This window comes from Gastrolobium bilobum, unplaced genomic scaffold (genome assembly GCF_033153095.1).
Source record: "Gastrolobium bilobum isolate Gb01-03AN ecotype WA unplaced genomic scaffold, APGP_CSIRO_Gbil_v1 utg14467, whole genome shotgun sequence".
In the NCBI taxonomy this organism is placed as follows: Eukaryota; Viridiplantae; Streptophyta; class Magnoliopsida; order Fabales; family Fabaceae; genus Gastrolobium; species Gastrolobium bilobum.
Window position 1 is genome coordinate 81,806 of NW_026897136.1, and position 144,179 is coordinate 225,984.

The 144,179-nt window shown below is 36.9% G+C and overlaps 3 protein-coding genes across 6 annotated transcripts; 2 read left to right on the forward strand and 1 right to left on the reverse strand.

The window, feature by feature from the left end:
* The first annotated feature begins 8,293 nt into the window (after nucleotides 1–8,293).
* LOC133304431 (uncharacterized) lies at nucleotides 8,294–94,142 on the forward strand. Of its 4 annotated transcripts, none has more exons than XM_061504466.1 (29): nucleotides 8,294–8,503; nucleotides 9,437–10,056; nucleotides 10,455–10,615; nucleotides 14,312–14,377; nucleotides 24,690–24,807; nucleotides 24,921–25,030; nucleotides 25,115–25,207; nucleotides 26,639–26,762; nucleotides 34,043–34,110; nucleotides 39,118–39,204; nucleotides 39,496–39,648; nucleotides 39,742–39,837; nucleotides 39,985–40,044; nucleotides 40,138–40,259; nucleotides 41,476–41,563; nucleotides 54,393–54,497; nucleotides 54,594–54,698; nucleotides 54,776–54,828; nucleotides 54,937–55,000; nucleotides 55,804–55,938; nucleotides 56,496–56,608; nucleotides 57,578–57,671; nucleotides 59,358–59,577; nucleotides 65,141–65,271; nucleotides 73,472–73,618; nucleotides 73,805–73,933; nucleotides 85,647–85,745; nucleotides 93,249–93,287; nucleotides 93,664–94,142. In XM_061504466.1, the coding sequence occupies exons 2-29, from the start codon at nucleotides 9,816–9,818 to the stop codon at nucleotides 93,799–93,801; spliced, it is 3,159 nt and encodes a 1,052-aa protein (XP_061360450.1). In that variant the 5' UTR covers nucleotides 8,294–8,503; nucleotides 9,437–9,815; the 3' UTR covers nucleotides 93,802–94,142. The 4 variants fall into 4 exon arrangements, with proteins under 4 accessions (XP_061360450.1, XP_061360451.1, XP_061360452.1 ...); XM_061504467.1 differs by having other exon boundaries at nucleotides 54,597–54,698; XM_061504468.1 differs by having other exon boundaries at nucleotides 14,315–14,377.
* A 12,176-nt stretch (nucleotides 94,143–106,318) lies between these two features.
* On the forward strand, nucleotides 106,319–111,708 carry LOC133304430 (protein FLOWERING LOCUS D). Its single transcript, XM_061504465.1, has 6 exons — nucleotides 106,319–108,195; nucleotides 108,743–109,504; nucleotides 109,611–109,656; nucleotides 109,762–109,889; nucleotides 110,812–110,870; nucleotides 111,375–111,708. Exons 1-5 carry the CDS (start codon nucleotides 106,458–106,460, stop codon nucleotides 110,841–110,843), a joined length of 2,706 nt encoding a protein of 901 aa, XP_061360449.1. The 5' UTR covers nucleotides 106,319–106,457; the 3' UTR covers nucleotides 110,844–110,870; nucleotides 111,375–111,708.
* A 343-nt stretch (nucleotides 111,709–112,051) lies between these two features.
* LOC133304435 (uncharacterized) lies at nucleotides 112,052–128,148 on the reverse strand. The gene is made up of 7 exons (XM_061504475.1): nucleotides 127,971–128,148; nucleotides 125,772–126,404; nucleotides 124,833–124,921; nucleotides 121,835–121,934; nucleotides 118,833–119,087; nucleotides 113,364–113,524; nucleotides 112,052–112,569 (listed from the first exon to the last, which is right to left on the reverse strand). Exons 1-7 carry the CDS (start codon nucleotides 128,124–128,126, stop codon nucleotides 112,266–112,268), a joined length of 1,698 nt encoding a protein of 565 aa, XP_061360459.1. The 5' UTR covers nucleotides 128,127–128,148; the 3' UTR covers nucleotides 112,052–112,265.
* Between the last annotated feature and the right edge of the window lie 16,031 nt (nucleotides 128,149–144,179).

A 144,179-nucleotide genomic window follows, 5' to 3' on the forward strand; every position in this document is an offset into this window, starting at 1 on the left:
TGATGAAAATAATGTTATTCAAGTTGTGACAGATAACGGAAGCAATTACGTTTTAGCTGGTAAGACATCAAACTTGTTAATTTGTTAACTTGTTTTCAATTATTGTTAATTTATTCTTGAATATTTTTTAGGAAAATATTTGCAAGCCAAGCGGCCAAATTTGTTTCGGACCCCATGTACAACACATTGTTTGGATTTAATGTTGGAAGACATTGGAAAGATTGAGAGGGTTAAGAGAGCCATTGGAAAAGGCATAAAACTTGTAGGTTTCATATACAACCATTCATTGGCTTTGAACACAATGAGAAGGTTTACAAATAAGATCAAATTGGTTAGACATGGAGTCACAAGGTTTGCTATGACATTCCTTACATTGCAAAGGTTGCTCAAACAAAGAAAAAATCTTAGGAACAAGTTTATTTCTGAGGATTGGGAGAATTCCAAGGCAGCCAGAGACCCCAAGGGAAAAATGGAAAAAGGACCGTACTTATGCCTGCCTTTTAGAATGATGTTTTTTTCTCACTTAAGGTTATGGGGCCCCTTGTGCGTGTGCTTAGACTTGTTGACAATGAGAAAAAACCTGCAATATGGGCTACATTTATGAGGCAATGGATAGGGCCAAGGAGGCAATTCAAAAAAACATTAGGTGGAGATGAACAAAAGTACAAAGACATATTTACTATCATTGATAGAAAATGGGAATGCCAACTTCATCATCCTTTGCATGCAGCGTATAATGACCCTAAATGGTAAATTTTAATTAGAGATTTAATTTAAGGATTTAAATGCCATAATTAGATTCAGTGAGTGATTTCGAGTATTTTGACTGTAATCATGACTAGGTTATGAACAGTGCGTTCTGCCGGAGAATTTTCAGTCTTGTGAATTAACCGGTAGAGCTAAAATGAGTAAAATGATTTTAGAGACATAATTTGACAATTCTGACTCCATATATGAGTTCAGAACGAAAAATTGTATAGTCTGGCACTTTTCGTGAAAATCTCGTGAATAGTGTTTCTACCGGGTATTTTGTACTGCTGTTTAAGCAACCGGTAGAGTCCAGAAGCAAATAAGTGATGAAATGAGAATAAGAAAGTCCAATATATGCCAAGAAAGTCAAAATAGACCCAAGAATGATAAGTTTATAAGTTTTAAGTTTCGGATGCAAACAGTGCACAATTAATGAACCACAGTGCATTCCGTCAAAAACGGTGCAGAAACGGTACTGTAAATTAAGAATATTGTTCCTTAGAAAATAAAAATTAATGTAAATTAGTTTAGAAAAATAAAAATATGTCTGTAGCTTTAAGTTGGTTCCGGGTCAATTTAAGTGAAAATACGCGAAAGAAAAATATCTGTTAAAAGTCACATGTGTTATAAAGCTTTGTCATTTAAGTGAAGTACTATTCACATAACCAAAAACTCCTTCTCTCTCTTGCAAACCCGAGGAGCTCATCATGGAGGGGGGTTAGGGCTTGATCTTCCTCCTTTGATTTCTTCTTCAATATTCCACCAAAACAGAAAGTGTATAACATGAAATTGATTGGAAACTATCCAACAAATCCTTTCCAACTATCAATTTGAGCTTTTGTTGAGAGTTTAGAGAGTTCTTCCTTCTCCCAAATTCGTGTTACTATTCATCAAAGGAAGAAAGTGGAGCTTTTCATGGAGCTTTGCTTGATGGATGTCTTCTAGGCTTGGGTAGTTGTTTAGATGTAATAAATCTCTATTTCCATGGTAGTATTTGTTGATTTAAGTACAAAAATTATGAGCATGTTTTGGTGGTAAAGCATTGTGTGTTAAACTTTGATTTGATGATGAATCCTTGATGTTTTGGATTTAGGAAATGAAAATAAGTGTTTATATGTATGTAAAAAAATTAGAAAAAAATCTTATGCCCTCCTCTATGTTTCGGCCTCGATAGGGTTAATAGGGTTTATTGTGCAAAGTTTTATGCGATGTAGTGAGAGGGTCTATTGTGTGGGAGTAAGTATGAATTTAGAAAGAAGGCCTAAGTGGAAAAATCCTATGTATTTTGATCCCTACACTTCGGCCATGGGGGTTGTAAGGGACTTGATGTTCCAAAATTGTATTGGAACCTTTGGATACATATATAAATGTTTAAGTTGCTAACTAAGTGAAGAAAGAATAATTAAAAAGAAAAGAACCCTTGCCTATTTCCTTATAGTGTCCGACCTAGAAGGTGGTATATGGGTATATTTTGTTACATTTTATTTTAATAAAATGTGTTGTAATTCAAGGTATAAAATTGATAAGTTAAGAAGCTAAATGACTTGAAGAATGGTTGAAAAATACCTTGGTTCCCGAAGGGTATGTTCGCGGCCTTTTGAAGTAAAATGGCGTGAAGTATGTTGAAAATTCTTAAGGGAATACTTTATTAAATTAAAGAACACTAACGATTACAAAGTGGTCTAGACTTGTGTATTGGCATAGGATTGACAAAAACGTGAAGAAGTGAAAATAAGCGATAAAATGTATGCCTTATGTAAGAACATGTCATTAGAGCATTTTATTGATATTATTGTGGATTCTTCTCTAGGTGTGCCTAGGGACTCACAAGGATCAGAATCTCTTGAAGACATATAAGTAACTTGTGCAACAAGTAAGCGTATTGGTAAAGCTTCAAGAGGTAAGCTCTATGTTTAAGGAGTCTTTTCCTACTTGAGTGCTCCACCATGGTTGAGGAACTATGGTTGGACTGTATGCCTGTTGTTATGATACTTTGTATAGATGCATTCATATAGAGTTATTTGATAACATGATATGACTTGTTCTGATATGATTTCTGTATTGATATATGGTACACTGATGTCTTCTTGGGGCTTCCCTAGGATTGACGATGTACACCTCTGACATGTTCTGGTTCCGCTTGGGGTCCTCCCTTGAGAACACGTGCGTTGATTTCTGCTTGGGGTCCTCCCTTGGGAATGACGGCGCACCCTTCTGCTGGTTCCGCTTGGGGTCCTCCCTTGGGAACACGTGCGTTGATTTCCGCTTGGGGCCTTCCCTTGGGAATGACGGTGCACGCCTCCGATATGATATGGATATATGCTCTGTTATGTTATGATATCTGCTATATGTTGTATTTGTATACTCTGTATCTGACTTTCATGCAATAGTGAGCCAGGGGTATGGAGAATTCTCTATAAACCTGGAGCTTATTGAGATTTGTAATCTCACCCCTCGTTGGGGCTATATTTTCAGGTGCCCAGATTCCCGGTGAGACCTCTCTAGTCAGGGACGCGACCCGTGGCTGAGGATTTTGGACGGATTGGATTTTGAGTAGCTGTAGGCTACTTCTATTTTGGAGTATAGTACTTTCCTTTAGTATTTCAGTATTTTGTGGATCATGATGTTAGATCCTTTATTTTGTATGTGGCCTGTATATGTTTTGTACATGTCTGTCAGTTTGATGTATGTACATTTGAGTATTCAGGCACGTTATATGATGATGTAGTATTCAGATATGTTTACGTCTTGGATTGCATGCTGTTAGATATAGTGGCACGGAGCCATGTTATGCATGCGCCCATGGATGGATATGTGATTATATTTGGATACTTGGTATTTCTGAATTGATATGTTGTATAAACTGTTTATTAGGAAATGCTTCTGAGTGGGATTGGAAAATCCCCAGTTGTCCAATTTATAGAGGAAACTCTGCCCGATTTTCGTTTACGCCAAATAAGAATTAAAGTAGAAAAAGAAAAAGTTAGCTCGTATTTTCGTAAGTTAAGTCTTCCGCTGTTTCTGTTTATATCATATGCATGTTAATTGAACCGGCTCGAGACGAGGATGTTACACAGCGGGCCATTATCTAAATCTTGAATTCTTTTATGGCAATGATTCAATTGGAAATGATAGAGAAGTGATGGATGGCCTTTTCAAATGCATTGAAAGGCTAAGTGCAAATGAGGAAGAAAATGATACAATTACAATGCAATTAGAATCATATAGAACTGCTAAAGGCCTCTTTGGTATCAAGTCAGCAATAAGGCAAAGGACTTTATTAGCTCCAAGTATGTAAACGTGAATTTCAAGTTATTAATTATATAGAACTGCCAAGAGTGCCTCTATATTGTTATTATATAGGATTGTTGAATGCCTCTTTATTGTTATTAAATATTAATGCTAAGTTGCTAACAATAAACGCTTCTTATGGAATTATAGCTCAATGGTGGAAGTTGTATGGCTCTCAAACTCCAAATTTGAGAGACTTTGCCATTTAGGTGATGAGTTTGGCTTGTAGTTCATCCGGGTGTCGGCACAATTGGAGTACTTTTGAACACATAATATTTTCTATATAGTTACATTTGATATATGGGTTATGAAGCGAAGAAACTAATATTTTGTATTATTAATTATGAGATAGATTCTTTCCAAAAAGAGAAGTAGGCTTGAGCATCAAAAGTTGCAAGATTTGGTTTTTATTAAGTACAATCAAGCTCTTAAACATCGCTATGATAGTCACGATGTGATTGATCCCGTTATCCTAAAAGACATTGATGATAGCAATGAGTGGTTGGTGGGAGAAGTAGGTGAAGATAATGTTGAAGATGAGAATATTTTTTGTGATGATACTTTGACTTTGGGAGTTGTTGCTGATGCAAGTGGGGTTGGAGAGCCTCTAACATACACAAGGCTGCAGACAAGAGGAACAAGAATGGTTAACCAAGTTGTACCTATTGTATCTAGGACTTCAATTTTAAGCTCTACGGGGTTGGCAATGATGAATGAAGTTGTTGATGAAGAAATTGATGATGAGGAAGAGCACATCTATAAGCTTAGTTCAAGTGAAGATGAAAGTGAAGGAGAAGATTTGTTGGAATTTGATGGAGAATCTGGAGATGATGATTTTCTTCATTAGTTCACTTGTATTTGATTTGATTATATCATTGTGCCAGTATAGTTTGTGCAGTTTTTTGGATACAAGTTTGTGAACTTTTAATGTAAAGAATAGTTATTCAACTTTTAATATAATGAATAGTTTCTCGAATGTTATTGACTATTTCACTTACAAGCTGCAACTCCCAAAGCATGCTGAACCATGATGTTAAGAACATTTGTGGCACAACGCATATCAAATAATTGACCATTAAATAAAGAAACCTGTTTTGCAAATTATCAACTGTGTTTGCTCAAATTTAATATTCACATTTACAATAACAAAAAAATAAAAAATAATTTAATATTCACAAGGTTAAGGGCATCATTTTTGATCGAAGCTCGATTTACATTGAAATTTGCAATTGTAAGAGTCCCTTTCTTTTCCTTTTTTTCTAACTGTAATGTATTGTTGTGTTATGCCATGGTTAGATCTTCTCTGACACCTGATTAAATGGTTCCTTAGGTGTCATATTTCTCTGGTACTTGATCCGCTCAGTTTCTTTTTGCAATGCCTAAAAAAAGCCACACAATATTAATATATGTACAATAAGTACACAATAATAGTATGCATGGCATATATGATGGTCAGAGTTGAGCATTTATATTTGTTAGACTGTTCTGTTAGTATAATATATGTGGCATTAATACTTCACCGTAGCGGCAATACCGCTATGCGCTACATCACTATACCATTTTCAGGGTCGGCCGCTAACTGCTATTGACAACTATGGTTACAAATAGAAAACAATATTTTCTTTTCCCTTATATTTATTTCTTAGGTGTATTAGATGATGGCGGCTGTCATTGATTAGGTTAAATTACCAAACTTGGCCGTTGGTTAATCAGCTCATCAATATTACAATTATAAGTGGATATTATAAAATAATGAATCGCCTTAGGCATTAATCTTTATTCCAAAACATGTTTCAGAAAAGACATCAAAGCATTCTAGAAATCAATAATATTTGACAATTCTAATATTTTTTTAATTTGAAATACCAAACTTTGCCATTGGTTAATCAGCTAATCAAAATTAAAGTTGTAAGTGAATATTATAAATGATCAATCGCCTTAGGTATTAATCATTATGCCAAAACATGTTTCATAAAAGACGTCGAAGCATTCTAGAAATTAATAAAATTTGAATATTCTAATAATTTTTTTTAAAAGTTTGAATTTGTCGGAAATGGATCATTTCATATGTTATTTAACATGACTATATCATGTGAGATGATCTTGACCATTAATAATCAAATTAACAGTTATGATTTTGTAACTTCCAATCCTTATATACTTTTTTCTCTCTTCCCTTATTACTATTAATCCATTCTTATATGGTTAAAATTTTCTTAAATTATATAATCATATTAATTAACACATGAGATAATCCACTTTATTGCCATATCTATTCTGACAAAATATATTGAGTCATATGATTTGATCTAACCTAAACTATATAATTTCATTTCCTGTAGGAAGAGGCCATAATTGTTTTTGAGGGTCTTTAGACTAACAATAACAATTTCCCTTAGGTAAAGTTGTCGGAAAGCATTCCAATCCATTACAAACAAGCACATTAATGACAACTTTTTGTATTTTAAGACACAATATATCACTGAAAAAGTGTTTGTCCTTTTAAATGACATAACTTGTGTCATTTCACTCTCACAAAGAGTTGGGACCCATATCTTTACTTTTTTTGTCCACTCTCTCTTCCCTATAATTTATCTCTTTCTCTCACTTAAAATGACACAACTTTACATCCTTTAAAATGACATACACTTTTCTCTTAGGGCCTGTTTGGTAGAGGGATGTTTGTAAAAATACCGGGAAAGTTAAAATGCCTTTCGTACTTGGCCACGTTTGGTAGGAGCTTTGATATGAGTTACCCGGGTATCCAGTTTGCCCTGTAATTGATCTTATGACCAAAATGTGATTCAGTTTACATCCAAAAATTACCACCAAAGAGGTGGTATTTGTTAAATTCCCGATCTAAGGAAATGTTGTCTGATATTTTGGGACAATTGTACCCTTCGTTTGTGACAACTGGTCTTCATAACTGGTCTCTCTTCATAGCAACCATTCTCCCATCTGCCAATACATCTTTGTAAACAAAGCCATAACTTCCCCTACCAACTTCATTAAACTCGTTGAACCCATTTGTAGCATCTTTCAATTTCGAAAGCCTGAAAACCTAAGGCAACCCAGGACATGAAGCAACAGAAGGAGAAGAGTGAAGACCAACATTCATATCATCCTCCTGCTCAGGTTTACCTATGCAAGACTTGGATTGCTTCTTTGTTCCCTGCCTTTGTGCTTTTCCACAAGCAATCAAATGTGCAAAAGACACCCACAAGTCAAAATCAAAGTTTATTTTTGACTTGGACTCTGAACCAATTCCATGTGCATCAACATATGATCTGGTTAGAAATAGTAAGGCAGAAAGCTAAGTTTTTTTTAAAGACACACATATATAATAAGCACCCTACCTTTTTTGTCCAGTTTAATATAAACTTAAAAAAAAAAAAACTTCAAATGAAGTATATGAAGAACTAATGCCACATTCGACGCTGTACTCACTTGGCACATCAAATATTCAAGGAGGAAGAAGTCTAGTACATAAATCACGATCTACGAATATTCAAGCTGATACAATGGTCAAAGAGTTCGCCCAGAAGAAATACTCATTTTCGTGCAATGATGTTTTTGTTTCTAAATAGTGTCCACTGAGGTCATTTTCGTAAAACTCTCACATATTCTCACCAATATTTATCATCAACCAAACACAGTAAAATAAACTAAAATTTCTGATAATATTTTTACCTACCAAATAGCTTTTTCATAACATTACCGAGAAACAGATATTCTAACTTTATTTCTAGTAATCATGATTTCCGAGTAAATAAAAATTTCTTCTCTACCAAATGCCCCTTAATATTTAACACTCATTATATTTTATGTTTGTCATCGCAACTCTTATATTTACAATTCAAATTAAATTTTCAATTTTCCTAGCACGTACATTTTTTTCCTTGTCAACATAAAAGTTAAAGGGAAATACACTTCTCTTCTTGATGGAGAAGTGTATTTTTCATGTTGTGTAAGCTCAAATTCTGTGCTTTTATTTTTTATATTTTCAAAAACTTGTGGACTCTACAAAATTTTCTTTCCCCTGGAAAATTTCAATCTCTCTATGAGAGGAGAGATGTTAAACCCAAAGTTAAAACCACAAAATGGGAGCCTACTAAACACAAATGAAAATAAGCGGCATCTGTAAAAAAAAAAAAAAAAAAAAGAGGTATCAGACTATCTGTGTAGTGTGTACATAAATGTACACTCCAACCTCTGAAGAAATTCTGCGGTGGTGGGTCCCGCACGGACACACGGAGAGATAGAAGAATACAAAAAACGTGCGTGGGGGTAATCGTCCTATAAAAGTTCTAAGGACCGCAACATGACCTCATTTTTCATTGCTTCTCAAACTCTGAAACTGATACTCCTCGCTCTTATCCCTTCCCACAACAAACTCACAGCTTCGCTTAAACTCTAGAATCTTCGGAAACTCGCTCTCGCAGTTACGCCATTGTTGCTCTCGGTAAGAACACTTCCTTCTTAATCTCAGAACTCGATCTTAGGTATCCCTTATAACGCTCGGTGTTTGTGTACAAATGGACTATTTTTTCCCCCCGATCCTTTTCTGCTCTTTCGATGTGTGTAAATCACTATAATCGATGATCGAGTGCTCAAACACCTTGCCTTGTTGAATCTAAACATGTTTTCACCCTCTCTTGACCGACTCCTAATAAGAAATGAATGTCAATTCCTGTGTTTCGGAATTTGACTGCTGCGTGTGCGTAGTGCTGTCGAAATTTGTGTTGATGATATATTTCTTATATGTTGTTGTGATTGATAAACTGTTTTTTTTTTTCTTTCATTCGTGCGTAGCTTTATTCTCTCTTCTGGATCACTAAGTGCTATTGAGCGAAGAACATGTTTATTGTCACCTCACATGCTGACCTTGTTTTGTTATTGTTGTTGTACTGCTTGGTGAACTGTGATTGTTCATGATTTGAAGAGAGGGGAAGGCAGAGTGGATACCATAAGCAATGTTTTGTGCATGTTGCAATTGTTGATTAAGTTTTTGGGGTGAACTTATTTCCTAAAATGGAGAGGATTGGCTTATGGAGCAATGAGAAGTAGGGCACATCTATGTTTCATGTTTCGATAAGTTAATTTATACACTTCAAAATTTTAGCCTTGAAGGCTGTGTAATACATATCCATTCATACAGGTTTAGGTACTTGCTTATGTTTGTCATGTTTTAATGCTGTTTCTCTTAAGGCCTTAACAAGATTCACTTAGAAATTAAAACAATTTCTTGATAAAGAAATGTCTTATATGAATGAAAGTTGTTTATTATGTGTTTGTTTTTTCTACTGTGTGGTGAAAAACATCTGTTTTATTTAGTTGAAGGTTCTGTATCATGTATCAAGTTTTGAAATAATTGACTTTTTTTTTCTTCTGTCAGGCCTATACTGCTCATTTCTTGGACCAGTGCTATTGTGGCTGGATTTGCTGATGAATTCTGCCATGATCCTTATATGCAGAGCTATATTTGTTTTTTAGAGTATTCTTGTAATTCAAACAGTTTCAGATTTGAAAACATTATCTTGTACACCTGTAAACATTTAACATTTTTGTGTTAGTATATCCAATTTGATCGATGTTGATGGTGTCTAATGATTTGTATTGAATTGAGGCTTTCTTTAGATTCTTTTTGTGTTTCCACCTCTAAATATATACTTGAATTCATATGAAATCTTGTAGATTTATATTGGTTATACGTGGAAAAAGGGGAAGAACTGACTTCATCTGAATTCTTGGATACACTTCCTAAGCAGTGAAGAATGGAGACTTTAGCACAACTGGAAGCATTGTGTGAAAAGCTTTATAACTCGCAGGACTCTGTTGAGCGAGCACATGCTGAAAGTACCCTGAAATGCTTTTCCTTAAATGCTGACTACATTTCTCAGTGCCAATATGTTCTGGACAATGCATCCTCTCCGTATGCATTGATGTTGGCTAGTTCGAGCTTGTTGAAGCAAGTGACAGAGCAAAGCCTTCCTTTACAGCTTCGGATTGATATTCGTAATATTCTTGTTTGCTTGCAGATGATTATGACTAGGAGTATTTTTGGGGCTCTATATATTTGGCTTGGGTCTGTGGGCAAAAACATATTATTGGTCTTTTGCCTAAACAGATTTTACTGACTGAGGTTTCAGCATTATTAGTTACATTCTTCAATAATTGTAGTCTATTAGGTATTACATATTTTTGCACGTATTAACCTCTCCGTTCTCGAATTGGTATCAACCTATTTTATGGATCATCCAAGGGAGATTTTAACCTGTTTACATTTCAGGTTGTTTTTAGGAAATTTGGGTTCATAATTTTGGATTGTGTTGCTGTCAATTTTTCTATATTATGGTTGCTTCATTTTCTATTTTCTTTTCTCCCAAATTGATCAAATTGCAATTTTTCTGAAGGAAACTATCTCATAAACTATCTGGCCAGCAAAGGACCTGAATTGGAGCCCTTTGTGCTTGGATCCTTGATCCAACTCTTTTGTCGCATTACAAAGTTTGGCTGGCTTGATGATGAAAGATTCAGGGAGGTTGTTAAAGAGGCAATGAACTTCTTGAGTCAGGTGACATGACATGTTTTTATAACATAGCTACATCCATGTGAATATGACTCTTTGGAAAGCTCATGGCCATTTTGTTTTAGCACATTCCATTTGCTAGATGTTCTAAGTTAAAGGAGTCCATATTTCATACATTAATGGAAATCATATTAGTTCTTAAACAATTTTTTTCCCCTTTCAATGAATAGCTTATGCTTTTGGTTTGATGTTCCTCTATTGCCTCATTAAAAGTAGGGTGAGCTTGAAGCTGTAATAAAGATGCTCCTTTGTGACTGAAAGGTCACGGGCTCAAATTCCCGAAATAGTCTCTTTGCAAATATAGAAGGATAATGCTGTGTACAAGAATTGCCCTCACTCATAACATCAAAGCTGAATGTAAAGTAGCTTTAGGTCAATGCTTTTGAGTCTAGTCGGCTAGGGCATGTGGGGATGGTTAAGAGATTAATACGCATTCATCAACTCTTAATATCTAACCAGTTTTATTTAGGTTTCTCATATTTTTCTTGGAAAATTTTGCTCCCCTTGAAGTATTCTTGGAAGTTGGAAGCACCAGATTCTGTTTTTCCCCCATAGAATTTGCATAATCACTTTTCCGCAAAAAAGTGCAAATTATTTATAATAATTCTGGATTGCTTTAGAAATCTATGGCAGCAGCCAGCATTGAAGGTCAAAGCTTTTGTTTAGTCTGTGATGGTTAATAGGATTAATGGTTAATAGGATTAATGCTAATGACTTGCTATGTATTAGGTAACCCATAGAAAGCACTTTCTCTAGTTGCTTTTGCATTTTCTGGTGGCTTGGGCTTTGTGGTTTAGATATCTGGTCCATTAGAAAGTTGGGTGTATGTCACACTTCAGAGCTTGTTGAGTTTCTCTTCTTTTTTCTTAATAAATTCCACTTTGCGAGAGAGAGAGAGAGAGAGTGAGAGGCTGGCTGATAGGATTTTTATAAGCTGCTTAGGAAAGTTTCAATGGAGAAGTCATAACTGCAAATGCTTTGAAGCACTGATTTCTGCACAACTTGTAAAGCTTGGCCGCTTCAATATTTTTCTAGAGAAAATGGTTTCTACTACAGAATTCAGAAATTCAATATAAAACCCCAGTTTTGTTCAGCTTCTTGTCTTTCTTTTGTATCCAGATTTGTTTTGTTTTGTTTCCTATGCTCGGGATTTTATCATATGACTTACATGTATAAAATATAAAGTTTTGAACCCTTGGATGACTTTCTATAAAATTCCACTTATTCTTCAAAAGAATAAAAAATATTGAGTACTTAAAAATCTGCTAATACTTCAAATTGTTATTTATTAATGATAAAAATTGTGTGTGTTGAAATTATATGGATTTAGGGATTTAGCTTAGATGGAGAAAAAGGGAGAAGATTGAAAAATATTGTATATTGATATGATAATAAAAAAAGCACTCATCCCTATTCATATTAAATTGGGGATTCCTAAAATAAGGAGTCAAATAATTAAATATAAGGAAATTATGAAACCTGTCCTAAGAGATCTTTTAGGATACTCTTAAACTATATGAAGATATAATCTTAATATTATACGATATTCTCTAGATTTTCTAACATTCTCCCTCAAGTTAAAATTTACTAAACTTTAAGCTTGTTGCAAATAAATCGTTAAAAAATATATATATCTAGCCTTCACAAAACATGGTTGGAAAGGCAACTCAAGAATGCCGGAGATGTCTTAGAGTTGAGTATTACTGGAAAGATAACTTAAGAATATTGCTATAATTACCGTTGGCTCAAAGAGTTGGTTGAAATATTGTGTGACCAAGGAAAAAAATGTCTTCGCTAGAATGACCTTCGGCACAAATGTCTTGGCAAATAAGTTTACACAGGAAGAACTTAAAAACTTTCTAAGTTCATCAAGAATAACATTTGGAAGCTACAAATCACGAAAATGTATTAGACCCAACCAAAGCACGAGGAAGACAACCGTCAAGCAAAGCTAACAAACTAAAAAAGGAGGTAAAACTTCACGCTAGGAAGTCGAAAGAGGCAGCTTGGGCTAGCGAGCATCTGGGACAAATGCTGACGGGGCCAGACTCTTAGACAAAATCCAACGGGGCCAATTTGCATCTGGTTAAAAGACTGATGGGGCCATATTGTAACTTGCATGTTTCTTGCCGTTTATGCGAAGCATATCAAACGAGGAAAGACTGTAGGTATGGTGGACGTGCAGTGAAAAAGTGGTGGATGACTACCAATAGACAGTGGCCCTATCCAGTTCAACAGGTGTCGGTTGGAGATCTCGTAGGAAAGAAAAATATAATGATATTGCTTTGGTACGGTATTCAAATTATAGGGATTTAGTTCTAGATGGAGAAAACACGAGAAGACTGAATTGTATATTGAGGTGATATGAAGTGATCGATGTGATATAAAAGACAAAGCATTAATCTCTATTCACACTAAATGGGAGACTCCTAAAAAAGGAAACAAATCATGAAATATAAGGAAAAAGGGAAACTAAACCCTAAGAGATCCTCTAGGATATTCTAAACTATATTAAGATATAATCTTAATAATATACGATATCCTTTAGATATTTTAACAATGTGCTTACTTTTTTTTTTTTGGAATAACAAAAGAAATTTATTGAGACTAAGACAAGAATGTTAACCCGGGAAAGTAGGATAAGAAATCTTCCTTGTAAAAGAGAAAATATAAAGTAAACTTGAAGGAACAACAGACATTAATGGAGTAAAGTTATCCAATCCCTCAACATATTCGTAAGGATGCCCCTTTAAAAAGGTCATGTGCTTTATTCCATAGGGAATCCAAATGCCTAATCTTATCCCAAAGCAACTGCTGGTCTGAAGAGATATTCTAAAAAATGTAAGAGTTCCACTCCAGCCAAATGCACGAAAGTTTAGCAAATATGACACATTGCTACATTACTTAAGCTTCTTTTCTTCTACCAAAATCATGGAAACTGGTTAGGGAAAAACTGATCCAAGTACTTGGGACACACCCAACATTCTCCCAAAAAGCCAAACAAAGAATTCCATAAAGGCCAACATTCTCTACATGAATTTTTAATATTCAGAACTTCATATTGTGATTTGGCTAAGATGTGCTTAGTTTTTTTTTGGAATGTGATTTTGTTTCTTTTGGATATCTGTCTCTTATTTCTCTTTCATGTCCCTTTTGTTTCCTTTATGAGGATATCGTGTTCTCCCTTATTTTTTTTTCCTTGTCTTCAATGTGTTCTGAAACAAAAATGAAGTCCTTCTTCTGTAATTTATTTTCTGAGTCTTATTATAATGAAGGATTTTGATGGTCTGATCTTGAAATGAAAAGTTTAGGGGGATTTGATATTATACCTTGTTTTATAACAAAAATATTTATGTTTTAATCTTATTTATATTATTGTTCTTTTACGAATATTTTTTAATTGGGAGTTTGAAAACCCATTAGGAGTTAGGAATAGGGTATGATTGTCATAAGCTAGTTTTGTTAATTGCCACCATGCTGGAACGTTTATCCAATCTTGGACATATATTTGCAAGTTTCTTCTTTGTAGCTGCCCTATTGCGATTTAGCATTTTATGGCCTTTTTATTCAATATTTTGTTTTTGCTTTGTTTTTTTTTTTGGCCCATTTTTGCTTCTTTTCTTTCTGTATTACCCTTCGAATTGCATTGAAATTTTAATCTTACAAAGAGAATGCTTTCAGCAGGCACAATATCATTATTCTATAGGTTTGAAGATATTGAATCAGCTTGTTTCCGAGATAAATCAGGTTAGAGTCGATATCTTATGTTTCACAATACCTGCCTCATGCACCCTCTGTTTTGCACTTTCTAGCTCTGTATTTTTATTTTGTGATGCTTTTCATTGCTATTGATTTATTGTTATTAGTTTTGCCTTAGATTATTAATGATTGTGTCTTTAAGCTATAACTTTTCAGTATTAATGATGAGTATGTCTTGAGTTGATTATGTTTTGAGATTTATGCATCTATGATGTGCATATGCTATATTCAGTGTGGTCACTACCCTGCGGTCTGGTACATGATACATCATTTTTGTGTTGCCTGCCCTGTGTTGCTATCCAATATTAACTGCTTTGTATGGGATTCACCGAGATAGGGTATCAAAATGGTCATGGTTGTTAAAGTTGTGTAGGTCAATTTTTTTCCTCTGACTTTTTACTCTATAGCAATCCAAATCGCAAATAAATTGTCCAGAGCTGAGATCATTTAGGTTTGTAGTGGAAACTTGTAAAATCAGTGGGATTGGACGATTTCTCCGTTTTTGCGATTTGGGGAAAAAACCGAGATTCTTAGGTAGGTGAGTGTGAGAGAGAAGAGGGAAGTCGTTTGCAGTTGTTGTCAGAGACTACATGCACGGAGAGGTCAATCACTTGCAAGCAAATTTTGGTCATCGGAAGAGTGAGACAGAAAAAGAAAGCATCTTCCCTTGAAGAGAGAGAAAGAGTTGTTTTCCACTTTGGAATAACATGTCAACATTTCAAATCTATCCCTTTACACTTTTGTTTTACTTATTCACATTTACAAATTTTGGATTTCGGTCATTTTCATTTTTTTTATTTGAATTAGCAGAATACTTTTTTTTATATTATTAATAAAAATTGATTGTTAAATTTAATAATGATTTGAAGTTGCCTTTTTATATTTAAGTTCTTTTGTCGATTTTATATTTGGAATCTATTATAATTGAAATCGTAATTCAACTGTTAATACCGTTAAAATTCCACAATTTATTATCTTGTCACCCCTTTTGGATCTTTGGTAAGATTTTAATTTTGACAACCATGAAAATGATATCAATTACCGATATTAGCCTCATATTACCGTTATATGGTTAGTACCAATAAAAAATTTAGGTTGATCTTACTTGTAACCTACCATCCACCTACTCTCCTTTGGTAACTGGGGGCAAATGCTATAAAGCAAACATTATGCATTTGAGAGTGATGATATGACAATTGTTGTGAATAATCGAAATTATTGTATTTTTGTTTTACTAATTTTTTTGGCTTTATTCCCTTTGGTCCATTAGGCCAGTTAGTTTTAATAAATAGTTTAACACTTGTACATGTTTTTCTACGAATTAATATTATTCATTTGCTTTCTATCAAGTTGGCATTGGAGCTCTGATTTGCTTTCTATCAAGTTGGCATTGGAGCTCTGATTTGCTTCCGCAAAACCCTAAGCCTACTTTCTGTCTCAGTTGTTGCCTCCTGTGTAAGATTGTTCTTCACCTTTAGTGCGTTTAGTAGTCGTGCTTCCCTTGCCTTTGCTCTTGTTTCGTTGAAAATTTTTCCGGTGACCATTCCTACTGAAACCTACCCCAACATACTCAAAAAGGGCCGATCTGTCCAACGCTGTAAGACCCACCTCGAATGGAGCATCCATGCTCTTGCACGCGCCGTCTTTTCTCTCTGCGCAGAGACATCACTTGCCACCTTCTGCCAGTGCATATGACCTTTTATGATGGTCGTTCACTGTTGACCAAGCATAGAAGGGGTCGCCCAACCCTCCTCTTCTCAGATCTTCTCTTGCTTCGTGCAACGGACATCATTTGGGTTGTGGGTTTGTGATCTCACGCATGATGTTTTTTTTTTGGCCAAGATCTGACCTTTTTTTTGTCAAGATCTGAGCTTTTTGGTTCTCTTTGATTTTCGTTCCATAGATTTGGTCTTTCCATCGTTGTTAGGGGTTATGGAGACTTCGTTAGTAATTACCACTCTTTTTTTGTGCTGCCCTTTTCCTTTTATCATCAGTGGAACATTGGTGCACACACTTTAAGGGGTTTGGACACACTAAGACATGTGTTTTCTTCTTTATGGAAAGCAAAAAGTTATAGAGAAACTTGGTAAGGCATCCTTATATGTGAGTATTTGGCGAGGAGAGTTGTAGCAACTTAAGACCATTTCTAATACCCCTGGTAAGCCTCCTGACACTTGTTTTTTGGCTATGTCTGGTACGAGCACACAATACATCTCTTCTTGCTTCTTGCACTAACTTCAAAAATTTATGGATTATGGATTTTGGTGAAACTAATCATATGACTTGTCTAGCTAAGCTGTTTCTGTCACCTTATTGTTGGTATCCATACTATAGTCATAGTTGATGGATCCTACAAATCAATTGTGGGCTCCGATGACATTCAAATTCAATCCTCCTTGGTTTTAAAAGATGTTCTTCATGTTCCTTAACACTCCATCAATCTCATCTCCACTTATAAGTTTGTAACTGATTTGAATTGTTCAATCACCTTTTTTTCTACATATTGTGTTATTCAGGATCTCACCACAGGGAGGATAATTGGAGTTGTTAAGGAGCACGATGAGTTGTACTATCTCATTCCAGAGCATGCTACAAGTGATTCCAATAATCAATTACTGATGACTTGACACTTGTTAACTCCAATATCTCTGATTTGGCTTCATCACAAGCGTTTGGGGCACTCATCATTTAGCATAGTGAAATGAATATTTCCTTTGTTTTTGCAGACTCTTTCTATTGTGATGTTTGTGAGCTAGCAAAACACCATTGTGTGTCTTTTCCTTCAAGTGCAATCAATAGTATTAAACCCTTTGCTTTTTTTTTCATTCTTATGTTTGGTGCTTTGGTAAAAGTACTAGATTTGTTTCTTTTTAAGTAAGTCTTATTCATTATATGACCTTTTTCTTTCCCTCTATTCTAGTTACGCAGAGTCTTCAATCTCGGGTCTTTAGATGTGTTGCCTTTGTCCATATTCATAAATAGTACAAGAGAAAATTGGATCGCCGAGCTCTTCAGTGTGTCTTCCTTGATTATTCTTTCGAGAAAACAAGGGTAAAAATGTTATCATCCTCCTAGTTGTAAGTTCTGTCACTATAGATGCCACTTTTCATGAATACGAGTCCTTCTTCACTCGTCCTCATCTTCAGGGAGGAGCGGTCCAAAAGCTTCGTCCTTTTTCTGTGAGACTGAGTTTCACTTTCCTTCATCTAAACCTCTTGAGTTAGACTTTATTGAATCTGCCCCAGGTATTACTCCACATGATAATGAGGATGAAGACTTAGTTAATGAGAGGTGGAGGCTGGTAGTTCATTTGATACTTTATCTGAGATGGCCCTCATCTATGTAGAAAAGGCTAATCTACAAAAGGATGGGACACTGGAATTATTGTATCGGAGGAAGAAAAACCCATACTGCTACCATTGGTAAGTATTGAGTGCTTTATTGCTTATGTTCCTGAGCCTAATATTATAATCCCGATGAATTTCCCATTATTTTAAAGCAAGGGTAAAGGTCTTTTATCCAACACCCTGTATATCATTTTGTTTCTTATGAGAATCTTTCGGTGCAGTATAAATTTTTTATTTCAGCACTTGATTCCATTTTAATCCCAACATCAGCACACAAAGCATTGAATAATGAGAATCGGGTGCAAGCCATGCATGATGAGATGAATGCCTCGGAAAAAAATAAAGCATGAGAAGTTATTGATAGGCCAAGCAAAAATAAAGAAGTGGGTTGCAGATGAGTTTATACTATGAAATATATTTTGATGGTACTCTTGACAAGTATAAGGCTTGATTAGTAGCCAATGGTTACACATAGACTTATGACATTGATTATGAGGAAACATTTGCTTCGGTGATCAAAATGAATATCATGAGAGTTCTATGGTCCCTTGCTTTTCATTTTGATTTGGGACTTGAACCAAATTGATGTGAAGAATGTCTTCCTTAATGACAAGCTAGAAGAAGTTTATATAGAGATCCCACTGGGATTTGACTCCACAAATGGAGAAAACAAAGTTTGCAGGTTGAAGAAATCCCTGTATAGATTAAAGCAATTTCCATGTGCTTGGTTTGGAAGATTTACTAGGGTTATGATATCATTGGGATGCTAGTAGAGTCAAGGAGATCACACTCTCTTCTCTAAACACTCTGATAGGAACCTCCAAGTAAAGTACATAATTAACAACAAATTATAGAGAAATATTTGGCTTGAATAGTTAGATTTTATATATCCATGGAAATCAAGACACAATACACCTAAACGGCAGTGAAACAGAGACTCTATTACAGCTAAAGGGAAATTACAATGAACTGGAAAAAGCACTAATAGTAAAGGAAATAACAATAAAGGATAATGTGAGACAATTGGAGAGGCCTCACTCTCTCCCAATTTCAACCCAAGTCCAAAATTCAAGATGCTCTCACACTTCACATTCCTCTCTATTTATTATCCATATCCACTTCTAGAATATTCTTTGCTAACTAACCAATTTGCTGAGTCAGCATTGAGAGATAGGAATATGCTATAACGCTTCCTACAATATTCTTTTAGAATTGGTGTTATATCAATACTTCCCCCCCATAACAATCACTTTGTCCTCAAGGTAATGATCATTTTGCAGGGTCCCATTGCTTGAAATGTATTGACCAGTTAACACATAAGGCTATATAACGTCCACCGGGATCCCATTGCTCATCTTCAATGCCTATATTCATGATGTAACTTACATAAATTGGAAGAACTAAAGAATAAGATTTGTTATCAAAAAAAAAAAAAAGAATAAGATTCACACAAGTGAAATAATGGCATTGTTCTTGGCAGCCCTTTCCCCATGACAGTTCGTGGCAGTATACAACCAAAATTTCTTGTCGTATGCTTCAAGTAAGAATGGAAGGTAAGAGTCATAAACTCCACCCCTGTGCTTGGCCACATTTAAAAAACCCTTGAAAACCAATCATTCACACTTCTTTGAGGCATTTTATTGAACACCTTCTGAGCTATAACCATTTCCCTATATGACACTTGCATCAATAAAGCCCCCAAAACAAAACAGGATGCATCATCTAGAATATAACAAACCCAAAAGCTAAGATGAGCATAATAAAAAAAAAACAAATCGATACACTATTGACCTGTTACCCAAAGCTTGACCTAATAACGTGTACAAATCCAAACCTTGCTGGTGACCCTTTCATGTTAACATAGGTAGTGCTCCTGTAAAATCTCTTCAATCGATCCATATTTTCTTGTTTTGTGACAAGCTTACAACCTTGAAACTTGAAACTAACTGACTTGGAACATGTTATATCAATTTCAATCATCCGATCCTATCTTCAAATCACGATGCATCAACCATGAGGAGCGAGAACTTGGGGGTAATCCGAAGAGGTAACCTATTGTGTCTCTTCTCCATCAGGTCCGAGGTATCTTGAATGAAAGGGCAAGTGACGATTAGCTGTGCTAGACTGGGGCATGATGAGGTGTTGGGTCTTCGGAGGAAACTCTCAATGAATGACGTTGTAAGCCAAGCAATTTTACTAACCTTTGATGGGAAATATATTGAGATATGGGTCTCACTAAGTCACTCAGCACCCTGGGCCTATAAGCTCATTCCTCTAGTAAAACCCAAACAGAAACATGACTAGCCAGTTTGGTAACAATTCGGGTCGCTTCAGTAACATTGCTCAATTGGTGTGATTCATTCCCTAACCAAGATGGTTGCTTCTGTCGTTTGGGAAACCACCATTACTGTTGAATCGTCATGACCCATTCTCGCCTCTTTTTCCTCCGCTTTTTGCTATGCAGCTTTGTCTTCCCCTTGATGGCGTCGCTATTACGCACATCATCACATGTTGCCATTGAGTCTAAAATTTTTTCCAGCTCCATCATTGACATAACGTTTGTATCTTTATTTTTCTCGTTCTCTATTGCAAGACATTTTGGCGGCCGCTTCTTTGCATATTTTCGACTTAACTCCTTGCCATGAAAGGCTGCATGTGGTGGATCCATGGGTGATGGTGGTTTAGCCACCACCTTCGATGATTGTGGCTTCTTCGTTCCAACTTTGTCTTCCGCAGTCTCTGTTTTCTTCTCTTCTACCCAATTTATTTTCATCTTCTTTTCTAAATTTGGACTCCTCGTCTCTGCCTCTGAAGTCATAGTTGTTTTAATTTGTTCATACTCTGATCCGGCGTCATTGTTGCCTTGCTAACAGTTATGCAAGTATACGCGCAAGTATACCTGACAACAAGTAATATAGGGCGTATTTGAGACCTTAATATCGTTCTCACAAGGATCTTTGGCCTTTTTTTAACTTGACTAAAAATTGCAATAGCTAAAACTGAGTTTAATCTAAAAAGTGAGTAAAAATAAAAACAAAGTAATCACAAGACTGATTTAAAATATTACTGACTAGTGACTCTATTTTTTTAGTATTTTCAGAATTGATTTCTTGAACTAAAGGGTGAAAAATGGAAGGAAAAACAGTTTGGGTATCTGATGTAAAAAGTTTTTTTTTATAGAGAAATTGTAAACAGAACTATGATTGAAATATTAAAAATCAAAGGGCAAGAAATCTGAGTTGGTGAAAAATAGGTTGTAAAAACAGGTTGAGCTTCGGTTACCTTCCCCAACAGCAATAAAATGACGGTCAATTAAAGTTTATTAAAATTCAATTCCCAGTTAACGGATCACTTCTTGTTGATTTTAATCTCTTAAAATCATTTTATCCTCAACACTCATTTTCACATCTCTGTGCTAAAGGAAGCTAGGACTCATACATTACAAGTTCAAAATTACATGGTGGCTGTCCTCATCTCTGAGTAACAGCCCTTGAATGTTCTCACACTCAAGTCCATGTGCTTAACACATTTCCAGAATTAGTCACCTCTCAATGACTACTTCCTAACATAATATCTACCATCAGGCCTCAACGACAAAATATTTAGTTAAAAGCACAGTATTAAACAACTGAGAATCAAAGTTTAACAAAAATAATTAACAAACATTCATTACTGTGGTTCGGGTAACCTACACCCAACCTCGAAAGGTATAGCTCCTCCCCATAAGGGTTGAACTACAAACAGCAAACGAATTCAAACGTACAGAAACTTAGCTTGCAAAAAAATAAAAATACAGCACGAGTCCTAATAACCGGATTATCCTCAGTGCTGTACTGACAGGTTTAGGTCCAAATAAAAATTCATTACAGTACCAAAAAATTAAAACTAAAATTGAAATGAAGAAGAAGAAATACAGTAAACCAAAAGAGACGAAGCAAAAGAAAATTACAGAAGAGGAGAGCCCCCTCCACAAAAATCTCTCGCTCCTTTATACTCGGTCTCACACGCATGGATTTCACGCCTTCTCTTCTCAACGAGCTTCCACGCGCTCGTCCCACCAACATTCCTCAAGCGCTCCACGTCACGATTCTGTTATGGTAAAGCTTCTAGAAATAAAGTTTTGTGAACAGCTTACAAGAAAAGGGGTTTTTGTGGTTGGTTCTGTGAAATGGGTTCGGTGGTTCTGTGTGGAGTTGTGGCTGTTTGAGATGGTGAGATGAAGTTTTGGGAGCTAGGTCACGATTTGGTATTTTTTTTGTGACTGAGTGTTTAGGGTTTGCGTGGTCAAGAGTGGGTAGAAATCTGAAGACTTGAACTTTTGCTTTGGACACAACTTACTCGCGGTTCTCTTCTCAGCTTGCTTTTCCTCTTTTCATTTTGAATTGGGCTTGGTTGGTTTAAACATCAGCCCATTTGCCTTGTGTCTCTTTTTTTTTCAGTTTGGGCTTATCTCTTTTGAACTCACAGCCCATTCTTCCACTTCTTTTTACCTGAAACACACTAACAATCAATTAATTTTCTTACACCACCGAATTTTCAACTCATTGTCACTGGAATTTAAATATTAACCAAAAAGTACTCTTCTTCTTCACATTTTTTTATCAATAACCATGTGTTCTAAGTCATATTTCATGGACTTATCCGTCATCATCCTCTAAGCATACGTCAGGCTGAAATTCCTTGAAGAAAGCTTTTAAAAATGTCCACCAACTAGCTTTTAGGTTATGCCAGATCCAGAATCGGTACTAGATTCGAGCTTGACCGGGGAACGCCTTTCTAGCTTCCGATGACTTTTTAGTATCCGGAATTCCCTTTGCCTTGAAGTATTACTGAACTCGAATCAACCATCCCCAAGCTTCTTCTCACCCAGAAAACGTAGGAATCTTAATTTTATAAAATTGATTTCTCATTTTTTTTTCTTTCCTGATTGGTGTGGTTCACAGCTATCCGGATTGGATAGCTCTGATACCAATTTGATAGGAATCTCCAAGTCAATTACAAAATTAAAAACAATTTATAGAGAAATATTTGGCTTGAAAAGTCAGATTTTATATATTCATGGAAATCAAGAGACAATACACCCAAATGGCAGTAAAATAGAGAATCTATTACAGCAAAAGGGAAATTACAATGAATTGGAAAAAGCACTAACAATAAAGGAAATAACAATAAAGGAAATAACAATAAAGGATAATGTGAGATAATTGGAGAGGCCTCACTCTCTCCCAATTCCAATCCAAGTCCAAGATTCAAGATGCCCTCACACTTCACATTCCTCTGTATTTATTATCCATATCCACTTCTAAAATATTTTCTACTACGTATTGAGAGATGGGAATATGCTATAACGTTTCCTATAATACTCTTTTGGTACTGGTGTCGTATCACACTCCCAAGGAGGTGAGGTTACTATTCTCGTCACTTATGTTGATGACATTATTATCACAAGGGATGATATAGTTCAGAAATGTGCTTTGCAATAGAAATTGACTGCTAAATCGTAGTTAAAGATCTTGGGAAGTTGAGATATTTTCTTATGATAGAAGTAGCCCATTCAAAGGAAGATATTTTTATCTGTAAGCGATAGTATATCCTTTATCTTTTTTAACGAAGTGGGAAGCTTGGATGTAAATCTTCCGGTACTCCTATTGAGCAGAATCACGAATTGGGGAATGAAAAGGATAGATGTTCTATTGACAATGGACAAACCAACAGGTGGGAAGATTGATATATCTAACTCATTCTAGACCTGATCTAGCTTATGTAGTTAGTATTGTTAGCTAGTTTATACATGACCCTTGGGTAAAACACATGCACACAGTAGGCATGATTATCCAATACCTTAAGTCCACTTTAGGCAGTGGATTGTTATTCTGGAGAAGGGCAACTCTATCTCTAGAAGTTTATTCTGACGCTGATTAATATGGGTCTTTGACTAATTAACAATCTATTCGGGCTATTGTATGCTTATTTATGGAAACCTAGTAACAGGGAGGAGTAAAAAGCAAAATGTGGTTGCTAGGTTAAGTGCAGAGGTAGAATTTCGAGCCATGGCCCTAGGTATTTGTGAATTTTATGGCTGAAAATCATTCTAGATGATCTCAAAGTGAAATTTGACGGACCCATGAAACTAAACATCGGATTGATTACTATTTATTCCTTCTAGTTGTCAATTAGATGATGTCTTGACTAAAGGGCTTCCTACCGATAGATTTCAAGAACTATCTAGCAAGTTGGGAATGATAAATATCCATTCCTCAACTTGAAGGGGAGTATTGTAAATAATCAAAATTGTTGTATTTTATTTTATTAGTTTTTTGGATTTATTCCCTTTGGCCCATTAGGCTTGTTAGTCTTTATAAATAGTGTAACCAATCAATATTATTCAGATTCCTTCTTTCAAATACAATGCTTAAGTTACTTTATGGACACATTTTCTTTACTTCTTCAGAAGTGTTCTTTCTATCGTCATGTCAGAGCATATTCATTTATAGCTAATCCGCTATTTATTTACACCAAATAGTACTCTATTAGTATTGGACTCTTGAGGTGTTTATATTCCTTCGCAAGACAATGGGAGTGGATTATTTATTATACTGACAAAGAAATTGGAGCAAAGAGATGGTAGAATCCCCTTAGGATATGACTTTTTATGTATGAAATGATTGTTTATAGGTCTTTACAGATTTTGAAATCTAGAATTGTTAATAATGTTGAGGTTTGGGTTCTTCTATCTCTGAGCATAATTTTTGGCAAAGTTAACAGTAAAGGAGAATGGACTTTATCCCATGGTATTGGACTTTATTTTTTATTTTTCTAATCTATTTCCTTGGATACCTTTTGCTTTTTGAATCCTTTGGGGCATTGTCATGTGCTGATGAAAAACTAGTTTGGTTTTGAACTTATGATTTTGTTGTTGTTACTTATATGTTTGTATTCTTTTGTATTTTCAGCTCAATCCTGGTTTACCTGCTACTCGTCAACGGAGGATAGCGAGCTCTTTTAGGGATCAATCACTTTTCCAGATATTCCAGATATCATTAACCTCTCTCTTCCAGTTAAAAACTGATGGTATATTAAACGTTTGTTATGACAGCGATAGAACTATACAATCATTTTTAAAGTTCCATCTTATTCCATATTTTGAATTTAGTAACTATGCTTTGTTTCTGTAAAACTTGCAGTTGGGAGCAAGTTGCAGGAACTGTCTCTTATGCTTTCCCTTAGTTGCTTATCATTTGATTTTATGGGGACATCATATGACGAAAGTTCAGATGAGATTGGTACAGTTCAGGTATATTCCTGAGTCAGTAGATGGTTGTTCTTTGCTTTTCTCTAGTTTGCAGTTCTTAATTCGGAATTGGCATTGGTTGTACAGGTTCCATCTTCTTGGAAGCCTGCCCTTGAGGAGTCCTCAACACTGCAAATCTTTTTTGATTATTATGCAATGAATCAATCATTTTCAAAAGAGGTTTGTTTATATTTGTTCCCTTTGATGGGAGAGTCAATGCCTTCTAAGGAGTTTTAACTCGATACATTATTTTTATTTTCTAGCAATTAATGAATTATATTCACTATTAATAACTTGAGTTATTTCTTCTTTTTTTATGGTACAGAAAGAAATATTATTATAGATCTTGGGACCTTTATTGTTGCATATGTTAACTCGATAAAATGTATTAGAATGGTGTCATTGTGAAAATGTTCCCAAGGGAATGTCATTTTCGGTTCTTTCAGCTGCGTGATTATATTTATTTTAATCGACCCTATCTGACCTTATAGAATTGCAAACTTTTAGTAACAGATTATTCTGAATCAGATTGTGAGGGACCAACTCTGCTAAGAGCTTATGCTTATATGTGAAGGTTTATGAGTGGTTTTATGTCTTTAACACACCTCCTCATGCAAGAGTTCTTTTGACTTTGATTCTTTACTTTTTCCCCTCAACCTAAGTAATATAATCTATCGGCCCTTAGCTTCTGATAGGATCTGAGTAGAGATTGAACAAGAATTGAGATAGAAACTTGTATATTATATTGAACATTACTGATATCAGCAAATGGTATGCATAAATTACAAGATAACAGAAGGAAAATGAAAGAAAAAGATAATCCCAGAGCATTCAAGAGGCTCTGGACTCTCCCACAAAATATCCAATACAATTCTCCTTCCCCCTCCTTCCCCTCTTATCCCCCTTCTCCCACATGGCTTTGGCTTGCTTACGATATTTCTCTGGGCCCCACCTAGTAGCATACACCCTAGTGATGGGGTGTCTCCTATCAGCTTCCTTACCAAGGTCCCTATGTTGTAGCTACTTTCTTTTCTGTTAAAAGAGTTGATTTTTTCTTTCCAAAATTGTAAAATGAACACGCATGCAGAGTGTTGTCATGTTGTATTGGTGTCTGTTGCCATGGTGATTTCCTTTATTTTGTTTCTGTTTGTCATACCTGAAATTGTTATTACTGGTTTAATACTATTTCATGGTTTGTTATTCTCTACGTATATAACTGTTATATGTCTGGGGTCTTGTTTAATGTTAAGAATCTTGTTGACTTGCTGGTATACGTTGTTCCTTACTCAGCTTACTGAACCTGTGAGTATGATATTATTTGATCATTGAATATAATATTTGAGTTTTGTCCTTTTATTTTATTTCTTACCCAATTACTTTTTGAACATAAATATAAATGAATGTGAGCATCTGTAAAATGTAAAGTTTATTTGCGCTGGATCTTTTGATTTCGGAGTTCTGATCATGATGGTAATCCATTTTATCTCAGTATGAAAAGAATTTTTATTGATGCATTTTGTCTGTTTCCCAACTTCTATATGGTGATCTATTAGGTTGTCTCACCTCTATTTATTATTGCTTTTTCACTTTATTTATCATTATCTTTTGTAGGCATTGGAGTGCTTGTTGCGTCTTGCTTCTACTAGACGATCTTTGTTTTCCAATGATTCTGCTCGATTGAAGTTTTTGTCTCACTTAATGCAGGGCACAAAAGAAGTTTTGCAAACTGGAATAGGTAAACTGGATTATACTTATTTTTTCTTTAATCTTAGTGTGTGTCTAGCAGTCTAAATTAATGTTCTTGGAGCATTGTCTAATTTTGTCTCCAGGCATTGGTGTTTTGTCTTTGCTATTAAGATCTTGAAAGATAGTGTTGAATAACAAGGAAACAAGAGATATATGTTGAAATCCGTGTCTCATAAATAGAATAACAGATGTTCTATTATATTGACTGACTATAACAATTATATAACAATAATTCAATGATCCGGTCCAAAGTGCCTAACGATCCTAGCTAGCCTCTATTTATCCCTTGCTGGAGCTTGCTCCTTGGCTTTAACGGACTGCCACTCAACAACCTAACAAATATTCTCTTCTAACTGCCTATGTGCTGACTTAGTAAGTGCTAATGATCCCCCTACCTTTTTCTATTGTACACTGCTAGGATTCCATATTGCCCTTTCGCACTAGTTCCATCATTTTGCAAAACAGAATAAGTTTCTATATATGTCTTCATATCATATACCCTAATTTTTACCCAGCGCCCAAGCACACCCGATTTGTTTGTTGAAGGAAATTTTTCAAGGTGTATTAGCATTGTATTTGCCCACCGAATTGTCTAACCTCAGCTAGTATACCTTCTTTCTACTGTGCTTCCATATGCTACTCCACAACTGGACCACTGATTCCTACGGGCTTGAGTTTATCAACTATTTTGTTTTTCTCCCTCAAGACAAAGGGAGTACAATTGCTATAAAATTCTGCTTCCTTTTCAACTCTGGTAGCAAGCTCAATAGATCTATTGCTGTGAATATTAACCAGCAATACATTAAACTTCTTTGAGAATTGCACTTGCCTCCTTGTATAACTTCTGGACGAATCAACCGTTATTGCCTTCAAAATAAGGTGGTTTTTCTAATTGAAATCATTTCCTTCAAAATAAGAAGGTTCTGCAAATTGAAGTCGTCATTGACTGTAGAATTTTGAAGGACAATCTTCTCAAGAAGCTCAATCAATCACGAGGCATAGTAGTTGTCATCTAAGCCTTTATCACTGCAGGAGCATGTTCCTGCTTGTTTTTTCAAGCAGCGCAATAGATACAACTTGGTCAATAAGTTGCCTTCTACAGTGATTAGAAGGATTTAGAACTTTATCCCTCAAGTGTAGCGTCCATCCTCTCAACAACATATCTTGCCTTATTATTTGTATATGTGATACTGGGAATGCGTTCAGGGTAGGATTGATAGACCTGCCTCATATTGGGTGAGGGAACAAATGGCGTGCCCATCCCCAAACGAACCGTACACAGTAATGAACACTCCTTTTCGCTCTATGAAATGATTCATACTTACCGTAAGGAACTCACTAGATTTCAATCTCTGAAACTAAACTTGCAATTGAAAACTATTTGCATAATATTCTCTCTGATCTGAAAAGCCTGCAAGCTGGATTCATTGTGGAATGAAGATGAAAATTGAGTTAGGTTCAACCCGGATTGGCAATTGCAAAAATTGACCTGATGAGTTACAGTTGTTGTGGTCAAGTGAGCCCTAACCGCTGTGGAACATGCAAGCTCATGAATCCATCAAAATAAGATTTTTATGTCTTGTGTCAATCATGGGCATCGCCTCGAGAGACTTTTTCCAGCTCAACCTATTGTTTTCCTAATTTGCCATTCATTCTTGTGTTCACCATTGAAGCACTAAGCATGGTGAGGAGACACCCTCATTAAGGATTCGAGTAGTTGTACCAAGGTAGGATCATATTCATACTTTCGTTTTACCTTCTCTAAATCCAACTAGTAAGGGCTGGAAGTGATTTTAAATGATTCCTTGGCTTCTCCCATTCTTGATAAAGCCTATGCTGCCTTGTTCTTTTGTCCATGCTTATTTATGAATTCAAATTGGTGCATCATTAGCTTGGACGACCAATAGTGTTGATTGGTTATGGTGATGTGTTGGTGCTGCAGGTGCTCTCGGCTTCTCTGGTCCGTATAAACCTTGGCTGGCCTTTCTAGAAGGTAGTTCCTCCAATGTTGAACTGCCAATACTAATACTATTATTTCCTTCTCTTAAACTAGTCACATGGTTTGGAGCAAGTCTTACTAAAATATGCTATTGGTTTTTGTCTTGCATTAAAACTGTACCCAGGCGTTAACCAAAGGCATCACACTCTATGACAAACTCTTTAGTAAAATTGGGTATGGCAAACATTAGAAATAAGTAAGCCGCTTCAGATCATCAAAGGCCTTTTTAAGCTTCTTCACTCCACCAAAAACCTTTCGTCTTAGTTAATTCAGAAAGTAGTTGGACTATCTTCTTGTTGTCTTTGATAAATTGCCTGAAGTAGTAACCGGTTTTGCGTAGGAACTCTCCCCGTCCCTCCAGTGACATACCCTGGAGTTGACCAATCACGGACTGCTTGGATCTTGGAAGGATCCATGGCCACTCTCGCATAGGAGATCACATGGCCTAGATAATCAGCAGAATGGTGACCGAAAGTGCATTTCTTTTTGTTGGCAAATATATGTTTTCTTGTAACAAATACAACCGATACCAAGTGATCTAGATGTTGTATCCACGTGGGCCTATAAAACACCAAGATATTACGATTGAGCCAAGGTCAAAATGGTTTTTTATGGTAGATTGAATTGTGGAAGAGGCGTTCACGAGGCCAAATGGTACGACTAAATACTTTTAATGCCATTATGTGTGTGAAAAATAGGTTTATGAGTGTCCTCCCTCCCTTGACCCTTGTTAGAGAAATAGCTAGCTATATGTAACTCATCCAACAATTCGCTTATGGTGGGGTGAGGTATTTGTTCGACATTGTTTCTTTGTTTGAAGCTCGATAGTCCATGCACATTCGCAAGTTCCATCCTCCATTTTAACCGAAATCATTGAGCTTGATCTTAAAAAAAGCATTGGACTTGAGAAAAGGCTATTACAATGCTTAGTGATCCCTTGCAACATCTCGTTAACTTGTCTTTCTATCTCATCCTTGTGATGATGAGCATCGCGGTATGGGCTTACACAAACTGGGCCTGAACTTGGCTGAAGACTGAAGTGTGATTGCATGATCTTTGCCTTTATTGGGGTGGGGGTGGGGGTGGAAGGTCTCTTGGTTTGCTAGTATTGCTGTAAAAAGGTCTCTAACTGCTCTATTTGTTCCGAATTTTACCATGCGGATTCAGCTGAAGGTTAGAGAGAACTTGGACTCTCCTTTGGACTTTCTTCACCTGACTCATCCATCCCTTGTAATAAACTTTGTTGCTCTATACTTGGACTTGTTTTATGCACCTAATAACCTTTAATGACAGTCTCTCGTCCCTGGTCTACATATTGCATGGTTTTCTTTTTCCAATCTCCCCTCACCTTTCCAGGGGTCTCCAACCATTCTATTTACAAGTTAAATCGTTACCACCTAAAAGTTGGTGCTACCCAATTCGAAGGTCTATTCCAACACGTAGCCCTTGAGATCGATGCTTGCTCCTATCATTAAGGTTGACATATAACTCTTGGTTTTCTCCACCGGTAGGTTCAGGTATGTCACAAACTTAGTAGTGATGAAATTGTGGCTAGCCCCACTATCTATGAGAATGAGTATCGAAAATCCTCTTACGCTCCCTTCCAACTTCATTATGCTGGACTGAGAAGCATCCTTGGATGACAAACAATTATAGTCTACCCTATGGAGTACCAGTTCCTTGGTTTCCAACTCCTTAGATACTTCCACTGCAAGAAAATTCCCAAAAGAACTCCCTAGATTTTCATCCTCCCAAACAAGAAGCTTGAGTTTGTCATGATGTTGGTAGGTTGGGATATAATGCTGCCCGCACTTGAAATAGAGCCCCTTTTGTTCCTTTAGCCTGTAGTAAGTTAGATTGCGCACTCTGTGCTTTGTTGCACTTGAATTCCTTTACCTTGCCTTTGATGGATTATTAGAATGATTTGGCTGTTGTGCGTCTGTGTTGGTTGAGTCTGAATTTTGAATTTTCTTGGATTCAATTATCCTTTGAATTGAAGCTTGTTAAGATTTTTCTTTGACTATCTTGTAGATCTTTTCCATCTGCAAGTGGGTTTAACAAACCTATGAAATCCTAATTTTCCCTGAGTCATACTTCGACCCATGCTCTTAAATTTTGGGGGCATATAAAAAGGGAAGCATTGATAGTACTCGTTGATTGTTGAGCCTCCAATAATTTCATTGGGACTAATATTGCTATAAAGCTTATGCTTGTTATGGCAGAAACTCTGAGGTACTATGTTGAGATTGTGGATCACCATCGAATTCAATGCCAATGAGTATGTCGGCAAGTCCTAGTTTTGCTACAAGGACTGCACATGAAACAAAATCTGTTTCTATTTGACTTGGGGGGAGCATATGTGGTTTTAGGTCTTGAATGGTTGAGAATCCCTGGAGAGATTAAGGCAAATTTCAAGGAGCTAACTATAAAATTTGATAAAAAGGTCTAGAGGTTATCCTAAAGGGGGAATCTTCGTTGTTTTGTATTTTGGCATATTTCAAAGCTATTAAGTAAGCATTGCAGAATGATGGCAATGGATTTTATGTTGAGCAAATATCAAAAACAAATATAGCAATTGAGCAGGAAGCAAAATGGAATGAACTTGAGGAGCCTTTCCAAGAGATTTATTTCGTACTCCATAGTGGTTACCTCCTGCTAGGAAACAAGATCATGCAATCACAAGACAGAGGAGATGTGACAAACATTTGGCCATATATGTATCCTTAATATCAAAAAAATGAAATTCAGAAATTAATAAATGAGATGCCATCTTCTGGGGTAATTCGACCAAGTATCAACCCTTATTATAGCCCTATTATATTTGTCAAGAAGAAGGATGGAGGATGGATACTATACATGGATTATAGAATTCTAAATAAGTTGATTATTTTGTACAAATTTCGTATTCTAGCTATTGAGGAGCTTTTGGATGAATCTGGTAGTTACCACATTTTCTAAACTGGATTTAAAATGGGTTATCACCAAATGAAAGGAGAGTGATATCCCAAGGATAGCACTTTTGGATTCATTATGGGTACTATGAATACTTAGTTATGTCTTTTGGATGAACCAATGCACCTTCAACCTTTCAGGCTATTCTGAATGACATATTGAAGCCATTTCTCATAAAATTCGCTTTGGTATTCTTTACTGATATACTAATTTACAGCAGAAGTTTGCCAAATTATCTTCACCATCTGAGGGAGGTCTTTCTAATCATGAGAGCACACTGGCTTGTTGCCAATTGAAAGAAGTGCTGTTTTGGTCAAAATCAAGTAGAATATCTTGGGCATGTTATCTGCAAGGAAATGGTTCAAGCTGATCTTAAGAAGGTGGTTGCAATTAGGGGTGTGCATGGGTCGAATCGAACAAATTTTTTGAAAAATCGAACCGAATTGGTTTAAACGGTTCGGTTCGAAAACGGTTTGGTTTAGTTTAAAACCGGTTCGGTTGGAAACGGTTCGGTTGGGAACCGGTTTGGGTCTAATTTTTTTTGAAAAAAAAATTAAAAAAATAAAGAAATAAAGTAATGAAAAGCGGTTCGGTTTGAAAACGGTTCGGTTCGATTGGAAAATGGTTCGTATCGGTTCAATTCTTGAACTGGTTTTAAAAATTAGTTCGGTTCATGAACAGATGAACTGGTTTTTAAATACCGGTTATTTTAAGTGCAGTTCGGTTCAGTTAATGGTTCGGTTGAGTTTTTTGGTTATTTTGCATATCCCTAGTTGCAATGATGAATTGGCCAATTCCTAAAGTTGTCAAAGGACTTTGAGGATTTTTTGGGCTGACGGATTATTATAGAAGGTTTGTAAAAGACTAGAAAATTCATTTGACCATTTACTTTTCTACTCAAGAAGGATGATTTTTAATTGTGCTATGAAGCACAATTAGCTTTTGATACTCATAAGAAGGCAATGAGCGCAATTCTGATTCTAGCTCTCGCTACCGATTTTTTCTAAAACAATTAAGGTAATCACTGATGCTTTGAGAATGGGGATTGGAGCGATATTGATGCAAGAAGATCGACCTATTGCTTATATGAGCCAAACAGAAGTCACTTTTAATCTGGATAAGGTGGTTTATCTTAAATTGAAACCCTATGAGTCACTAGCTAAAAAAGGAAGAGAAATTGAGTCCCCTATTCTACTGTCCTTTTAAGGTACTACAATGTATTGGGAAGGCCACTTATAAGTTGGAGTTATCGAATATCGCAAGATACATCTGGTTTCATTTATCTCTTTTCAAACAAGCAATTATTGGCACTGCAATACCTCAGCCGCTGCCCCCAATCCTTTGTGTAGAATTTGAACTACTTGTTAAACTTAAAGAAGTCCTTGAAACCTGTATGAATGGTGCTTGCCAGATTGAAGTCTTGATCAAATGCGAATCCCTTCCTTTTAAAAGCACTTGGGAGTTATTTTCTTCCATCCAACAACAATTCCATTAGATTTTCACCTTGATAAGGTGAATGTTTTTGGGGGAAGTATTGATGGGTGACCTCCTATAGTAAGGGTATACACTAGGAAGAGGTATAAACAACTTGAAGGAATGGGAAATGCAGCTACCACATTCAAACTAGGTTTGCAGTTAAATATATGCAGTTATGTTGTAGACTTCAATTATGTTTGCAATTAGATAGTCTTAATATATACTTTAACAATAATACAGGGTAAGAAATCCTTATTAGTAAAAGAACAAAACAGAAAACAACAAAGAAAAATTGGAAAATAATTTAACCATTGCCCGGTCACTCTACATATTTGTTAGGGAAACCTGATTAAAATTGCGATGTGGTATACATCTAGCAGAATTTATTTACCTAAACTTATCCTAGATCAAGTGTTCCATCAAATATACGAAAGAGATACACATTTCACAAAAATTTCCCACTTTATATCTACTTAAACTATTAAAGTTAATCAGGAAAAAATAGTTTAAGGACTTGGGATATACCTAACATGCACAAAAAATTTGAAATAAGGATTTTCATAAAAGAAACTGAAGATCAATGTGAGAACATATGTGGAATTGATTCTGAACTGGAACCATACATTAAGCAAATATTAGGGGAATGAGCCACATGTAGCCGATGAGCTTGCATCATGTCATTAGTATTATTTCTTTAAGCATCGCAATCCAAAAAATAGTTTTATCTCTGCGAAATTTCGCAGTCATTCCCTATATCTATAGATTTGGATCACTACTAAATTTTGCACTCAATGTATATAAATGTAGACGGTTGCTGATGCTATAGTTTCTTTGCAATGCAGGTCTTTCTGATCATGATAACTATCATGCATTTTGTCGTCTTCTCGGCCGCTTTAAAGTAAATTATCAGGTGAGTCATATAGTCTCTCAGGTTCTTTGTGCATCTTTCGTAACATGTATTCATATTTCATTGAACTTTAGACAATTTTTGTTTTCTGGGATCACCCCTTTACTATTTGCTTAGGGTTAGAGTTGAGAAATTAGATTATCTAGTTCAAGAATTATCAACTACAATGGGAGTGAGGGCAAGAATTTTGAGCTTTGATACGATTGGCAGTTGGAGTGAAAGAGAACCTACGGTTTGTAAAGTATATTTCCGGATATACCCAAACAACAAGTTGAGTAATTAGGAACGCTAATATGAGAACATAGATGGCGAGGAAGCCCCAAAGAGTCCTACCCTTATGAAGATAATCAATGATTTTGAAAAGGATGCAAACTCCTAGCCTGATTACACGTTAGAGAATGGACCTTTGTTTTATAAGTTTCTACTTGTCTTATGACAACATTTGCCTCTATTCCCAAGCTGCTATAGGATTATCTTGCTCCATAATTGGAGGGTGAGTAGGCATTTTTCACACTTATAAAAGGATGACATAGTCTGTTTTCTTCTTAGGAATTACGAGACAATGGCTTAGTATGTAGTTGTGTATCATGTGTGTCAACGTAGCAAATAAAAAGTGTAAAAAACTAATTCAACCCAAAAGCTTAAGCTGTTGGGTGAGATAAGATTAGAGAAGAAAACATTTCACCCAAAAGAACTAATCTTAGAAGATGTTACCTTTTATGGGTCAAGAACCATTTCGAAAATTTCGGGCTTTAGCCCATGGTATTTGTGAAAGAATTTGGTTAAGAAGACTCCTTGAGGAATTGAAGATCTCTTTTTCCCTACCTGTCACAGTGTATTGTGATAATAAGGCTGCTGTCAGTATTGTGCAAAATCCAGTTTATCATGACAGAACAAAACGTGAAGGTTGATCGCCATTTTTAGATGATAGAAGTGTGTGTATGATGTATATTCCTACCAACGAGCAGACTGTAGATATCCTCACTAAGGGCCTACACCGACCAACCTTTGAAGATCTAATTGGCAAGTTGGGAATGATCAACATTACCTTCCAACTTGATGGGGAGTGTAGAAAATCAGGATTAGGATCTTTCCACTTTTATTAGTGATTGATTTTTTCTTTTAATAGGAATTTGAATTTTGAAATTGCTTTTATAGGATAGGGCTGACGACTCATTGATGAGTTATTCTTATCCATTTTTTCTCTCTCATTTACTCTTGTATAAATACCCCTATCTGTGTAAATCAAATGTATTAATTCAAAAAACTCTTTGTTTTACATCTTTCAATAGTTTGTGGTGAGTTGAGTACCCACGAAGGACACACTCCTTTGACTTCTTTTACCTAAACTCTAACTTGTGTTGGTTGTATGGACAAAGGAAGGGGTGACATGCACAATCATAGGTTCTCAAGCACTTGTGATTAAGAAGATTTGCATAAAGCTTGATATAGGAAATGTTATTGTTTAAGGCTATAGTGGGAAGATAATTTATAATACAAACAAGGAGGAATCCCAAAATTCTAGAGGTAGGGAGGCATGAGCCATGAGAGTTAAGCCCATCTCAACTTTGTGCCTATGTTTGCGTTCAACAATCCTGTTCTGGTGGTGTATGTGGTGACAGGTGACTCTATAAGTGTTCATATGGTTAGAGAGGACAATGAAGAAAATGGCAATATTCTTTTCCCGTCTCTCTTTGTACACATTTAGTTTGGTGGACAATTGTATTTCAAACGTGCACAAAATTGGTAAAAATTTGTGAGTATTTCTTACTTTAGTTTCAGGGATAAAACCAAGTAAATCGGGGGCAAGCATCAATATGAAAGTGACGTGTGGAGCATACTGAGCCTTGAGATGGTCCACATGACCATCAAGACTAGCAAGACTAGCTTTGGCAGTGTATATCCATCCGTAACCAACAACAAACTTCCTAAAAGGAAAGGGAACCATATCCCAAGTAAAGACAAGCAAAATGCAAAGTTGAAAGCCAATAATAACTCAAAATCACCTAATAGAATGAGGGATTATGAGTAGTATGAATACCTTTGCAAAGAGCAATGAGTTTGGCATTGTCGGGAGGAAAGGCCGGGCTAGGGCTTGGGGGGAGGGGGAGAAGGTGCCGGAGCAGAGTCTGCAGGAACCTCAGCAGCAGTAAGAGCAAGTGAAATCTCAAGTGGTGGAGGTGGTTGACGGTGATGGACCTGTAAGGGGCAAATAGAAACTAGGTCATCCTGGGCTAGAGGAAACTGTGGTTGTGGTGGTGTCGGTGGTGGTGTGAACTTAACCGAGATCGGAGGAAGCGGTAAGATAGTTGAGATTGACTTGGGGGTAAATGAAGAGGACCGAAAATAAAGATCTGACACAAAAAAGGTAACATCAGCTAAGATTAGTTTACGGCGAAGAGTGGGAGAGTAACACTTGCAACCTTTCTGGGACTAAGTGTAACTAAGAAAGGCATACTTGCAGGACTAAGCAACCAATTTATCAAGGTCAATACTAAGTTTGTGGATAAAACAAGTAGAACCAAATACACGGAGGGCCAAGGAATGCAAAGGTTGATGGGGAAATAACACAGAATTAGATACTTGGTTATCAGTGACAGAGGATGGCATCTGATTGATGAGACAACATGTAGTGAGGGCAATTGTCACCCCAAAATCAGTAAGGGTCATGCCTATGGAGTAACAATGTTCGAGTTGTTTCAACGAGATGTTGGTTTTTTGTTTAGCGACCCTATTTTGTTGGGGTGTATGAGTACAAGACGTTTGGTGAAGAATGCTGTGAAAGGCCATAAAATTTTGAAGTTGGTTAGACAAATATTCACGTACATTATCACTACAAAAAATGCTACTAGGAACATCATATTGAGTGCATAGTAGTTAATTGCACCGCAATAGCGCCGCGAGCCGTGCCGTATGGGCGTTGCGGTGACTCATCGCAAGAAACCGCGCTGCACCGGAACGCAATAGCGGCCATTACGATCGCATTTGCGGTCATATTGCTATCATAAGGCAAAATGTCAATTTTGTCCTAAATTTAAATGTGTAACAGACAAAATTTAAGGGTTTTTTAGTTTATCTGTGTCTCTCTCTGTCACTTCTGTAATCTCTGCCTTTAAAAAATGTTTCTTTTTGTTAATATTTTTGTCATATATTTATTCCGCAACCGTAACCCGCTATAACGCTATAGCGTTTTTGGGGGTTGGCCGCGACATGCCGCAATCCGCATTTGATAACTATGATTGAACGTGAATTTCATAATAAAACTATTGAAATATAGAAAATAACTTGGACTGATTTTTCATTAAATGAAAAAAGTGTGCTGAGAATAATCATCAATAAATGCAACAAAGTATCTAAACTCCATGGTGAACTCATTACGAGTTGGGCCCCAAACATCAAAATGAACCAAACTAAAGGGAGATAAAGCCTGACAATTGACATTTTCAGTGAAGAAACTATACATATGTTTCCCTAAAGGACATGACTCACTGCAAAGTAGACAAATTTGATAGATGAGGCACCATCTTTTGTAGCTTACCAAATCCGGGATGACCAAGTTGGGCTTGGATAATGAGCGAAGAATCCTGGACAGAGCAAGCACGACTGAGACAGTCAAGAGATGGAGTTTCTCTAGTAAAATTATTACCTTTGTGCATAGCTGAAGCAGTTGTGTTGGAAGCCACAAGTGTCAAGGCAACCCCTGGTGGGGCAAAAGGACTAGATTTGGTCATTAGGCATGCTGGAGAGACAAACATGCACAGAAAAATTTGCTGAAAAGCCAAAAAAGTCACAGATCAACTATGGTCAACGCCGGTCAAAGGCTTTTGAATGGCTGCCGAAGAAGGATTGTGGTTGAAAGTTGATGGGGTGACAATTTTTGGAATTTTTTTTTTTCTCAGTAGACAGTGGACCCATCGAAAAGACACGAATTAGGGTTCCTCTCTTAGATTCCAGATACCATGTTAAGTATTAGGACGCGAGAGGCATATACTGAAATCCGTGTGTTTCAACTACACAACGGAGGCTCCATTATATAACTGATTAAAAAGTAATTACAAAGACATATACATGATGTAGGACTTCGTCCCTCACGTTAAACTACTCTATACTACTCTTTTTACAACAAGCATCGTAGTTTGGGTCCGGGAAGGGAGGAGTTGAGGAATTCACTTCTGGATTGTTAGGTGACAAACCACTAATGTGGGCTCTGGACTGAATTCAATGAAACTATTTTTAAGAAACTTGTGTAATATTTGCAGATAATACATCTGCGAGTGTAGATTGACGATGCTTCTCAATGCGTGCCTCCTGAGTAAGTAGAGTTTCAATTCAATTTTGCTAACAGTGCATGGCTCTGATCTGCGGGTGATTGAAGTTACAAAGGCATCATACTCCTTGCGAAGACTTTCGAGGATTTAATCAACATGGTCTCTGGATGTAACTAGTTTTCCGATGGACACTGAGTGCCTTGATTCTGAATGGATACTCAGAAATGATGCATCCCTGTTTCTGTGTTTTTGATCTCAAAACGAAGTTGGTGAGACTTGGCTCAGTGATGAGAGTGGAAATAGTTGTGTATTTCCTCCCAGATCTGCTGTGAATGAGTGGGTTCGACAACTCTGGCTTACAAAGACTATGAAAGTGAGGATAACATCCAAATAATAGCTTTTGGTCTTGCTTTTATGCGGGCACTTCCTTTTTTAGTTGTGCTGACTCCATTAGTTATGTAACTAAGTGATAACTGAAACTGGTAGCTGTTACAACAGTTACGGACTGTTGCAACTCTCCAACATGATTGTGATAGTGCTAACTCAGCACAGTCGCAATGTATTTGCACAAGAGACAATATATATATTCCATATTCTCTAATAGTCTTGCTTGATTTAGTTCACTTTAATATGCTAAAACAGCTTAACCGTAACCTCTTGGCCATCCACTCATGCTAGTGTTTGTTATCTTGGTTAATGAAGTCAATCTCTTATTATCCTGCTACTTTGTTTTCTGCTGCAGTTATCAGAACTTGTGAATGCTGAAGGCTATAGTGATTGGATACGCTTGGTAGCAGAGTTTACATTAAAATCTTTGCATTCTTGGAAGGTATGTTTCTAGACTATTTTAAGATGTTCCCTAAAGGAACTGGACATTTTAGTGATTTAAAGGATCTGTATGTCAGATATTCTGAGTGACTGGAGAGTCATCTAAACTGATATATATATATTTCATTTTTGTTTTCTATTCGTCATGCTTTTCTCAGTTTTGGAGGATTCTTTATCCTTATGTTCTGTTTTCTTTGTCTCATTAAGCCTTCTGTATTAAAAAAAAAAAAAATGGCTGAGTATTAAACATAAAGAGCAACTTCTTTTAATACATCTATGTTTCTTCTTTCAGTGGGCTGGCAGCAGTGTTTACTACCTTCTAAATTTGTGGTCTAGATCAGTGACGTCTGTTCGGTATCTAAAGAGTGACAAACCTATCCTCCTAGATGAATATGTGCCTAAAGTTATAGAAGGTTTTGTATCATCAAGATTTGATTCATTGCAGGTCAGGTGCTTTAATACTCTTTACAGAAATGGATAACCCAAGTGAGTCAAGTATTTATTCTCATTCTAACCTTTAATCATCCATTTACTGCAGTGTGAACTATCAGATGAACTTGGTGAAAACCCACTGGACAATGTTGAAGTACTTCAAGAACAGCTTGAATTTTTTCCTTACCTCTGTAGATTTCAGGTTCATGCTTTTTTATGCTTCTCCTATTGTATAAAATGTTTCATGTTGTATTGTGTTTGGAAAAATGTTTTTCGTTGAATATGATGGAGTCAATTCTTTAAATAATTATCTTCACTTCAACATCTTATTTGCTTTATTAAATTTCAGTATGAAAGTTGCAGTTCATATTTAATGAAGATAGTGGAGCCTATCATCCAAAGCTATATGGTATTATTGAGTAGTTCTTCATGAAGTGCTGAAATTTTGTACAATTCTCTTAAAATGTTCTGACACTGTAATATGTATTAATTATGTCTGTAGAAGGAAGCAAATCTCCAAATTCCTGTGGATGGTTATGAACTCTCTGTAACAGAATGCAAACTTGCTTGGTTCACACACATAGTTGCTGCAATTCTCAAGACAAAGCAGATTTCTGGTTTTAGGTAATTGCTTAAACCATTGCTGGAAGGGGTGTAAATGGGTTGTGCTTTGGTCTAAATAGGCCTGGCCTACACAAAATGTTGAGTTTGGTTTGGCCTATTAGCCTAGTGTAGGCTACATTATATGCTTGGTTTGGTTTGTTAGCTTGGCCTACACAAAATGTTGAGTTTGGTTTGGCCTATTAGCCTAGTGTAGGCTACATTATATGCTTGGTTTGGTTTGTTAGCTTGGTGTAAACTACATTATAGGTTTGGTCTGTCCTATATTTAAAAATCAAAAGGCCTGGCCTAGGCCTATTAGCCTATTTAAGCTTATTATACCTTCAATAACTATAAAATTAGAAAAAAAAAATACATAAAATAATTTTGTTATTGTTAGAGATATATAAAAACCATTAATGTAACCTCACCCACCATCTTAAGCTTTTTGGGTTGAATTGGTTCTTTACATGGTATCAAAGTTTTGGACCATCTTAAGCTTTTTGGGTTGAATTGGTTCTTTACATGGTATCAAAGTTTCGGTGTCTCGAGTTCAATCCTTGCTGCCTCCCATTTTCTTTGTGGAATTTGTTAGCACAGGTAGGTGGGTCTGTGCATTGTCCACTCTTTAAGCCTAGTGAACTCTCATGTAAGGGGGCATGTTAGAGATATATAAAAATCATTAATGTAATTTCACCTACACAACTTAAGCTTTTGGGTTGAATTAGTTTTTATAGAATATGTAGAATATTCTAGATAGTATTTATTGATGTAGTTGGTAGTTGTATATTTATTGATGTAGTTGGAGGTTGCATATTTATTAAAGTAGTTGAGGTAGTTGGATGTACTCAATATAAAAAGGACCCATTGGGTCTCTCAATGAATCAAGAAAGTATTATTCAGATAAAACACTTCTTCCACTTCTTCTTTTCTTCAGTTTTTTACTGTTATTAATTAAAATTATATAAAGAATCATTTTATTTTATTTTAATTAAAATAAATAATATGATAGAGACTGGTCTGTAGGTTTATAGGTCAAGCTTTGTAAAAGTAAGCCTACGGCTTGTTTTCTAAACAAGCTTTTTTAGGTCCATCTTTGTTTGTTTTACTAAATATACTAGGTCAGGCCTAGCTCAACGTGGGTCTTGATTGGCTGTCTGACCCATTTACACCCCTGTAATGGAAACTGAGAACTTTTTGACCGCAATTGTTGAGTTGTCTTTTTTTTTCTGTATTGTAGTGGAGAATCACATGAGATACTTGATGCGGAGATTTCAGCATGTGTTCTGCAGTTGATTAATATTTCTGACAGTGGATTTCACAATAAGGTATGTGAACATTCAGGGATAAGATTTGATGCATCTGAAAATATTAGAAAGGCACAGCATGATCTGTCCATTGGAATATGTTTCTTTACATGTTATATTTTATGCACTATGCTTGAATATTTACTTGTAAAATTTTAACACTATATTTGTGTTCATTTGATTGATTCTAATTCATTATTAAAGATTTTTGTCTTTTCTGTTCTGACTCTGTCCAGATTTACTCTGCTGCTATTTGAGGCATCCTGTTTTTTAATTTTGTGCTGTTTAATCTTGCAAATTATTTTAATGAACATTAGGGATCAAAACTTTTTGAATATTTGATTGAAGCCTGATTTTGCTTTCTCGTTTTTAGTTTAGTTCACTTAAGATTGGATAATTGTGTGTCTAATACGAGCACACAGGGAATATATATATATATATATATATATATATATATATATATATATATATATACAAGTACAAAAACTAATTTATCATATACAAGATGTGAGACTATTATATTATATACACTATACTACTTTAGCATACTATTCTAACACTCCCCCTCAAGCTGGTGTGTATATATTGTGAACACTGGTGTGTATATATTGTGAACACTCTGCTTGTTACAAATGTATTCAACCCGAGGACCTCTAAGCGTATTAGTGAAGACATCTGCGAGTAGATCTTTGTAGTTAACAAATGCCGTTTTGATTTCTCCTGACTAAATCTTTTCTCGAAAGAAGTGACAATCGATCTCTATGTGCTTGGTTCACTCATGAAATACATGATTAGGTGATATATGAAGCGCAACTTGATTGTCACAAATGAGTGTCATGGGCTGTTTCTGTTCACAAAGATGAAGTTCCTGAATCAACTGCTTTAGCCAGATTAGTTCGCAAATGGCAGCTCTCATTGGACGATACTTGGCCTCTGCACTGGATCGGGCGACAACAGTTTGTTCCTTACTCTTCCAAGAAATCAGGTTTCCTACAATGATGATACAATAACTTGAAGTAGATCGTCTATCCGAAGGTGATCCTGCCCAATCGACATCTGAGTAATCACAAATTTCTGTATGTCCCTTATCTGAATATAATAAGCCTTTTCCCTAGTGCTCTTTTTATGTACCAGAGGATCCTCACAGCAACGTCCCAATGAGAATCACAAGGGGAGTCAAGAAACTGACTAGCCACACTAACAACAAAAAAGATGTCTGGTCTAGTCACCGTGAGTTAATTGAGCTTTCTAATCAACCTCCGAACGTCCAGGATCAGATAATGGCTCCCCCTGTCCGGGTAATAATTTGATTATTAGGATCCATGGGTGTATCTACTGGCTTACACCTTAATATACCAGTCTCCTTTAAGATAGCTAAGGCATATTTCCTCTGACAAATGGAAATGCCCTGTTTAGACTGTGTCACCTCAATCCCTAATAAGTAATGAAGATCCTTTGTTTGAAATTGACCGAACAAATATTGTTTTAATTGGTCAATCCTAGCTTGATCACTTCACTGAGAATGATGTCATCGACATAGACTAACAGATAGATGCACTTATCAGGAGATGTGCACCTATAAAACACCGAATGATCAACCTCACTACGGATTAAACCAAAAGCCTGAACGACAGAATTGAAACTACTTGAACCACGCTCGAGGAGACTGCTTGAGGCCATATAAGGACTTACGAAGTCTATACACCATTCCAGACTCCCCCTGAACAACAAAGCCAGGTGGTTGCTCCATGTAAATCTCTTCTTGTAAATCACCATGAAGAAAAGCATTTTTAATGTCCAGTTGAAGGAGTGGCCAGTGACGAACAACAGCGAGGGCAAGAAATATGCGGACAGATGCCATCTTAGCGACAGGAGAGAACGTGTCACTATAGTCAAGGTCAATAATCTAAGTAAAGCTCTTGGCGACTAAGCACACCTTGAGATGGTTAACATGGCCATCCGTCCAACCTTGACAGTTAAGATCCACTGACAACCGAAACAAGATCCCAAGATCCATCTCATCAAGCATCGCTTGGCGCCACCTTGGATGGGAAAGTGCTTCACCTCTGGTCTGAGTAATAGGAACAGAAGAAAGACTAGAAACAAAGGTGAAATGAGGAATAGAAAGACGGTCATAGCTCAAAAAGGTATAAAGAGGATAAAGGTTACGAGTAGTACGTATACCTTTTCTTTGGGCAATGGGAAGAGCATAGGTGAAGGATCCTGTTAGAGTATAATGTAAACCATTAAAGAGGCTCTCACCTAACAGCTTAAGCTTTTGTGTTGAATTGGTTCTTTACATAGTATCAGAGCCTTTGTGTCCCGGGTTCGATCCTCGCCACCTCCTATTTTCTTTGTGAATTTTCTTAGCACAAGTAAGCTGGGTCTGATGCATCATCCACCTTTCAAGCCCAATTGGGCTCTCTTCCGAGGGGGCGTGTTAGAGTATAATATAAACTATTAAAGAGGCTCTCACCTAACAGCTTAAACTTTTGGGTTGAATTGGTTCTTTACAGATCCGGAGGGGAAGAGTCGACAGGAGAATGCGATGAGTCAGCCAGGGTCAAGTCCTCAGGAGGCACAATCTAACGACATTAATAGGTGAGAAAAGGGTGGTCCTTAGGGATAGAAGAAAGAGGTCGCTCCTCTGTGATTGAGTCACCTGCAACTAGTAAATACAAGTCAAGACAAGGAACAAGAAGAACCTGTGAAAACTGAGATGAGATAGAATGAAAGGGTTGTTGATAAAAAAAAGTGATATCAGCGGAAACAGTATAACGTTTAAGATCAGGAGAACAACGATAACCCTTTTGAAGACGAGAATCAACATTAACACTTTTATACCAAATTAATTAGGGTCAATGGTAGATGAACCCAAATAAAAAATATGAAAGGGTTCAAAAAAGATAAAAAATAAAAATAAATAAATAAAATAGTAATAATATATATATATATATATAAGTGATAAAAGAAAGGGAAAAGAAGAAGAGGGGGAGATGAAGAGGTAAAATGCCTAAAAAGGGACCATCTGGAACATAGGAATAACAACGGGTCTACTCTGCCAATCTATGTTCCATTCCATTAAGTCTTGCTTTACTACCTTCCCCCAAGTAAGTTTCGATTTACCTCTTTTTTTTTTTGTTAAGCTTTTGGTAACAAACTTTTGTTTTTGCGAGAGCTTCCAGGGGTCTTCTCATAATGTGCCCAAATCATCTCAATCTATGTTCTCTCATCTTTTCAGGCATCGGTAGTACTCCTACTTTTCGTTGAATACCTTCATTTCTTATGTTATCCATCCTCGTATAACCACACATCCACTTTAACATTCTCATCTCTGTTCCCATTTTATGCTCATGTTGTCTATGTGTTGGCCAACATTCAGCGCCATATAGCATTGCAGACGTTACTGCTGTTCTATAGAATTTTTCTTTTAATTTAACGGGGATTTTTCGGTCACACAAAAATGCAGATGCACTACGCAATTTCATCCACCCTGCTCTGATTCTATGATTTACATCCTTATGAATCTCTTCTCCTTTTTACAAAATGGATCGTAGGTATCTAAAAACATATTTCTTGGGTACCTCTTGACCAAGTAGATGCACAGGATCTTAGTCTTCCTCTCTTGCCAGAGAAAACTCACTTCAAATACTCAGACTTGCTCCGACTTAACGTGAATACTTTATATTCCAACGTGCTTCTCCACAATTCAAGTTTTCTATTAACACTGTCTTTGTTCTCGTCAATAAGCACAATATCATCTGCAAAAAGCATACGCCATGACACTTCCTCTTGAATATTTTTTGTTAGTTCATCCATAACTAAGGCAAAGAGATAAGGACTTAGAGCCGAACCTTGGTGTACACCTACCGTGATAGGAAAATAACTTTATGTTCCATTACAAGCTTTCACACATGTAGTAGCCCCATCATACATATCCTTGATTGCCATTACATACTTTGATGATACTTTTTTCTTCTCAAGAACCCACCATAAAACTTTCCTTGGAATCCTATCATATGCTTTATCAAGATCTATGAACACTATATGTAAGTCCTTCTTTTCTCGATATCTTTTCATTAATTGTCTCATCAAGAAAATGGCTTCCATGGTACATCTTCCTGGCATAAATCCAAATTGATTTATAGAAACCTTGGTGTCTCTTCTCAAGCGATGTTCAATAACTTTCTCCCACAACTTCAAAGTATGGCTTATTAGCTTAATGCCTCTATAGTTTGAACAATTATGTATATCTCCCTTATTTTTGTAAATCGGCACAATCATACTTTTCATCCATGCATCAGGCATCTTATTTGTCTAAAGAATCTTATTAAAAAGGTTGGCCAACCATTTTATTGCCACATCCCGCAGGCCTTTCCACAGTTCAATAGGGACACCATCAAGTCTCAAGGCTTTATTATTCTTCATCATCTTTAAAGTCTCCTTAACTTCATGTGTATTAATTCTATGCACAAATCTTCCATTCAAATCATTATAAGCATCCTCCAAGTCCATCTCGCTTTTATCGCCATCCCCATTAAACAACTTGTTAAAGTAGTTCATCCATCTTTCATTTACATCTTTATCTCTTACCAATTTTTTTTGATTTTCATCCTTGATGCATCTAACTTGGGTGGGGTTTTTACCTTTCTTATCCCTTATTTTTGCAAGTTTATATATACCTTTTTCACCATCCTTGCTCCCAAGATTTTTATGAAAATCATCGGAAACCTTGCCTCTAGCTTCCCGCACTGCTTTCTTTGCATTTTTCTCGCCAATCTAAATTTTTGCAAGTTCTTTTCGTTGGGACTTTTATGCAAAGATCTAAAGCATTCCTTCTTCTGTTTGATTGCCTCTTGCACCTCTCCATTCCACCACCATGTTTCCTTTGTATGAAATCCATTTTCTTTGCTTTCTCCCAACACTCTTCCCATATTCGTAATACACATAGCCATTTCATTTCATATTGCATTTGCTCCTCCATCAAACTCCCAAGGTCCTTCATGCAACATTCTTTCATTGAACTCACTCTTTTTCCTTCTTAAGCTTCCACCATCTTAACCTTGGGTTCTGGGCCCTCTTCCTCATTGTAAGTACTTTGTTGAACCGAACCTCCAGAACTACCAGCTTATGTGGTGTAGCGATCCAGGGTAGACCTTATAGTTGACACAAGAAATTCTATCTTTTCTTCTAGCCATAAAGAAATCAATCTAACTACGGCTATGGCCACTATGATATGTGATTAGACGTGACTCCCTTTTTCGAAAAAAGGTGTTCGCTAGCATCAAATCGTAGGCTAGTGCAACATTCAAGATATCGTCCCCAGTCTCGTTTCTCATGCCATAGCCAAAACTTCCATGAATTCTATCAAAACCTCCATTGTTTTTACCAACATGACCAATTTAGATCTCCTCCTAAGAAAATCTTCTCCTCTCGTGGTATCCCCCTCAAAACCTCCTCCAAGTCTTCCCAAAATTGGCTCTTATGATTTGGTTGCAATCCCACTTGGGGTGCATACACACTGAGGATATTCAAGATTAAATCACCCACTACAAGCTTAACCAGAATAATCATTTCGGCTTTCCTTTTGATGTCAACAACTAGGTACAACCAAAGACATGTGAGCATAGAGGATAGAGGATAGAGAAGAGCATCTGGAAATAACAGGTTATGGGGAATGTCATTGTTATGCACAAAGGAAGGCATGCTTTGATGAGAAAACAAGAGGCGAGTACTGCATCTGCTCAGAAGTGAAGAGGAATATCCATGTGAATAAGAAGAGACTGGGCGGTTTCACTTAGATGTCATTTTTTACGTTCGACCACCCCATTTTGTTGTGGAGTGTGAGGACAAGTAGTCTGGTGTAAAGTACCTTGTGTAGCCAAGAAATTAGAAAAGTTAAAAGAAACATATTCCTTAGCATTATCACTATGTAAAATATGAACAGAGGCACCAAATTGAATATGAACCTCAGTAGAGAACCTTTTCTAAATGAAAACTAACTTGGAACGATTTTTCATTAAATAAACCCAGGTACAAATGGAATAATCATCAATAAACGTAACAAAATATCGAAAGACTATAACAGACAAAGTACGACTTGGACTCTAAATATCTGAATGAATAAGAGAGAAAGAAGCATTAGCTCGTTTATTGTCTCGACTGAAAAAAGAGGAGCGTGTGTGCTTCCCTTGTTGACATGATAGACAATCTAAAGACTGAAGACTAGATAAAAGAGGAACCATTTTCTTCAATTTTGATAGACTTGGATGACTGAGGCAACTGTGGATAAGTTGAGGAGATTCTGTGAGAGAGCATGCCACTGAAGGATGAGTTATAACCAGATAGTAAAGACCCCGTGACTCACGGCCCACTCCAATCGTTTTCTCTGTACTCAGATCCTGCAGAGTAACAGAATGGATAGAGAATTGGTTCTTTACATGGTATCAGATCCTTGGTGTCCCGTGTTCGATCCTTGCCGCCTCCCATTTTCTTTGTGGAATTTTTTAGTTCAGGTAGATTGGGCCTGATGCACCATCCACCTTTCAAGCCCAATGAAATCTCTTGTGAGGGAGCATGTTAGAGAATAATATAAATCATTAAAGAGGCCCTCACCCAACAGCTCTTGTGATGAATAATATAAATCATCAAAGCCTTAGTGCTAAGTGGTCACGCGTTCGATCCTCGCCGCCCCCGCTTTCTCTTGTGGAATTTCTTAGTACAGGTAGGTGAGTCTGTGCATTGTTTACCCTTCATGCCCAATGGACTCTTGTGTGATGGGGCGTGTTAGAGAAGTATATAAACCATTGATGGGTCTTCACCTAACAGCTTAAGCTTTTGGGTTGAATGTATTCTTTACAAGTTCTTTTTAGAAGCCTTTAAAAATAACCTTTGGTGCTTTCTTTGGATTTCAAAACGTTGATCACCTTAAATGGTGCTTGCCAAAGTTGTGCTGTAACTGTGTTTTTTAGACATATTATTTTTGAAAATAAGTTATCAGAAGAAAATGGTGACTTGAATTAGCCTTCTCTTTCTTCTTAACATGTACCTTTGTAACACTGATGTTAGCCTTCTTTTTCCTCCTAACATATACCTTAGTAACACTTTGGGTTCTAACCATAACCAATTGCTTATTTAATACATTGCTGCTAGGTCTATTTGGTGTAGGATTTTTGGCTTTTTTGGTCATGCATAGGTATGCCCAAGTGTGGTGATGAGTGTAATGCTAAAGTTGTATATTTAATTTCTTGATATAGTACTCAGCCCTTACAACTTTCAATTTATCATTTGTTCTTATTTGCCCCCATTTGTTGCTTTCATAGTCGTAAAACTTGTTTGATTTTGCACACTTCATTTTCATTCACAATTTTTCTTTTATCCAAAGATCATTAAACTTCAAGGTCTTCATTTACTTACTCTTAAAACGATCAAGAAAACAACGATTATGTAGAATATTCTAGAGTTTTCTACTTGTTTCTAGCTACTTGTCCCTTTGAGTAGTGTGATGCCTCTTCGGTTACTGTGTATTTTATTTATTACTTCAACTCCTTAACTACCTTGTAATCTGTATATAAAGATCCCTTTGGGTGTCAATCAATATATGAAAAATACATTTCAGTCTTATATTTCATCATGGTATCAAGAGCAGGTTATCCTGTGGTCATCTTGTAAACCTCTACGTTTCCTTCCGTTTTCCATTTTTCACTGTTTATTAAAATAACTCAGAAACCATATCTGGACCCCTCCAATCACGAAACCAAGGCCACCATTGGACTCAGAAGCCATTTTCGAGTCGACCCACGTCAGCCCCGTCGCCGGAAAGTCAGCAACGCGCCGCCACGCGCCGCCACGCGCCGCCACTGCAGAACTGCCTCTCCGGCGCGTGTGAGCCACGCGCCGCCCTACCGGCCTCCGTTTGTCACGCGACTTTCACAGAACGGCTCGCCTGGCCTTCCTCTTCCTGTTCTGGGGGTTTAAATCACGATTGGAGCACTCTTCTTGCTGGGTCCAGTTGGTTCCTCTTCGTGACTTTTCGGTTCTGAACGATTGGAGTTCCTTTTTTGTTTTTTTTTTTATTTTGAACAATGGAAGTTGAAAATATTGAGGCTGAGAATAAGCATTCTGAAAAATCATCCGGTAATGTTTCCGGTGTCTTTCCTCTTCCCTGTTCTTCGTCTTCCGGAGACAACCCAACTATACAGATTACTAACCACCGTTTAAACGGTAAGAATTATGAGCAATTTCAGAAGGTGATGTCTCAATCTGCTGAGGCAACTAGTCATGTTGCTCAACAAGGTATGGCATTCCATGTTGATCATAGTAGTCGTTGGATTCTTGATTCGGGAGCTTCTGATCATATGACAGGTAATGCATCCCTGTTTTGTTCTTATACCCCTTATTATCACCAGTCACGAATAAGGACTGCTGATGGTAGTTTCTCTAATATTGCGGGAAAGGGATCCATTAAGCTCTCTGAACATATTACTCTGAATTCTGTCCTTCATGTCCCTTCTCTTACTTGTAACCTTATCTCTATTAGTAAACTTTCCTCTGAATTGCATTGTGTTGCTAAATTCTCTACCAAAACCTGTGTTTTTCAGGAACAGGATTCGGGGCTGATGATTGGCAGTGCTAGAGAGGAAGAAGGGCTTTACTATTTTGAAGAAGATTCTCATGAAAAGAGATTTTTTGCAAATCACTCTTTATGTTTATCAGACGATTGTAATGATGTTTTGTTGTGGCATCGTCGTTTAGGACACCCAAATTTCTTTTATCTTCGAAAGCTGCTTCCAAACTTATTTATCAACAAAAAACCAAGTTCCTTTTTTTGTGATGATTGTCAGTTTGCAAAACACTCTCGTGTTTCTTATTTCCCTAGAGATTATCATGTTTCGTCTCCATTTACATTGATTCATAGTGATATTTGGGGCCCAGCTCGTGAAAAAAATATATCTGGAACTCGTTGGTTTATTACCTTCATTGATGATCATTCTAGAGTATGCTGGGTATATCTTCTAAAAGATAAGTCTAAAGCTGCAGCCACTTTTAAAAATTTTCATGCTATGGTACAAACTCAATTCCAGACCTCTATCCAAATCCTGCGAACTGATAACGGTACTGAATATTTTAATTCTGTTCTTGGTGATTACCTAACCAAGCAAGGTATTATCTATCAAAGTTCTTGTCCTAACACCCCTCAACAAAATGGGGTGGCTGAAAGGAAAAATAGACATCTCGTTGAAGTTGCTAGAGCCCTCTTGTCTACAATGCACGTCCCTAAATACCTGTGGGGGGAGGCTGTCTTGACTGCCTCATATCTCATCAATCGGATGCCCTCTCGCGTCCTGGATTTTCATTCTCCCATATCTTGCCTTACCCGCTCTTTTCCCTCCTTTCGGGCTCTCTCTTCCCTTCCTCCAAAGTTGTTTGGCTGCGTGGTTTTTGTTCATATTCCTCCACATCAAAGGTCCAAACTTGATCATAAGTCTGTTAAATGTGTCTTCATAGGATATCCTCCTAATCAAAAAGGTTACAAGTGCTACTCACCTTCTCTTCGAAAGGTCTTTGTTTCTATGGATGTTACTTTTTGTGAAACACAATCATTTTTTCCCTCGACTTCTCTTCAGGGGGAGTCTATTGGTATAAATGAAGACAAGTCTTGGAATCCAAATAATTCTACTGTTTTACCTTTACCCTTGGAAACATCTGTTGTTTCTTTACCTTTGGAGTCAGGGGGAGTTCATGTACAGGAGACAAGGACAACAATTGTACCAGAGACTGGAGATCCTCCCGGTAAATGGGGAAAATTCTACAGCAGGCGTAAATCTCCTCAAGATCCTCTAGACTGCCAGGATTCTGACCCGAGTCCTAGTTCCAGCAATTCACTTGAGAACACTGGTACAGCTGACCTAGATGTGCCCATTGCCCTTCGAAAAGGTACTAGATCTTGCACTGCTCATCCTATTTCTCATCACATTTCATATGAAAAGTTATCTCCAGGTTTTCGTGCTTTCAACACTATATTAGACGGTACAAAAATACCAAAAAATATCCAAGAGGCACTTAATGACCCTAAATGGAGGGATGCAGTCTTTGAAGAAATGGATGCTCTTAAAAAAAATGGAACTTGGGAGTCCGTGGCACTTCCCAGAGGAAAGAAAACTGTAGGTTGCAAATGGGTGTTCACAATAAAATTTAATGCAGATAACAACATCAACAAATATAAGGCCAGATTGGTTGCCAAAGGATTTACTCAGACTTATGGGATAGACTATCAGGAGACGTTCGCTCCCGTTGCCAAACTTAACTCTATCCGAGTCTTACTATCACTTGCTGCCAACCTTGATTGGCCCTTGCATCAATTGGACGTAAAGAACGCTTTCTTAAATGGGGACTTACATGAGGAAGTTTACATGGATCCACCACCTGGTTTTGAACAGGGAGATGGTTCAGTATGCATGTTGAAGAAATCTCTTTATGGACTTAAACAATCCCCTAGAGAGTGGTTTGAAAAGTTTACTCGTGTTGTTAAAGAAAGGGGATTTATCCAAGCTCAGACTGATCACACTTTATTTTTTAAACACTCCGATAGTGGCAAAATTGCTATCCTCATTGTTTATCTTGACGACATAATTGTCACAGGTGATGACTGGGAAGAAATAAAATCTTTAAAATGGGGTTTAGCTAGTCAGTTTGAACTAAAGGATCTTGGATCTCTCAAATATTTCCTTGGAATGGAAGTTGCTCGTAGCAAGGCGGGAATTTCCTTATCTCAGAAGAAATATATTCTAGACCTGCTACAAGAAACAGGTATGCTTGGGTGCAAGCCTGCAGAAACTCCAGTTGAACCCAATATTAAATTGGGAATTGAAGATGGAAAAGATGTTGACAGGGAGCAATACCAAAGGTTGGTAGGGAAGCTGATCTACTTATCTCACACTCGGCCTGATATTGCATTTGCGGTTAGCATGGTTAGCCAATTCATGCATTCTCCTAAGGAAAAACACCTTAGTGCTGTTTATAGAATCCTCAAGTACCTCAAAAACACCCCTGGTCGAGGAATGCTCTTTAAAAGGGGACACAAGAGGATGATAGAAATCTATACAGATGCTGATTGGGCTGGCTCTGCTATGGACCGAAGATCCACTTCAGGATATTGTACCTATGTCTGGGGAAATCTTGTGACCTGGAGAAGTAAGAAACAAACTGTTGTTGCCAGAAGCAGTGCAGAAGCAGAATTTCGGGCGCTAGCTCATGGCATTTGTGAAGGAATCTGGTTAAGAAGGCTCCTTGGAGAATTAAAGATATCTTATTCTCTACCTGTGAGACTCTATTGTGATAATAAGGCTGCAGTCAGTATTGCTCAAAATCCTGTACATCATGACAGAACCAAACATGTGGAGGTTGATCGTCATTTTATCAAAGAAAAATTGGAGGAGGGTAGTGTATGTTTGTCATATATACCTACCAAGGAGCAAACAGCCGACATTCTCACCAAAGGATTACACAAACCCATATTTGAGGATTTAATTAGCAAGTTGGGGATGATCAATATATATCTCCCAACTTGAGGGGGAGTGTAGAATATTCTAGAGTTTTCTACTTGTTTCTAGCTACTTGTTCCTTTGAGTAGTGTGATGCCTCTTCGGTTACTGTGTATTTTATTTATTACTTCAACTCCTTAACTACTTTGTAATCTGTATATAAAGATCCCTTTGGGTGTCAATCAATATATGAAAAATACATTTCAGTCTTATATTTCATCAGATTAATCACCAAAACTGATAGAGGACCTTCTGGAGAGCCAAATGAGAATAGCAGCGTGAGAAAAGGAGCTCTAGAGGGCGGCGTGTGGCAGGGTTTCTGATGACGATGCTTTTGGATGGTGCCAGATTGGAAGCCTCTAAAGGTGCAGGGGTGGTTTTTGGTGCGATAGGGTTGCCTCGGGTTGCATGCAGGCTGGGATAGATATGAAATTATGGTTTCTTAAGGGCTGGTGCATGACCTAAGGTTCCTTTGATGGCTGGACAGAACGTATGTCTGATATCATGTTGAAAGGAATTTCTAAATGGCTTAAAGGAAATACCTCAGCCGATTCATCATATATTGGATTTATAATCACTATTAAAAAGGAAATAAAATATAATTTTTTTTAATTAATTAATCCACGATGTGCAATCCCTAAAATTATGGGATTTATTTCCTAAAATAGAAGATATTCTAAGATATTATTCAACAGCTTCGTTGAAATTTTGTCCCAACTACATAGTGGCCCGTCAGACTTTGTCCGACATGCGCTTTGGTTGGGTCTCTTGAGTTTTCGTGAGATTAAAGCTTCCAATTGGTGTTCTTTTGAACTTGGAAAAGTTTTAGTTCTTGCTATGTATATTTGCTTTCTTGGACATTTCCGTTGATGGTCATTCTAGCCATTGCTGAGTTGACTTTCCAGCAATTTTCATTTCTCCGACATCTCCAGCATCCCTAAGTTGACTTTGCCACCATGTTTTGTAGGGGCCTAATATATTATTTGGTTAATTTTTCATTTGTTAGGGTTCATTTGTAACAAGTTTTAGCTTAAGGGAGTTAGAAGTTTTGAAAATAGGTTGATAACTTGTCCCCACATCGTTATCTTGGTCTTGTGTAATTGTTATAGTAGTTTTATATAATAAAAGCCTCCCTTATGCTATTGAATCACGGATTCAAACATTTGCCTCTTGTTTTCTTGTTATTCAACTAATGATAATAGCATGAAGTTGTAGTTGATTTTTATTTTAAATCAGCCTTCCTTTTTAAATGCACTAAAGTCTTGTCCTATTTCTTAGTTTTGAATTTTGATTTTTGGATAATTCAGAGGCATAGTGATTTGAGCAAGCAAAGACTTGATCGTGCCATACTAACTTTTTTACAACATCTTAGAAGGTGTTATATTGGTGACCAGGCTGTTCTTTCTTCCAAGGTAATGGATGGGAAGCTGTTTTACTTTCAAATTTCATATATTCTTAAGAAAGTTCAGTCATTGTCACTTTCTTGTTTTTGTCGACTGTAATTGCAGCAGTTATATGCCCGGTTATCCGAACTTCTTGGACTTCATGATCATCTACTACTACTTAATGTTATTGTAGTAAAGATTGCCACCAATCTTAAGTATTACACAAAGGTGATGGATTGTAGATTTCAGAATCCTTGGCATTGCTATTAATATTGATTTCATAATATGAGAATCTCTATTTGCAGTGCAAAGAGGTTATTGATCATACCATAAGTCTCTTTCTGGAACTGGCATCTGGGTCAGTCTGGTTCCATCTCAACTTCCTTGGAGTATTAGCATTTATTATTTACCTAATTTTGTATTTTGGTTGTTGTCTATTAATTTGATAAGGATTTTGTTTTTGTAGATACATGACAGGAAAGCTGCTTCTTAAGTTGGATACTGTTAAACACATAATTTCGAATCAGAATGTGAGCTGCCTCTAACTAATAAGGATGAGATGCACTTTTGACCTCCTTGTTGCTGTTTTGCTCTTGAACTATTACTGTTGAAATTATAGGGTTCATGTAGTGAAGGAGATAAAGAGAAAATAAAGACTTTGAATGATATGATATTGTATATAATGATGTGATACAAAATACAAAACTCGAACCCTTATGTTTACTAATATTAAACTCCTAATTTTAATTAATTAAAGGAAACAAACCATGAAATATAATGAAAAATGGAAAGCTCAAGCCACTGGGATTGGTTGTGGTGAGGGGTTTGGGTAGTTTGCATGAGTTCAGAAGTTTAAATCTCAGTTCCATCATTGTATAAAAAATAATAAAAAAATGGAAATCTCTCATAAGAGACCATCTAAGATACTGTAAAATATTCAAAGACACAATAATAATATTATAAGACTTTCTAGATATTCTAACGCTCCCCTTCAAGTTAAAAATTACCAACCTTTAAGCTTGTTACAAATGGACACTTTAAAAAATAGAAAAAATACACAAATATAAATTGGACTTTGTAAAACATGGAGAGCAAGGCAACTCATGGGTGCTAGAGACGTAAGAGAGGTAAGTATTGCTAGGAATATATTGTTGGACATATTTCATGACCAGGGAAGAAGAAACTTTGCAAGAATGATCACCGGTGAAACTTTCTTAGCAAGCAATTACGCACAAAAGAACTTAAACTACTACTCCTTTTTTTAGTTTTTGTATTTATGCATGCTTGTTCATATTAACAAGTTCTAAGGGAGAAGTTTGCCTCTCTTTTTCAGAGGGAGCAATTCCCTTTTTTAGAATATTGGGAATGTTTCCGCAGCAGAACAACTCTGTATTATACTATTGGCATGTTGGTATTCATGGAAGACAGCCCCCTGAAATTTAAATCTTCAATGGAACCTTTTCTACAGGTTGGTAGTTTTATTTGCCATTACAATTCATGTTAAATTTCTAGCTTGCACACTTTTGATTTCTGAATCATTAGAGAAAATGTAATGTTAAATTTTAGAAGGTTTAGATTTTTATTTACTTTTTCTTTTAATTTCCTTTTTATGAATCAACTGTTAAATCTTTTGAAAAGATGTTTTTCTGATTTCCATCGTAAAGTTTCTTTATTACGTTACACAAGACACTGTTTACATCTTTGGACAAATAAAGGTCAAAATAATACAGTGGTACACCTCTTCTATGGATCGATTGCAAACAAGTACTCCACATACATGTATATCGTTGAACTTAAAATATTGTGTTTTTAGTCTTTTTATCCATTGTTTGTTAATTGGTTAATAAGATTCTGCTCTTCAGCTTCTTCTGTGACATTGCACCTCCATTGCATTCTGCCTAACTTGTTTAGAAATATAAAATATGGCAGCAAAATGTACAGTATAGTATTGTCAATTTAATTTTTATTATTGATTTGTCCTGTTTGATTATTTCTTTATTCTGATTGATAATTCTTCTTCATAAGGTTTTGGTTAGATTAGATTCAACACCCGATGCATTGTTCCAATCTGATGCCATAAAATATGCATTTATTGGGTTGATGCGAGACCTTCGAGGAATAGCAATGGCAACTAATAGGTTCGGCATTGATTTAAAACATCTGAAACTCTGGGTCTGTTTGATTAGTGTTTTAGAAAACAGTTTTTTTTTTTTGTTTTGAAAATTAAAAAACAAAAAATTTGTTTGATAAGAGTGTTTCCTAAAAATAGTTTTAAAAACAATTACCGGTTTTCTGTTTTTAGAACAAAAATCTCAGAACACCTTTGACTTGTTTTTGTTTTGGTTTTCGCGTTTTTTGTTTTGAGAATTACACAAACACGGAGAACACTCTCTTTTCATTAATGGCAATAGTGTAAATACCAACATATTATTATAAATCATTTACGATTTCAATTTTTTCCCCTTCTTCGTTTCACCTCTAACTTTCCTCTCAATCCCTCCATCTCTCTCCTGTTATCATTATCCTCTTCAATCAATAAACACACAGAAAGAAGAAAAATAAGTCCTTGTTAGTTTGAAACTAGTTTTTGCAATACATCTATGTTTTCAGGTATATCTAAACAATCAGCACTCTTCTAAAGGAACAACATTCTTCTCTGAAGAAAGTTGCTTAAGCATTTGAGAGACTTAGTTTTCAGGGATCAAACAGTTTGGTTGAGCAGATTTCAAAGAGATTCACCAACGATTGGATCCCAGCTTTTGGGTTTTTTAAGTGGGCAAACTTACAAAATGAAGAAAATAATCAAACGAGTTTTATGTTTTCTAACTTTGAAAATATGTTTTCAAAACAAAATTACCAAGCAAATTTTTTTGTTTTTTGAGTTTTAAAATTCTTTTAAAAACAATTTTATCAAGCAGATTTTTTTCTTCTTTTGTTCTGAAAAACAATTCTTAGAAACAATTTTACAAAACTGTACTAAGAACAAAAAAACTAAAACATAATCAAACAGGGCCTCTGTTTTATTTGCTCGTTGGTTTATTGCTGTTGAACTGTTTCCTTTGTTGAGTATTAGTTTATTTTGGTTTCTTTTAATTGCTTTTTGACAGTCGTAGAACATATGGATTCCTTTTTGATTGGCTTTATCCTGCACGCATGCCACTTCTTTTGAAAGGCATTGCACATTTTGCTGATATCCCAGAGGTATGCATCATTCTTTCCTTTCAATGCAGTTTATAGAATGATAAAAAAATAACTGGTATAATATTCTCATCCTAATTCGGCTTTATTTTGTATAATTTGTCATTGTATCATTTACCAAATTTTTTATTGCGTGAATCTAGTATTTGCTTTCCATCGAACAGTTTTATGCAATCAATCTTGATCAATTCTTTGTACTTCATATATGATTGCAACTAAAGGCCCATTTGGATGGACTTTTAAAAAAATGACTTTTTATGGCTTACTTTTTTTCGAATGACTTTTTTTAGAAGTTGGACCATAGGTAGGCTCTATCCCATTTTTACAGTACGATGGTTGGCTGTTCAAGAACTAGCGGTACCCACCGAAGTTATTTCACGTTTGGATAACCACATAAAAAGCACTTTTAAATAAAAAAATTATTTGGATGTTAAAATTAATAAGCACCTTTTATATATAAATTTACAAGATATGTGGTGGTAGTGGGGTGGAGTGGTTAGAATAAGGTTGAAGTAAAATTGGATTTTTAAAAAAATATTTAATCTTTAACTTTTACTTTTTTTATAAACAAGGAATCTTGCCTTCTAAAAAAAGCACCATTTTAACTTTTATTTTAAATTCTGTTTTTTGTAAAAGTTGATATCCAACACAAGTTCTTCAAAAGGACTTTTTTTTTTATTGAAAAAAAAAAAACAGCTTTTATAAGAAACAAAGCCTATCCAAATACTCACTAACTTCTTGATTAAAGATGAGATTCCTACTCTACTGAGTTCGTATTGCACACAAGGGTCCAGCAGGGGGAAAGGTGGTACTTTTTATATTTTCATAACAGATTGCCACGGGTTCAAGTTTAGGAAATAATCTCTCTGTAAAAATGTAAGGGTAAGGTTGCGACCAATCAACCTTCATCTGTTCCCTCGTAAATCTGGGAGCCTTGTGCATCGGGGTTTGCCATCTGCCCTATATTGCAACTAAGGTGGTTTAGTCATGTGAGAAAAGCGAGGAAGTTTCCAATGAGAAAAGTTGGTCAAATGGAAGATAGTCCAATCAAAAGTGGTAAAGAAGAATATCTTAAATTTTTGGTTACAACATTAAAAAAGACATTGTTCAAAGTGCTGCTGCTGAAAATTTGACTTTTGATAGAGCCTAGTCTTGTCCATTGATCCATGAAAGTTGAATCCACATATTGGGATGAGGGCCTTGGTTATGATTTTTGTCACTAATTCCTGAATTCAGGACTCGTCCAATAAAAATAAAAATCTTGCGAGTCTGAAAAACCTGAGATTCCCCACTATATTAAAAGTAGCCTGGACTAATGCACATCAAAAATACTTGCAAAATCTCTTTGATCTGTCATCTTTTGAAGAGAGCCTCCAATTTCATCAAGTTGACACTATAATAGAGATCCAAATACCTGGTCCCAAAGGGCAAAAATGGGTAAAACCTTTCTAACAATAGGCCTCATTCTTAAGTTTGGCTAATTTTAGCATTTTAAGAAGGCGTTAAATAATTCATGTAAAAAATGCTAATCCTGCACATCTTCCAACCAATGTTTAACTTTTAGTTACCATATCCTTGAATGCCAATTAAATGCTGAAAAAGGCATGTTAAAATGAACCTCCAATATTTCTTAAATATTGTTATTGTCATCATGCTGGATGGATGTTTGATTTCAAGAACATGATGTAGGTAACAACTCCACTGTTGAAATTAATGGCTGAACTAGTCCAGAACAAATCCCAGCGATTGACTTTTGAGTGTTCTTCCCCTAATGGCATACTGCTCTTTCGAGAAGTCAGTAAACTGGTTGTTGCCTATGGATCAAAAATTTTGTCTCTTCCTAACAAAGCAGACATGTACACATCCAAATACAAGGGGATATCAATTTGTTTGATAATTCTTGCTCGAGGTATGTATATACTTTGACATATTACTATAGTTATCGATCCTTTTCTTATTTTTCGATGTGGTGGAAGGGACTGTTACACTGGAAGCATGATATATTATCTAGGTTTTGATCTGTGTAACATTTCTGTCACCAGACCTAAATGCCAAGTGGTAAATTCTTTTTTTAGATCCCCGCCCAACGCACTTTTTATAATTATCGAATGAGATTATATTCTAAATATCGTTTTGCTTGGATTTTTACTTGCTCCTTTTAAGTAATTTTGTCATGATATATATATATATATATATATATATATATATATATATATATATATATATATATATATATATATATACTAGAAAAGAAGATTTGTACTAGAAAAGAAGATTTGTATATTATTTGTATATTATTGAATTATATAATATTTGTACAAGAGTTCTCTATTTAAAGAGACTAAAAAATCTAATGGGCTAAGCCTAAATACACTTATAAAGTATTCTAACTATTACAAAATAATAATAAAATAATTCTAATATTTACAATATTCCCTCTCAAGTTGAGGAATGGATATTTATCATTCTCAACTTAGTAGTAAGTTCTTGAAATCTATCATTAGGGAGACCCTTAGTTAAGACATAAGCCAATTGACGACCAGAAGGAATATACGGAGTAGTGATGAGTCCACTGTCTAATTTCTCTTTAATGAAGTGGCAATCGATCTCAATATGTTTGGTTCAATCGTGCTAAACTGGATTGTGGGCTATACAAATAGCTGACTTGTTATCATAAAGTAACTTCATAGATCCTTCATATCTCACCTTGAGATCATCGAGAATGATTTTCAGCCATAATAACTGTAAAGAACCAATTCAACCCAAAAGCTTAAGCTGGTGGGTGAGGGCTTTTTAATGGTTTTTATTATCTCAACACGCCCCCTCATAAGAGAGCACATTGGGCTTGAAATGTGGACAATGCACAGGCCCACCTACATGTGCTAAGAAAGAAATTCCACTAGAAAGAAAGTGGGAGGCGATGAGGGTCGAACCCGGGACACGAAACTCTGATACCATGTGAAGAACCAATTCAACCCAAAAGCTTAAGTTGTTGGGTGAGGCTACATTAATGATTTTATATATCTTAATACGCCCTCTCACACGAGAGCCCGCTGGGCTTGAAGGGTGTACAATGCACAGGCCCACCTACCTGTGCGAAGAAAGAAATTCCAGTAATGTAAAATCAGTAATGTAGCCTCACCCAACAGCTTAAGCTTTTGGGTTAAATTGGTTCTTTACAATAACTCACAGATACCTTGAGCCATAGCTCGAAATTCTGCTTCTGCAGTTGATCTAGCAATCACATTTTGCTTTTTACTTCTCCATGTTATAAGATTTCCATAGAGAAATATACAATAGCCCGAAGTAGATCATCGGTCAGTCACGGATCCAGCATAATCGGTGTCTGTATAAACTTCTAAGGATATGTTTCCTCCTCTCTGGATCAATAGTCCTCTACCTGGTGTGCCTTTCAGATATTGGAGAATTTTGTCCACAGCTCACAAGTGTTTCTCCCTCGGATCATGCGTAAATTGACTAACAACACTAACTGCATAAGCTAGATCAGGTCTAGTATGAGCTAGATATATCAATCTTCCCACTATTTGTTGATATTGTCCTTTGTCAACTGGAGAGCTCTTACTTTCACTTCCTAGTAGTAGTCTGTGATTCTGCTCAATCGGAGTACTGGAAGGTTTACACCCAAGTTTTCCTCCTTCTTTAAGGAGGTCAAGAACATACTTTCTTTGACAAATAAATATCCCTTGCTTTGAATGAGCATCTTCTATCCCAAGAAAATATCTCAGTTTTTCAAGATCTTTAACTTCAAATTCAGCAGTCAGTCTTTTTTTCAGAGCACATTTCTCACATATATAACCCCTGTTATAATAATGTCATCAATATAAACTAGAAGGATTATTGTCTTACCTTCCTGAGAATGTTTAAAGAAATGCGTATGATCTCCTTGGCTTTGCTTGTATCTCAATAAAAGCATAACTTTGGTAAATCTTCCAAACCAAGCACGCGGGGATTGCTTCAAGCCATACAACGCCTTCTTTAACCTGCAAACTTTATTGTCTCCATATGTAGAGTTAAATCCTGGTGGAATTTACATGTAAACCTCCTCTTCTAATTCACCATTGAGGAAGGCATTTTTCACATCAATTGATTTAAATCCCAGCTAAAATGTGCCGCGAGGGACAATAAAACTCTTACAGTGTTCATTTTGGCCACTGGAGCAAATGTTTCTTCGTAATCAATACCATAGGTCCGTGTGTATCTCTTGGTTACCAATCGTGCTTTATACCTCTCAAGAGTCCCATCCGAATTATATTTTGGAGTATACACCCTTCTGCACCCTACCGTCATTTTTCCTTTTGGCCTGCCAACAACTTCCCATGTATTATTCTTCTCCAGTGCATTCATCTCCTCATGCATGGCTTGAACCCAATTATCATCCTTTAATGCTTCATGTACTGATTTCGGGATTGAAATGGAGTCAAGTGCTCTAATAAAACTTCTATGCTGCATAGAGAGATTCTTAGAGGAAACAAAAGGAGAAATAGGGTGTTGGGTACAAGACTTTTTCCCTTTTCTTACAGCAATGGGTAAGTCATCAGAATTAATATCAGACTCAGGAATAAAAGTAGTGTGTTCCGTACTTAACAGCAGTTCAGGCAATTGCAGCTGCTGGTGGGGTAGTGTGGGTTGTTTCTTCCTTTGGTACAACAGTTCGGGTTTCCCAGCTTTGCGTACTTTCTGTCTATCTATAGGAGGCATGTCACATGAGGAATCAGATGAATTTTCAGCCTCAACAATTAAGTCTTCCTTCTCATTGTGATGTAAGGTAACTCTTGGAGTAGAAGATGTAGGTAACAGAAAGGGAGACTCAGACTCGGAGAAAATAGATGAAGCTTCTCTATTGTTTTCCCCCTGAAGCTGAGGGCGTAGAAAGTAAGACTCAGATCCATAGAGACAGATAATTTACGACTTGGAGGGTGGTAACATTTGTATCCTTTCTTGTTGGGAGCATAACCAAGGAAGACACACTTAAGGGCTCTAGGCTCTAATTTACTCCGATGTTGTTTATGGATATGGACGAAGGCAATACATCCAAAGATACGAGACTGGAGACTTTGCATAATTGGAACAGAAGGGAAAAAAGAGGCCATGAGATCAACATGACTTACATGGCCAAGGACTCTGGAATGTAGGCGGTTGATCAAATAGGTGTCAGTTAATAAGGCTTCTCCCTAGTAAGAGTTGGGTACAGATGTCTGAAACAGTAATGCTCTGGTGACTTCAAGCAAATGTCGGTTTTTTCTTTCAGCAACCCCATTCTGTTGAGGGGTATCCACACATGTGAGCTCATGAATCATACCCTTATCTGAAAAGAATTGTGACAGACGCTGGTTGACATACTCCGTACCATTGTGAGATCTTAATCCCTTAATACTTTTACCAAACTGTGTCTCGATCATTTGATAAAATTGAATAAACAATTCTGGTACTTCTGACTTGTCTTTTATCAAGAATATCTGTGTCACCAAGTGCAATCATCAATAAAAGAAACAAACCACCTAGCACCTGAAATATTATGTACTTTAGAAGAGCCCCAAACATCCGAATGGATAAGAGTAAAGGGTTCAATACTCTTTATTGAACTTGATGGAAATGGCACATGGTGGTGTTTCACTAGCTCAAAAACATTACAATGGAATGAGTCAATTGACTGATCCTTAAACAAAGAAGGAAACATTGACTTCAATAATCCAAATGACGGGTTCCCGAGGCATTTGTGATGGTGCCAAATCTACGAGAATGAAGTGGACGGGTGATGATTCATCAATAATTGATTTCTGGTATCTCGTGTAGCATGCTATGGAGTAAGATAGTACAACCCACCTTGCTCCTTAGCAACTCCAACCGTCCTCCCCGTGGTGATATCGTGAATAGCACAATGAGTAGGAAAAAATGTGACAGCACAATTCATGTCAGTTGTAAGCTTATAAGTGGAGATAAGATTAGTAAAGAGCTGAGGAACATAAAGAACATTTTTTAAAAATAAGGAAGGTTGAATTTGAATGTTACCAGAACCCACAACTGATTTGTGGGATCCATCAGCTACAACTAAGTACGGATACCACTAGTAGAGTGATATAAAAGAAAAGAATCAGCTGGACAGGTCATATGATCAGTTGCACCAGAATCCATAATCCTTGAATTTTTGAAATCAGTGCAAGAAGAAGAGATGTAGGGTGTGTGATCTTATCAAACAGAGTCGATCAGAACAGTAAAATAAAATAAATTTCTCTTCCGTTTTTTTTTCCTGATGAACAGTGTCGGGTGAATTGTACCGATGAACAGTACTAGTGAACAATACGTTTTTTTTTTTTGGTTGTTCCGGTCGTTTGATGAAAAAGAAACCTCCGTAGAATAATAGATCTCAGAAAACGGAGTGAAGCAGGGGTCCTCACGATCCAAAAGGTCCTCGGAAATTTTTTTGCAGTGGCAACTTTGTGGTGGCGAGAGGCAAGTAGGGTTTGGTTTTTAAAGGCGGTGATTTGCGGAAGCAGAGCCCTTAGAATCGAGAGCTCTGATACCAACTAGAAAAGAATATTTGTATATTATTGAATTATATAATATTTGTACAAGAGTTCTCTATTTAAATAGATTAAAAAACCTAATGGGCTAAGCCCAAATACACTTATAGAGTATTCTAACTATTATAAAATAATAATAAAATAGTTCTAATATTTAAAATATATATATATATATATATATATATATATATATATATATATATATATGTGGGCTTATCATTTCTCAAGCTGCTTGAGATAATTTTATCTCCGGTTACTAAATTATAACCGTACAAAGATGGATCAATGGTGGTAAAGTAAGAGAGAGAAAAAAGGAATCATAACCATTCAAAGGTGAATCAATTAATATAAGGAAAAAAATAAACAAAACGACGTAGTTTTGGGTGGCCGGAGATAAACTTATCTCAAGTTGCCGGAGAAATGTTTTTCCTTATATGGGCTTATCGTTTTTCAAGCTGTTTGAGATAATTTTATCTGCGGCTACTAAATTATAACCATACAAAGATGGATCAACGGTGATAAAAGAAGAGAGAGAAAAAGGGAATCATAACCATTAAAAGGTGAATCAATTAATTTAAGAAAATAAATAAACAAAACGACGTAATTTTGGAGTAGCCGGAGATAAACTTATCTCAAGTTGTTGGAGAAATGTTTTTTTCATATATATATATATATATATATATATATATATTCTCTTACATATATGTATATATATATTCTCTTACATATATATTGCTTAAGCTTGTTATGGTTGATTGCTTCATTTCCACTTGCAATGTTATTTATGATATCATCTATTAATCCATTTCCTTTTGTGTTTGAAGCAAAAAGTAATTGGGTAAACATTTTATGTTGGAGTATGATATATTTATATTGCTCATGAGTTTTTTTTTGTTCTATTTTATTCATTTCCTTTTTTTTTTGTCGCAGCACTATCGGGGAACTTTGTCAACTTTGGAATTTTTGAACTCTATGGGGATAGAGCACTTGTTGATGCTCTTGATATCACTGTAAAGATGATATTATCAATTCCTTTGGCTGATATGTTTGCATTTCGAAAGGTATTGCTCAACTTTTATGCCACGTTCTCTACTGTGTTGGTTGACAAAGTTCTTTCAACCTTTGGTTTCTTCAAATTGTGTTGTAAATTGCAATATATATGTAGTATATATTAAAAACACACTTTAGGGGAACCTGTGTTTGTGCTTCTTTAAAGAAAAAAATATTTTTTTAATTAAAAAATATATAATAATTGTGTAATAAAAAGCTCCAAAATACACAATCTTATTATTGCTTTTTTAGAAGCTTTTCTAAAGGCACACTTAGTTGTCAAACCTTACGTGTAATTGCAGACAATATTAAACATTCCTTATGTTTTATGGATTACAATTAAATGGGGAATTAGGGTAACAGTTGCATACTAATCTACTTGAAAGTAGGAGAGACAATCTCTTCGTAAATGGTCAAAGAAAAGAGAAGAAAGGAAGAGAAAGGAATGTGAGAGAGAGAAAAACATTAGAAGAGTCTTTTCCATATTGAATGAGTCACAAGTGTGTTACAGCTATGCTCCATTTATCGAGCTAAGTAAGTGACTCTGCAAGTGAGTCAGTTACAACAATGCAACAGAAAAGTAACTAAGCCGTAACTGAGTAGTTAAGTAATTAATAAAATATAATCCTTTGTAGATAGAACCACAGTAACTAATAAAGTAAACAAATAAGTGACTTTGTATATACTAATAGCCCCCCTCAAACTCAGGGTCAATGAGTGAAGATACCAGTATCAACAACCGTGAGTTTGTCTCACAATGTAGCAAATCTGGAGATCAGAGGCTTTTAGTAAAACTGTCAACCACTTGATTCAGGGCAGGAATATGAGAAACAAAAATATCCTTGGCAAGAAAGCGTTCCCTCACAAAGAAGATATCCAATTCCATGTGCTTAGTCTTGGCATGAAGCACAGGATTATGGGACAAAGATACTGTCTCAAGTTGTCACAGGAAATTTGAGGAGTGCTAAATGGAATCTAGAGTTCTTGAAGAAGAGATCTGAGCCAAAGAACTTCAACAATGGCCAAGGCAAGGCTGCGGTATTCAGCCTCAATACTGGAGTGAGCAATGGGATTTTTCTTCTTGCACCACCAAGAGACTAGGTATGAGCCAAGAAAAACACAAGCCCTTGATGTAGATTTTTTGTCATCTAGGTCAGTAGCCCAATCAGCTTCACAAATAGTTGTGACACTAAGAAGACGGTTGGAATTGTATGGTTTGAGCAACAGACCATGAGAAACGGTATCCATCAAGTATCGGAGGATCCTTTTTACAATAGTCTAGTGTTCTTCCAAGGGTTAACTCATGAATTGACAAACCTTGTTGACAGCATAGGTGATTTTGGTATGGTTAAGGTTGCATATTGTAAATGCACCAAGTACAAATACGTAAAGTGTGGGATCTGGGTAATAGTTGGACCCTGATCTAGATAGTTTACGTCTTGAAGGCATTGGGTAGATATCTGGTGTAAATAATAATATTTGTTTATTTATTTTCATTCTAGAATCTTCTTTGGGCTTAGCCCATTAGGTTATTTAGTCTCTTTAGATAGGGAGCAATTGTACAGATGTAAGACACAATTTTATCAATAAGACTATCTCTTTTTTCAACTTGGTACCAAAGCTCTCGATTCTGAGGGCTCTGCTTCCGCAAATCACCGCCTTTAAAAACCAAACCCTATTTTTCTCTCGCTGCCGCCAAAAAAAAATAAAATTCGGAGACCTTTTGGACCGTGAGGACCCCTGTTTCACTCCGTTTTCTCAGATCTATCATTCTACGGAGGTTTCTTTTTCATCAGACGATCGGAACAACTCAAAAAAAAAAAAAAAACAGTTCACGGTACTGTTCACGCGCACTGTCATTGCTACTGTTCATTGCGGTACTGTTCACCGGGTACTGTTCACGCGAAAAAAATGAACTTTTCCTGCTTGGTTTTGTCTCCTCTTTCCAGATCTGTGTTTTCTCTTCGGTCAGACATCATTTGGATTTGCGTTTGTGTGATTTTCACCTCAATATTATGGCAGACTCAAATGGTGCATCTTCGGAATTTATTTCTATTCGCCAAAATGAGTTGGAGCAGATTCGTACTATGCTTGATTTTCTGAGTAAGCCATCTAATACTAGTGCTTTGGCCATGGCTGGTATGAGCTCCACTACTCATTCTTTTCTTTCTTCTTGTACTGATTTTAAACATTCTTGGATTATCGATTCTGGTGCTACTGATCATATGGCTTGTTGTGCTGACTTCTTTCTTTCTTATAACCCTACTATTGGCACCCATACAATAGCTGTAGCTGATGGCTCACACACATCAATTGCGAGTTCCGGTAACATATTTATAGCCTTCCTTACATCTCCAAAATGTTCTTTATGTTCTCAAACTCTCCACAAATCTTCTTTCTATCCATAAAATTACCAAAGATTTGAATTGCACTGTAACTTTCTTCCCAACTCACTGCGTTTTTCAGGATCTCACCACGGGAAAGACGATTGGGGGTGCTAAAGAGCAAGTTGGGCTGTACTATCTGGTGCCAGAATCTTCTGCAAAGTATGCTAAAGATCACACCTTGTTGACTCAGTTTCAGTCTACTGCCGACTCTTTGATTTGGCTCCATCATAAACGCTTGGGGCATCCTCCATTTCGTTTGCTTAAGTCTTTATTTCCATCATTATTTTTGTCTAAGTCTGTTGAGTGTTTTCATTGTGATGTTTGTGAGTTTGCTAAACACCACGTGTCTCTTTTTCTTCTAGTACAATTAAAAGTGTTGAGCCTTTTGATCTTGTTTATTCTGATGTTTGTGGTCCTTCTAAAGTTCCTCATGCTTCTGCTAATAAATGGTTTGTTTGTTTCATTGATGATTGCACTCGTGTAACCTGGGTTTATTTAATGCATGAAAAATTTGAGGTACCACAGTTATTCTTTCAATGTTATAAAATGATTGAGACCCAATTTGGAAAAAGAGTTAAAAGACTAAGGTCTGACAATGGTACCGAATATGTCAATCAGTATCTTTTCAAATTCATCCAAGATCAAGGCATGATTCATGAACTTACTTGTGTGGACATCCTTCCACAAAATGGAGTTGCTGAGAGAAAGAATCGTCATCTTCTTGAAGTTGCTCATGCCTTACTTTTTCAGAATCATGTACCCAAATCCTACTGGGGAGATGCCATTCTTACTGCAGCTTTCTTAATCAACCGTTTGCCCTCTCGGGTCCTTGACAGTGTAAGTCCTATTCTCTCAATGACTTCATTCTTTCCCTATGTTCCCTTTATGCAGAGTCTTCAAACACGAGTGTTTGAGTGTGTTGTCTTTGTCCACGTTCATAAACATCTTCGCAGTAAGTTGGATCCTAGGACTCTCAAATGTATCTTCCTTGGTTATGCCTCTGATAAAAAAGGCTAAAAGTGTTATCATCCTACTAGTCGGAAATTCTTTGTCTCAATGGATGTTACATTTCATGAATCTGAGTCTTTTTCCCCAAGTCCTCATCTTCAGGGGGAGAGCAGTTCTTCAGTAGATTCATCACCTTCTATCTTTGAGTCTGGACCTTCCATGCCTTCTCCTACACCTCTTCCTCCTACATCTGATTCTTTTGTGTCTGACCCATCTGATACACCGAGAATACAGAGGATTATGACACCTGAGTTGGTATATCACAGGAGAAAGAAGCCCACACTACTTCACCAGCAACCTCAATCGTCTGAACCACTGGTAAGTCCTGAATCTCTTGTTTCTGATTCTAATATTATTACTTCTCCTGTTTTTGAACCTAATATTGTTGCATCTAATGATTTGCCTGTTGCTTCTGATAGCTTACCCAGTACCTCTGATGACTTACCTATTGCCCTAAGAAAAGGAAAAAGATCTTGTACCCAACACCTTATCTCTCATTTTGTCTCTTCTACTAACCTTTCTGTGCAGCACAAAAGCTTTATTTCAGCATTAGATTCTATCTCAATCCCAAAATCAGTACATGAAGCATTAAAAGATGAGAATTGGGCTCGAGCCATGCAAGATGAGATGAATGCCTTGGAGAAAAATAAAACATGGGAGGTTGTTGATAGACCTGATAGAAAGAAAGCAGTAGGGTGCAGATGGGTTTATGCCTTGAAATATAATTCTGATGGTACTCTTGAGAGATATAAGGCTCGGTTAGTTGCCAAGGGTTACACTCGGATCTATGGCATTGATTATGAAGAAACTTTTTCCCCAGTTGCAAAAATGAATGCTGTGAGAGCTTTGTTGTCCCTTGCTGCCTATTACTACTGGGATATGAATCAATTTGATGTGAAGAATGTTTTCCTTAATGGTGAGTTAGAAGAAGTAGTCTACATGGAAATCCCACCTGGCTTTGGCTCTATGGATGGAGGAAATAAAGTTTGCAGGTTAAAAAAGGCCTTGTATGGATATAAATAGAGCCTTATATCTCACACACTATTGTAAGTCAAGGAGATTTACTAAGGTTATGCTGGCCTTAGGATATAAACAGAGTCAAGGAGATCACACACTATTCTTCAAGCACTCCCAAAATGGGAAGATAATTGTACTCCTTGTATATGTTGATGATATTATTATAACAGGTGATGATATTGCTGAGAAGCATTTTCTACAAGCACGGCTAGCCTCTGAGTTTGAAATTAAAGATCTTGGGAGATTGAAATATTTCCTAGGGATAGAGGTAACTCATTCAAAGGAATGATTTTTTATCAGCCAGAGGAAATATGTCCTTGATCTTCTAAAAGAAGCGGGAAAACTTGGGTGTAAACCCTCTGTTACTCCTATTGAGCAGAATCACAAGATGGGTTATGAAGATGAGAGTCCTCCAGTTGATAAAGGACAATATCAGCGGTTAGTTGGGAGACTGATATATTTGGCTCATACTAGACCAGATATTGCTTATGCTGTCAGTATTGTAAGTCAGTTCATGCATAATCCAAAAGAAAAACACATGCAGGCAGTGGAGAGAATTCTTCAATATCTAAAAAGCACTCCTGGTAAAAGACTGTTGTTCCGGCGTAATGACAATCTCTCTTTAGAAGTTTATACCGATGCTGATTATGCTGGATCCGTAATTGATCGTCGATCTACCACTGGTTATTGTATGTTTCTTTGTGGTAACCTAGTGACTCGGAGGAGTAAGAAGCAGGACGTGGTTGCTAGATCAAGTGTTAAGGCTGAATTTCGAGCTATGGCTCAAGGCGTTTGTGAATTATTGTGGTTGAGAATTATACTTGGTGATCTTAAAATAAGATGTGATGGACCTATGAAGTTGTTTTGTGATAATAAGTCTGCCATTTGTATAGCTTATAATCCAGTTCAACATGATCGGACTAAGCACATTGAGGTGGACCGTCATTTATCAAAGGAAAGCTTGATAGCGGTTTGATTACCACTCCATACATCCCTTCTGGACGCCAGTTAGCTGATATTCTAACAAAAGGACTTCCCTCAGAAAGGTTTCAAGAGCTTACTAGCAAGCTGAGAATGATAAATATCTATTCCTCAGCTTGAGGGGGATTCTTGTAAATAATAATATTTGTTTATTTATTTTCATTCTAGAATCTTCTTTGGGCTTAGCCCATTAGGTTATTTAGTCTCTTTAAATAGAGAGCAATTGTACAGATGTAAGACATAATTTTATCTATAAGACTCTTCTTTCAACTATATCGTTTTGGCTTCATCCATATTTGCTTTGGTCAACAAATCATGAATGCATTTAGACTGAGAGAGCGTGATAGCATTCGATCCAGTTCTTTTACCTTCAATGCTAAGAAAGTAGTTGAGAAGACTAAGATCTTTTAGAGAAAAGTTGCAGTTTGGTTGCTGAATTAGTTTCTAAACAAAGGCAGAGTCATTGCTTGTGCTTCAGTAAACAAATAATGAAGGATCACATCTGCTAGCAGCAAAGCCCAACTGAATAAGAGATACTTTGAGCTTAGACCATATAAAGCTTTGTGTTGCTAGCATACAAGAGATTTGTCGAAACACTCAAATCTTGGGGTTGTTTCATGTATACCATTTTATCAAGGGAATGCATTATTAACATCTAACTGCCTAAAACCCAGCCATAAGAAATAGCAATAGTAAGAATGGTTCTTGTTAGAGATATAAAAAAACCATTAATGTAGCCTCAAGCTTTTGGGTTGAAATTGTTCTTTACATGATATCAGAGCCTCGGTGTCACGAGTTTGATCCTCATAGCCCCCCATTTTCTTTGTGAAATTTTTTAGCACAGGTAGGCTGGACCTGAGATATATAAAAACCTTTAATGTAGCCTTACCCAATACCTTAAGCTTTTGGGTTGAATTGATTCTTTACAGTTCTGATGGTAATAGGTTTCACCATTGGAGAAAAAGTTTATTTGTAGTCAAAACCTTTTTGTTTGTGAAATCATTTTGCAACCAACCTAGCTTTGTGTAAATTAACGGAACCATCTTGATTTTCTTTAACTCTAGGGACAAGACTCCATGTTTTATTTTCTTGGAGAGCATTGAATTCGGCTTGCATAGAAGCAAGCCAATTATGACTAGCCTAAGTTTGTTTTACAACACTAGGTTCAAGGGATGTAAGCAAAGCTTCATGTTTGAAACGTGTTTTAGACCTTGTGGTATAGAAGGAGTAGGAGAAAAGGAATCCAAGGAACCAGATGATATGTATTCTCGCTTAGATCTTGTATAAGTAGAAGAGGGAGGAATAGAGAGAGTATGTGAAAAGGGAGTTGGGAAGCCGAATTACCTGAGGAGGGTGAAGATCCCTTAGAGCTTGTAGAAGTAGAAGAAGAGGGAGGAGTAGAAAGAGTATGTGATAAGGGAGTTGGGAAGCCGAATTACCCGAGGAGGGTGAAGAGAGGACTGGTGTGGTGAATGTACCTATAACTGAGTAGAGAAGATTGGGATGGAGAGGTAGACTGATTAGAAGGTATTGGTTTAGAGCGTGGGCTGGAGTTGGCAAAGGGGGTGAACTTGAACTTGAAGTAACAACATTAGTCCTACCATTGGCAGAAGTAGGTGATTGTGGCCCATGTAAGTGAAATTTTGTAAAAGGAATCAAGTTAGAAATTGGTGAGGAAGAAAACTGTGACTTGGGGTTAGTGCAGTCCATCTTAAGCCAAGAAGAATAAGGAAATTTTGTCCAAGTAAAATGTACATCTTTAGAGATAAATAGTCGACCTTCAGAATTGAGGCGCTCATATCCTTTGTGACGTGGAGAATAGCCATGAAAGATGCACTTATTGGATCTAAACTAACTATTATATAGCCTTAGAAAGGCGAAACAGGCACATCCAAACACCTTGAAGAAACTATAATGTGGAGACATGTTATAAAGTTTGGTGTATAGAATTTTGAAATTTAACGCTGTAGTAAGTAGAGAGTTTGAGATAGACAGTTGCGATAAAGGCATGATCTCATAATCTTATAGGCAATATGGCTTGTAAGAACACACTCTACATAATTTCTTGCTTGCGCCAATTTCAAAATTTCATAGATTATGGGTTTAGTGCAACCGATCATATGACTTGTTTAAGTGATCTGATTATCTCTTATCATCTTACTATTGGTATTCATACTACAGTCGTAGCTGATGGATTTGCAGGTTCCATTGGGGTGTTAATTGCTTTGTGTCCCTACATACCCTTTCTGTGTAATAAGTCTAGTGTTTACTTCCTTTAAAACATGAAGATTTCATTTTAGAGTGAGCAACTTCCATTCCCAGGAAGAGAGGCACTGCCAATGAATGCACTTAAGGCAAAAAACGATCCTGCACAGGAGGCAGACTTGGGGTTTTTACATAAGTAGAGGTTCCTAGATCAGAGCTTTGATGCGAAGTTGAAAGATGGGAAATACTTAATATTATTTCACACTGTTCCAATGTACATCAGTCTACTATATAGACTCAGCCAAGTAAAAGAATGAATAAAGTATAAAATACGGAACTAATCCCTCGCATATTACAAAAGACTACTATATTTTCATTTGTCCTGTTAACAGAGGTTGGGTTTCTCCTGATGTTTTTGAATTATAGTTTAAAACAAAATAATGCCTCGCAAAGAAAGAACTGAAATGTATTGCTGCTGAGTTTCAGGTATAAAAGGAAAACAAAATGATTGTTAGAGGTTCTGCTGACATTGCGTATTGCAGTTGTAGCTTCTGATCATTTGAAAGATATCTAAGTTGCAAGTTTTTTTTTTTTTTCCTGCTCTATTTTCCAGGTTGCAGCAGCTTACTTTGCATTCTTGGAGACTCTCTTCAATGGTCATTTATCATTTGTTCTGAGTTTGGATAAAAATGCATTTATGCTTATTGTTGGATCTCTTGAATCGGGCCTTAAAGATTTAAGTGAGAAAATATCATCACAGGTTTGTAGAAGCTTGGAGCATGTTTTAGTTGTGATAATTCCAACGTTATTACAATATTAAATGCAAGTTTCGATTTATGTACTGCATATCAATTTTTATTTGCTCATGATTTGGGAAACTACGCTCAATTTATTGTATGCTGTTTTTGGTGTACATTTGTACTCTAAATTTGCTTCCGTTATGTAGTGCGCCACTGCTATTGACAACTTGGCTACATTTTATTTCATCAACGTTACTGTTCGAGAGTCAGCTAGCTCACCTGCTGCTCGTAATTTAGCTGGACTCATTTCTGATTGCCCTGGGCTCTTCTCTAGAGTAAGTTTGTGACTGGCTTGCTACTAAGATACATTGTTTCCGTATAGTTTACACTTTGTGAAGAATGTAAAACTGATGAAATATGATTCTGAATAATTTTTCATATATATTTAGGGACCCAAAGGGTTCCTTATATACAGATTACAATGGTAGCTCGAGAGTTGCAGTAATAAAGAGAACACAATAATCAAAGGGTCTAACAAGTAACAACTAGTAGCTAATAGAAATAAAACTAATTATAATACTCTAGAATATTCTACACTCCCCCTCAAGTTGGAGATATATATTGATCATTCCAACTTGCTAATTGAATCCTCAGAGGTGGGCTTGTGTAATCCTTTGGTGAGAATGTTCGTCTTTTGCTATTTGGTAGGTATATAGGACAAACATATACTACCATCCTCCAATTTTTCTTTGATAAAGTGACGATCAACCTCCACATGTTTTGTTCTGTTATGGTGAATAGGATTTTGAGCAATACTAACAGCAGCCTTATTATCACTATACAACCTGAGAAGTAGGGAATAAAGAATCTTCAATTCCTCAAGAAGTCTTCTTAACCAAATTCTTTCACAAATTCCATGGGCTAGAGCTCGAAATTATGCTTCTGCACTGATTCTGGCTACAACTGTTTGTTTCTTACTTCTCTAGGTCACAAGATTTCCCCAGACATAGGTACAATATCCCGAAGTGGATCTTCTGTCCATTGCAAAGTCAGCCTAATCTGCATCTGTATAGATTTCAATCATCCTCTTGTGTCCTCTTTTAAAGAGCATTCCTCGACCAGGGGTGTTTTTGAAGTACTTAAGGATTCTATAAACTACACTAAGGTGTTTTTCCTTAGGAGAATGCATGAATTGGCTAACCATGCTAGTTGCAAATGCAATATCAGGCCGAGTGTGAGATAAGTAGATCAATTTCCCCACCAACCTTTGGTACTGCTCCCTGACAACTTCTTTCCCGTCTTCATTTCCCAATTGGGTTTAATTGGAGTCTCTGCTGGCTTGCACCCAAGCATTCCTGTTTCTTGTAACAGGTCTACAATATATTTCTTCTGAGTTAAAGAAATTCCTACTTTACTACGAGCAACTACCATGCCAAGAAAATATTTGAGAGATCGAAGATCCTTTAGTTCGAACTGGTCAGCTAAACACTTCTTCAAAGAGCTTATCTTCTCATAATCATTACCTGTGACAATTATGTCATCAACATAAACAATGAGAATAGCAATTTTACCACTGTCAGTGTTTAAAAAATAAAATGTGTTCCGTCGAAGCTTGGAAGAATCCTCTTCCCTTAACAACTTTAGTAAATTTTTCAAACCACTCTATAGGGTATTGTTTAAGCCCATAGAGAAATTTCTTCAACCTGTATATTGAACCGTCTCCTTTTTCAAAACCAAGTGGTGGATCCATGTAAACTTCTGCATGTAAATCACCATTCAAGACGCCATTCTTTACATCTAATTGTTGCAAGGGCCAATCAAGGTTGGCAACAAGTGATAGTTGGACTCATATAGTGTTAAGCTTCGCAACAGGAGCAAACGTCTCCTGATAATCTATCCCATGAGCCTGAGTGAATCCCTTAGCAACCAATCTGACCTTATACTTGTTGATGTTGTTATCTGCATTAAATTTTATTCTGAACACCTACTAACAACCTACAGTTTTCTTTCCTCTGGATAATGCTACGGACTCCCAAATTACATTTTTTTAAGTGTTCCATTTCTTCAAAGACTGCATTCCTCCATTTTGGGTTATCAAGTGCTTCTTGGATTTTTTTTGTACTTTTGTACTATCTAACATAGTGTTGAGAGCACGAAAACCTGGGGATAACTTTTCATGAGATATGATGAGAAATAGGATGAGCAGTACATTTAGGTCAGTTGTATCAGCACATTCAAGTATTGGGTTGTTGGAACTAGAACTCTAGTTAGAATCCTGGCAATCTAGAGGTTCCTCAGGTAATTTACGCCTACTGTAAAACTTTTCCCATGTACCGCAAGGATCTCCGGTCTCTAGCACAATACCTGCTCCTATTTCCTGCACAATAACCCCCCCATTCTCCAAAGTCAAAGGTAAGACACCAGAATCATTTGGTTTCCAAGATTTATCTTCATTTACTCCAATAGGCTCCTCTTGAAGAGAAGTCGAAGGGAAGAGGGATTGTGTCTCATAAAAGGTGACATCATAGAAACGACGATCTTACGAAGAGAAGGTGAGTAACACTTGTAACCTTTTTTGTTAGGAGGATAACCTATGAAGACACATCTAATAGACTCAAGATCAAGTTTGAACCTTTGATGGGGAGGAACATGAACAAAAACCACACAGCCAAACAACTTGGAAAGAAGGGAAGAGAGAGCTAGAAAGAAGGAAAGGTTTCGGTAAGACAAGATAAAGGACAATGAAAATTTAGGACACGAGAAGGCATTTGATTGATGAGATATGATACAGTCAAGACAACCTCCCCTTACAGAAATCTAGGGACATGCATGGTAAACAAAAGTGCTCGAGCAACTTCAATTAGATGTCTATTTTTTCTTTCAGTCGCCCCGTTTTGTTAAGGAGTGTTACAACAAGAACTTTGATGAAGAATACCATGCTGGGTTAGGTAATCTCCAAGAACAGAATTAAAATATTCAGTACCATTGTCAGACCGCAGAATTTGGATAGAGGTTTGTAACTGAGTTTGAACTATAGCATGAAAGTTTTAAAAGTGGATGCAGCGTCAAACTTATCATTTAGAAGATATACCCAACATACCCTAGAATGAAAATCAATGAAAGTAATAAACCATCAAGCACTAGGGATTATTTTTTCGCGAGCTGGTCCCCGTCGGACGAATATGCAAGCATACATTTCATTCTTGTTTGGGTAATAGCAATGAGATTCCCCAATATCATGCTAAGAATAGCTAAGATTTTCAGAAGAAGATGTCATTTGTTTGATGAGAAATAAAAAGGAATATCGAAAATTCAAGTGGCTAGAGTCGAAGCGGCTACTTTCAAAGTAACTGAAAGAAAAGCAACGACTGGAGTGGGAGAGTCAGAGTCGAAAAGAGGATTCCTCCTTCTATATCACTACGAATCAAGGTAAATGGAGAACCATGATAAACTCTAGGGGGAAAAGAAACATGAGAATGTTTTGCAAACTGACAAATATCACAAAAAAAGGAACTTGGTTTTTTATTGATAAAAAAGTTTGGGAACAACTTCTGAAGATAAAACAAATTTGGGTGTCCTAACCAACGATGCCATAACAAAACATCATTACAATCATCAGACAAACATAAAGAATGGTTTGCAAAAATTTTCTTTTCATAAGGATCCTCTTCAAAATAGTAGAGCCCTTCTTTCTCTCTAGCACTGCCAATCATCATCCCTGAGTCCTGTTCCTAAAAAACAAGCATTGACAAAGAACATAGCAACACAATGTAACTCAGAGGTAAGTTTGCTGATAGAGATGAGGTTACAAGTAAAAGAGGAAAATGAAGCACTGAGTTCAAAGTAATGTATTTAGAAAGTTAATGGATCCTTTTTTCGTAATAGTCGATAAACTGTCATCAGTTGTTCTTATTCGTGACAGGTGATAGTAAGGGGTATAAGAACAATATAAAGTTGCATTACGTGTCATATGATTAGAAGCCCCTAAATCAAGAATCCACCAACTATTATGATCAACATGGAATGCCATACCTTGTTGAGCAACATGACTAGTTGCCTCAGTAGATTGAGACATCACCTTCTGAAATTACCCATACTAAGCCTTAGAGATGAAAACACCATCAGAATTTGGAGAGACACAAGACTCCTCAACCTTATCATCAGAAGAGAATTGATAAGCACGACTCTTGTTCTGCCCCTTTTGTTTCCAGTTTGGTGGTTTTCCATAGATTTCCCAACGGTTAGTACGTTTTGAATCACCAGTGGGACGAGCAGTTTTTTTGCTAAAGAACATAGAGTCCTTGTCACCTAACATCACCTTTCGGCGAAGCTCCTTCCGTCGCACCTTGGAAAAGGCAACAACAAGGGAAGGTAACGAGTTTTGCCCCAATATTCTTCCATGAACATCATCAAGATCATGATTAAGGCCAGCAAGAAAATCGTGACCAAGGCATTTTAAGTCACCCAATTACCGTAACTAGGTCCACTACCTTCTTTGGTTTTTTCCTTTTTTCGGACAAGATACCTCATCTTTCCCTTTGCTTGGATCAACAACTTGACAAATTAATGTTGGGAATTCGGTTCCCTCAAGCTCGGCTAAGCAGCCTTTGTGAGGAAGTCAATCAACAAGATCCTGATCTCGGATCTCGGCAATACCTCGGCCTGAACTTCACAAGGTCGGGCAGCGCAGCGGAAAAATTAAAACGAAAAACAGGAAAGAGAGAGAGAGAAGAAGAACACAACCAGATTCAACGTGGGAAAACCTTCTTCAATGAAGAAGTAAAAACCCACGGGACCTAGTCCAGATCAAAAATCCACTATGAAATAATGGTTACAAAGAATCAAATACACCATTGTTGTGGTTAACTCAACCTCTCCAACAATGGTGATAATCAAACCTCCCTAGAGACGTTTCACTCAAACTCTCTCTAGAGATCTCTCAAATGTAAAGCATAAAGCTTTACTCAAACAATCAAATAATTTTTCTCTCAAATTTGTTCTCTCAAATCTCTTAACCTAGCCTCCACCCACAACTAATGAATATATAGAGGAGGTGAGATCTAGGGTTATGGTTTTTAGGAAACCCCTCAATGGGCTTGGGCTTAGCATTGAAGGAGGAAGCCCAACAATTAACACCATTGCACATAATTCTTACCGTTTAAACGGTAACTGGTAATCTGCATCACTGGGTTGTCTTCAGAAGACGAAGAATTGGGAAGGGGAGAGGCTCCGGAAGAAACACCGGATGAATTTTCAGAATCCATAGTTTACAGCGGAAGAGAAGAACTGGTCCCCAGTAAAAAGTTTCTCCAGCGGTTCAGAAATAAAAGTAGTGTGTTCAGTGCTTACCAGCGGTTCAGGCGATTACAGTTGCTGGTGGGACAGTGTGAGTTGTTTCGTCCTTTGGTACAATAGTTTGGGTGTCCCAGCTTTGCGTACTTTCTGTCTATCAATAGGAGGCATGCCACATGAGGAATCAGATGAATTTTGAGCCTCAGCAATTAAGTCTTCCTTCTCATTGTCATGTAGTGTAACCACTGGAGTAGAAGATGTAGGTAACAGAAAGGGAGACTTAGACTCGAAGAAAATGGATGAAGTTTTTATACTATTCTCCCCTTGAAGCTGAGGGTGTAGAAAGGAAGACTCAGATTCATGGAAGTTAACATCCATAGAGACTGAATTTACTACTTGGAGGGTGGTAACATTTGTATCCTTTCTTGTTGGGAGCATAACCAAGGAAGACACACTTAAGGGCTCTAGGCTCTAATTTACTCCGATATTTTTTATGGATATGGACGAAGGCAACACATCCAAAGATACGAGACTGGAGACTTTGCATAATTATAACAGAAGGGAAAAAAGAGGTTATGAGATCAACAGGACTTACATGGCCAAGGACTCTGGAAAGCAGGCGGTTGATCAAATAGGCTACAGTTAATAAAGCTTCTCCCCAGTAAGAGTTGGGTACAAATGTCTGAAACAATAATGCTCTGGTGACTTCAAGCAATTGTTGATTTTTTCTTTCAACAAACCTATTCTGTTGAGGGGTATCCATGCATGTGAGCTCATGAATCATACCCTTATCTGAATCGAATTGTGACAGACGCTGGTTGACATACTTCATACAACTGTCAAATCTTAATCGCGTAATACTTTTATCAAACTGTGTCTTGATCATTTGATAAAATTGAATAAACGATTCTGGTACTTCTGACTTGTCTTTCATCAAGAATATTCATGTCACCCGAGTGCAATCATCAATAAAAGAAACAAACCACCTAGCACCTGAAATATTATGTACTTTAGAAGGGCCCCAAACATGCGAATGGATAAGAATAAAGGGCTCAATACTTTTTATTGAACTTGAAGAAAAGGGCACACGGTGGTGTTTTGCAAGCTCACAAACATCACAATGGAAGGAGTCAATTGAATGATCCTAAAACAAAGAAGGAAACATTGACTTCAATAAGCCAAATGACGGGTGCCCCAGACATTTGTGATGAAGCCGAATATGTGAGAATGAAGTAGACGGGTGATGACTCATCAATAATTGATTTCCGGTATCCCTTGTAGCACACTCTGAAATGAGATAGTATAACTCACCCTGCTCCTTAGCAACTCCAACCGCCCTGATACCGGCTCTGATACCATGTTGAAAAAAGAGATAATCTTATTGATAAAATTGTGTATTACATCTGTATAATTGCTCTCTATTTAAAGAGACTAAATAACCTAATGGGCTAAGCCCAAAGAAGATTCTAGAATGGAAATAAACAAATAAACAAATACAATTATTTACAACACTTCCCCTCAAGCTGAAAAATAAATATTTATCATTCCCAGCTTGCTAGTAAGTTCTTGAAACCTTTCTAAGGGTTTGTCAGAATATCAGCTAATTGACGTCCAGAAAGGATGTATGGAGTGGTGATCAACCCGTTATCAAGCTTCTTGTTGATAAAATGGCGGTCGACCTCAATGTGCTTAGTCTGATCATGTTGTGATCTATACAAATGGTGGACTTATTATCACAAAATAGCTTCATAGGTCCTTCACATCTTATTTTAAGATTACTAAGTATAATTTTCAACCACAATAACTCACGCTTGAGCCATAGCTCGAAATTCAGCCTCAATACTCGATCTGGCAACCACGTCCTGCTTCTTACTCCTCCATGTCACTAGGTTACCACAAAGAAACATACAAATAACCAGTGGTAGATTGACGATCAGTTACGGATCCAGCATAATCAGCATCGGCATAAACTTCTAAAGAGAGATTTCCATTACGCCGGAATAACAGTCCTTTACCAAAAGTGGCTTTAAGATATTGAAGAATTCTTTCCACTGCCTGCATGTGTTTTTCTTTTGGATTATGCATGAACTGACTTACAATACTAACAGCATAAGCAATATCTGGTCTAGTATGAGCCAACTATATCAGTCTCCCAACTAACCGCTGATATTGTCCTTTATCAACTACAGGACTATCCTCTTCATAATTCATCTTATGATTCTTCACAATAGGAGTACTAAAGGGTTTACACCAAGTTTTCCTGCTTCATTAAGAAGATCAATGACATATTTCCTCTGGCTGATAAAAATTCCTTTCTTTGAATGAGCTACCTCTATCCTTAGAAAATATTTCAGTCTCCCAAGATCTTTAATTTCAAACTCAGAGGCTAATCGTGCTTGTAGAAAATATTTCTCCGCAGTATTATCACCTGTTATAATAATATCATCAACATATACAAGGAGCACAGTTAGCTTCCCATCTTGGGAGTGCTTGAAGAATAGTGTGTGATCTTTTTGACTCTGTTTATATCCTAGGGCCAGCATAATCTTAGTAAATCTCCCAAATTAGGCACGAGGAGACTGTTTCAATGCATACAAGGCCTTTTTTAACCTGCAAATTTTATTTCCTCCACCCATAGAGCCAAAGCCAGGTGGGATTTTCATGTAGACTTCTTCTAACTCACCATTAAAGAAAGCATTCTTCACATTAAATTGATTCATATCCCAGTTGTAATGGGCAGCAAGGGACAACAAAGCTCTAACAATATTCATCTTTGCAACTGGGGCAAAAGTTTCTTCATAATCAATGCCATAGGTTTGAGTGTAACCTTTGGCAACTAACTGAGCCTTATATCTCCCAAAAGTACCATCAGAATTATATTTCAAGGCATAAACCCATCTGCACCCTACTATTTTCTTTCCATCAGGTCTATTAACAACCTCCCATGTTTTATTTTTCTCCAAGGTATTCATCTCATCTTGCATGGCTCGAGCCCAATTCTCATCTTTTAATGCTTCATGTACTGATTTTGGGATTGAGATAGAATCGAGTGCTGAAATAAAGCTTTTGTGCTACATAGAAAGGTTAGTAGAAGAGACAAAATGAGAGATAGGGTGTTGGGTGCAAGATCTTTTCCCTTTTCTTAGGGCAATAGGTAAGTCATCAGAGGTACTGGGTAAGCTATCAGAAGCAATAGGAAAATCATTAGGGGCAACAATATAAGGTTCAGAAATAGGAGAAATATTAAGATCAGAAACAAGAGATTCAGGACTTACCAGTGGTTCAGACGATGGAGGTTGCTGGTGAAGCAGTGTGGGCTGCTTTCTACTGTGATATACCAGGTGTCACAATCCTCCGTATATCCGGTGTATCAGATGGGTCAGACACAGAAGAATCAGAAACCGGAGGAAGAAGTGTAGGAGGAAGAGGTGTAGGAGAAGGTATGGAAGGTCCAGACTCAAAGATAGAAGGTGATGAATCTACTGAAGAACTGCTCTCCCCCTGAAGATGAGGACTTGGAAAAAAAGACTCAGATTTATGAAATGTGACATCCATTTTGACAGAATTTCCGACTAGCAGGATGATAACACTTGCAGCCTTTCTTGTCAGGGGCATAACCAAGGAAGATACTTTTGAGAGCCCTAGGATCCAACTTACTACGAAGATGTTTATGAATGTGGACAAAGACAACACACCCAAACACTCGTGGCTGAAGACTCTGCATAGAGGGCCAGAGGGAAAGAATGAAGTCATTGAGTGAATAGGACTTACATTTTCAAGGACCTGAGAAGACAAGCGGTTGATTAAGAAAGCTGCAGAAAGAATGGCATCTCCCCAGTAGCACTTGGGTACATGATTCTGAAAAAGTAAAGCATGAGCAACTTCAAGAAGATGACGATTCTTCCTCTAAGCAACTCCATTTTGTTGAAGGGTGTCCACACAAGTAAGTTCATGAATCATGCCCTGATCTTGGATGAATTTGGAAAGACGCTGATTGACATATTCGGTACCATTGTCGGACCTTAGTCTTTTAATTCTTTTACCAAATTGGGTCTCAATCATTTTATAAAATCGAAAGAATAATCGTGGTACCTCAGGTTTTTCATGCATTAAATAAACCCAGGTTACACGAGTGCAATCATCAATAAAAGAAACAAACCATTTATTACCAGAAGCGTGAGAAACTTTAGAAGGACCCCAAACATCAGAATGATAAAGATCAAAAGGCTCAACACTTTTAATGGTACTAGAAGGAAAAGAGACGCGATGATGTTTAGCAAACTCACAAACATCACAATGAAAACACTTAATGGACTTAGACAAAAATAATGATGGAAATAAAGACTTAAGCAAACGAAATAGAGGATGCCGCAAGCGTTTATGATGGAGCCAAATCAAAGAATCAGTAGTAGCATTAGACTGAGTCAATAAGGTGTGATCCTTAGCATACTTTGTAGAAGATTCTGGCACCAGATAGTACAACCCACCTTGCTCCTTAGCACCTCCAATCGTCTTCCTCGTGGCGAGATCCTGAAAAACACAGTGAGTAGGGAAGAAAGTTACAGTGCAATTCAAATCTTTGGTAATTTTATGGATAGAAAGAAGATTAGTGGAGAGTTTGTGAACATAAAGAACATTTTGGAGATGTAAGGAAGGCTGTAAATATGTTATCGGAGCCCGCAACTGATGTATGTGAACCATCAGCTACGGCTATTGTATGGGTGCCAATAGTAGGGTTATAAGAAAGAAAGGAGTCAGCACAACAAGCCATATTATCAGTAGCACTAGAATCGATAATCCAAGAATGTTTAAAATCAGTACAAGAAGTAAGAAAAGAATGAGTAGTGGAGCTCATACCAGTCATAGCCAAAGTACTAGTACTAGATGACTTACTCAAAGAATCAAGCATAGTCTGAATCCGCTCCAAATCAACCCGGTGAATAGAAATAAATTTCGAAGATGCGCCATTTGAATCCGCCATAATGTTGAGGTGAAAATCACGCAAATGCAAATCCAAATGATGTCTAACCGAAGAATAAAAAAACACAGATCTGGAAAGAGGAAACAAAAATCGAGCAGTTCTGTCCTGGAATAGTTTTTTTTTTTTGCGTGAACAGTACCCGATGAATAGTGAATTGCGTGAACAGTGTCGATGAATAGTACGCGTAATAGTGACGATGAACAGTGATGCGTAAACAGTATTTTTTTTTAAAAAACGTCTGTGAATTGATAGATCTGGAAAATAGAGGAATCAAACAGTAGTCTTCTTGGCCCAAAAAGGTCCCTGAAAAATTTTCGGTAGCGGCTAATGGCGGCGAGAGGCAAACAAATAGGATTCCGCTCTAAAGGCGGCAGTTGCGAAAGCAGAGTTCTCAGGATCGAGAGCTCTAATACCAAGTTGAAAAAAGAGAATCAATCTTATTGATTGTAAAGAACCTTGAGGTCACCACCCCAAAAGCTAGCTCAAAGGGTGGGAGTGTCCAAGGCCTTATAAACTTCACATTAGTTGCACATACAACCAATGTGGGACTATATATCTCAACACGCCCCCTCACACGAGAGCCCATTAGGCTTGAAGAGTGGATGATGCAACAGGCCCAGCCTACCTGTGCTAAGAAATTCCACAAGAGAAAGTGGGAGACGGCGAGGCTCTGATACCATATTGAAAAGAAGTTTCTGTATATAGATATAGAATAATTTACATGAGTGAGTATTTATACAAGAAAGAATCGCTAGGAATGACTAAGCGATGACTAATCAATCCTAATCACAATCAATTCTAATCAATCACAATCAATCCTAATCAATCATAATCAATCCTAATTAATAGGAAATAAAAACAGAGACATGTTTGAATTCTGATTTTCTACATTGATAAAATTGTGTATTACATCTGTACAATTGCTCTCTGTTTAAAGAGACTAAATAACCTAATGGGCCAAGTCCAAAGAAGATTCTAGAATGGAATTAAATAAATAAACAAATAAACAAATACAATTATTTACAACACAGGTAAAAAATCAATTCAACCCAAAAGCTTAAGCTGTTAGGTGAGGCTACATTAATAATTTTATATATCTCTAACAGTGTGAAACTCCTATGAAATTACTTTGAGACAACAAATCCGCAGTTAACATTGCTCGTGATTCAATTTAGCATGAAAAAACCAAACATAGGGCCAAACTTCTGAGGCGCAACAAACTCGTGAGGATAGAATGGCAAAGATGTGCAATTCACGAGTATGTGGTAGGATGTGATAATTAAGTGTATGCTAATCCAAATATCAATAATATCTGGATCTTGCATCCTGCATCCTGCATCAACAGTAATTTAATTATTAATGTTTCTTTAGCAATTTGGTGATTCTATATATTTATTTTTATCCATAAAAGAATAATGAGATAACCATCATATTGGACAGATATAGCATAATCTTGATGTAGAAATAAAATTCATTCTTGGGCCCTAGTTTAAGGCAAGCTGTTAGGTCATGTTGTTAACATTTTCATCATTTTGAATTTTGGTTGTCATTGTGAATGCAGACAATTGCTCTATATGTAATAATGTAGAGCAGCTATTAAAGTCCATCTTTGACAAGCAAATAGAATTTGATGCTTAACATTAAGTGAGACAACCTATTGCAATGATATTATTTCGATAAATGCAAAAACATATAATGCGGCTTATTGCATTGTTATTCTGTCTGATATAATTAAGCTTATCTTAATCATTAATCGTCTTAAAAAAATTTCTCAGATATTAAGAACCCTATTTGAGGTTGTTGTATTGGAGGACCGTGGCAATCAATGGACTCTTAGCAGAGCAATTCTGAGCTTGATTCTAATCAGTGAAGAGGTAATCATTTGACAGTCCTATTGTTATTACATTTCACTCTAAAATGCTGTGTTCATACTGTTTTCTTAAGCTATAAACTCTAATGCATGTTGTTAATGCGAGTCAAAACACATTCTGCACGTACACTATATATGGGGAATTTGGTCCGCCAGTACATTTGGGTAATTATTGTGAATTTGTTCTTCCCTTTCCCTTATATAAGAAAGATTCGATGGGATAGATTATATGGCAGATTCGTTTCCTATTTGTTTTCCAGAAATAGCTCTTTATTTTGAAAGTAATTACTCACATTTGTCTATATATATTATTGTAACACTGTGTACATGAATAATCAAGTATAATATTGAGTATTTCAAATTTTGACTTGGTATCAAAGCTCATGATCTGGGAGCTTGTGCATCTGAAATAAACTCTACCTTAGCCACTGCCTTACAAACAATAACCCCATGATTTCATGATTAATCCAATCCCTTAATACTTGGCATTTTAAACCGGAATCCAGCATATATATTAGTGTTAGTATTAATTACAATGATTCTTTATCAAATATATAATCCTACGTTGGTTCCTGACTAATTCTACAATATGTACATGATATCTTACTCTACCTTAATTACCCTAGATATTGTAATTTATTACTTCCTTGCTATCTGTTCCCTTATTTATTAATGTCTCTTGTTATTGTAAATAAGCCTCTTAGTTTACTGTTGCTATTTATTAGCATTGTTCTTTGTACTCAATATAAATAGGACCTATTGGGTCTCTCAATGAAAATCAATCAATAGTGTTATACAGCAAAACAATCTTTCTTTTTCATCATGGTATCAAGAGCTGGTTAAAATCCAGTCTCTTCCCTGTTCTAACTTCTTTAAGTCTTCCTTCCATTCCTTTTTTTTCGTTTTTTGCCTCTGTCAAGGCCAGAACCCTCACCTAGACACCTCCAACCACAAAACCAAGGCCACCATTAGGTCTAGAACAAAATTCCGAGCCAGCCAACAAAAGACCCGTCGCCGGAAACCCAGCCACGCGCCGCCACGCGCCACCAACATCCTTCAGCTTCGCCGGCGCGTGTGGTCCACGCGCCGCCTTCCCATCATTTTTTTCCGGCTGGTCATACCCCGTTCTGATCGTCTGCCTTCCCACTTCCTGTTTTGAGGGTCAAAATCATATTTGGAGGAATTTTTTTCTGGGTATTGTTGTTAGGAAGACATGGACACTGAAAATGTTGAAAATTCATCTGGAGTTTCGACCGGAACCTCACCCCTTCCCATTTCTTTGTCTTCTGGAGACAACCCAGCAATGCAGATCACCAATCACCGTTTAAACGGTAGAAACTATGTGCAATGGTGTCAATCTGTTAAGTTGTTTATCCAAGCCAAAGGGAAGATGGGGTATCTGGATGGAAAAAAGGTTCAACTAGCAGAACATGAACCTGGCTATGATGCTTGGGTGACTGAAAATGCTTTGGTCATGACATGGCTGACTAATTCTATGGAACCGGATATCAGTCAAACTTATTTATTCCTTGATACGGCTCAAGAAATTTGGGAAGCTGTTAAAGAATACTACTCTGACCTGGGCAATGCCTCTCAGGCTTTTGAACTCAACACCAAGGTGAAAGATTTACGCCAAGGAGGGATGACTGTTACTGAATACTTCCTTGCTCTAAAAACATTGTGGCAAGAAAATCTTTATGATAAAGCAGACCTTCAAGGTTTAGACGCTAATGCAATATTCAAAAATTATATAGAGAAAAGGCGTCTCTATGATTTTCTTGCTGACCTTAATTCTGATCTGGATGATGTTCGTGGAAGAATTTTGGGGCAAAACCCATTACCTTCCATTGCCACTGCCTTTTATGAGGTACGAAGGGAGGAGCTTCGCCGAAAGGTAATGTTGGGTGATAAGGACTCTAAGTCCTCTGATGGGTCTGCCCTTATAACAAAGAATATTGCTCGTCCTTCTGGGGACTCAAAACGTTCTGACCAATGGTGTTCTCATTGCAATAAGGGTGGTCACACCCGTGAAAAATGTTGGGAAATTCATGGCAAACCACCAAACTGGAAACCAAAAGGACAGAACAAGAATCGTGTTAATCAAGTATCTTCTGAAGATAAGGGGGAGGGGTCTCATATCCCTTCAAACCCCGATGGTGTTCTCCTCTCTAAGACCAGTATGAGCAATTTCAGAAATTGATGTCTCAACCTGCTGAGGCAACTAGTCATGTTGCTCAAAAAGGTATGGCATTCCATGTTGAACGTAGTAATCGTTGGATCCTTGATTCAGGAGCCTCTGATCACATGACAGGTAATGCAACCTTATTTTCCTCCTATACCCCTTACTATCACCCGTCACGAATAAGAACAGCTGATGGAAATTTCTCCACTATTGCGGGCAAGGGATCCATTAAACTTTCTGAACATATTATTTTGAACTCAGTCCTTCATGTTCCCTCCCTTACTTGTAACCTCATCTCTATTAGCAAATTTACTGCTGAGTTGCATTGTGTTGCTAAGTTTTCTGCAAATGCTTGTATCTTTCAGGAGCAGGACTCGGGGATGATGATTGGCAGTGCTAGAGAGGAAGAAGGGCTATACTATTTGGAGGAGGATCTTTGTGAAAGGAGGATTTTTTCAAACCACTCTCTATGTTTATCAGATGATTGTAATGATGTTTTGTTATGGCATCGTAGGTTAGGGCACCCAAATTTTGTTTATCTTCAGAAGTTATTCCCTAACTTATTTATCAATAAAAAGCCAAGTTCCTTTCTTTGTGATATTTGTCAGCTTGCAAAACATTCTCGTGTCACTTATTCTCCTAAGAAATATCATGAATCTTCTCCCTTTACATTGATTCATAGTGATATTTGGGGACCTGCTTGTGAAAAAAATGTCTCGGGTGCTCGTTGGTTTATTACTTTCATTGATGATCATTCTGGGGTATGTTGGATATATCTCTTAAAAGACAAGTCTGATGCGGCATCCACTTTTAAAGATTTTCATGCTATGATTCAAACTCAATTCCAGACTCCTATCAAAATTCTGCGAACAGACAATGGCACTGAATATTTTAATTCAGTTCTTGGAGATTACCTAAACCAGCATGGAATTATTCATCAAAGTTCTTGTCCTAACACCCCTCAACAAAATGGGGTGGCTGAAAGGAAAAATAGACATCTAATTGAAGTTGCTCGAGCTCTCTTATTCACGATGCATGTCCCTAAATATCTGTGGGGGGAAGCCATCTTGACAGCTTTTTATCTCATTAATCGAATGCCTTCTCCGGTACTAAATTTTCATTCTCCTTTATCTTGTCTTACTAAATCTTTTTCTTTTTTCTGTGCTCTTTCTTCTCTTCCTCCCAAAATATTTGGCTGTGTGGTCTTTGTACATATTCCTCCACATCAAAGGTCCAAACTTGACCCTAAATCTATTAGATGTGTCTTCATAGGATATCCCCCTAATCAAAAAGGCTATAAGTGTTACTCACCTTCTCTCCGTAAGGTCTTTGTTTCCATGGATGTTACCTTTTATGAGACACAATCCTTTTTTTCCCCGACTTCTCTTCAGGGGGAGTCTACTGGTATGGATGAAGATAAGCCTGGGAAACCAAATGAAGCTGCTGTCTTACCTTGGCCTTTGGAAACAGGGGGAGTTATTGGGAAGGAAACAGGGGGAGCAACTATACCTGAGTCTAATGATCCTCCTGGTCCTTGTGATCCTCCTGGTAAATGGGGAAAATTCTACAGTAGGCGCAAAACACATCAAGAGACTCTAGACTGCCAGGATCCTGACTCGAGTCCTTGCTCTAGCAACCCACTTGAATGCACTAGCACAGCCAACATTGATATGCCCATTGCCCTTCGGAAAGGTACTAGATCTTGCACTGCTCATCCTATTTCCCATTATATCTCATATGAGAAGTTATCTCCAGGTTTTCGTGTTTTCAACACTATGTTAGATAGTACCAGGATACCCAAAAATATCCAAGAAGCACTTGATGACCCAAAATGGAGGAACGCCGTATTAGAAGAAATGGATGCACTTATAAAAAATGGAACATGGGAGTTTGTGACATTACCTAAAGGAAAGAAAACTGTTGGTTGCAAGTGGGTGTTCACAATAAAATTTAATGCAGATAACACAGCATCAACAGGTATAAGGCCAGATTAGTTGCCAAGGGATTTACTCAGACTCATGGGATTGATTATCAGGAGACATTTGCTCCTGTTGCCAAGCTTAACACTATCCGCGTTCTGCTATCTCTTGCCGCCAACCTTGATTGGCCATTGCAACAATTAGATGTCAAGAATGCCTTCTTGAATGGTGATCTACATGAGGAAGTTTACATGGATCCACCTCCTGGTTTTGAAAAAGGGGATGGTTCTGTGTGCAAGTTGCAGAAGTCTCTCTATGGACTTAAACAATCTCCCAGAGAATGGTTTGGGAAATTTACTCAAGCTGTTAAGGGAAGAGGGTTCACCCAAGCTCAGACTGATCACACTTTATTCTTTAAACACTCTGACAAAGGTAGAATTACTATCCTCATTGTTTATGTTGATGACATAATTGTCACTGGTAATGATACCGAGGAGATAGCCTCTTTAAAAGAATGTTTAGCTGATCAGTTTGAACTAAAAGATCTTGGATCTCTCAAATACTTCCTTGGCATGGAAGTTGCTCGAAGTAAGGAAGGAATTTTCTTAACTCAGAAAAAATACATTCTAGACCTGTTGCAAGAAACAGGTATGCTTGGGTGCAAGCCAGCAGAGACTCCAATTGAAGCTAATATCAAGATGGGAGTTGAGGACGGGGAAGATGTTGATAAGGAGCAGTACCAGAGACTAGTGGGGAAATTAATCTATTTGTCTCACACTCGTCCTGATATTGCTTTTGCTGTGAGCATGGTTAGCCAATTCATGCATTCTCCTAAGGAAAAACACCTTAGTGCTGTTTATAGGATTCTCAAGTACCTCAAAAACACCTCTGGTCGAGGAATTCTCTTTAAAAAGGGGAACAAAAAAATGATTGAAGTTTATACAGATGCAGACTGGGCTGGCTCTGCAATGGACCGAAGATCTACTTCAGGATATTGTACTTATGTCTGGGAAAACCTTGTGACCTGGAGAAGTAAGAAACAAACTGTTGTTGCAAGAAGCAGTGCAGAAGCGGAATTTCGGGCTTTAGCCCATGGTATTTGTGAAGGAATTTGGTTAAGAAGGCTTCTGGAAGAGTTGAAGATCTCTTATTCCCTACCTATCAGATTATATTGTGATAATAAAGCTGCTATCAGCATTGCTCAAAATCCTGTCCATCATGACAGAACAAAACATGTGGAAGTCGATCGTCACTTTATCAAAGAAAAATTAGAAGACGGTAGTGTATGCTTGTCATATATACCTACCAAGGAACAAACGGCAGATATTCTCACCAAAGGTTTACTTAAGCCGACCTTTGAGGATTTGATCAGCAAGTTGGGAATGATCAATATATATCTCCTAACTTGAGGGGGAGTGTAGAATATTCTAGATTATCATTTATTACTTCCTTACTATCTGTTCCCTTATTCATTAATGTCTCTTGTTATTGTAAATAAGCCTCTTAGTTTACTGTTGCTATTTATTAGCATTGTTCTTTGTACTCAATATAAATAGGACCTATTGGGTCTCAATGAAAATCAATCAATAGTTTTATACAGCAAAACACTCTTTCTTTTTCATCAACACGTCTAAGGAGACATGTAGTCTTGTTACCGAAAGGTAATTCAACTTTCCAATCAAACTCGAAGGTCTTCAAGTCAAGAGGAAAAAGAGACTTTGATGAAATCTGTATGTCTTAAATACATAATGGAGTCAGGATAATATAGCCAGACACATATATCCCTACTATTCGTCTCAACATCCTGCATAGAACTCTGACTTCTCTTTGTTCTCCACTACTGATGTTTGGATCACGCCCAAAAGTATCCAGTATTCGGATCACGGCCTCCCTAAAGTCGGTCCATGTTGTGTTTGATGAGCAAAGCTCCCACTATTGGAACCAAGACAGTACTCTTCCCTCCAAAGCCATCATCGCCACCCCTTTGAGCACGAAATAACACTCAACCGGTTCACCCACCCATAGGTACCTTGAAAATAGAGAAATTTTCAATTTCCTCTCCATCTTTCTTCCCATCCCTCGGTTATTGTACTTCCATCCCCCATGTGACTCTCTCCGGAGGAGTTAGCTTGTTGTCCCTCACCATTGAGGTCTATGCGATTGCCCTTCAAGAATCTCCTCCATCCTCTGATAACGGGATTTGTGGGCTTCCCTCTCTCATCTTGCCTGTTGTCTGTCATCTTCCATCAGCTTCATCAATCTATCAAACCCTCTCTCTACCGAATCCAATTGTGTCCCCATTCTTGCAACAACCATGAATGAATTCTGTATTCAAAAGCTCTGATACCAGTGGTAAGAACTGGAACCAAGATTGGAAGATTATCAAGAAAGAAATGGAATCTTGTTACGGTAGTCAGGAATCTTGTTACGGTGGCCCTTCAAGAATCTCCTCCATCCTCTGATAACGGGATTTGCGGGCTTCCCTCTCTCATCTTGCCTGTTGTCTACCATCCTCCATCAGCTTCAACAATCTATCAAATCCTCTCTCTACCGAATCCGATTGTGTCTCCATTCTTGCAACAACCATGAATGAACTGTGTCTCAGTGGTAAGAACTGGAACCAAGATTGGAAGATTATCAAGAAAGAAATGGAATCTTGTTACGGTAGCCTCTTCCTCAGGATCTGAATCAAGGTCCTAGAAGATAGATATTGGTAGAAAATTTAAAATGGAGGAGGCCCCCCCCCCCCCCCCCCCCCCCCCCCCCCCCCCCCCCCCCCCCCCCCCCCCCCCCCCCACCCCCCCAAAAGTCTCTCTCTCTCTCTCTCTCTCTCTCTCTCTCTACTCGAGGGGATTGGGATCCTTGGCCCTCAACTTCTGTTCTAGCCTATCTTCTCTTTTCCCATTCCCTTTTATACTCCCTCCTCCACCTTCCCAACTAACTAACACTCTTAATTCTGTTGGAGACACTCCAACTAATTAACTGTCGTGACTAACTAATCTATCATGCTAACTAATTAACTTTCACTCATCCTAAGTCCGTCACTCTTCCTTCTAACGTATGTTTTGGTGATTGGAGGTTTGCTAAAAGATTGCTACTCTCCAAACTTCTGACATATCTCTTATTTCTTTGCTTCTTTTTGGGTTACGGTTAGTAGTCTTAATTGTATTAATGGACTTCGGCTTAGGCTTTTACTAGTGATATTATAATTACACCAGTACTTGACTTAATTATTATAATAATAAGACCTATTGGTTAGTATTTTGTGTCAAATATCAACATATCTATTTCATATTCATCTAATATTATTAAGATCATCCTTCCTCACTTTTCCTACCTCTGTATGCACATATCGTATAACTTCTACTGTATATACTTGCACATTGACCTGCTATTTTTCTTGCAGATGTTCACAAATGTCAAGGCTCAAATTTTGGCTTCATATGTAAGTCCAAAGCTATCTACGAATTTTATTGTTCTCCAGCATATCATATCACCTAAATTAGCAGTATTATGGCTCCCCTCAATTAGAATTAATGACATGTCTTGTGTTAATTTGGTCATAAATGTAATAAATTGATCTCTCTTAGGCCTCTTAACCAGTCTTGTATCTTGTACTCTGGCCACATTTTTAAGACATTCTACTCACAATAGAAATAGCAATAGTTTAAACCATTAGAAGTGGGCAAGTGGTGAGGGGCTTTGGTAGTTGGAACGAGATTATAGGTTTGAACTTCAAAGCCACCATTATATTTAAAAAACAAAGAAGTAGCATTAATCTCAAGTGTTAAAATCTTAATTTTCCTTTAATCATTGTGCAGCCACCAGACCAACAGCAGCGGCTTTCTTTGTGCTTTGACAAGCTTATGGCAGATGTGACGCTCAGCTTGGATGGGAAAAATAGGGACAAATTCTCTCAGAACCTGACCAGATTGAAGTCTGACTTTTGTGGCAAATAGCATCTTCTTGGCAGAATAATTTTGTTTTTCTTCCTCATATGTGGTAGGGGTGTCTGATTTGGAATCCTGTACATTTACAATGATTCTGTTTTAGTGGGGGATTTTTTTTTTTTTTCCGGTGGGGCTTGATGAAAGTTCTGCTGGCATGTTGACATGCCTTTAATAGAAAAGCAGGGAGAGATTATAGCAACTCGGAGTTAAACAGGCATATTGAGATGAAGTGAGGGTGAGATGGCTTGCTGGAAAGCTCTTAACCCTTTTTTTTTCTCTCCCCATTTAAACTAGCTGAAAAATTGCCAAATTGGAATGGAATTTGTAAATTTTAGGTATTTAGTTGACAATATATGATATTTTTTGTTAATGCTTCGACATTGTCTTTCTCGCGTTACATTTCCATGCCTCAAATCCTTGAGTTGATTGGTATTGAAGAGGTAGTGATGGAGAAAAACAGGAAAGAGAAATTCAATAATCGAAATTGATATTGATTTAATGTGATAAGATGTTATATAAATTATAAAACATTAAACTATATTGATATGGATTTTATACCTTTAATTCCAATTAAATGAGGAAATAAATAATAAAATTAATAAAATATAAAAATCACTGTTAAAGAAAATATTTTCTAAAACATTGTGAAATATTTTTTTGAAGTATTTTAACAATTTTTTTTTGTAAATTACTTGCTTTTTTTTTTATCACTTATTCTCTTATGTTTTTTTTCTATCAGAAATACACCTTTGTCCTTTTACAATAATTTTTAATACATTCCTTTCTTTAAATAATTAATCTACTTTTGCAAAGCTGAAAACATAAAGCTTGTGATTTCATGTCAACTATTTTGAAAACATAAAGATGTAAATGAACAACTATTTCATATCAAATTAATAGATCTATAAATCTGGTTTCATATCAACTGTTTTGAAAACATAAAGATACAAGTGAGCAATTATTTCACATCAAACACAGCTATAAATCGGCTTTAAAAAGTATAGTTTGGTGACAAATATTTAAAATGAACCTTACACTAGTTTTATGTTTAACTAGTTTCATAATAATAATAAGGGTAAAATCTTATTGATATAGCATATTTGAAGAATTGAGCAATATAATAAAAGTTACTTTAATGGACAATAGTTTCAACCGCCCAACCAAGAATCGATGATTATATCAATATTGCATATTTAATGTACCAATTCTAATCAATAACAAAGCTAAATTTTGATAGAACAATAATGGATTATTATCACTTATGCTGTGCACAACGAAAAGACGGAAGGAAAATGCTATCTTATGAGCGCTTAATTGAAAATTTTGAAAATTTAATCCTATATCAATTTAAATATATAACAACAGTGCAAAACCAAGTTTGACAAGCTTTATATTCAAGTATTTACAAAGCCATGAATTTAAATCAATTTTTTTCAAAACTGGAGAAATTTCGTTGAAACATTAGAAACCCTTGCAAAGCTTAGGGGGACAAGATGATACGCACGTATTTTTATAAGAAGGGTAAAATAGACAGATTAATTAAGTTTTTAACGGTATTAAGGATGCACTTAGATGGAAAAAAAAAATATAAGGGATAAACGATAAAAAAAATATAACGAGATAAGTGATTCAAAGGGGGATCACCGGGGTATTTGAACTTTTTCAATTAAAAAATAATAGTGGTGATAAAGATATGGCTAGTGTGAGTTGTGGTTTAAAAAGATGACGGATAAAGAATAGCGATGATAATTCATGTTAGCGGGTCAGGTTCATAGTGGATCAAGATTGGATACAAATATTACATTTGACACGCGTACAATATGAATAAAAATTCGTGTCAAAACTTGTGATACAAATATTATTCTACTTTACATGACTAACCTATTAACCTCATAATATCTGGCTTAATATGCAGATTGACACGACTGATACAAATACCTTGTTAGTCTCAAAATTTCTCTCTTTTTATGCATGCTAACACGACAGAAATAACTTATATACCGAATATCACTTTCACCAATATTGACATAACACTAACACCTTGGAAGAAGATTACCGAATGCTTGGAAGGTCTGCCAGTACCCTCCCTTGAGGCATAAAAACCCAAGTAAAGCATGCAGGCGAAGTGGTGGCTCCATACGGCTTGATATAGAATGAAGAAAGAAGGTTAATTGGTTGGCAAAGCAAGAGGAGATCAAAAGACATAAAGACCCCTCTTGAGCGAAAGACATAGACTCAAGAGCTCAAGACAATATGAGCATCTTCAGACTTAAGACACTGTTAATGTATTAAGGCATAGTGGGGCTTTGGTGTTGCGTTTGTAAGTTGACATGTAACATGTCACAAATTTTTTTACATCAGTTTTTTGTCGACACAAACACAAACATGTCACAAATTTTTTTACATCAGTTTTTTGTCAACACAAATACAATACGAATTTGAGTTAACCAGTTTAAGCATGCGTGTTGAAAATTGTCAATCGAGAAAAAAGTTATTGCTCGAATGATTCCCAATGGACTATCAAATTGATTCTAGAGTAAGAAAAGATGTAATATTATTATGTCAATCTCTCCTTCAAAACAATGACAAGAGATAACCATAACAAAAGAAATGTCAAGAAATAGTTCAAAAACATCAAAACAAACATAGAGAAACCATAAAATGTCTAACCACGAATAGGAAAAAAAATGTGGCCGAAGGGGCAATATGTGATATAAAGGCTAGTTGGGTACAGTTTGTTAACTGTGTGTGCACTTAATATATCATGTTCATAAATCATGAAATAGTAACATGATAAAGGATCTTGGGAAAATATTATTTTCCCATATACCAAGGATAAAGACATACCAGGAAACATGAAACGATGATGAGGGAATAACATCGGTCATCTCTTTCGCCATCTCTTTTGTAGCAGTGTTAGGGTGATTTCTCTCAGGGCCTTCTTTTCTATTATGTGTTTTTCTAATGGAGGAATAACACTTTTGTGTGAAGGGGAGAGATGACCAACCCTAATATATATTCAATTGTCTTTAATCTGGTATGTTCATCATATAATAGATCAATGCTTGAGATCAAATGCATCAACATTGTAACCGTAATGATTATTGCTTCTATAATTAAAAGCATTAATCTTATAACCATTGATTATTAATTAGGCTACATCAATAGTCATGACTCATGATATTTCTATCATGTGGGCGTTACATTTCTAACATTCTCCCACTTGGCCCGATCAATCATAATATGCATGTTCAATACATCTTTCGCATTGACCATCATAAAATGATATATTGTCAAATGTGACTTATGGTGGTAGTGCATTATTAATTCAACGCATTCTCTTCCATATACTACAACATCAACAATCCATCATATAACATTTATAATATATAGCGAACATAATGGTCCACATAATGTCGTATAAAGACTTCCTTGTTAAAATTAATAATGCGTATACAATTATAAAATAACAAGGAAACATAATGTATGTCAGAAATACATAACGTGAGTTCAGAGTGTCACACATTAATAATCTTTAATACAACCAAGGCCATACTTTCAACATGTTCTTTAAATAGCTTTGGTTGTAACCCTTTCGTCAAAGGGTTTGTCATCATGTGTTCAATTCTGAAGTGCATAATTGACACTCTTTGTTTCTGAACTTCCACTTCAATGGCAAAATACTTTAGCTCTATATGTTTGGCACCTTTAGAGTATCTATCGTTCTTAGATAAGAATACTGCTGCAGAATTATCACAGTAAATTTTTAATAGCATGCTAATGGTGTCGACAATCGTAAGTACCGAAATAAAGTTTCACAACCATAATGCATGAATTGTGACTTCAAAACATGCCACAAATTCTGCCTCTATAGTGGATGAAACAACAATAGTCTGTTTTGCACTTTTCCATGATATAGCTCCTTGAGCAAACATAAACAAGTAGCCAAAAGTTAACTTTCTACTATCAAGACATCCACCAAAATTTGAATCCACATATCCAATCATTTCCAATTCATGGGACCTTTTGTACATGAGCAAGTAATCATTCGTTCCTTTAAGGTACCTTAAATGTAATACCCGAGGATAAATAGTAATTTATAATAATAATTTATAAATTAGTAGCAATAATAATAATAATGTGTGTGTATATATATATATATTAGGACTAATAATAAATTATGATAATAATTATTTGAATTATTAATTGATTGGTCATATATATTAATATATGCATTTAATGGTATTATCATTTGATTGGTAATGTGAATAATTATTTTGGTAATGATTAAGGTATATTAATGATAAATTATGATAACCAGTAGTAATAAAACATAATAATAGGATTTAACCCTATACATATCATAACATTAAATGCATTGGATTAGGATGAGTCAGCATACTTTATTTGATTAGATTAGATCTATGAGTCAGAAATGTCCTAGCCAATAAAAGAAAATAAATTCTACGAAGCCCATCTCTTGAGCCCAAAACGTCAGCTATAAATAGGAGCTTAGCCTAAGCAAATCAAATCACTTCCAATCCATTGTATTCCTCTTCTCTCCTTCTCATCTTCTCCTCTTCTTTTCTTTCTTCTTATTTCAAATTTTTATTTTTATTTTATTATTATTTTCTTTGGCTACCAATTGCGCTTCTCTGCTCTAATTTTTTTTCCTCCTATAAGTCACCAAATATGGAGTCCAGATAATCCTAATCCCTAGAGAGTCATAAGCTAGCTTTATGGATCTTGTTTTATGTATTCTAGATGCTTAGGAAATCTTAGGATAGTTTTATTCGAAATTTATTTTAAAGATATTATAGGATAATTATATTATTGCGAATTTTATTGGGTTTAATTTATACATCTAGAAAATAATTGAATTATTTATATAATTATAGGTTGTTTTATTTGAAATTTGTTACAAGTAAATTTTAATCCTTAGGAACTCTCGGGTCTACCATTGTTCTCTTCCCACTAAATGAACTTAATAAAGATAAATATGATGAATAATGGAATTGATATTTTATTTGATTATTTGAGTTATATTGATTGTATTTTGGATTTGGATTACCAGCATTTGTTGATTTTTGTGTTTATTTCTTTGTGCTGCAATGATCCTACGAGGGAGCAGATTGTGAAGCAGGTTTCAAAGGTTGGAGCTATAGCAATGAGCAGTGGGAATAATGACTCAGACATTTCAAGATAAGTCTAGGATTTAATAAATGTATGAGATATATTTAGATTTTGGATTTACAAATTTTAAAGTTTTAAATATTTACATTGAATATATTTTGGTATAAGATTATGATAAAGTTACCAAATGGTGGTAGCTCAGTTAGTGCATGAGAGCTATGCAGGTGGGGATGAGAGCATGTGTTCGGGTTAGTTGCGAAGCAATGAACTGATTGGAATATTTTCAAAAGATAAAGTTAGTCTTGCACTTGTCCCTACTGCAAGCGCGGCGGTAAAAATTTTTCAAATTAGTTTTAAATTAGCTTCTACGTTATTTATAAGATCCCAAAAAATAATAAAATGTGAATTTTGGCAAATATATCATTAAAAAAAATAAATTTTGGGGTGTTACGTTAAAACTTTCTTTGCAACTTTCCAATGTTCTATTCCTGGATTGCTTTGATAACTGCCCAATATTCTGACCACATAACTTATATATGGTCGAGTACAGGTTTGAGCATACATTAAGCTGCCCACAACAGAAGTATATGGAATTACTTCTATCTCTTTTCGTTCAATATCATTCTTTGGACATTGCATAAGACTAAATTTATTACCTTTCTGTATAAGAACAATCTCATGTGAACATTTACTCATATTAAATCTCTCAAGAACCTTCTCAATATATCCTTTCTGAGATAGTCCTAACAATCCTTGTGATCGATCACGGAACATTTCTATTCCTATCATATAGGGCGCATCTCCATATCTTTCATTTATTTGAGAGAAAATCCATAGTCTCATGCAATGTTGATAAATCGTTTGTAGCAAGTAAGATATTGTCAACATAAAGAACTAGGAAAATAAACTTACTCCCACTGATATTTTGATATATACACCGATCAATAGTGTTTTCCTTAAATTCAAAAGAAGAAACAATGGTATTGAACTTGATATAGAAGCTTGCTTAAGTTCATATATTGACTTCTTAAGTTTACACACCGACTTTCTTTCACTTTCCAAGGAAAAACCTTCAGGTTGGTCCACATAAACTACCTACTCAATATCACCATTAAGAAAGGTTATTTTCACATCCATTTGGTGTAGCTCTTAATCATAATGAGCCACTAATGCCATTTTTATCCTAAATGAATCCTTTTTCGATATCGGTGAAAATGTCTCTTTATAATTGATGTCATCTTTCTGAGTGTAACTCTTGACAACGAGTCTAGTTATATCGTTCGATATTACCACTAGAGTTGCATTTTGTCTTAAAAACCCATTTACAACCGACTCTTTTAGAACCTTCTGGTAATTCAATGAGTTCCCAGACATTATTCTGTTCCATGGATTTTAGCTCTTCCTTCATAGCTTCAATCCATTTTTTAGATTGAAAACTTTCTATAGCTTGTAAAAATGAAACTAGATCTTTATTGATTCCAACATCATAATCTAATTCTTGTAAGAGTAAAGTATATTTTGGATCCTCAACAAATATCACAAGATCCAATTTAATCCCTTAAAAAAAGTCGTCTTGTGGTCCCTCTAAAATTCAAAATAGACCCATATTAGTCCGTTTGAGGGACTAACGTGGATTTTATTTGAATTTCAAATGGACCACGATTTTTACTAACTGGATCTATTTTTAATTTCAAAGGGACCGCAAGACAATTTTTTTCCTATGAGATTAAAATGAGCCCCGTAATTTTTGTTGAAGACCCAAAAGGTACTTTTCTCTTCTTGTAAATAAACCAAAAAATCATCTGGAATAGCTGACTTACGTTCCCTTTGGGATCCTCTTAATTACTATGGTTCTTGCACATTAGCATTCTGCAAGTTATTATCTTCTGGGAGAACTTCTTCATTCAAATGTTCTTCGATATTGTTATTCTATTCTACAATAGCCGGAACAACATTAGGTGAAATTGTGGAGGGAGGAACAATTATAGGCGATGGAATATTTACCCTAGTCTACTTTATTTCCACAATTTTCCTTTTAGAACTCTCATTAACTTCGCCATTCTCAATGAATCTAGCATTAGCAGTTTCTACAATTCACAGACTATGGTTTGGACAATAAAACACATACCCTTTAGACTTCTCAAAATAACCAATAAAGTATCCACTAACAGTTCGAGAGTCTAATTTTCTTTCATGTGGATTATAAATTCTTGCTTCGGCTTGGCAACCTCAAGCATGCAACAAGTGCTTCAAGCTAGGTTTGCTTCCTGTCCATAATTCAAAAGGAGTCTTTTAAATTGCCTTACTAGGAATCCTAATTAGCAAGTAAGTCGCAATTTTAAGCGCGTAAGTTCACAAAATTTTAGGTAGTGTGGAGTTACTCAACATATTCATACCATATCCAATCAGTGGCGAACCTAGGAAGTTTTGTTTATGTCAACACATTTAGTGTTGGGGATTCGGGGGCAGTGGCCCCCGAAATTTTTTTTTTTTGTAAAGAAAGTTTAAATCAACCTTTAATATAAGGTTATAAACCCACTCATAATCTAGTTGCTTCCATAATAAGCTGCACGCATTAGTTTGACCAATCATTTACCCCTCCCCTCCCCCCTCAAAAAAAATCTTACCAATTCTCCAAAACAAATATGATAATATACTTGTGTACATCCATACATCATCATTTTATTTATAATGGTGAATAAAAAAGTCAACACTACCTACACAGAAGGCAAGAAAAATCACAGTGAAGGTCCTCATCACTAGAGATTAACTCATTTGAGAATGTCAAACCTGGCATCAATCCTTTTTTTTAAGCTAGGATAAGGCACAAAAGCTGAAAGCAAACCCCAAAAAACATGGTCGGTCGATGATGCGAGGAGAAGTACGAGAACTGAAGAAGGAAATTCTTCATCTTTATTTCAGCTTTACCTAATGAGTAAAGCCCATTTTGGATCCCTAACAAAAAACATTGTATCCACTTTAGTCCCTAATAAAAAAATTAGTATCGTGGTCCTTATAAAATTTAAAGTGGATCCATTTTAGTCCTTTTGAGGGACTAATATGAGTCTTTTTTGAATTTGTGAGGGACCACTTCAACTAAATGGGTTCACTTTGAATTTCTTAAGGACCTTGAGACTATTTTTTTTTTTGTAAGGAATGAATGTGGAGACCGTATTTTTTGTTAACGACCCAAAAGAAGTTTTACTCTTACCTAATTATCCCTTTTGTAAAAAAAAAAAAAAAAATTACATGAAAGTTCATGTCTGCACATGCAGACAGAAGAACCAAAGTAAGTCTGCCACTGTATCCAATAATGTTTGATTATGCCTTTCTGCAACACCATTTTGTTGTGGTGTGCCTAGCAAGTATACTGTGCACATATGCCATGTCTTTCGAGGAACTTTTTTAAAGGACCTGAACATTGACCTAACTCATTATATTTTCCATAATATTCACCACCTCTATTTGACCTTATAATTTTCACCTTTCCATCTGATTGCCTCTCAACTTCCTTAATGAATGTCTCTAGGACGTCTACTAATTGAGATTTTTCATTAAGCAAATAGATATAACTGTAATGTGAAAAATCATATATAAAGGTAATAAAATGTTTTTCTCCATTAAAGGCTGGAGTGTCCATTGGACCACAAATATCGGTGTATTATCTGTAAAAGTTGGGAGCTTCTTGTGGCGTCTTTCTTATTATGTTTGGTTTACTTTCCTTTAATGCATTCCACACATAACTCAAGGTCACTGAAATCTAAATTTGACAAAATTTCATTCTTCACCAATCTCATTATTCTTTCTTTAGATATATAACCCAATCTTTTATGCCACAAGAAAGCAGAATCTTCATTCTCTATGCCACGTTTAAAACCAACATTGAAAACAACATTAAGCAGTGATTCAACATAAGCATTATCGAGTTTCAATTTATATAAATCATCCATAAGAAAACTAGAACCAATAAAATCAGCATTCTTATATAAATTGAAAACACTAGATCCAAACATAAGCGTAAAACCATTGTTATCCAACATAGAAACAGAAATAAGGTTTCTAGACAATGAAGGCACATAAAGAGTGCGTAATAGGTCTAAATGATAGCTACTATCTAAGACCAGTCGATAAGTTCCTATGCCTTCAATTGAAGATTTCTTTCTATTTCCCATAAAGATAAAATGATCTTCATTTGAATTTATAGTTCGGATCGTAACGAATCCCTGCAAGTTGTTGGAAACATGCGTTATAGCACCAAAGTCAAGCCACCAAGTATTATTAGGAACTTCAACTAAATTTGATTCGAAACTTACGAAAGATTGATAATTACATTTCTTTTCGAACCAATCTATACGCTTAGGACATTGAGCTTGGTAGTGATCAGACTTCCTACAGAAGTGGCACTTAATGTCCTGTTGTTCCTTCTTTTCTTTCTCCTGGCAAACTTTCGCAGGTACTTTCCTTTTCTTAAAGTGTATTGACTTTGCTTTCAGTCCTTTGCCAGCTTTTTGACCCATGAGATTAATGGAGTGACTCGCATGATTCCTTAATCGCCCTTCTTCCTGAACAAGCATACTGGTCGATTCATTAACATTATACTTGTCCTTAATAGTGTTATAGTTAATTTGAAATGGCTCATATTCAGGAGGCAGTGAGTTCAGAACAAACTGAACCAAGGAGTCCTCAACTATAAGTCTCAAGGTCTTGACTTTTGCTGCAAGATTAATCATCCCAATAATGTGCTCTTGCATAGTTCGCAACCCATCAAACTTCATAGTCGTGAGCTGCGCCATAAGAGTACCAACAAGTGACTTGTCTGCTGAGCGAAAATGTTTTTCCATAAACTACATATATTTCGTAGCACTTTCTGTTTGTGGAATATTTGACTTAATGTTGTTGGAACCAGTCATCTTAATGAATATAAGGCTCAACCTATTACTTTGCTTCCATGCTTTATGGCATGACTTCTCTTCCTCACTGTTAGTTTCAGTAATAACAACGGGTTCATCCTCAAGGAGTGCCAAGTCAAGATCCATGAGGATAAGAATTCTCACCAATAAACACAGTAACAAATGAAGCATGAGAATTCAAGGAAACAGCTGCAACAATAATAACATACACTCATAAATAATATTGATTGCAGATCGAATATAAATTCATACAAGTATAAAATAGCACTCCTTTGGGTAGTTACTACAAGCCTCTAAACTATATGGGATATAGTTACTACTTTTATTAATTTACAATAAGTATGTGTGTTGACTAAGTCCTATTTAGTCCGTATTATACGCGTAAGTTTCTATTCTGTACGGATAGAAAATAGCAGACACTCCTTCAGCCCCAAACAAGATGTAAAATTTTGTATGATCCTCGTAAAAGTTGACTGTTATCCCACATTTGTCAATCGTCAGACACAGATTAGACATGTTTATTTTTTGTAAAGGTTAGCATACAAATATACACAAATATAAGATAAATTTAAGTAATATTGAAGTTTTCTATAACCAGTCCAGTCGCTATGACAAAAAACGTCATTCCCTCTAAGCATATCTATGATAAAAAAAATACTCATTTCGATAATAATTGTAATAATAAATATAATAAAGAACATGCAATATTTAGTTGAAATTACTAAACATTACTAAACACTAGGGTCTCTGGATGTGAAAAGTTATTGAGGGACCGAATTTTGAACCAAAGTAAAACATTTCTTACTTTAATTTTGAAATTCCTTAAGTCAGTTCATGTCAATATTTACAATTAAAAATTACATATTACTTAGATATTCATGTGATACCAAAGCAATATAAATACAATTAACATATCAATTAATTCCATAATTTTGATCCAATACTATATGCACAAACAACATGAGCAGCTAAAATAAAAACATAAAATAAAAGTGTAAAAAATTATATAAGAAAATGGTTCGCCACAACAATAATTCTTCCACGACTTAAGGAGCCGTTTGGTACGCAGATAATATTTGCTTGCCTGGGATAGTAACATCAGACATTTGGGTTTGCCATGTTTGGTACCACAAAAAGCAACATTTACCCTGGTAAAGAATTGTCCAGTATTTTGCTTTTACGTTTGAAACAGTGTACAACAACCAACAAAATTAATCCATCAAAAATATGGGATTCATTGTTCCCCGGGGAAGTGAAAGCTGAGGCGCGGAGAAGAATACCAAAATAACCTCTTTGTTTTGTATACCCGTTACTTAGTGCATGAACATGATCCCGGTAGGTGCTCACTACAGAGTTTTCTTTCTTGAGAAGCTTGATGATTTAAGATAATTCCTATTAAAAAATAAAAAGAGGCAAAAGGGGTACCAGATTGGCCATTGATTTGAGCTTCTTTTCCTTGACAACATCGAAGACAACAACAACTGGGGAACGACAGTTGTGAAGAGATTGATAGAGAGGTTGGTCAAATGGATCTGAGAGAGAGGTTGAGCAACCTTGGTTGCAGAGAAAGACATTGTATTAGAGATTGATAATGGTATCAGAGAGAGATGGGGTTTATTTTGTAATAATAAACACACACCGACAAAAGTAAAGCGGGGACCCCACGTTCCTACTACTTTTTCACAATCAACCAAACATCAACCCAGTAAACTAACTCAAATATTTCAGGTAAAATTTTGGTCAACCAAACATAATTTTATAACTTATCTGCAAAAAAATATTTCAGCCCACATTTCCGCAAAATAAGTTCCCCAGTTAAAAAAAAATTTCTCCCGTACCAAACGCCTCCTAAGAAAAATAGCGTACCGCAAAATTAAAAGAGAAAATTTTGGAGAAGGATATTATAACAACCAATTAGTGTTACTATCAATCAATTTTACCGTTAGATCGATCATGTTGATCCAACCGTTATTATATTTATTTTCGTCTTTGTATGGTTATGATTCCTCATATTTAATATTTTATATTTATTTTTATCTTTGTATGGTTATGATTTCTCATATTTAATGCTTTCACATTAAATATAGGAAATCATACAAAAATAAAAATAAATGTAACCGTTGAATAAATATGATCGATCTAATTGTGAAATTGATTAATAATAAGTAGTAACACTAATTAATTGTTACAATATCCTACCCCTAAAATTTTACACATAAATACAGATTATAAAGGGTAAAACTACGAGAATAAATTTTATTCTCAATATTACGAGGAGGGATATTCTCACTACCCAAATTTTTTACTACTAACTTACTACCTATCTAATCTCCATTAGAATTTCTCTCTCTTCAAACACTAATCAATATCAATGGTGATGTAGTGAGAATCTTTGGTAGTTAGAATATCCTCACTCCAATATTATATTTTCTTCTCAGATCCGAAAATGATAACATCCAAAAATTTCCCTTGGCGAGCTTGCAGTGAAGGCCTGAAGGGTGTTGGTTGTGGCCGTATGTATGGTGGATGACGAACTCATTGAACTCGCTACATGCTGGATTATGGTCACAGACTTAAATAACCATTAACCTTCAAATCAAATCACCATAATTTCACAGTGTGATGGATCCATCATCCCAATTTTCTGTCTTTCCTTCTTCCCAACAAAACCCTAATCCCAATAATGTTTCATTGGACCCCAATTCCGGTTCAATCCAAAACCCTAACCCTAGCTTGAATCACTACCTCTCTCTCTCTTTCACCGTTCCCAAGAAGAGGAGGCGTGGCAGGTCCCAACGCAATCCGGCGGCGTCGTTTCGTGTTCCTCTCATTCTCAATGCTTCTTTCAATGCTAACAATAACAACAACAACAACAACGATATTGCCTCTTACACCACTTCTTCTTCTTCTTCGTCTTTTACCAGAAACCCATTATCATCGTTACCTGACACCTCTGATGAGATTATTGTGATAAACAAAGAAGCCAAAACTGAAGCTTTGATTGCTCTCACTGCTGGTTTTCCTGCGGATTCACTCACAGATGAAGAAATCGAAGCTGGGGTTCTTACCGTTATTGGAGGGATTGAACAGGTGAATTACACTCTCATTAGGAACCACATTATTGCTAAATGGCGTGAGAATGTGTCCAATTGGATCACTAAGAACATGTTCATTGATTATATACCTCAACATTACCACACCCTTTTGGACTCTGCATATAATTACCTTGTCTCACATGGATATATCAATTTTGGTGTTGCTCCCCAAATTAAGGAAAAAATCCCAGCTGAACCGGGTAAAACGAGTGTGATTGTTATCGGAGCAGGCCTTGCCGGGTTGGCGGCTGCGCGGCAGCTATTGCGATTCGGGTTTAAAGTGACGATTTTGGAAGGGAGGAAACGAGCTGGGGGTAGGGTTTATACCAAGAAAATGGAGGTAGGGAATAGGGTATGTGCAGCTGCGGATTTAGGTGGGAGTGTTTTGACAGGTACACTTGGGAATCCTCTTGGGATTGTGGCGCGGCAATTAGGTGATATGCTTCATAAGGTGAGAGATAGGTGTCCACTTTATAGTCTGGATGGAAAGCCAGTTGACCCTGAAATGGATGTGAAGGTGGAATCTGCTTTTAATAGGTTACTAGACAAGGCAAGCAGGCTTAGGCAATTAATGGGGGAGGTCTCTGTAGACGTGTCCCTTGGTGCAGCATTGGAAACATTCAGGCAAGTGTGTAGAGGAGATTCAGTGAATGATGAGGAGATGAACTTGTTCAATTGGCATCTTGCGAATTTGGAGTATGCTAATGCGGGTTTGCTATCGAATCTTTCACTTGCTTTTTGGGACCAAGATGATCCATATGATATGGGAGGAGATCATTGCTTTTTGCCTGGAGGAAATGGAAAGCTGGTTCAGGCTTTGGCTGAGAACGTGACTATTTTATATGAGAAGACTGTGCATACGGTTAGGTACAGTAGTGATGGAGTGCAGGTTATTGCAGGAAGTCAGGTATTTGAAGGTGATATGGCACTGTGCACTGTTCCACTAGGTGTATTGAAGAAAGGGTCTATGAAATTTATACCGGAGTTGCCTCAAAGAAAACTTGATGGAATAAAAAGATTGGGTTTTGGTCTACTGAATAAGGTTGCTATGCTCTTTCCTCATGTTTTCTGGGAGATGGATCTTGACACATTTGGGCATCTTTCTAACGATCCAAGTCGTCGTGGGGAGTTTTTTCTGTTTTACAGTTATGCAACAGTTGCTGGTGGTCCCCTGTTGATTGCTTTAGTAGCAGGGGAAGCTGCACATAAGTTTGAGAGCATGCCCCCTACAGATGCAGTCACACGGGTTCTTCAAATTCTCAAGGGTAATCTTTATATGGAAGCTACTTCATTGATATTTTCTTTCCCGTTATAAATTAGCTAATAAAAGATAGAATGTACACCAACAAATAAATAAAATATATTAAGTAGTTTGCATGTTTTCCTCAATTCCATGTCATGTGTCTTGGGCTATAAGTTTTATTCAGAATATACGTAAATTAAGTTGTATCTTTTTTCTTCCATGCTTATCATTCTTCATGAACTTACGAACAAATACTGTTGGTGGCTTTTTGGCATTAGAAATATTGGTTTTCTATTAAGTTGCAATGCTGTATTTATTTTATATGAAACAGCTAAATTTAAGTGGTGGTTGTTTAATACTACTGAGATAGTACATTATTAATATTCTGTCATATATTTCTTTATGTTATCTTTTCAACAATAATATTTCCAAATTGTTCTTTAAAAAGATTCTGAACAAGTATTTGTTGCTGAACTTCAGTCTAATCAAACTGGTCATAAATAGCTTAATATTGATTACTATTTTATTTAGGAAATATTTATGAAGCAAAATGCTAAATCTGTGTGCAGGTATTTATGAACCAAAAGGAATCAACGTTCCTGAACCTATCCAAACTGTCTGTACTAGATGGGGTAGTGATCCCTTCTGCTTTGGTTCTTACTCTAATGTTGCAGTTGGAGCTTCAGGTGATGATTATGATATTTTAGCAGAAAGTGTGGGAGATGGTAGACTTTTCTTTGCTGGGGAGGCAACCACCAGGCGCTATCCTGCAACTATGCATGGGGCTTTTCTAAGTGGTCTAAGAGAAGCTTCAAATATGGCCCACTATGCTAATATTCGATCACTGAGGATGAAGGTTGATAGGACCCCTTCAAATGCTCATTCTTGTGCTTCCCTTCTTGCAGATTTATTTAGAGAACCTGATATAGAATTTGGGAGCTTTTCTGTCATTTTTGCTCGGAAGAATGCAGACCCCAAGTCACCAGCAATCTTGAGGGTAACATTTAGTGAGCCTAGAAAGAAGTGTCATGAAGTTGCAAAACAAGACCAACAACAATACTCAAACAAATTACTTTTTCAGCAGCTCCAGTCACATTTTAATCAGCAGCAGCAGCTTCATGTCTACACTTTACTATCAAGACAACAGGTTCTTGACCTAAGAGAGGTGAGAGGCGGTGATGAAATGAGATTGAATTACCTTTGTGAAAAACTAGGAGTGAAGCTGGTGGGAAGAAAAGGATTGGGGCTGAGTGCTGATTCTGTCATTGCTTCTATTAAAGCTGAGAGGGGCAATCGGAAACCTGTTTCAACCTCTATGGCTCTTAAACCAGGTGGGTGGTATACATGAACTTTTCTCGTTTCTTTGCTTCTCTTTCTCCTTTTTTTATGCACAGTTTCTAAAGCAATTTGAATAATGTTTTGCATAATTTATAAAAGGGGTGTCAAAGTTGAAAGCGGGCATTACGAAGCGAAAGTTAATAAGGTTTGAGCTGAAATTCTTGATTTTTATAAGTTAAATTATCTCGACTCTCAAATATCATTATTGTATTTATATAAAATTGTAACTTAATTATATTGGTTAACTCAGAAAGGCAAAAGTGGTGAAAAAAAACATTGGGTCCATACTTCATGCTAGCACGAATGTGGGGGCTGCCACCAAAGCATCAGAAGAGACTCGGGTAATAGATGAAGTGCTTCCTGAAGTGCCTGTTTCAGGTAATTGCTTTATAAAGAAAAAATATTATCATGCTCAGTGTCCCCTCTCAAAGTGTACATTCTCTGGAGCTGGATTAATTGTGTATAATATGTTTTTAAGTTCTTGTATTTTTGTATAGGTAACTAGGTAGTCATAGTTGCCTTTGTTATTAAAGGCTATTTTTTGTAAAGATAAATTAATACATTGTTGACTTTTAGGAATTGGATTTTTAGTTTGGCATGTTTTAGATGAGAGATGGATGCTGTTTTGCAAAAGATTTTGTCTGTAGTTTATTTTGTATATTTGTTGATTTTGTATATAACTAAATATATGATCAAAACTTTAACCTTAACGTTAATTTAGTTCAGAATTTTTATTTTATTGTTGTCTTTAAATTTATTTATTTTTCTTAACTTATGTTCTCATTAAATATTTTGAGATTTGCCAGGGTAAAGGCCTTATGACATCAAGCAGAATACATGTTGTTCCCCTTCTCTTATTTCCTCTGCTGGTTTGCTATATCATTAAAAGATTAGGCTAAATTAAGGAGGTTAGGTGGGGAGAGCACCCTTGCCGCTCTCATCCTCCTCCCACTGTGAGGAGTTAGTGGTAGGTTGCTTAAACGTGAGAAGTGTAACAAGTTCCATTCTCTAAAGGTTACCCTAATTTATTGCATTCTTGACACTTAATTTATCCTTTTTTCTTTTGTTAGCTGATTTGGAGGGTAACCTATCCTCCCCCACGTTGCACCTACCTTTTTCACACAATTACATTTATTTTTCTAATCACATGAATAAGCGTATCATAAGCTTCTTTACCAAAATTTAATAGAATGCTGTTGTATAGCTTAAACTTTTCAGTGTGCTTGTGTTAATCTTTTATTGTAGTTTGTTTTTTTTGTTTATTCAGTTTGTCTGTTATACTGACGGAATATATTTCTAGGGAGCAATCAAAATGACTTGTCAAATCCATAAATGGATGGCCTTCCCTTCACCTAGGAGGTGAGACATACCTACAACTCTGAAATCTGAATCTTCATAGTTTTTCTAGGATCAAATATTTCTTGTATTACATGCTATACGAAGTGAAGCCAGCAGTCCAGCACTCTGCTACTCAATGGAAATTTCAGGCATATGATTTTACTTTCTAATGGACTAACTTTTCATATTAAATTGCACAAAGGCTTAAGATGCCTTTCACCTTGTTCTCCCCGAGTGCTTTTGTCGTATCCTCTAATGTCATTCTTTGTATCCTTACTAGGATATCTACAAATTTTTATTGGAATCATAATTTTCTAATGAATTTAGAGACTTGTTTTCTAATTTTTCTCTATTTAATAATTAAATTACTAAACAGTGAAATATCCTAAATTAGGAAAATTTAATAATAATTTATTTAGAGGTTTTTTGGGATGTTACAATATCTCTTTAACATTATTTTAGTGAATTGTAATTTGTAAGAAATATATTTTGACATTGTCATGAATATGTTTTGTGATTGAATAGATCATCATAATGCAAATAAATCCAAGATCTCGATGACAATGTCAGAGGAAGTTGGCCCTTGAATGAAGCACAGGCACTTTGCTGCCTCAAAGCATCATCCAACTATTCGAGGCAATATCTCCTGCAATCATCGCAAGTCATGAATATGTTTTGTGATTGAATAGATCATCATATGCTTGCCATCCAAGTGAAGAACTTGCGAATGGGCTAACTTATAGCATTGTGATAGGTCTCATTATGCTCATATGTCCTGCAAATTGAGACTGGCCATCGTCCTTTTTAGGTTCAGTGCTACGTTTTTAGCCAGCAAACGGGTAAAAGAATATACAGTTTGTACAGGATTGTTTTAGAAAAAATATATTTTATAAAAAAAATATATTGTTTTAATTATCTATCCCATTCCATTGATTTTGACATTTTTAAAATTCCTGGTTATTTCGTACATTTAAGGGTTGACGGAGTAGTTTCCATGCAAAGAATTTTTTGGTACAAAGTTCTGGAATTCCTAGCATTCACTACACAAGGCATTTATGAAATTTGAGGCAGGCCAGCTCCTTACGCTTCTTCAAACCGAATAATGTAACCTTTAAAATGTGGTTATTTAAAGTGAATGTGGAGATAAAATTGTTTAAACGGTAAGTTTGTACAATAAACTCACGTTTGAATGAAAAGGGGAAAAAGTGCAAACAAAAAATTAAAAATTAGAACTTCCCCTTCCGGACAAAGGAAAGGGGAAAGAAAATATCAATATAAAACTTCAAAAAATTTCACTACTTTTTTTTTTTTTTAAATATTATTGTTGCTCACTCGAGCACAGGAACATATGGTCTCTATAAGAGACATAATATTGCAAAAAATTTCAGAATGGGGATGACTAAGCACCTTCAATATTCAATCTTCCAACATGTTCGATGTATGGTGCAGATCTTGCAGGGTCTGAGCAACTTCCTGCCCACATTGTTCAAGTATTGCAATTAGCGGTCCAGCAAGTTCTGCATCTCTTTTTGTTAAGAAAGAGTGCAATACCCCATTGACACTATGGCGAGCCATCTTTGTCAAAATATGCACATAAGTGTCCATAGAGGGTACAAAACTAGGTAGGACTACTACATCATACGTTCCTATATCCGTAGTAAAGATATCCTCCAAATCAATCATGGAAACCCCTGCTTTTGATCTGCTGTTTGAATCCCCACTGTATTACAAAACCGCACATAAGCTTCTATTAAAAGTTCAATAAAAAAAGATAAGTAAATTGGAAGTGTTTCCAATCAACTTTCCCTGAGACCTATCAAGTCTAATAAACCAGTGATGCAAAAAAAGAATAGTACTATAGGGCATCTTCTGACACTGATATCATTATATAAATGAGTTTGTTTCAGAAACATTCATTTAAGATTTGTATTGTCAACATCATCTTGAATGTCATTCATTCCTTTTTCTTTTGCGCTACAACAAAATCATTCACTATTAAGATTTGTATTTCGTCAAACCTTTATATTTTAACATAAAATCCCTTCATATACATCCATGCAACAAGAATCTTATAAGAACCAAAGATTCTTACTGAATGCATGGACCATTGTTAACTAAATAATAAGAAAGCCATTTCTTCCTTCTCAAAATAAAAATAATAGTCAGTACTAGTGCACAAATTCGACCATTGCTTGACTTTCTTTATAGGAACAAACATTATGGTGATTTGTGGATTTGAAAAGTATAAGATAGATACTAACATGAGTACTGCAGGAAGTTCCTAAAAAATAAAACAAACCAAGTGAAGCTTGATATAAAAAGAGATTCTTTAAAGCCGTAATAACAGATGATGGCCCGAATTAGGCCCTGAGCAACACATTTCCATTTTCAGTATACTTTTGTTAAGGTAGGTTAGATTTCCTTTATGTTATTACAATGTTCTCTTACGTTATAGTACATATCATAATACAAAAACTTAAACCAAAATATGTAAAAAGGTATTCGATGATTTACCTATCATGAACACTTGCTGCATCAGAATCAAGTAAAATGGAAGAAACCTTGGATTTGAGAGTCCTGACCAATGTATGGCACTTGATGTCTTTCCTTAAAATATATAGCAGATTTGAATTACGAGTATGTCTGGTCCAGAATTGATCTACGGCTTCGATGCTCTGCAAGAATTAATAAAAATCATAAGAGCTTTTAAAACTTGTGCATCTAAAAAAATGCATTACAACAGTTAAATGTAAAAGAATACGTTGTGTATTGATCTGTGTCAGGGAGTTACAATATATAGAGACCCTAATGGGCTTAAGTGTAAGGCCCAAACCTAATCCTAATACAGTCAGAATACAGTCAGACTATTTACGGATAAGACAGAATCCAATCATATCTAATCATATCTAATATTCTAGCACTCCCCCTCAAGCTGGTGCGTATATATTATGAGCACCAAGCTTGTTACAAATGTATTCAACCCGATGACCTCTAAGAGCTTTAGTGAAAACATCCGCTAGTTGATCAGAGGAGTTGACGAAAGCAGTCTTGATTTCTCCTGACTGAATCTTTTCTCGAATGAAGTGACAATCAATCTCTATATGTTTGGTCCTCTCATGAAAGACAGGATTAGAGGATATATGTAGCGCAGCTTGATTATCACAGATGAGTGTCATGGGTTGTTTCTGTTCACAAAGATGAAGCTCCTGAATCAACTGCTTTAACCAGACTAACTCACAGGTAGCATTTGCCATTGCACGATACTCAGCTTTTGCACTAGATCGAGCAACAACAGGTTGTTTCTTGCTCTTCCACGAAATTAAGTTTCCTCCAAAGAAGACACAATAGCCAGAAGTAGAGCGCCTGTCCGAGGGTGATCCTGCCCAATCAGCATCTGAATAACCACAAATTTCTGTATTTCCCTGATCTGAATACAACAAACCTTTTCCTGGTGCTCCTTTGATGTATCGGAGGATCCTCACAGCAGCATCCCAATGTGAATCACAAGGGGAATCAAGAAACTGACTAGCCGTACTAACAGCGAAAGAAATATCTGGCCTAGTCACAGTAAGATAGTTGAGCTTCCCAATTAGCCTCCGATAACGTCCAGGATCAGATAACGGCTCCCCCTGTCCGGGTAATAACTTGACATTAGGATCCATAGGTGTATCAACTGGTTTACTCCCCAACATACCAGTTTCTTCTAGGATATCCAAGGCATATTTCCTTTGACAGATAGAAATGCCCTGTCTGGATTGCGCCACCTCAATTCCCAAGAAGTAACGCAGCTTCCCAAGGTCCTTTGTTTGAAATGTACTAAACAAATGCTGTTTTAACTGACGAATTCCGTCTTGATCACTTCCGGTGAGAATGATGTCGTCAACATAGACTAACAAATAGATACACTTATCAGGAGATGTAATCCTATAAAACACAGAATGGTCAACTTTACTGCGGATTAAGCCAAACGCCTGAACAACAGAACTGAAGCGACTGAACCATGCTCGAGGAGACTGGTTGAGACCATATAAGGATTTCCGAAGACGACACACCTTTCCAGACTCCCCCTGAGCAACAAAACCAGGTGGTTGCTCCATGTAAACTTCTTCTTGTAAATCACCATGAAGAAAGGCATTTTTGATGTCAAGTTGAAGGAGTGGTCAGTGACGAACAGCAGCAAGGGCAAGAAAGAGGCGGACTGACGCCATCTTAGCGACCGGAGAAAATGTATCGCTATAATCAAGGCCAAAGATTTGAGTAAAACCCTTAGCAACTAAACGTGCCTTGAGACGATCAATATGGCCATCAGGTCCAACTTTCACAGTAAAAACCCAGCGACAACCAACTATAGACTTCTCTGGAGGAGCAGAAACAAGGTCCCAAGTGCCATTGGAATGAAGTGCAGTCATCTCATCAAGCATTGCTTGGCGCCACCCTGGATGAGAAAGTGCTTCACCTGTGGTCTTAAGAATAGAAATAGAAGAAAGACTAGAAACAAAGGTGAAATGAGGTGAAGAAAGACGGTCATAACTCAAAAAGGTATAAAGAGGATAAGGGTTACGAGTAGTACGTGTACCTTTTCTTTGAGCAATGGGAAGAGTCTCTGATGAAGGATCCGGAGGGGAAGAAGCAACAGCAGTGGGCGATGAGTCAGCAAGAGTCGAGTCGACAGGAGGCACAGTTTTGCGACGCTGATAGGTGAGAAGTGGACGGTCCTCAGGTATAGAAGCAATAGGTTGCTCATCTGGAATAGAAGCACCTGCAGCTGGCAAAGACAAGTCAAGAAAATGGACAGGAAGTACATGATCAACCTGTGACATCTGAGATGGGATAGAATTAAAGAGTTGTTGATCAAGAAAAGTGACATCAGCGGAAACTAAGTAACGCTTAAGGTCGGGAGAATAACAACGATAACCCTTTTGAAGACGAGAATAACCAAGAAAGATACACTGAAAGGCTTTGGATGTTAACTTATCCTTACCAGGAGTGAGATCATGAACAAAACAAGTACAACCAAAGACATGTGGAGTTAGAGGATAAAGAGGAACATCTGGAAGCAATAGATTATGAGGAATGTCATTGTGGAGCACAGATGAAGGCATGCGATTGATGAGAAAACAAGAGATGAGTACAGCATCTGCCCAGAAGTGAAGGGGAACCTGCATATGAATAAGAAGGGTACGGGCAGTTTCAATGAGATGTCTGTTTTTACGTTCAGCCACCCCATTTTGTTGTGGAGTGTGAGGACAAGTAGTTTGATGTAAAGTACCTTGTGTGGCCAAGAAATTAGAAAAATCAATAGAAACATATTCATTAGCATTATCACTACGTAGAATACGAATAGAAACACCAAATTGAGTATGGATCTCAGTAGAAAACTTTTTATAAATGGAAAATAACTCAGAACGATTTTTCATTAAATAGGTCCAAGTGCAATGGGAAAAATCATCAATAAAGGTAACGAAATACCGAAAACCTAAGACAGACAAGGTACGACTTGGACCCCAGATATCTGAATGAACAAGAGAGAAAGGGGCATCAGCTCGTTTATTGACTCGACTGGCAAAAAAGGAGCGTGTATGCTTCCCTTGTTGACATGACACACAATCTAAAGACTGAAGACCGGACAAAAGAGGAACCATTTTCTTCAACTTTGAAAGACTTGGATGACCAAGGCGACTGTGGATAAGTTGTGGAGATTCGGTGAGAGAGCATGCTACTGAAGGACGAGGCACATCCAGATAATAAAGCCCCCGTGACTCACGACCCACTCCAATCATTTTCCCCGTACCCGGATCCTGCACAGAAACAGAATGGTTAGAGAAAGTAATGGTGCAAGTGAGGGAGTGGATCAACTTACTAATAGAAATTAAGTTATAAGGGATGCCAGGAATGTAATAGACAGATGTCAGGGCCAAGGTAGAGGTCGGACGAGCTTGTCCAATCCCACGAACTGGGGCTTTGGTTCCATCCGCAAGGGTAAAAGACGGTAAATGATCAGAATAAGTAAGAGATGTAAAGAGTTCCTTATTACCACAGAGATGATCGGTAGCACCGGAGTCAAATATTCAAGTGCCAAGTGATGTAGAATGAGAAACACAAGCAAAGGGATTACCAGTATAAGGCTGAGACTGAGGAGAAGCCTTCCTGAGAGGGGTTTGAAGTGCAGCATAGTCCGAACCTGAACCAAATGATGCATTGTCTGACTGAGCTATATTTGCAACAATAGAAGGAGAGTTAACCTCCGAGAGATCAGGAGATGCTGCTGCCATTTAAAGATAAAATATAAAAGTCGTAAACGAAGGCAAACGATATCCAATCAAAAAGAACCACGCGTCTAAGGTCAGACCCACAGAGAAACAATCACAGATCCAGAAAGGGGAGGAGAAGGCGAGCTTCTCTGTCCAAGACCGGCCGGAAAAAGCCGCCGGAATAGTGCTCACGCGCCGGCAGAAGGTGGCGTGTGAAGCCCACGCGCAATGAAGACAGGTGGCGCGTGACGGCGCGTGGGAGATGCGTTGCTGACCGGACCACCACAGACCTGGTCGCCGGGAAGAAAGGGTCCTGATCGCGTGAAGTTTGGTCGGAAAAGTCGCCGGAAAAAGTCTCCGGTTGCCTGAACAGTGATTCTGACGGCGGGCGGTGGTTCCGGTGGCCGTCGGAGGTGCTGACGCGTTTGGAAAAATTACTCAGAGGCTGTTTACAGCCCTAGAAGGTTTGCCGGAAGGACGCACGGCAAGAAAGAGGACTCCTAAGCAGTGGGCTTAGGTTTTTAAAGCAAAAAAAAAAAGGTTTCTGAGCGGAAGCGAAGGTTCCTAAAACGAAAGAGCTCTGATACCATGTTAAATGTAAAAGAATACGTTGTGTATTGATCTGTGTCAGGGAGTTACAATATATAGAGACCCTAATGGGCTTAAGTGTAAGGCCCAAACCTAATCCTAATACAGTCAGAATACAGTCAGACTATTTACGGATAAGACAGAATCCAATCATATCTAATCATATCTAATATTCTAACAACAACATAAAAGCATTTTCAAGAGTTGTATTCACCAAAAATAATATCAACTAAACAATGGGATGCTTGCTTGTGAATGAAAAGTTAGGGGTCACAACCCATGAAGTGTGGAAGCAAAATGCTCAAACCAAGCACGAGGGCATGTTTAGGACCAATAATTGCCTTCTGCAACTTACAAACAATACTCTTGCTTGAAACCTCAAATCTAAGGGGCGAACGATATACGCCTCTCCTTCGAGAAGCTATTACAGTAAAACTTTTCTCCTATTGCAGCACTACAGTACTGCACCTCATAGAATAATATTGTTACACCTTGCAGTTAGGTAGCTAAGCCTACCTGGCTTTCTGTGTAACAACTCGGAATAGCTACAAAAAGTTCAGTTAGTTTAGTTGAAGCTTGCTCTGCAAGTTATGGGCGTGCATGACAACGTTCCCAAAACAATTTTTTCTTTTCTTAACTTCTAGTCTGTGAAACAAAAATGGTTAGATGTTGTGTTTGATAAAATTGGTTTTTTTCCTATTCTAGAGTGTAAAGAACAAATTCAACCCAAAACTTTAAAGTGTTGGGTGAGGACCTTTTTAATGGCTTATATTATTCTCTAGCACACTGGCTCATGCAAGAGCCATTTGGGCTTGAAGCGTGGATATTGCACAGGCCCAAGTTTTTATTTACCTTGTGCTTATTTAATTCCACTAGAAAGTGGGGAGATATGAGGATCGAACTCATGACCTTGTGATCACTGAAGCTTTGATACCATGTAAAAAACCAATTCAACCCAAAACCAAGGTGTTAGGTGAAAGCCTTTTTAATGGTTTATATTATTCTCTAACATAGAGAATGAACTGGTAGCCCAACAACAAAAATTGAAAAAAAAAAAAATCCAAAAAAAAAGATCCCCAAGTGCTAATTCGAATACATAAATTATATAAAACGGAATTTATGCCTAGCATACCAATAAACTTACCTCAACAAGTTTATCTTCTTCTGATGTACACACTTGAACTGACTGGACAATGCATGAGCTTAGGCTGGTAATTGACTTATTGAGAGAGAGTCTACAAATTGATCCTGGCAGAAGATACTGAACCATTGGTATAGATGCATGATTGAAGCAATCATTGAAAACCACAAGACGAGGGTTGCCAGAAATGAAACTCTTGATCAATTTTATTGTATCAGTGTGACCAGCACTGCAAATAGTATTCAGCCCATCAATAACCTATTATATGCCAAAACAGTAATTAGTCAAATGATGATAAATAGATAAATTACAACAAAGAGAAGTTTGAAACCAAGTCATATACAATACAGGTAGTACTTTATTTATAGAAACCCATATGCCAGCACATACAGTAATTTTCATATTAAAAGATGTTTATAATTTTCACTCAATTCCCAAATATAAGAATTTGGCAAAAATAATAACAAATTATGCACAAATGCTAATCTTAAATCAACAAGACAAATGTTAATCTTAAATCAACAAGAGAAATTACATGGCAAAAGCGAACACAACTCAGTACAAATTTATCACCTAAATATAGCAATGTATTTAAGGATAAAGTTTGCAATCTCCTTAACCCTCACCTTTTATTTCTAATACTTTAATTGCTTCATTGATATCTTGTATGCGCTAGAATAGGTTATATTATGGATTGTTTGAGTATATTAATAAGCTTTTCATATATCAAAGCTTGTATGAAATGGAAACAAACAAGAGGGAATTTACAAAAATTTATCATACTCAATTCGTTCCCCCCTCTTTGAGCATAGAAGCCACATTCCTTATACTCCAGACATCTTGGAAGAAACAAGCAAGCGAGCGCGGAGACCCATTGATACACCTATGGATTCCAAAATCAAACTTCTACTCGGACAAGGTAAGAAGTTGTTGATCCTAGTTGTTATTGAAGGCTAGTCACGAAATCAAATTATCTCACATTAACTAGACCATACATTTGCTGTGAGCGTGTTAATTTCTTGATTCTGTGTGACTCTCACTGAGATGTTGTTGCAAGAATACTTCACCGAGATGTTGTTGCTAGAGTACTTTGATACATCAAAGGAACACCGGGTAGAGGTTTACTATAAGAAAATAAAGGGAATACGAAGATTTGTGGTTATACAAATATTGTATAGGAAGGCTCTTCCTAAATTCTTTATAAGGAAAGTAACTACTCAAATTAGTGTATACATTGTAAACCGCTGTACATAAATAATTAAGCAATAATATTAAGTATTCTATAGATTTCAACTTGGTATCAAAGCTCACAATATAAGAGACTCAACTTCTGTAAAACCCTGTGTGCCTTTGATACAAACCTTAGAGGAGCCTAACCTCAAAAGCTAACTTATAATGTAGGAGAGCCCAAAGTCTATATATACCTCACGCCAAAACATTATGTTTTCGATATGGGACTCCAAGTCCCATACCTTGCAATTGGATCGTAACATCCCACCATGATCGCAACCCCGACGCCCATAGGGCTAGCTTGGCACTAGTTTTTTCTAGGCTTGGGCGAACACTGCAATGCAAATGCCACCAGCCACGTCGCTTGATTGCAATTGGGAGACAAATGGATCTCTAATACCAATTGATACGAACTTTGGTAGAGCCTCACCCCAAAAGCTAACTTGTAAAGTAGGAGAGCCCAAAGTCCATATAAACCCCGTACCAAAACCTTATGTTTCCGAAGTGGGACTTCAAGTTTCATACCTTGCAATTGGATCGTAACAACCTTCATTACAATTGACCCTTAAATTGTGGCCCATTTTTTTTTACCTATTGTTTGAGCCTTCATCGCGCTAGTATCATCCATTGTCACAGCTTCACCGGCCAATTTCACCCCCACCCCCCAAGCCACACTCGTCATTCCCAAAGCATCCAACCACTAGCAATCTTGCCACACACTTTTATGAGTTCCCCCTTCTTCACTCACCAACGTGCCGCAACCCAAATTGCCCAAATTGCACGGGGTGTAAAACCCTCTAAATCCTAAATATATTTTTGGGATTAAACTAATTAGCTTACTAATTTATTTTATTATCACAAGGTTCTTACATGATTTTTTCAATATTTTACAAAGTACCGAAGACTTGAGTGCTAAGAAAATAAAAATTTAGTACCATTTAAATATAGTTTAAGCTCAAAAATATAGTAAGGAAATATTAAAAATTAATACAAAAAATTTTGGGACTAGGACTAGTTCCCTAAAACACAAGACAAGGATATATATATATATATATATATAGAGAGAGAGAGAGAGAGAGAAAACAGTTGAACTCGGATGCTTGCATGGCAGCTAATAAGACCCTGGCTGATGGGACCCATAGGAACCAGGTACTTCATTATAGAAATAGGAATAAACCCCAATTATATATATATATATATATATATATATATCTGAATCACTTAAAAAGCGAAAGATAGAACACTGCTAAACTTGCAAACCTCCCTGTCCAAAGGCCCTTGAACTCACTCAATGGCTAGACGATCCTCTCCCATACCTTTCCCTCCCTTTAATCTTAAATTCCAACTGTTTCCCCTTCCTTCCCACCCTTCGTTGTTACAACCCAAATCCTCCTATGCCCTTTACTCATAATTCCCATGTGGTCTAGCATAGACATTCCTAACACAGAACAACAATCAGAGACAAGTAAGATGAAAGCATTAGAAGGTGAACAACTACCAAATGCATCATAATAATACGACAAAAGTACGAGAAGGGACAAAATTGAAAATTAGAACATATAAACCATTCGGAATGTGCTTGCAAGTTCCCCTATGTGATAAGTTGAATAGATAGAAGAATACTGAGTGGAACTAAATCATGAAAGTTTGTATTCTCATATTTCAACCTCGTGGTTGCTTGCTGTCAAAAATTATTTAAAAGATAATAACAATGACTAAGTATAAGATGATAATTAAAGGAAGAAGATATATCGGACATTGGAAAGAAAAGCTACCAGCACAGAGACACCAGAAATATCAACGGCCTTCATGGAAACAAGCTCCAAAAGCCTCTCAGGAGTAGAAACAAGAAACTCAGGCTCACAACTTTTCAGACTGTTGAAGACAAAACAAATGTTGAATAAGAAGCTGATTACCATAAAGTGAAAGATGTGAGAAAACAATAAAAAAGATACGAGATTTCTTGTACATGCTCAAAATATTCATGCAAACAAGGATCTTGTCCTGTCAATCCTTGAAATTGCCTACTTATTCCCGAAATAGGGACATGTTTCTTCTTGCATTGTCATTTGCAAATTAAAGGTTCTCTCAAAGGTAAAAAGACATTCATTTGAACTGCAGTCATTACTATAAAAAAATATCAAAATCTTGATTTGCAGGCTTAAAATCCACAAAGGAACTCCCTTTCAGTATATTTTTTTTGTAATGGGGTTTTCTTATTCTAAGATTAGTAGCCAGTTATTTTACATTGGCCAGACTTCATACACAAGATATTTCAAGAGTAATATGAGTAATTGAGAAATTAATGATAGGGTCTGTTTGATTGTGTTCTGTGTTTTCATCTTCTTACTCCTAATGAGATGTACTTTCTCCATAAACCCAACTGGAAATTTATGATTCCCCAGTCACATTGTTTGTGATGTCATAGTCCCACATCTTTTACTATTCCTACATTCATCATATAATTGTAATTATTATAAATATTTTGTTTCCATTGATTAGCCATTATTTTAGGCAAGTAATTATTTAGTTACCTAGAATTAGCTCTTTATTAGGAAAGCAATTATGCTCGGAAGTCTATATATTGCAAACCTATGTACATGATTATTCAAGCAACAATATACACATTGCCTCATATTTCAACATGGTATCATAGCTCCTGATTTGGGAGACTCTGCTTCTGCTAAACTCTAAGTCTGTCTTCATTGTAGCCATTGGCCTTCAGTGCGCTTGAAAGCCACTAGTCACTGTCCCATTGCCAGCTCCCTATGTACATGATTATTCAAGCAACAATATACACATGGCCTCATATTTCAACTTGGCATCGTAGCTCCCAATTTGGGAGACTCTTCTTCTGCTAAACCCTAAGTCTGCCTTCATTGTAGTCATTTCTTTCACCTTTTTGCGGCCTTTTATCAGGGTCTTCAGTGCTCTTGAAGGCCACCGGTCACTATCCCGTTGCCGGCTTTTTCGCATTGTGCAATGGATGTTGTTATTTGGTGTCTATAGTTGGAAGAAAATCTAGAACTTTTGAAATGAGTCATTTACTACCTTGGCATCTTCCAAGGGAAGATAATAGTTTTGGCTTCCTCATGGTATGTCCAAAGGGGTTTCTTCTCACATATATAAAGAGAGATTGGCAAGTGTTGCTTAGTTCATTTGTCTTTTTGTTGTTGTTTGGGTTCGGAGTGTTTTGGCTTCTTTTAGCCGGATATCTTATCATCCATAGTGCATTTGTCTTTCTTCTCACATTTATTGGCCGACCCCCTGAAAATGCTATACTGCTATAGCAAGTAGGGGTATAGCACAACAGCAAAGTCCTGTGCATAAACCCTCTAATATAGATAAACTACACATATAAATGCTCAAAAATAAAGACATTTATTTTTAACAAATAATCGTAACACAATGTGTTTTAACAACTTTTACATTTTAAACGTACAATGTCATGCCATTGCTAGTATTACAAAAAAAGAAAAAGAAAATAAAATCAACACAACTCAATAAAAAGTACAAACATGATTTGCCTAATATCTTAACCAAAAAGAAAAAAGAAATTGCAATACTTGTGGAATGCATCTTTAGCCTCTCCCTTCATCCCTTTCCATTCGGAACACTTCCCCAACAAACACAGCGCCTCCGAGTTAATATTCTCCCATCCCACCGCCTCCACCAAGTCTTCCACCACCTAATCAACTCGTTGCCACATATTCAAGGCCATCTTCAGCTCTGCCCTGTTGACCAGCGCTCTCCGCAGCAGAGGGTGACTTCGCAGATGGCAAGTTTATGTGTGGAATCAAGGGACCTTAGAGTGGCGACCCATAAGGTGGAGGGCTCTAGCTAAAGGGATATGAGCAGAGGAGTCCTAGGCGAGATGGAGAGGACTTGGTCTTCTACAATTAAAGTGCTCCAGCATCGCAACGTGATTTCAACTGCTATAGCAAATCGTAATATCGCATAGCAGAAATCGCGGTGACCCTCTGTTACGCTCGATGGAGCACTATAGCGCGTTATTGATAACTATGTTATCATCAACTGAAGTACTCTCCTACTTTGTTTCTTTAATATATTTTCATCTTCTATCAAAGAAAGCAAGCACACACTCATACAAATTAAAACAACTTACATGCACTGAATCTGCCCTCACGTATAAATTTGCACATGCACATGCACATGGGAAAGATTCAAGATAAAAATGTCAACAATTTATCTGTAAGAAATGTGACAAACATGTTCTTCTTGTTAGGGCTTAGATTGTTCTTGTTTCATTTAGCAGGATATCTTATCGTCAACTGATATACTCCCTCCCCTACATTGTTTCTTTAATTTAATTTCCTCTTCTAACAAAGAAAGCAAATGTACTAAAAAAAAAAAAAAAAAAGCAAGCACACATACATATTAAAATTACTTATACCTGCACTGCATCAGCTCTCACGTATAAATTTGCACATGCCATAAGAAAGAATCAAGGTAAAGATGTCTACAATTTATGTGTAAGAAATGAGACAAGGATGTCTCACACCAATCCTCGGTCCATACCATTCGATAGGCTAAAAATCAACCAGAAAAGACTCCAGATATCTTACCAAATAAAGCTTAATAAATGAGCATCAGAAAAGAATTACTTGCCAATAAACTTGGATAATAGAACAGCAGCATGCATTATCAAACAAAACAATCAGTAGAAAAAGTTCCCTAAGCTCTGAGCATATCATACCATTGTGGTCACACACATCATGCAATGAAAAACAAAGATAAAGTTTCAACAATTACCCTTCAATCTGATGATCTAAGGAAGCACCTGGATGGATACTCACTGTATGTATTCCTAGAGATTTTAAAGGCTTGCAAACTGTTCGAACCTGTGCATCAATTTCAGATTTTTAGAATCCAAGTTTCAACAAACAAGTCAAGAGTTTGTAATGGTCCACAGCAACAAGCAAAATTAGTGAAATTTGCATCCCTTTTATTAATCCTTATATCAATATTGCCTTTTATTAAATAGCATAACAAAAAGTCATATCATGAACTGTGGCTTAGTGGCATTTGCAAAAACCAATTCAACCCAAAAACTTAAGCTGTTAAGTGAAGGCCTATCGATGGTTTATATACTTCTCTAACACACCCCCTCACACGAGAGCCCACTGGGTTTGAAGGGTGGACAATGTACAGGCTCACCTACCTATGCTAAGAAATACCACAAGAGAAAGTGGGGGGGCGGTAAGGATCAAACCCGGAACACGAGGCTCTGATACCATATAAAGAACCGATTCAACTCAAAACCTTAAAGTGTTGGGTAAGGGCCTTTTTAATGGTTTATATTACTATTCTCTAACAGCATTCATACTAAATCACTAAATGAATAAGTACATAAATCTTCTCCATTATAGGGTGTTTAAATGTTTATAGGAGAATGAAATGCGACGCCACCCAATATATATTCTTGAATTTGACAGAAGCAAATTTGTAATCCCTGAAAATAAAGTCAAGCTTCAAATAATACAAAAAATAAATAAAAAATAACATCAAATTTAAAGACAATGATGGTAGGGTCCCATGGCTCAACTTCCTTTTGAGAATAAAAGGAGAGGAGGAGGAGGGAGGACATGTTGGTGGGTGCATGCGTCAGTATAGTGGTTTTTATCTAAGAAAAAAAAAAAGGAAAAAGAATCAGCAATGAAATTGAAAGCATGTAGAAGAAATTTATCTAACCTGGACAGCTTTTTCTTGGGAAGGTACAAGGAACAAAAGAAAGGGACTGACAAAGGATAAGCCTTGTTTCTCTTTTCTCACAAAAGTATCAGCTGCACCAGAAACCATCCATGCAATTTGCACAGTAGTAGCAGAAGATCCACTGGTCTCCATCAGATCTTTCCCAGTAGAATAACACTTTGAAAATTCTAATCCCCATGAGTTAAGAAAGAAAGAGTTGCCCTCTCCATCAGTGTAGGCATCACCATGACGCAATGCATTTTCAATTGAACTTAGACACCAATAAACAAACTTAGAAGGGAACTCTGAAATTTCACAATCATTCTGTTGGGCACCACAAAGATCAGGTATCTCAGTCCCCTTAATATTTTTCCTTTCTGAGTTAATAATACATTTCTGACCCAGATTATTGGTGGCTGTGACATACTCATTTTCCCTTTGTAAATGATTCAATTTCTGTGAAACATTCCCACCAACTGTTCCTTTCCTTTCAGGTGCACTCTTCCCATTAAGAGGAATCATCTCATCTTTTGGAGAAATTTTTTTCTTTTTAGGAACTATTGTTTTGAATTCTTTTTTTCCATATTGATCATTGAATGGATCATCTGGAGTAGGTAGACTAAAGCACATCCCCTGTAATATCATAAAAAAAAGTCAATTTACAATTCAACTATAGAAGAAATCAAAATGAATACAATTCTACAAACACTTATAACAATAATAGCACCAATGCATTCTTAACATCTTCGTTAGAGATGAATTTCTGAATTCCTTGAGGAAATCCTCAGCGTGACTAATTATATGTATACACACGATTTACAATCCCTAATATAAAGAAACTAGGAAATTGGGAAAATGATAGGAACCCAAAAACCCCTAACCCTAAAGTGTATTCTAGGAAGGGGTGTAGGGGTTACATTCCCACCCAAAGCATTAGGAATGTGACTCCACTTGGAGGGAAAAGCAGGTGCAATTGCTGAAAGGGAGGGAATCGGTTAAATAGGAGAGAGGAGAAGGAATAGGTATGGAAGAAGTTAGTAATAGAAGAGAGCTGAGAGAGACTGGCCTGTCAAATGCCAAATATCCCTTTTTATTTCCAGTTTTTCTTGTAATTTGCTATCTCATTGTAATGCTTAGTTCCACTACTGTTATAGATTAAAGTAGTAGATTTAATACAAACTCCCCAAATTTCCATCTCAATTATCATTACTGTTGTCTGGGTTCTTATCAAGTGGTATCGCAGCTCACGATCCGAGAGCTATGATATCCAAAATTAGAGATGATTCTAGAATCTACAGGCGAAGAAGCCTATTGGTGGCTGATCACCGTGGAGCAATATTTCAAAGCGGAAGAAACATGCGAAACCAAGAAGATTTTAGAAGCTGCAAAGTGAAGGAGTTGTTTCTGCCCAAACGCAACATGTTGGGGGACTTCTATAAGGTGGTGCTCAAGCGTTTTCAACTGGAGTTTGACCTAGATTTATACCTCCAAATTTCATCGAGGATTGATACCAAATTCAGAAAACCAAGTTCTTGACGTGCCTCATCAATGGTTAATAACCAACCCGGAAATCCCTCTCAACGACCTCAAGAGGAATCCAGGGTATCATTCTAGGCTCACATTCGGAAGAATCCAAGAGTTCAGTCCTTTCAAAATGAAGTAAGCTTGGGACGGTGCTTCTGATGATTCTCCTCTTAGTATAAAAGCGTTGTTGTTGACAAATACGGTTCAATGCTACTTATTGGGAAGCATTGCAAAGGGATTGCAATCCTTCGTACACTATAATTCTGTCATTTTCCGGAAAGGACAGAACCAATGCCATGGAATGCAATTCTATATAACAATTCAGTTTAGTTCAGAAAATGCCGTGAAACCAAACCACCCAAAGTGAAAGAAAAAAAAAAAGTTAAAAAAAATTAAAAAAAAAATAAGAAAAAAACGAACCAATGGCTTCAGAATAAATTAAAAAAAAAAAAAAAAAAAAACTGTAAGATCGTGAAAGAAAAATAGCATCCCCCGAACATAAATGATCAAAGAATAATGCAAAAGTAAAGCATAAGTGATGACATAAGAACAGCCAGAGTATGGAACTTAATTAGCCAAATCAAAAATTAAATAAAAAGAAACGCGTTTTATTCTATCAAGATAGTGTTCATTGCCAATAGAATAAAAGAAGAAATGAAAGAAAAAAAGAGGTACCTGGCACATGCGGCGTTTTCCGGCCTTGCGGCGCTTCTTGGCGGCGATAAGTGCGGCTACCTTTGCAGAGACAGAGGAAGAGTCATTCTTGCTTCTAAGCTTTTTGCAAATAGCTTTGTTCTTCTTCCTTCTCACAGCGTCGTCACCCTTCGCCATTGCTACCAGTACGGTAACCGTATTTAGCCAACACTGAGTGAAGTAGGAGGCTACCTATGTTTATTTGCTTCTTATACCAATAGGTTTACCTTGCGCTTCAACTGGGGATTTTTTATTTTTTTACTTTTTTCCTCTTTTTCTGAAAACAAAAATAAAAATAAAAAAGAAGCAAAACTATTATTCTCTTCAAGAATAAAGCAACGTCCTGTTGTGTTTTTCCAAGGAGGTCCAGCTTAATTTAATCTTTTATTAATGAATTTTTCTTTGAATAATTATGAGAAAAAATATTTTAAGATTGGGGAAATATGAGTTGTCCCATGAGTTGGGGATTATTTTTTCTTATTATATAATAATGGCTCTTTGACCAATGGAGGGCTATTAAATTTTTAATGTACCAATTTGGTATTTGATACATGATATTTACCAATAGGAGTCGCTTAGTGTCGTGCCCCCCCCCCCCCGACACTTGCACGATTGTGTCAAGTGGCACAATCTCGTTAATCTCGTTACCGTAAAACTTCGGAAGGCCGTAACTTTTGACTCAGCTGTCTAAATTAGATATTTTTTATTTTATTTTACATAACTTTTTGAGATCTACGCAATGACACCTCATTTTTTTCTCCAACTTTTTTTTTTCTTTTTGTTTTCTTCACAAAAACAAATTTTGAAATTAATTATTGTCTCGCACAGGTGCTGCTGCAACTATAACAGATAGAACTATTGTTGCAAAATTGAATTTGAATCTAAATGTTCTTGTGATTGTGGAACTATTGTTGCAAATTTGAACTTTATTTATGGAAGATAAAATATGTCAAATAAAATGTCATTGCGTAGATCTCGAAAATTTATATGAAATAAAAAAAAAATCTAATTTGGATACCGAGTCAAAAGTTACGGCATTCCGAAGTTTTACGATAACGGTACTAACGAAATTGTGTCACTTGGCACAATCGTGTGAGTGTCGCGGGGGTGGGGGGCAAAACTCAATGTCGCTGGGGTCCCCACAACACTAAACGACCCCTATTGGTAGATATCGGGAATCAAATATCAAATATAATAATAGTATTGAGATTCTAACATATAATCTCGTACAAATTATCTAAACCACTCGTCATTAGATAAATTTTAGTAACTTTGACTTAGGGATTAATTTGACACCTCTTTATTGAATAATCTTGTGTAATAGATTACATATTGGTTATATCGACTGGGGGATTAATCTCATCCTTCCTCCGATAGCGAAACTCAATGCACCCTCTGTTCTAATGAGGGGTAGGGTCGTATTCCGAGAACAAAGTGACCGGAGGAGGTTGAATTGGGATACCTCCAAATTATACCCAAAAAAAAAAAAAAAACACAAGCATAATAACATAAACACAAGTATTGAAATCATAAACCAACTTTTTATTACTGTATGGCTCCTTAGGCTTTGTTTGGGAGTTGGTTTTTGGAGGGGAAGGAAGGGAAGGGGAGGGCTTTATTCAATGTTATTAGAACCGGACCGGTCATTGACCCGGTCTAGGTACCGGGTCACTGGGTCAATGGTTCAACCGGTGGGTCACTAGTTGAACCGTATGAACCGGATATATATATATAAATTTATATTTTATACTTAATTATATATTAAATGGTGCCATCTACACAATAACCTGATGTAGTTTAGTGGTATTTGCTATGTTGTTTATCCTTAATGCAAGGGGTTCGATTCGAACCCCATTACATGCAGTTTTTGAAATAATTCTCTTAACTTAAAAGTTATATGATAAATATATTAAATGGTATAAATTATTCAACAAGTGATGGTGGCGTAGTGGTAGGAAACGGCTCTCTTTACTCCAAGGTAGTGTGTTCGAATCTCACTTGCTGCAAAAAAAGATTTTGTAACTAATTTTGAAAAACCGGTTTGAAGGGCAAACCGGTACCGGTTTACCGGTCGGACCGCGGTTTATGACCGGGTCAATTACTTAAGCGGTCAAATGTTATAACCGGACCGGTTTCCGGGTCAACCGGTTTTAATAACACTGGTTTTATTAATACATTCCCTTGTTTGTGAGTTTAAAAAAATGGAGGAAGGGAATTGGGGATTTTTGCAAAATTCTCCAAAACCCTTCTCACCCTTAAAATTAAAGTTCTCCCAATTTGGGGGTTTTCAGGGAGAAAATATTAAACATTACTTATCTATCCTTAGCATTAAAATGTAAAAACTACATAAATATGTATCATTTTTAAATGTGACATTATTAGAAAAGTCTCAAATATTGACAGAATTTATCGATGAAAAATATTTCGTCGAAAATAGTGACTAAATTTTTTACAATAAACACATTACGTCAAAAATAGAGACGAAACAATATTTGGCCATAATCACTGACATAAATTTTTTCGCAAAAAAAAAAACAGTTAAAATTCTTGATAGAATCTAAATTCTGTTGAAACTTTCAACAGAAACATTTCCGTCCAAATTTTTTGACAGAAAACAATTCCATAAAAAAAATTGTCCAAAATATTTTAGTCAAATTTTTTTACAGAAAACATTTCCATAAAAATTTTCAACGGAACACATTTCCAGTGAAAATTCTCAACGAAAAATATTTTTGTAAAAAATTCTGATAGAAAATTTTTTTTGTCAAAATTCTTTACAGAATCTAAATTCTGTCAAAGTATTTGACAAAAAAATATATTCGTCAAAATTTTCGACGAAGAATATTTCCCTCTAAATTGTTAATGAAACACAATTCCATTGAAAACTTTTCGTAAAAAGTTTTGACGGAAAACATTTCTATAAAAAATTTGACGAAAAAATTATTCCATCAAAATTCTTTAAAGAATCTAAATTCTGTCAAAAGTTTCAGAGAAACATTTTCCTCAAAAATTTTTAAAAATATATTTTCGTTGAAATTTTCATTGAGACACATTTTCATCGAAGATTTTGGACGGAAAATTTTTCGTCAAAATTTTTGAAGGAATTGTTTTTTCCATCAAAACTTTTGAAGGAATTTTTTTTGAAAATATTTAACAAAACATTTTTGTCAAACTTTTGACGAAAACTAAATTCTGAGGAGAAATTTGACTGAAAATTTATTTTTGTAAAATATTTGATCGGATAAAAATTCTATCGCCTTCGATGAAAAGTATTCCGACGAAAAAATATTTTTTTGACAGAATTTTTGTCGTTTTCAATGTAGAATTTTCGTTGAAAATATGAGCTATTTTAGTAGTGTAAAAATACATAAATAATTTTGTTTAGCAATTTGAAATTTAATTTTATTTGTAAAATATAATAATTATATTAATTTAAAAAAAAGGTAAAATTGTAAATTTCTCATTGACCTTCCAATTTCTCCCTTACTATTTTTTTAACTCCCAAACAAGGAAAGAGAATACCCTCCAAATTTCCTTCCCTTCCTTCCCCTCCCTCCCCCTTTGATCCCCTTCCTTCCCTTCCCCTCCAAACTCCCAAACAAAGCCTTAAGCGTTATAAATCGATATTATTCCCTTTATTTTCTGACCCTTACACATAAAAGGTTTTAGAGATGCGATAAGAGATATGCATATTGGAGAAGTAGTGCACTTTGTATTTGGTCGGACCAATACAACATGGGTTGACCAATATGTATCAGGCCTAATCACACACGGTTGATGTGAGAAGACTTTGGGTTGAGTTATCTGTTTACTGGGCTGTTGATAGTTGTTGATAATACGATGGGTATGATTCTCCTTTGGCACAATGATCCTGACTGGGAGGTACCTGCAATGACACTCTGATGCTCAAGTCATTATCAAAGTCAGGCTTATATGATATTCTTACTGAATTAGATTTTTCTACCTGGGTTTGTATCCTTTGTTTATATAGTGAGTCTGATGCCGCCTTCGACAGGCGGTGTGCCTTCTGATTGGCTGTTCATGGGCTACAAGTTCAGATGGTGCCTTTATGGCCTTATCTCTATTATGTCAAGCTATCTGGGTAGAGTGGTGGCAAGATGGAGTTGTCCTTCATGTATTGGTTTTGAGGTGTGATGGCTTCTTATGCGTGCTTTATTAACCTATTCCTTAACGTTGAAGTCATATTTAAGGCGGTTTGGGCGCGATAAAGCCATCGCGCCTCCAATCTGCGCGATATGGATATCGCACGTTGCTTGGGCCTTTATTTGTTTTGGCCTTTAGTCTTTGGGCTTTAACCCTTGGCGGGCCTATTGTATTTTATCCAGATTAGTTGCCCCTAGCTCGCAGCTTTGGTATTTACAAAGTTGTGAGATATATATCTTATGTGCGCGGTATGTCTTTAGCACGTTTTCATTTTGCATTGCATTGCAGTGTTCACAATAAAAGACCATCATTACCTTGCCATTTTGGGACGATTGATTGGATGTTAACTGTCAGGGGCATTTAATGCCACCGTAATTATGTGGGTGTATTAGTGACAAATGTGGGAGGTTTTAGGTTTCCTTTTGGTGACTTTTCGTATTTGTACTAAGCTACTTAGTTGGAAGAAAATCACTCTAAGCACTTATCTCTATTGTGAAAGCCTTCTTCTTCAGCATTCTGTTTCTGGTTAGCTCTCTTGGTGCTGACACGTCCTGCTCTTCTACTTCTTGTCCGAAGTATAAAACTCAGGTATGCTTCTGCTTTGGCTTTTATCCTTCTTGTTCTGATTCCTAGTTGTTTTTTCCTTTCATTGAGCTAGGGTATGTCTGATAATCGCAAGTTTATGAATTTTATCAGAACGGTCGAACGGTCTGACTCTACCAGTCCTCTTCTAAGGTCCTTACCTAGGTCGAGGTCGTTAGGGACCGGGGAATTGTGGCTAACTGGCAAGTGTACTGCCCCTGGAAGAAAGCTAAATTGAATGATAATTGTTCTTCTTTTCGATGTTTTGAAATTGGATCCTCATCCCAGAATCCTAATCGCGGGATATCCAAAAATTTGTCGCAACAAAGTTCATCACTTCTTCCTAAAACTCTGAACGGGATGGTTAATCCTATTTATATATCGAGTGATTCCAATTCGGATTCCAAAGTCTGCCACAACCCTAGTGATGCCCTAGGTTCAGAGTCTCCTTCGAATGTTAGTTCTCCCACTGTATCGCGCAATACTCCTTCTCCTATTATGCGTGATAATCCGGATCAAGTAAAAAGTCCTAGTTCACTTCCATTAAATATCATTTACCCTGCTGGGTACCCGTATAAGAAACGAAATTTCGACGACTTTAAATCTTCATTTGCTAGTTCTTCTTCTATTTCTTCTAGCTCTACCAATACCTTATAACATCTCACATTTCTAAAACATGTATTAATATATTAAATGTGGATTAAAGGGTAGGATTAGTGAAATCCTGAAATTAAGGTAAAAATACAAAGGAAGGGTAAAACGGTAATTAGCCAAACACGTAACCCTAAGAAAGTAAAATTGAGTAAGAGGTCTCAAATGATAAAACTAACCCTGGAAATGGACTCAGAACGAAAAATTGAGTGGTTAGGCAAGTTTCTGAAAATTTGGTGAATAGTTTTTTACCGGGTAAAAATATTGCGGTACAGTTGCACCGTAAAGTGTGCCGAATGAATTTTGAGTTGTAGGCTTGGATATAATTTATAAATGGTACTTAGGACTAGGAAATATGATTTTTGGTGAAAATTGATGAAAATTGGTGTGTTTGGGGAAGCGTGCCCACGACGCGCATCACAGCTTAAAACTGCGATTTCTCCGAACGACCGGAAAACTCCGGATTCATCTGATCAAGGGCAATTAAAGGACAATGGTTAATGTTAAAAATTAGAGTTTCTAAATAGTTTATGACATTATGGACGTTTAGCGGAATAGGCGGGACTTCGAATTAGTTTGAAATCGCGTGAGGTGGCGTTGGGGCCCACCTCACTTAAGTGGACTTAGCCACATGGCATGACACAAAATTTTAGCACACACTCTCTCCTCCCTTCCTCTCCACCTGCGGCTGTAACGACTGGCAACTTGCAAGGATCAACAAATATCCCCACACACTAACACGAGACTTTTCAGCATGCTTTGTCCTCACTCGCACACTTCCTGGGAGAACTTCCCAAGAGGTCACCCATCCCAGAATTGCCCCAAGTCAAGCACGCTTAACAATGGAGTTCTTCCGATCCGGGCTGCCGAAAAGTAAATGCATCTTGTTAGTATAGGTAGTACCAATTAATTCTTATAAGTTATTCTCAACTGTACCGTCCCATACCAGCACAGTCTCTAGAATCCTTCTCTTTCGGGTGTTGATTCGATTCATTCATGTACCCCCGTCGCTGGAAGCCTGCCAGGAGTCGCTCCTTGTCCGTGCCCTTGCGCACCGGCGATCACTCTCTGCCCTAGTCAGCGCCCGGGATGTTACATGCCCACCAGCTTCTGCCTGGTTCGTCCTCGAACCACACCGTACTGGATGAGAGGCCCTGCTCTTATACCACTTGTAACGCCTGGCAACTTGCAAGGATCAACGACTGTCCCCACACACTAACACAAGACTTTTCAGCATGCTTTGTCCTCACTCGCACACTTCCTGTGAGAACTTTTCAGGAGGTCACCCATCCCAGAATTGCCCCAAGTCAAGCACACTTAACTATGGAGTTCTTTTGTTCTGGGCTACCGAAAAGTAAATGCATCTTGTTAGTATAGGTAGTACCAATTAATTCTTATAAGTTATTCCCAACTGTACCGTCCCATACCAGCACAGTCTCTGGAATCCCTCTCTTTCGGGTGTTGATTCGATTCATTTATGCCCTTGCGCACCGGCGATCACTCTCTGCCAGGAGCCGCTCCTTGTTCGTGCCCTTGCGCACCAGCGATCACTCTCCGCCCTCGTCAGCGCCCGGGATGTTACAGTGGTCGCCATTGGAGAAGTGAGAAGCTTTGCTTCAAAAACTTCAAACCACCAAAACACATCCAAAACCTACTCAAATCCAAAAGTGTTGAACATGAAAGTTGCTCCAAATTAGCTTGTGATCATCTTTCCTTCCTTGAGTGAGCCACAAAATTGAGTGGTTGGGGAGATCATCTCCCTCCTTTGGTGGCGGTTTTTACCATTTTTGGTGGTGGTTGGTGGCGGTTTTGGACCGTTCAAAGGTTGAAACTCACTCTTTGGTGGCCTAGGAGTTGATTGGTGGCAAGCATTCTCACCCATTTATAGTTTTGAAATTAATTTGATTATGGTGACCTAAGAGGGGTTGTTTGATTGATGTAGTTAGAGAGCTGAAATTGTAATTGTATATTAGATAAAAATGGCTTAGAATGATTTTTTAGAGTGATTGATGTCATAAAAATTATTGGTGAAAGTTGAGTTATAACTTCGGAAAATTTGGGTTGAAATGCTATGACTTTGTGGAATTGAGATGTTATGTGATAGTGTAATTGAGTTGTTGGGTGTTTATATGAGTTAATAGTAGGATTGTATGATGTATTAAATTGCTAAATTGGATTGGATATCCCTTGGTGTGAGGCCATGAACATTTCGGCCAAGTGAGCAAATTAGGGGGTTTGATGTTGTGAAATTATGTGATTGATGTGTTGTAGTGTTAATTGGTATTTGGATGAGTTGTGTGTTGAGTGGATGCATTGGAAGTTAAAGAAAAAAATGCTTGGAGTGTGTGAGAGTGTACATTGGACCTAAGAGGAAATAATTGGAAAAATGATGTTGTGATGGTGTAGGAGGGAAAATGGGATCTAAAATGGGGTTGTGGTAGTCTTGGGATGCTAAAGAATAATTAAAAGAAAATAAAAAAAAATATTTTGTTAATTAAGCCTATGGTGGCCGAACCTTGCTTGTGGGGGGGAGGAATTTTGGTGCTTTGTAATCTTGGTTGATTGCACCTCGTATTGATGATCCTTGTGTGATCATTGTAGGTTGCCTCCCACGGAATTGAACTCGGAACCGTGAGCTTGGTGGGTTGCCTTTGGTCCCGGACCAAAGGGATTGTGGTAAGTTGTCTTGAACCTATGCATGTATAATTGATGAACTTGCATATATCCTGGTTGGTTGATATTGAAATGGAAATGGCCTATGTGTAGGCATTTCTGGTGAACCAAGCTTGGTGATACTGTGATTGGGAGCTATCAAGCGGAGGAGATTATTCAGGTAATCCCTTGGTACTGGAGTTTGATCCCTGTGTGTGCTCCACCATGCCCGTTGAGGGTAGTGGTTGGAGGTGTATGTTGGTAATGTAGTATAATATGTTCATGCATTATTGTATGTTAGTGGTACATAAGATGTGCCGAGTCTCAGACCAGTAGACAGTTTTCCTTCGGGCGTTACGGACTTCCACTGGATAGGTCGCCATGAGGGAGTTCCAGTTGACCTGGGGTCGTGGTGTGTCATCCGTAGAGGAGCACACCAGGAAGTCTCGGGTCTATATGGATGGAGGGTGCCTTGGTTGATGTTCTGGGAACACTTCCTTGGTTTGGAACCCGTAGGCTATGTGTCGAGGCTACTAGGCCGAATGTTGCGTGGTATTGGCATCGACCATTCCAGCTTCATCGTATTTTGTTCCCTATGTTTCCCTACTTCACTAAATCCCTTGTTTTATCTCGTTTTAAATGTTGTATTATGTTATTGATATGCATCGAAGTGAGCCATTTGGCGGAGTATTCTCCAGAACCTCTGTGTTACTGAGATATATTCGTATATCTCACCCCGCTTTGAGGACTTTATTTCAGGTAATGCCAGTGGTGTTGGAGCGGCAGGCAAGAGACCCGTAGGATGAGCTTGGGCGTAGGCTTGTTTTGCATTTTGGGGCCATTGGGCCTAGGCTAGACTTAGGACATGAACACCGTATTTAGTTAAAATTATTATCTGTCGTCTTTGTTCATGTCACATTTTGCCTAAGTTTAGTCTTTTATTTATCATGGTTTATTTTGGTGGTTCATGATGTATATTTGGAGGATTATTGTAATATTTGTAAAGAAGCTTGTAATTTGTATTATGGAGACTTGATGTAATATGGAAGCATATATATATAATGAAAGGGAAATAGGCCTATTTTAGGATGTAAATTATGTTTTATGTTTCAAAGATGCATGCAAATGTATATTGTGATTGAAATTAGTTTAACTTGAGAAAGTAAGCATGTATTATGAATATTGATCAAATTGTATATAAATTGTGAAGGGTTGTAAGAGAACCAAGGCATTTTTGGTCCTTGAGTGTCACCCATGTCTATTAGGTACAAATTGAGGTTAGATAACACACCTTCAAAGGTGGGATTTATTGGAAAAACAAAGGAAACTCTAGCGAAATTTTTAGAAATTGGAAGAATTTGGGCAAACTTTGGGAGAGCATATATCCCTGCATAAAAGTCCAATAGGGACGTTCCATATGCCATTTTAAATCTTGAGATATCAACTACTTTGTGTCAAAATTTGAGAACCAAAGGAGAACCACGCAGCCCTGTAGGAGATAGAGAACGAGAATTGTTCAGAACGCCCCTGCACATGGGGCTGTTTCTGGCAATTTTTGGGGAATTTATTCCCGCTTCATTTCTTGTTCAAATTATGTGTATGATATGTCAAATTGAAGCTTGAGGTTCTAGTTTACTGTATAAAAGTTTGAGAGCAATTGGATGAGTGGATTTTCCAGAATCGTTGAGAGAGTGAGGGCTGTTTGGAGCCCTGTTTGGGGTTGGCTGGCAGATTTTCTTGTCCAAATTCAAACGACGATAACCGGAGCAAACAAGAAATTTATGACTCGTGTGATAGCTTGTTAGAAAGATAATTAAGTCTAGAATAACATACTAAAAGATGAGCAGCGCGCGACTTGCGGATTTTCCGCAGTAATTAAAAGACCGAACCATGTTCGGATAGGTAGAAAACGTAAAAGTGAGATTTAGGCTAAGTGTGTTTATGGGGAACCCCATAATGACTTGAGAGGAGTGTTATATGATATTTAGGCTGTTTAAATAATTATTTCTAAAAGAGTTTTCAGTTACGATCACAACTTTATTTATTATGTTTTTTATTGTTTTAAATGCTCGCGTAATAAAAAGGAAAAAGTTTACTCGCATTTTTATAAATGAATTGATGTGATTGTAACTGCGCTTAATATCATAATCAATGTTAACAATACCGGTGTACAATGGGCTGTTACATTTTATGATATCAGAGTCGTTTACTAGGGAACTCTGATTATGTATGACTGTATTTTGTGTTGCATAGCTATATGTGAACTCTTTATGATTAATGTATATGTGATTCCTCAGTGTGGGTCTGATCAGCTCATTCCTTTGTGTTACATGTACAGATATCATGAGGAGGGCTCGTGGTCGCCGTGGAACACGGGGTGCAGATCCTCCAGCACCAGATTTGATTACTGCAGTTCTGAATGCTCTGCAGGTGGAAACAGCTGCTAATAGAACAATGACCGAGAACCTGATGAAAAATAATCAAGATATGATGAATGCCTTCATGACTGAGATGAGGGCTGATAGAGCTCGACACATGAGGGATGATTCTCCTCCACATATGGCTACGACGACTCCTACACCTACGCTATCTGTTACACCTATGCAGGAGGGAAGTGGGGCTAGTCACCATTCTGGTGAGGCTAGTCAGCCCATTGTGGATCCTACATATGTTCCGCAGCCTTCTATTGATCCTACTGTTGTTGCTCAGTCCTTCGTGGCTGCTGAGCAGTTAGATGCTGGTGCTGATGAGCGGAGACTCATATCTTTCAGAAAACACAAACCGCCAGCATTTCAGGGATCTAGAGACCAAAAGGTATTTACTACATGGTTGATGGGGATGGACAAGATATTTCAGGTAATGAGGTGCCAGAATCCCCAGAGATTGATGTATTCTGTTTATATGCTAGAGGGTGATGCCCACGAGTGGTGGTGCAATGCATCTCGTCTATTCACCATTCAGGGAGAGGAATTGACTTGGGCTTTGTTTGAGAGATTGTTTCATGAAGAGTACTTTCCCAGGGATGTCCGGGAAGCTAAATAGGGAGAATTTGATAAATTGGTACAGGGTACCATGACTATTGATGCATATTTGGCCAAGTTTAATGAGTTGGTCAAGTTTGCGAATTTCAGGGGTGTGCTGCCAACTCCTGAATTTTTATCTGCCAAATTCCAAAGAGGTTTAAGCGAAAAGATTGCGAAGAGAATGTCTAATACTGCTGTTAGAAATTTTGCTGATCTGGTGACCTAGTGTAAAAGGGTTGAGACTGTGTACGACAGGTATTCAAAGTCTCATTCTGCAAGAGAGCAAGAGATTAAAAGGACATATGGTCCTTCTGGTAATAACAATAGGGGTGTCTACCATCATAATAACAACAGGGGTAGGGGGTTGCAGGTAAGGCAGTCTTCTGGTCAATTTAAGAGGAGTGGTGGTTAGAGGAGTGGTTACAATGAGAGAAATTCTGCTCCTTAGTGTGAAAAGTGTAAAAGGGATCATCGGGGTCCTTGTACTGTGGCTCCGAATTCTTGTTTCAAGTGTGGTAAAGTTGGGCATTTTGCAAGAGAGTGCTATAGCAATACAGGGCAGGCTACGAATCTGCAAGCCTTGCCATCTGTCCCTACTGTGCGACGTGTGTACACTACAAATGCACAGCAGACGGAGAAGGCACCGAATCTAGTTAAAGGTATAATTTTCATCTCTAATATTGATTTGTCTATTTTGTTTGATTCGGGAATGACGCATTTGTTCGTGGCAGAATATGTTGCTAAGGGGTTGGGCTTAAGGGTAACACAGATGATTCCCCCTATGCGTATTACTACTGCTACAGGAGAGGTTAGTGATTCCTCCTTTATTTGTAAAAAGGTTGGGTTTGTCTACGAAGGCAGGGGTTACACTATCGATTTGATTATCTTTCCCCTGGCCTTTGTTAATTTGATTTTGGGGTATGGACTGGTTGTCTCAAAACTGCGCAATGATTGATTGTTGCGGAAAGAGGTTGATATTATCTCACGAGAAGCCCTCGGTTTGTCCGTCTCCTTATCTGTCTGTCTATCAAACAATTAAAGCCTTGAAGGTTGGTGATCTGGGTTTTGTATTCTTGGGTGGATTAGTTGGTGATATGAAGTTAGAAATTTCAAGTATTTTGATTGTTAACGAATTTGCTGATGTATTTCCTGATGAAATACCAGAATTTCCACCTGTGAGAGAGATTGAATTCTTAATTGATTTGTTGCCTGGTGTGAGGCCTACCTCCTTGGCTACATACCGGATGTCGTCACTGGAGCTGGCTGAGTTGAGGAAACATATTGAAGAGCTATTTGCAAAGAATTTTATCAGGCCAGATGTGTCTCCATGGGGAGCACCGATAATATTTGTGAAAAAGAAGGACGGTAGCATGAGATTGTGTACTTACTACCGGCAGCTGAATAAAGTTAGAATTAAGAACAGGTACCCATTGCCACGTATTGATGACTTGTTGGATCAGTTGAGGGATGCCTGTGTATTTTCTAAGATTGATCTCCAGTCCGGATACCACCAGATCTGGATTAAGCCGGAGGATATGCCTAAAACGGCGTTCCGATCCAGATACAGACACTTTGAGTATCAAGTGATTCCTTTTAGGCTTACTAATGCCCCGACGGTGTTCATGGATTATATGAATCGCATTTTCAAACCGTATTTGGACCAATTTGTGATAGTGTTTATTGATGACATCTTGATTTATTCCAAAAGTAAAGAGGAGCATACGGAGCATCTGAGGACTGTGTTGCAAGTATTGAAAGATAAGAAGTTGTAAGCTAAGCCATCTAAGTGTGAATTCTGGCTATCTGAAGGGCGATTTCTGGGTCATGTTATTTCTGCTAGTGATGTTGCGGTGGATTCGAGTAAGATTAAAGCGGTAAGTGACTGGAAACGACCTAAGACTATGACTAAGATTAGGAGCTTTCTGGGCCTTGCTGGTTATTATCGTAGGTTTATACAGGGGTTTTCTGCTATGGTATTGTCGTTGACCCGATTGACACGAAAGGATACTCCTTTTGTGTAGACCCAGGAATGTGAAGACTATTTTCTGACACTTAAAGAGAAGTTTACTACTGCTCCTGTGTTGACCCTTCCCGATCCGGAAGGTGAGTTTGAAATGTATTGTGATACTTCCAAGAAAGGTTTGGGGAGTGTGTTGATGCAAGAAAGGAAGGTGGTTTCTTATGCGTCTAGGCAATTGAAGCCTCATGAAGAAAATTATCCGACGCACGACTTAGAGCTCGCTGCTATTGTGTTTACCTTGAAAATCTGGAGGCACTTTCTGTATGGGATGAAATTTGCTGTGTTTAGTGATCACAAAAGCTTGAAATATTTGTTTGATCAGAAAGAGCTGAACATGAGACAGCGAAGATGGGTTGAAATTTGAAAAGATTATGATTTCGAGCTGAAATACCATCCGGGTAAAGCTAATGTAGTAGCAGATGCCTTGAGTAGGAAGTCTGTCAGCGTGTCCCACTAATGATGTGGGATGATGAGGTGATTGAACAGTTCCGAGATTTGAAAATAATGGATTTCTTTGCAGGTAGAGTGTGTGATATTGAGTTGACTCAGATTGAGAATGAATTGCACGAGAAGATAAAAGAAACTCATATACGGAATGACAGTGTCAAATACTTGAAAGGCCAGAGTTGCATATCTGTTAATGAACATGGGTTGTTATTGTATCAGGGCAGGATTGTTGTGCCCAAGGAGCTTGCAGAGGAAGTTATGGTTGAGGCCCATAAGGGTCAATATGCTATCCACCCAGGTGCTACAAAAATGTATCAAGATCTGAAAGAGAAATTCTGGTGGCCTGGGATGAAGAAGGATGTGGCAGATTATGTATCAAGGTGCTTAGTTTGTCAGAAAGTCAAGATAGAACATCAGAAACTTGCTGGTTTACTTCAGCCACTGGATATACCAGAGTGGAAATGGGAGAGCATCTCTATGGATTTCGTTGTTGTTTTGCCTCAGACTCAGGCTGGTTACGATTCAATTTGGGTTATTGTGGATAGGCTTACGAAGTCTGCACATTTTCTGCCAGTGCGAGTGGATTTCTCTACGGAGAAATTAGCAAAATTATATGTAAATGAAATTGTAAGGCTCCACGGGATAACAGTTAGTACTGTCAGTGATCGGGACTCGAAATTTCCTTCTCGCTTTTGGGGAGCCTTGCAGCAGGCTTTTGGCACTCAGCTCAGGCTGAGCACTGCGTATCACCCGCAGACTGATGGTCAGACTGAGAGGATCATACAGACCCTTGAGGATATGCTGAGAGCTTGTACACTAGAGCAAGGTACGACTTGGGATAAGTACTTGTCATTGGTGGAATTCTCGTATAATAACAATTTTCATTCCAGTCTGGGCATGGCACCATATGAGGCATTGTATGGAAGGAGATGTCATACTCCTACTTGTTGGACTGAGGTAGGTGACAAAGAAAGATTTGGTCCGAATTTTGTGCAAGAAACTACAGTCCAGATTGAAATGATCAGAGAAAAGCTTAAACAGGCACAAAATCAGCAGAAAATTTACTATGATAATAGACACAGATCGTTGGAATTCGAAGAAGGTGATCATGTATTTGTGCGGTTATCTCCATTTACGGGTGTTGGCCGTGCATTGGGTGTGAGGAAGCTGAGTCCTCGGTTTATTGGGCCTTATCAAATAATGAAAAGAGTGGGATTAGTGGCCTATCAGCTTGCCTTGCCCCCACAGTTGTCGAATCTACACGATATTTTCCATGTATCGCAGCAGCGGCGTTATGTTCCGGATGAATCACATGTGGTGATACCGGATGACATTGAAATTCGGGAGAACTTGAAGACTCCTGTAGGTCCTATTGACATCCTTGACCGCAGTGAAAAGAGGCTGAGAAGCAAAAATATTCCAATGCTAAAGATTCAATGGGAAGGACATACACCTGAGGAGGCTACTTGGGAATAGGAGGATGAGATTCTCCGGTTGTATCCTGAGTTAGCGGACATGTATGATTTAATTTTGCAGACAAAATTTCAAAAAGGAGGGGTGAATATAACACCTCACATTTCTAAAACATGTATTAATATATTAAATGTGAATTAAAGGGTAGGATTAGTGAAAATCCTGAAATTAAGGTCAAAATACAAAGGAAGGGTAAAACGGTAATTAGCCAAATACGTAACCCTAGGAAAGTAAAATGTAGTAGGAGGACTCAAATGATAAAACTAACCCTGGAAATGGATTCAGAACGAAAAATGAGTGGTTAGGAAAGTTTCTGAAAATTTGGTGATAGTGTTTTACCGGGTAAAAATATCGCGGTACAGTTGCACCGTAAAGTATGCCGAATGAATTTTGAGCTCTAGGCTTGGATATAAGTTATAAATGGTATTTAGGACTAGGAAATATGATTTCTGGTGAAAATTGATGAAAATTGGTGTGTTTGGGAAAGCGTGCCCACGGCGCGCATAACAGCTTAAACTGCGATTTCTCCGAACGACTGGAAAACTCCAGATTCATCTGATTAAGGGCAATTAAAGGACAATGGTTAATGTTAAAAATTATAGTTTCTAAATAGTTTATGAAATTATGGACGTTTAGCGGAATAGGCGGAAAATTCGAATTAGTTTGAAATCACGTGAGGTGACGTTGGGGCCCACCTCACTTAAGTGGACTTAGCCACATGGAATGACACAAAGTTTTAGCACACACTCTCTCTCCTCCCTTCCTCTCCACCTGCGGCCACCATTGGAGAAGTGAGAAGCTTTGCTTCAAAAACTTCAAACCACCAAAACACATCCAAAACCTACTCAAATCCAAAAATGTTGAACATGAAAGTTGCTCCAAATTAGCTTGTGATCATCTTTCCTTCCTTGAGTAAGCCACGTAATTGAATGGTTGTGGAGTTAATCTCCCTCCTTTGGTGGAAGCTTTTGCCATTTTTGGTGGTGGTTGGTGGCGGTTTTGGACCGTTCAAAGGTTGAAACTTACTCTTGGGTGGCCTAGGAGTTGATTGGTGGCAAGCATTCTCACCCATTTATGGTTTTGAATTTGATTTGATTATGGTGACCTAAGAGGGGTTGTTTGATTGATGTAGTTAGAGAGCTCAAATTGAAATTGTGTATTAGATAAAAGTGGCTTAGA

Coding starts and splice junctions, on each gene's coding strand:
- LOC133304435 (XM_061504475.1), bottom strand. CDS start 128,126: ATGGCGAAGGGTGACGACGCTGTGAGAAGGAAGAAGAACAAAGCTATT. Junction 121,935..124,832: donor TTAGATCATCAGATTGAAGG/GTAATTGTTGAA, acceptor TGTCTTCAACAG/TCTGAAAAGTTGTGAGCCTG. Junction 112,570..113,363: donor GCAGCAAGTGTTCATGATAG/GTAAATCATCGA, acceptor TTTGTAATACAG/TGGGGATTCAAACAGCAGAT.
- LOC133304431 (XM_061504466.1), top strand. CDS start 9,816: ATGGAGACTTTAGCACAACTGGAAGCATTGTGTGAAAAGCTTTATAAC. Junction 25,031..25,114: donor ATGAGATTGGTACAGTTCAG/GTATATTCCTGA, acceptor TTGGTTGTACAG/GTTCCATCTTCTTGGAAGCC. Junction 39,205..39,495: donor AATCTTTGCATTCTTGGAAG/GTATGTTTCTAG, acceptor TTCTTCTTTCAG/TGGGCTGGCAGCAGTGTTTA.
- LOC133304430 (XM_061504465.1), top strand. CDS start 106,458: ATGGATCCATCATCCCAATTTTCTGTCTTTCCTTCTTCCCAACAAAAC. Junction 108,196..108,742: donor GGTTCTTCAAATTCTCAAGG/GTAATCTTTATA, acceptor ATCTGTGTGCAG/GTATTTATGAACCAAAAGGA. Junction 109,657..109,761: donor ACGAAGCGAAAGTTAATAAG/GTTTGAGCTGAA, acceptor TGGTTAACTCAG/AAAGGCAAAAGTGGTGAAAA.